General features: G+C 38.5%; 1 protein-coding gene across 3 annotated transcripts; it reads right to left on the reverse strand.

Moving 5' to 3' along the window:
* Positions 1-50622: 50622 nt before the first annotated feature.
* Positions 50623-116141, reverse strand: PIK3C3 (phosphatidylinositol 3-kinase catalytic subunit type 3). 3 transcript variants are annotated; one of them, XM_030467662.1, is made up of 26 exons: positions 115937-116141; positions 114062-114250; positions 113401-113544; positions 112085-112214; positions 108110-108196; positions 103981-104076; positions 100415-100486; positions 99892-99981; positions 99204-99308; positions 98637-98729; positions 96706-96891; positions 94828-94982; positions 93504-93591; positions 92545-92612; positions 89657-89762; positions 88696-88812; positions 87013-87144; positions 85160-85288; positions 84782-84851; positions 84169-84233; positions 81201-81285; positions 80046-80120; positions 73117-73285; positions 67218-67308; positions 54481-54606; positions 50623-51400 (listed from the first exon to the last, which is right to left on the reverse strand). In XM_030467662.1, the coding sequence occupies exons 1-26, from the start codon at positions 116002-116004 to the stop codon at positions 51386-51388; spliced, it is 2751 nt and encodes a 916-aa protein (XP_030323522.1). In that variant the 5' UTR covers positions 116005-116141; the 3' UTR covers positions 50623-51385. The 3 variants fall into 3 exon arrangements, with proteins under 3 accessions (XP_030323522.1, XP_030323524.1, XP_030323523.1); XM_030467663.1 differs by lacking the exon at positions 99892-99981 and having other exon boundaries at positions 50640-51400; positions 115937-116111; XM_030467664.1 differs by lacking the exons at positions 99892-99981; positions 114062-114250 and having other exon boundaries at positions 115937-116004.
* Positions 116142-144179: the final 28038 nt, after the last annotated feature.

The raw sequence follows: 144179 nt of genomic DNA on the forward strand, positions 1-144179 counted from the left end.
AATATATACAAATATACAGGAAAATGGATACCACATTCCTCCCCCCTCTCCCCCAATAACTCTCACGTCACCACCGAGGCTGTAGGGCAGCCCTGGGAAAGTCCAGGCTGGACTCCTGGAGTCGGCAGCAGTCGGGAACTGGAGGCAGGAACACACAGATATGGGCTGGCACGGATCAGGACCACAGGCAGATGAACAGACAGGATCCTTCCAGGATGCCGGGTGAAGGAAGGGAGGAAGGGAAAAGATCTGGAAAAGATCTGGCTCGGCCCTCGTGATGCCTCAAATTTATACTGAGTGTGACGTATATGGGATGGAATACTCTGTTTGGTCAATTCTGGTATCTATCTTGTCTGTTCCTCCCCAAAGGAGGGTTCAGGTGGGACCTCTTTACTCCTTCTGGACGGTAAAATGTTTTCCTCAGAGCTGAGCAGTGTCCTTGGCTCTGCATACCAGTCTCTAGCAGTAACTATAAACATCAAGTGTTATCAATCCTAGAAGCACACACTATCTGAGAAACTTAGCTAAAAGCAAAAGTACAAGACAGAAAATCACCTTTATCCTGGCCCAAACCAGGACACATGCCCACCCATCCCGTCTTCCTTGCATCTGTAGAAATGCTCATACAGATGAATAAAGCTTTCATATGCAAAGGCACATATTGAATGTGAAACCCATTAAATTTGACAGATATATCAAAACGGAGGAAATACCCATTACATTCAGATACATTACTGAAGACATGCAAACAAGGAACAGAACAACTAGGTTAAGTATTGCTATAAATTAAACAGAAACCACATTTGCTCTAGCACTAGCCTTTCAAATTGAGAGTGATTGTATGATTAAATAATTTAACCATCTCACCTTGCACAGCCAGGCAGAATTCCAATAGGAATAATTATTCCAAAATGGATATGAAGGCAAATCAAGTTCTTCCCCAGCTAATAGAACAGCCTGCAACTTGACTTTTTTGCTGCCCTGTGGCTGAAAGTGGAATAAGGATCAACAAGTTGCTTTCCTTCAATTTTACAAATGTGTTGATTACTTCATTAAGGTTGACCCCTTCACAAGTAATTTTCTTTCTGAAGACAAGGTTTGGTTATTGCTCATGTCATGTAGTGCTGCAGTAAAATGCCCTTAAATAGTTCTTGTAATAATTAATTCCTGGGTTAGCCCAACATATAATTTAAAGCTCAAGCATCAGAACTGTCATCTTGAAGGCTTTTTTGCCTGAAGTCCCTGTCATGAGGTCTGGACACTCACACCCTCCAAAACACCACCTAGATAGGCATGTCTCCATCTTGTAACCACACAAGCCTCATGATCTCATGTGGGGTGCCCACAAAGAAGCTGCAGCACAGGACACTATGAAAGTCTACAACTGAAATTTAACTTATATAACTTGTTCTTAAAAATTTCCAGTGAAAAAAATTTTGTTGGGCTGCTGTGGTTTTCATATCACTTGGGTTTTGAAATATCAGTCTTTTTTGCTGAAAATCAATCTGATACACACTTGTTTAATACCATTTTTAATTTGAAAATGCAGTTAGAAGTGTTTCTCTCTGAGCACAAGTGATTAGAGGTACGCAAGACCTTATTTTCCTTCTGCTTTACTATCACCATTGATATTTTACCTTTATTGGCTTCATTAAGCCCAGTTCTTCCAGTCCTTTAAATTCAATGCATTGTAGTTTCAACTTTTTTCCTTTATTTTTTTGTTTGAACTGCTTTTTCTTCATAGCATTCAACATTTCCCCAGCTTCACAGGAAAAGTAAGGAATCACTCCCTAGCTCTCAGACTACTCCTTCCTCTTTAACCTCATTGAAAAAAACTATTTGTGACCAATGAAGATTCTTTGAACCAGGGAGATCTAATCCTATTGCTGAAATTCTTACTTATGAACTAAAATTTAATGACCCCTTCCTGAACAAATATTATAACTATTCTGCTTCCTCAATCTCTTTTTCATTCCTGCAGCTTGGAAGCCATTCAGGCATTTAGTGTTTTTCTCCTTCAGAACTTTCTAGTATTTTTTCTTCTAAACAGCTCCTGTAAGGTTCTTTTTTTGATCATTCCTTCTCTCCTGGTGGTCCAACAAGAGTCTGAACTTCCTGTGTTAACCCGAATTCTTACCATCATCTTAGCATCCTTCAGGGTTTTACATCCATTTGCATCTTGATGCTCGGAGACTTTGAAACAGATAATTACTCTGTAAGTTAATTGCTGTAAAGAAGGGGCCAATGTTCCTTTTTGTTTGTTTACAGAAATAGGGTGTATGGAGGACATCTGTAGCTTCTACTTTTTTTAAACTCCTTATAAATAACCCTGAGGAATTTCAGTAAAACATGATGGAATTTTTCCCCTTTCTTTATTGTTTCCTATCATTCCAAACCTAAAATATAACTTCATTCAGTGTCCTAACAGCTTAGTCTGTGCAAATATTGCCCCCCCTCCAAGGAGAGATAGAGACCTCCCATTCATGCCTTTGCAATTAGATTGGAGGCTTTGCCACTGCCTGGGAAATTCTGCATGAATAGAGGGACCCAGCTAGGTAATCTCACTGTTCTTTCCTCTCCCTAACATCAATGGCTTTGGGAAGCACTGTGCATTCCTCCTCTCTGTGATACCTGTGACACTTCCCTGGGGACACAGCTGTTAACATGTCATCCATGCAGCATTGCAAAGCAGAAATATCTCTTGCTTTGGAGTGGCTTGGCAGGAAGTTGACAAGGACAAAGATTAAGCTTATTGGAGCAGTGGATTAACATGGCAAATACTCACCTGTCTTTAAAAAAAAAAAAAAAAAAGATACTTGAGCTCCATGGAAGTGGTTATATTTGACACTGAAAATCACCCAGGCAACTGCTGCTGCATAGCTTTCTCTTCATAAACGCCAATTATATTCAAGGTTTGACACAGGGCAGTGAATAAGCTTTTAACATTTTCATCAGAATTATTGTTAGAGTATGCTTTATTCTTTGTGTCATCTCTTACAGACACCAACTACTCATTTGTGGCTAGCAGTGATAGTGAATATCCCACAAAAAAAAAAGCATGCATAATAAGAGCTGCTTATTTTACACCATATTTCACTTATGGGTCCACTCTGGGTTAAAAAGAAATTAATAGCATTGGGCCTGAGATCATGAATTTTGTCCTTTCCCTCCATCAGCTACTCAGCTAGTATGGGAACAGACTGTGGGGATTCAGTGAAATAATGGTCTTTAACAACTCATATCTTAGTTTCTGAGGTTCTATTTATGTTGCAGATAACTGTACACTAAAGAGCAGTCCTACTCAGCAAGCAAATTAAGGGTTTTCCCTACACTTGCAGCAGGTGGTCATCTGAAAACTAACCACTAGCACCCAAGTAGCAGTAGACATTGAAGACAGATGGCAAATTAGACCTTACAGCTGCTTTTGAAACAGTAAGGATGTAACCTTATGCCATAAATTTATTAAGAAGACAAAAACAGTTCCCTATAGGACAGAATTATTTTCAAGATGTTGCTAGTCTCTAGATGGTTCTTAGAGACTTAAATGTATCTGAGTTATTAAATGTAGGTGGTTTTGTTAAACAATAAAAAACACACCTCAAAATCCTTTGTATTTAACACTAACATGCTCGTGACTTCACAATTACCTATGCTTTATCAAAGACTGACTTTAATCTGCCTGAGATTCATTTCAAGATAAAGACACCTAAATGCAAACGTTCAGAGGTCAATGGAGGTCTGCTTAGTACACTAAGACCTTTGGCAAACCAGCCACTGGTGTCAGGCTTTAGTTATATACATGCAGGATTCTGGTGACATTTCAGGCCCTCCAGGGAATATGAATCATTTGTGAAGGGTGGCAGATGTCAAATGGGACCTCTAGGAGGCTCCACCAGTTTTCAGCAGCACTTAAAAGTCAGACAGACAACATTTGACTACATCTCAGATTGCTCTCGATAACTATGTGTGAACAAATGAACTGTAAATCCACATCGACCATAACAGCTGGTGACTGCTCCCTCTTTTCAGGCCAAAGAGTGGTCTTACCAGCCTGTCATCTTCTGCCTAGCAGATGTCTCCTAACAGCTGGAAGTCCCTTCTGATTTCCACAACAGTGACTTTCCCTTTAAACACATCTTTTTGCTCATTGTGTCTTTTTTGGTACAGTCTTGCCAGCTGACCACATGAAGCTGCTGGTAATATTTCATTTCAAAGGGCAGACATCTTTGTGTATCGGTTTTTTCAGAGATCTGTGTTTCTACAACATGCAGTAGAATGAGGTATGTCCATATTTCAAAATGCCTTGAATTTTTGGGTTTATGTAGAAAGATCATCACCTTGCTACTGCAGTGCTGTAATGAAACCTATAAATAACAGAATCCAGAGACGGGAGGAAAAGGAAAACTCTTATTCAATCCAATGGCTTATAAAAGGAAAATTCTCCTAAAAAGTATTTCTTAAAAACAGGAAAGAGTAGTAAGATTGCATAGCAATTTCAGATTTACCTAACATCTCATTTTGTTAGTAATGCCTCAGTTATCGAATCCCATTCAGTGCATAATAAGGTCCTAAGCTATTCCTCCAAGTCAGGTTTGGGGCAACAGACACTTAAATAGAACACAGTTGGTTAATCGTGCCTTCCAGCTGTATCTAATATCACAGGAGGTGTTATCTATTTGCTTGTATTAACACATCAACGAACTGCAAGTTGTTCTTTTAAGAGTTCTGCAGACATCAGAATTAGCTATCAAACACTTCAATAGGCTAATGGAAACTGTGTTTCCTCCTAAAGCAAGCAATAACAAGAATAGCCTTTTTTGCTTTTAGTAGCTTATGCACACAGCAGAAATGAAATAGCAGGGCATAACAATTTCCCTGCACACTTGTTAACATGCAATAATGGTATTTTGTATTGAAAAAGTAAACCAAATCTATGCTCACATTTGTTTCAGCTGAACAAAGTCTAAAAATATTACAATATTCCAAACTAAAACATGAGGGAGAATGGAAAAAAAAAGAAAAAGAGAGAAAAAGAAAGGAAGAAAAGGAAGGAACAAAAAGGAACAAAAAGAGATTGCAAGATCATCAGAACAAAAAGAGCAACATGACCAGTTAGAGGTGTTTCAAAAAACCTTAGGCATAAAACCTATAGTTTTAAATCTTTGTATCTGTGGTACAGTGGTACCTTTTGACCAGTCACCAAAATGGTGTCAAGTATGTTGGAAACTGGTTATATTGTAAAACTCTGATGCTTCAGGAAAAAAAAACCATGATAGTCAACTTTAGTCTCCTAAAACAACTGACAGGATTCTTGACTGTCCAGGGCTTGGTTTGAGTTAAGCCTTCACTACTGTCTGTGTATCCTCTGAGGTCCTAAGTAAAGGTCAGATTTTTGTGTTGTGACTGTCTGATTTTTGTGCTTGATTTAAAAAAAAAAAAAATAGAACTCTGAAGTTACAGCTTTTTACATGAACTTGGGGCATTTAAAAATAACCCAGCATTGATATCCAAGATAAGACAGTGAGTGCTGGCAGCAAGGTATATACATAGATCATGGTTCAGAGCTTGAGTATGGTACAAAGAGGCCTTAACTCAGACAAGCATCTTTAGCAAGCTCAATATATTGGGTCACTTTGTGTGAGGGCTATTGAGCTCCTAGTGAAAATATGCTCATTTCAAAGAAAAATGTTTATTCTGCTTTGCAGTTTTAGGACCCTAATGGTTTTTTAGTTATAAATTAAATCAAACTGTAAAACTAATGCAGAAAATAACAGAAGTTCAATTAAATTGCTGGAAATCCCCATAATATTGTTCAAAGGTAATGCAGATAGAGACAAAGCCCAAGCTTATTTAAAACATGCATGAGTTCACAAAGTACGGTGGAAAAGCCAGTCAGCACAAAATGAGAATCTAATCTATGCTGAGAAATAGTCATGTACCTTCACACTAATAGCTCTTGTCTTGCAAACCCACCTGAAAAACACCTGTCATGAAGGAAAGCCTAGTTCTGACTGTTGAGACTTAAAAAAGCACAGCCACCTTACTTACCTTTTCATTTTATACTGTTAAAGGGGTAAAAACGTCACCTTGAAATTCATTGCATTGAAGCAATAATGTGAAACTGGAATCCTTAAACTATTGTTTTTATTCAATTTAGTTAACTGAGCTTAATGTGCAGCTTTTTCTGTTTTGCAACTGAAAGAAAGCAAACCAAGATCACAAAAAGTAACAGAGGGGATAAAAGAGGTTAAATTTTGGCTGAGTAGCATCAAAGTGAAGAGCCAATTTGTTTCAAAAAAGTTAAAAAGCTGAAGCTTTATGAGTGTGAGAGATGAAAAACATGCCCTGAATTATGAGACAGGGAGGTCCTAACAGGTAACTTTTGTGCTCATGAAGTGACATTTCTTCTCTAAAGTATCTCTTAAGATTTATTTTACAGCTGGAAAGCTGTAGGTGAAGTCTGGGAATGCTTCAGAAGATGACAAGTTTGCTAATGCTCTGAGTGCAGCATGTGGTAGGATGATGCCTTTATATATATGCAATCATGCAAGGAGGTATCATGTGGGCTTTTCAAGAGATCAAGCTGTCCGTTGAGTCAAGAGCATGCATTTTATGCAAAACCTCTGAATATTTGCTACTTTATCTATTAAAAGCTCGTAACTTCTGTCCTATACTCTCCTTGAGTTTTCTTCACATTTGAAGGTCTCCAGCTACTGCTCTTACACCAAGAAGATTTTTAGCTCTTAGCTGAACTCTACTTCCCTCTTGCCAAAACTCCAGGTCCTAGTAGTGGTGACAGGCCACCTTCTCCTGCCTATTAGGCAATGACTTGCATCTTCACATTCACTGTAGCAACAAGTCTCTGGGGATAGCCATTTCCCTGAATTTATCAAGGCAGAAAAAAATGACATAGCATGCATCCCATTAAACTTGTAATACTTCAGCTACTGACACTTGGGAAATCATTAGCTCATGGTCTACACAAAAAGTCAAAAGATGCTGTATGGTTAATCAGCTATCTCTTTAAACATATTGAAGAAATTTAAATAGCAGGTAATGGAGGGTCAGCTCTCCTGGCAGTCTGATGGTGAGCTGAGTGTATTATTATCACTAGTGTCTCCAAAATGTGTTTTACCTTGTTAGTGAAAGAATTATATTATATTGGCTTTCTAAGCAGTGAAAATCATTACTACCATTAATTTAGGTTTGCATGCTGATTCTTAATGTGGGATATAACCTTCACAATTTCAAATCCATTGCAATTTTCTGATACAGAATGCAGAAAAATAACAGCTAGCAGAATCATCACCTTTTGCTTTACTATTGAGACTTGTTACAATCAATCTTTATTTTTTTCACATTATATTATTCCATCAGTAGCTGTGGTATCCAGTATTGAGATAACATGAACGGATGTTTTTACCTTTCATTACTCACAAAAAAACAAACTCTTTAATATGAATCAGTTCAAATCTTGAGCTATCATGTAAGTTTATGGAAACAAAGGTACTGGCTGAGATTTTTAGACTCTTTTCTTAAGAGGTTTACTATTTTCTTCCTTCCAGGTCAGATTTGTTCAATCACAGGTTTTTTACTATTCATTATTTACTTCCTCAGACCTTCACAGACACATTGTTACCGCAGAGTACTTTACCTCTTAACTCTTCCACTATGAACAACACTTAGTCCCTAAATGTCCTTTTTTTGTTATTGAATTAGTACCAAAAGCATTGCCTTTTTCTCTGCAAATACTCACAAACACACTTGAAAGCATATTGCTGAAATCAACAGCATTATCAGGGCAAGTAATTTCTTTTTGTATTCAGATCCCTTAGAGGGTCAGCTTGCAAAAGGTGTACCCTGGAGCTGAATATGAATAAAAATTTTAAGCCATTAACAAAATACCTGTTGTAAATCTTTTCAGTACTGGCATTTTATTTTTTTTTTAAGAACAAAAACTGGTTAAAGACAAATAACATGAGCAGTATTTTTGACATTTATTTATGCCATTGGCGTGGATAACCTTCTAGTTGAGCAGTCAGCTTGCAATTTTCCAACTTGCTGGTGCAATCCTTAGGCAAGCTGACCTGGAAGATCCAAAAGAGATTGCCTAAACCCTTTGGAAGCTTGACACTGCACTCAGCACCCTGAACCCATCACTAGGCACTTCTTCCATTGGCACAGCTCTTCTCCAATCAATGCTGCAGATGCAGCCTCCTGGTCTGATGGAGCAGTAAATGCTCTGGCATCCCCAGCATTTCAGGCACCACCTTGTGGTAGTGCCACTCTTGGAAGCTCTAAGAATTCTGATCTAGGATGCTCTCTTTTGAGGATTAATTAGCTGTTACAACAGCTCACTCTTGTAACTCCTCTGTCCCAGTTAATTCTTGTAACTGTTTTGGAACTCCTGGAACAATCCTGGGAATTTGCAGAGGAGAGCAAGTGTGCCTCATTTGTAGATTGGTAGGTTCAGCTATTCTTGGCTTTTACTCTTAGCAGATATTGCTATTTGTCTGAGCCCCTGAGGTTTTGCAGTTGGTAAAAAAAACCAAAAAAAAAAACCAGCTTGGGAACTGTCCCACAGAAGGATGAGTAACTCCAGAACTCATACCCAGCTAGCTGAACTGTATCTAGGCTACACCGGGAACAATGTATAATATGACTTCATGACTTCACCCTAGAGCACAATGAGGTGAAGGAGATTACTGCTTGTGAGGCATTTGGGTATTATAGTGAGAGTAAGCAACTTGCATACTCTGATGAAGATTTTGTGTTATCAGTGTTTGCAAAAGGATCAAGGGAAAATTAAAAGTTCTTCCAAGATTTTTAAAGGAAGCCAACCATCAAATTCAGTAATTCCAACATGGGGGATGATTAGCTTCTTTCACAGGACTGTGTCATACAAGATAATTTAGGTAGAGGAGTAACTGCTAGAAGTAATAAGCTGTTGTATTCTTCGATGTATACATGTGAAAACACCACCTCTTTTCTGACAGCAGTTGACAGGACTCAGCAACTTGAGTTCACCTTCAAGCTTCTGGAAATCAGCATTGCCTGGAGGACACTCCAAATTCTGCTCTTTTTTAATGGGGCTGATGTTTCAGTCTGATTTCCACAAGCAATCTTTTCCTGCCATCCCTATCAGGTATGTAATCAGAGATGCACTGATAGCAGTGTCTCGGTTTTCCACCCATTTCCGTAACTTCGTAAAACTTATTCTCTCAGCTATACTCTTAGCACCCATGTCTCCCTACAGATTTTTTCCCCAAACCTCCTAGTTCCCATTCTTCAAGTGTGTGTGACACAGTATGGGAGTCACCCTTGCAACATTTTAGTCCAACGTTGTGCTATGAAGCTGACCTTTCTGCACACATTTCGGACCAGATGTGAGTCCAGATCTTTGTAACTGCAAGCACAGACATGAAGTTGAAACCCCTGATATAATTACTGGCTTATCACAAGGCTGCGGCTGCAGAGTGGATAATAAACTTTTCTTCCACCAAGCAAAGTTATTTGAAGCAGCACAGAGAAATTTGAATTATGGCTGGTTGTGAAAAGCCTAAACTGAGGGATAAAGAGTTGTGATGCAGAGGACAGCTGAGCCTTGTCTTCCAGAAAGACAGTCAACCACGTAGATGTTACATCCCTGAGGGACACTCAGTTTCCAAGATGGTAAATCTTGTTTCTGTCACTCTTGAGTGAAATTAATAAATAACTCCCTTTTCATAATTCTCAAAGAACAAAACAAGATCAGAATAGCAGAGTCCATTATCACCCCATATGGTGTAGTGAGGCAAGATGGATGGAATCCAAATAACAGAGCTTTGTTCTCTTTCCACCAGCTGCAACAAAGGAAGTGTGAGGGGAAAAAAAAAATCTGTGCAGAAGAGAAAGACAGTGAAAGAACAGGAAAAAATAGTTTTTGTCAAGCCTATCTTATGACCTGGCTTTCTCATACTGAGTGTTTGATTTAATTGCAGCCTCCAATTCCCAACTAAATAATATTAACTCTATCACCCTGCCAAAGCAAGTCACAGCAATAAAGTAATTTCTCTCTCTCCTGTTACAGTGAGTCTTTTGGTGGCAACTGGACTATCAGGTCTATAAACAAGTAAACTCAGAAATTCTTAATGCTTCTTGCATAAATCTTTTCCCTTACATCCATCATCCTTAATCTTCATTTCTTAGGAATTATGGGTTTGCACAGTGAGTTTTACAAAGCAAAACTTTAAAAGCCATAACCAGTAGAAGATACTTCAATTCCCAAACAAGATGTGTTATTTTTTCGGGGGGTTGCTTTGTTTTGTTGGTTTTTTTTTGCCAGAAACCAACAAGGTGTCATATTGAAAATCAGAGAGGCATTTTCTATCTTCTCAGCTGGACTACTTTCCTCCAGTGCAGAGAAAACAGGTGTGCACATACCACCAGGAGTGACTGATAGGTTCAGTGACCACACTGAAGTGGTCCATTTTTCCAGATGCAAAATTCACAGCAGAGAAATAATATCCAACATTTCCTTCAATAGATATTGGTTCTATATCAACCAGTGTTGGTTTGTCATTATTTTTTTCCCCATTAGGGAAAGAAAGTTAAATGAGATAAATAGAAAAGTTTCACAAATTTCACTCACAACTTGTTTGTTTTTTTTTAAAAAAGCAGAAGTTTTCTACCATATTTCTAGCTAATTAACTTTTTCTAAGGTGATATCCAAACATTTTGTGTCTTTCATTCCCAAACCACAGACACGTGGAGATATAAGTCACAGGTGTCTCTCAAGTCATGCCATAAATTCTACAAAAGTATATCCAACAGAGCCCTGCACGGGAGAATCATGGAGTATCTAATCATGAGTGTACAAATTTAATTGCATGATTGGATCTAAATATCTAAATTAATCTCCATAGTCTCCTTTCTGAGCTTTCCCAGCTTTCTTTAAGCTAGGCACTCTGCACTCATGCAGACCTCTGGCATAGCATCCAGCTGTTGACTGAAGCTTTCATGTACTCACTGAGTCTTACCTGTTGAACCTTGGTTTAAAGAGGGGTATAGAAAAAAGTAAATAAGCCATGAATAACATTACCAGTGCTGTGGGAAATGCTGCCCCTTTAATGATCCAGCAGCTGGAACAAATGATTGCTCACTCATAACATACACATCGCAGTTGTCATAGAAACGCACTTAGCAACAAAGAATCCTTGACCTTTTCCCCATCTGTTTTGAATCTCCACAAAGGCACATTAATTTCTATATATTGATTTTTCCTTCTTTTTTTTTTTTTTTTTGTGTTTTTTCTTCTCTCTTTTTTTTTTTTTTTTTATTTTGTTCTTCTTTCCTTCAGAGGAAACAGCACATTTTATGTTGCTCCCACACAACAGCAGAAGCCTTCTGTACCTTCACAGGAGTGCTGTAAAGGTGCTGCCTCTCCTCACCCCTCCTCAGAGCTGGGCACAACCTAATTCCTGACAAAAAGACACAATAAATAAGGCCATACAACTGGGAACTCCACCTCAACCCATAAACTTAAAAAAACAATCTGTTTCAGTTTGGGAGATGCGAGGAAAGCTCAGACATAACCATCCAGGGTAGGCACAGTCACAGTCTGTAATTAAATCAGAATGTCCCCTTCAAATGGATGCAGGTCATCCAGGAAACCAGACTGCATTATCAGAGGCCAGTAAGTATATAGCAACAGCACTGAGATGAAAATAGTCTTGCTACAAAGGGCAGTGTTAAATTCCCAGAAGAAACAGGAATGGATGAAATTAATCCAGACTGTGAGTAATGGTGAAATCACTGCATGTTTTGGAGGCACAGAGTTTTTTAGATAAAGCTTCTGTGGCCTAATCAGATTAGCTATCAGATTAGGTCCCTGGGGCTTGGATTTTTTTCAGCAGGGATGACACCATGTTTACCATTTGGAATAAACAGAATAAACTTAATCAGAAATTATTTTAAGTAAAGAAGATAAAAAGAAAAATAAACATTTTAAGAAACTATTTGAGTTCTTTATGAAATATTTTATCTTTCATCTTGCACTTTTTTATTTTACATGTCCTTTCAAGTGGATGCTTACAGTAGTATATCTTCTCCCTCCAAAAACACATGAAGAGGATGAAGAGGAAAAAAAAATATGCGCAGACATAAACATCCCTTCTCACAAATATCTACAAAGAAAAAAAACGAGAATTTTGAAACACCTTGTGCTTGTTGTGGAGAATTGTTAAATTCATCATTTTCCCATTAAAAGAGATTTTGAAATAATTTCAAATAGCATTTATCATTCATCTTAAATGTTTTCAGAATTGTACTGCACAGAAGAGATTGAAAATAGTCAACTTCCATTTGTGTAACAGCACACAGGACATGAGAAGGCCCTGGTAGCTTTACCAAATCTTCTAAACCAGTGTATTACTGCTAAGACTCAATTTTTTTTCTGTAATATCACACATTCTTACTATCAAATTTTTGTCTGGAAATCATATACATGGAATATTGTGGGCTGCTATGACTCTGGAGATTGATTAAGGACTGCCTGGTGATTCGTTCTGTCTGTGTACCACAGCTTAGGTACTGCTGGTAGAGGAAACTTTTTCCTTGGTTGAAGAGATGAAGGACATGGCTACAAGTTACCCTCCATTTCATGTGCTCTGAATGCCCTAAAAGGGGAATAAAGGAGATACATAGCTGTGACAACTTGGAATGCAAACAAGGAAAAAAAACGTACATTGTGAGTAACTAGAAGTCCAAAATTCTAAGCTTTAAGTTATTTGTCTGCATTTTAGCTAGAACAATGCATGTCTGGGTCTAAGGATCCTCAATACCTGTCATTTAGTTACCAGTTGTAAAAATCAGTGATGAGGAGAGCTAAAGATGGCAACACAAAGAGCAAGAGAAAAGAAGCTAGACAGACATGAAACATAATTCAACCAGGGATGCATTTGCTAACAAGAAGATAATGCTTGGATTTTCTCAACAATATACAGCCATGTAGATCCTTGTTATACTTCTTCAATCACCCCAAAATACCAAATAAATCTTTTTAAGTACTCCCAGAGACATCATAAATTTGCTAGGCTTATGGAGGAGCAGGAGAGGTTGGCCAGGGTGTGGTAGGTCAAAACCTTGCTTATGTGCAAGCAGGAAACACGTGTTACATATCAAGGCAAGAGTTTGGTTTTAGTATAACTGTAATCTTAAACGCCTAACTTTACAAGAATGATTAGTCCCAGTTTAACAATTACAGACAGAAAAATAATATTTTATACGGAGAAAGTTTTACAATACCTATAGTAGTAATAATAAAAATAACATGCTACGAACAAAGTAGAAATTGTTATACTTACATTTCTTAGTCTTTCATCCTTTTAGATCATTTTAAATTTCCTAGGACATTTTTACAATTTTATCCTTTTTCATTGATTTGCAGTTCCATGTTACATCGGAATTTATTATATACACTACTTCTTTGTTCTCTTGGTTACCCCTAAAAGCATCTCCATCCATTTGCAGATCTACATTTATTTAATCATAGGTGAGTTGCTTATTGACAGCCCATCCAGTGACACTCTCTGTGTTCCAACCTCTAATTATGACCTAATGAGTATTATGACCTAATTTATGACCTAATACATTAAGGTCATAAAAACATAGTGGCATGACACAAAAATATACAAAAGTAAAACACGTTGGACATAAACAGCAGTCAAAACAATTGCAGTTACATCTGAAGCAAGTAAAACAAAGCCACAGGTGGGTCAGGTCGAACTGACCTCCATCCTGGTGCCATGCACACTCAGCCCCCAGCCTGTTCTGAGCAGTGGCATTGCTGGGTTACAGGGCTCTTGTGCTGTCCATAACTTCCTGCTGTCTGGTTGGTGTCTCCATGTTCTCAGAGCTGAACCAGGCATCAGATTTACAGCAGAGAACTTTCCTGTGATAAAATTGGTAGAAACTCCTTCTGTCCCTCATTGCATTTTAACTTCGTTCCTACACAAGGATATGATCCACTCCCTGCTTCCAGCTCAGAACATAAAATGGTAAATTCAATAGTGTTACAGGGTAACACTGACATATCATATCTCCCACTGCCTTATCTAGTACCTGGAATAAGGTTTCTGAGATTTTATTAAAAACCTCAGCTGTGCTGGAACGTGCTGTACATTATATGCATGTGAGCAAATGAGATATTTGAGGAAGGACAGACAGGCAATTGTTCCACAATATCCTATTGTTCAACTGCTTGGAATTTTCTGTTCCCTTTATCTGCTCCTATAGTCTTTATTTGTAAGTTTTCATGAGATAGATATCTGATGGTGTCCTTTTCTTGTCTGAAAAACAAACACAGAGATGTAAAGAATAGTGTGGCAGCATAGAGAGAGAAGTGATGGATTTTCAGAGCTGCTAATTGCTGATTTTTATATAAAGTGGTTTATCTTATCTATCAGTAAGACAAGAGGGCATGGTCTTAAGCTCTGTCAGGGGAGGTTTATATTAGATATTAGGAAAAAATTATTTACAGAGAGGGGTATCAGGTACTGGAATGGGCTGCCCAGGGAGCTGGTGGATTCTCCATCCCTGGAGGTTTTTAAGAAAAGGATGGATGTGGCACTTAGTGCCATGCTCTGGGAACCATGGAAGATGTGGGTCAAGGGCTGGAGTGGATGATGCCAGAGGTCCTTTCCAACCCCGCTGATTCTGTGTTTCTGTGATCTTCTGCATTTTTAAAATGTGTGGGTTTGTGTCTAAAAGGAGACATCAGATTCATGGCTTAGGTTACCATTTAAAATTAAGCTTAGCTGTGTATCTACAAATCCATACCCAGGCGTTGGTTTTGGGCAGCTCTTTCTGAAGAACTCTGAACATACTATCAGGGTCACAAAAACCATCAGAATTGCTTGGCTTGGGTAGAGCTGGTTTCAGGTCTACTTCACTTTGTTAAAACAGGAGATAATCCTCTGAATTAGTTGATTTTCCAATTACTGCCAAAAGACAGTATTTTTTTAAATCTGCATCCTTGCTAGAGAGTTATGAGTTATTTTTCTTAGAAATATTAATTAAAAAAGCAAGAACAAAGCAAAATATTTTTCATCTAGTAATCCTATAGATATTCCTGATAAAATAATTTTAAAAGTCATTATGGAAACACTTCATCCAAACCCTGAAATACTTATTTTAGGAAATGAAATCTTCTGGCATACCTTGATGCCCAGTGTGAGGTTCAAGTCCATTCTCCTAATGCTATTTATGAGCCTAGAATACTACCTAGTATCCTGAGGTATAAAAAACTGTGCAAACACCAACCACCTCAGGCTGCGCTGGTGGAAGAAAACCAGCTATGACTCCCAATACATCTCAGACAACCACATCACTAGATCCTGAACAGGGCCGGAAGGAAAACTTCTGGCTTTGGGCAACTGGCAAAAACTTAGTTCCCATTGAGATGAGGCTTCTTCAGATTTACACATCTGGTATTCATGATGGTCTAGTGTCAAAATTTTTCTGTGCAACTAGCATGTATGAACTTGTCCAGCTTGTCCATCAAGAGGGGTTTGAGCTGAATTTTCCATGTTCTTTCATAAAGCTTTGACTATCTCTCTGCCCAGACAGCTAAATGAGCCCATACAGACTTTTTTTCAGTTTCTCAGTTCTACAGAACTATTAATCTTGCTGATATTAAAGATGATGAAAGAAAGACAGCTGCAGTGGTTGCAGATATTTCTGCTTATAGGGATTTAATAGAAACCTTCAGTATAAAATTCACTGAGCAGCATCTTGGTATAGGAACAGTTGTATTTTAATCACCATTAAACTTGATGGGAATCACAGCACACATCCCCACATAAACCTTTCAGTAAACTTCAAATCTGGAAGCAAATTCCTCTCCAGGATTGGTGGGACAGAGCAGCATGGTTTAAGAGAGGTTGTCTCACAGTTAATATAGCTGTTCAGCCTGAAAGTCATAAGTTTTCCAGAAGTGTCTCTCCTCTGTAATTTTTCTTCCTTAGGAAAGTAGGGAGAACTAATACTGAGTACTTGAGCCTCTCAGTTGCTTAGAGGCTGCTGACTCAGTGTGCTATGGGGACACAGCATGTTTTTGCCACCCCAGCCCCAGAGAGCTGGTTCCCCTGTGATCCAGTGTCCCCCAGCCAACTGCTGACTCCTGGACCCTCTGGACCCTTAGACTCATGGTCCTGAATCAAGGTCTATACCCAGACCACTTACACTGCCACTCATTACTCCATCCTGGAGCTGGCTACCATCCAGCAAGAATCCTATGGGAGCATGTCTATACAAAACCAGACAGAAATAGCATTTGATAAGTACAGAGGACAAGCATTGGCAAAATTGCTGCTCTGGCCATCTTCACCTGAGTGGTCCCTGTTATCCCATTTTCCTTCTATTTTCTGATGGTTTTTTTTTTCCTCCCAGTCTACCTTCAAATTGTTTCTCCATCTTAGACCCTCCTGCTACACATCCCATTAGTAGATCTTGTCTGTATTGCCCTTAAAACATATAACCATAAATTTTACTCAGTCCCTGAATTCTTTTGTCCACACACTATATATAATAGGTTCTATAATCTTGTAGGCAATACAAGGCAACACAGGGTCCTGTACCCTTTAGTCTGAAAGGGTTTTGGGAAAAATTTATTTGGTCTTCTCCATTTTGTAGGGTTCACAGGAGAGAAAATGGGCTAATCCTTCTTTGATGGCCTCAGGTGTAACCAGTTCAAATGTCTTAGGTTTTCACCAATTACTGTGACATCTTGGGTTTCTTCACCTGACCCTCTACCTATCTCTGTTTATCACTACTTGTCTTTCATAAAAATAAAAAAAATAAAAAAAATAAAAAGCAAACTAAAAACTTCCTTCTCACTGCAAATAATGCATGGAAAGTCTGAAACTGAAGGAGAATGTCTGCAGCACTGGCAATGAGTTTACTCTCTGAGCTAATACCAAAGGCTGGTCTAGTCCTCAGGTGGGAGTGAGTCACATCCATTGCCTGCTGCCCCTCAGGCACTATTTGACTGTTTAACCTCACAGCCCTGGAGCTCAGCACTCAGGATGGGATTTGAAGAGCCACCTTGGAACAAAGGTCTTTGTTCCTTTCATCAAGATTTGGTCCGGACTTGAATGAGGAAAGGTAATTTATTCATTTGAAATCACAGTATCAAATAATTGCATTTAAAATGCTTGCTATAATCCTCAGGGCGTGAAGCATGGGCACTGGAAGAACAGTCCTAGAGCTCTCGTGTGTTTCTAAGGGCTAGTGAGGACTTAGGGAATAGTAATATCTTCTATAAATGGAGAACAGTCAAGCTTCTGTACACAAAAATTCTCCTTTTGGTCTGAAAGAGAAGAGGCAACTATGAGCTTTAAATTCAAGTTCAGAACAATTGCTCTGAGTCGAACTTGATATAGTAATTAGTTAAATCATCCAAGAGAAAATGATGCTGGTATCTGTGAAGCAAAAATAAGCATTCACATGGGAAAAAAAGCAATGAGGTGATTATATATATGCTATGGGGAGAGCAGAGCCCAGTGATTTATCATCTGCAGGAAAGGCAGGAGGTGGTAAGGGGAGGGAGGAGGAAATTTCAACACACTTTAAGCCAGTGTGTCTCCTGAGTTCTGGGTTTTTAGAATTCAGTGCAGTTTTTAATTCCAGTTCTCATACCCATCTTTTAAAGGATTTGGAGTGGGTTTTTATCAGGGCAATGGGGTACAGAAAGTTGGCTCCCCTTTATATTGAGGACCGAGTGGTCAGGGCTATAATGGTTATTTAGTGAGAAAGCCTCTCTCCCTGTTAATCTGATGTTTCTGTCTCTTTATTATATTATCCTAGAGGCCCGTGCTGGTGCATAGTAGTTGTGCTGCTGCACACATGATTTCCACCCATTTTGCATGGATGGGTGTTTATTATATACATGCATTATCCAAGTGTCATACAAATAAAACTTACAGTTTTTGAAGGCTGTACCAGGAGTATAATTTATCATGATGGCTGTGAAAATATGCTTTCAAACTGTACTTCCATTCTTCAGGAGCAGCCTGGCTTCCTCCATAGTGTGCTGACAACTGATGAGGCTTTTGGTGACAAGTTTTGAGAAGCTGGCAAATGCTTTGTTAAGGATACAGAAATCTAGGAAAGGAAATGGAAAGCCATCCTGTATAAAAGGTAGTTACCACACTGAGCACAATGAAGCAGAGAATAGGCTATTGTTGGTCCTAAGAAATAATTTCTAATGTCTCTGTATATCACAAACACATGCAAATGCATATGGGTGCAACACAGTTTTGTTATGTTAGTGACTGCCATCAAGTGGTTCCAAGAGGCAAGAAGAACCAAAGTAAAATAACTGCAAGGATTCTGCCTGACCCAAGAGGGGAGGGCATCTTCAAGAATTTTCATCAAGTAAAACTGGAACCAGATAGTGGTGCAACCACTTGAAAACACGGAGGGAAGATCATTATTTACCAAACACATATTCGTGGTTTTCTCCATCACTCAGACTACAAGCCCTCCTATTTACACTTCCAGCAGTTACTGGAGTGACTGACTCTATACTATGACTTTTATGCTGGAACAGACCCCCCCTTGTCCAAATGCACCAATATATGATGAACTCATGATATATACAGCATTACAGTCCATTACAGGGTGCTCAGCCTAACTTGTGTGAGAGCAAAACAGCCTCTCCATGTTCTTCCTAGCCTCCTGATCACAGCTGCAGACTGCCCTGGGTTGCAGGTGATGGAAACCAAGACAGAACCATGAAAGAAGATCAATGTGAGTGGTTTTCTGTTCTGCAGTATCTTGAAAAGTGTAATTTCACTATAAAAATGCCTTACAGTGGAAAAGTGAGAAAAGATTTATAAGCCTGAAATATTAAAACAACAGGTTTCAAAGAAAGACCTAAAAGAACACCAGGTTTGAAGTTCCTTAGTTTTTCTAGGCTCCCTTTTCCTTCATCATGAAAGAAAATAAAAAATACATTGGTCATAATTCTGATTTCACCTTATCACCTCCACTGACTTTCAGAATTACTCCCTTTGACACTATTATAGAAGGATATTGTGACAGATCCAAGCCAGCTCAGACTTATTAAAAGCAATAAATAACTGTTATGATCCCAGAGAAGCAACATCTATTACTCTATTTGTTTTGTGTATGACTTCAGAGATTAGGGGACCCTGATATTTAATTGCTCAGAGGGACACCAATCTTGTAAAGCTTTTTTCCTAGCAGAAGCTATATTGAGTAGAAGCAGGACTCCTTAATAAAATTAAAGTTGTTAAATCCACAGTTTTTCTGGGAAGTTACCAGTTCTAGAAACAGTCACCAAAAGCAGTCCCCGAAGAATAAGTGGGTTGCATTGTCAAGGTCTGGAAAATTCAGATAAGCCAGAATTGAAAGCTTTGTTTACATTTTTTTTTTTCTAAATGTTTATGTCTATATGTCTATATGCTTTTTTCTATATGTTTATGTTATCTGGTCATATATGTTTTTTCTTTTCTGTAAACTTAATTTTCACTCTAAGTAACAGTCACGGCAGGGAAAACTACTTCTCAGCCTCAGCCATCCTGGGAAGGAACAGGAGGGATATCACCAAAGGGAGAGCAGCCATAGTGTGTGCCCTAACCAGGTAGAGGGGTTCAGAAATGTGCCTCATAAAATCTCTTTTCCATGTGAAATATTTTTCAGACCCAACGTGTACAATTTCTGGTACCAGTTACTTCCTCACTGGAACTTCAGACTCTCTTGGAGAAAAGTTGAGCAACTTTGTTTTCAACAAAACAGTGGTAGGAATGGGATATGTCTGTGTGAAAATGAAATATTTAGAAAAATCGGTCCCCCTGACTTTAGTCTGAGACATGGTTGTAGACATTTGGCTTAGAAAAAGCTGATGTTAAATAAACTTTAGGCAAGTCATAGGTAACCTGAAACAGGTTGATGTAATCTGTACAGGGGTACAAACCTCTCTTTCAGCTCCAGGATTGGCTGTTTGCTGATGACAACTACAATAGGACAGCATTGTCAATACATTCCCAAATTCTCCCCATCTGTCTTTAGTTAAATGGAATTGAGGGTAGGACCTAGTCAACGGAAAGCCCATTTGTACTTCCTACAGTTACAACAGAAATGAAGGAAGGTAGCTCCCTGATGAAGCTGTGGGTTGCCTTCTGCAGGGAACTGTCTTTGAACCTATTTTTGTAGTACCCAGAACTGGTGTCATTAGTGATACCACGTTACAGGGGATACCTCAGGCAGATATTAACAGCCCAGTCTTCGTGCATTTCAACACAGCTCACACCACCTTTGAGCCATCTATCAAACCTAGAACAAAACAAATCACCTAACTGCTCAGTTGAATGGGATTTGCTACGGAAAATGGGGCTTCTGGAGGCCCCTCGTTATTAATAATTATAGCATAATAAAAAGCACCCAGCTAATTGCTGATCCTCTGCTGTAACCTGTTAGATTAATAGAAACAGTTCTTTCTTCTCAGGAGAGTAGGCTCAATTTCACATTACAAAAATAATTAAAATGTAATCAAGTGCTGAGAAGTCACCCAGGAGATCTGTGTATAATAGCCCATGCATACGTTTTGCCTTTTGCTCCAAAGCAGCCCACAAAGGACCAAATCTGTTCTTCCATCAAGTCCTGATTCCCCCACTGCACATGAAAAAGGAGCAGATGGACCATGATAGGACAACGATATCATTTCACAAGGGGTCTGGTCCTGCTGTTGTCCTTCCAGCTGTGCTATGGTTCTGAATTATGTGCAATCAGTTAAACATAAAATTCTTTCTGTGTTAATCTACATCCTGTAACTGCATATCCCTACCTTTTGTTTTTAAGTCTGAAGCTCAGGAAAGGGTTGCAAGAGGAGGATGTTTATCTGTCTGTCTGTCTTTCTGATGCTAAGTACTGCTATTACTGTTCTTACTCAGGAAGCCCAACCATGGAAGGGTCTCTTGTTCAGCAGTGGAGCCCTGAGGATGTCATCTGGGTCCTGCTAAAAAAAAAAAATTGGCCAAATAGAACCCAGTAACATGAAGCTGTGAAGGCAATCACAGAAGCCTGCATGTTCCCTCAGTACATTTCTCCTTCTCCTGGGTCACTTCAGAACTACCTTCTCTCTCAGTGCAGCAGCCAAAGATTCCTTAGCATCTAAAATAAACCAAAAGATTATTGCAGCTCCAAGAAGAATAGCGTGGAGCTCTAGCTTCGTTGGCCAGTAAATCATCTTGTGCCTTTATTTTTTTCTTTTCAAATTATTATTTTAATCTCAGAAGTAATTTACAGAGAGAAGATCAGAGGAAATTTCCACTCACACACACTTACTTCTCTCCATAACCAATTTGCAGCTTCCTTTCACTCCAGGGTGAAAATGTACCGCAGTTCTCATCATTTCTCTTCCCTGTACCTGTGCACACAGTGAAAAATTCCCTGCAATCACCAAAACACATTCTCAGGCTTTCAGACTGGAGGTCTTAATTATTTTAAATATGAAGTATTAAACACTGTGTACATACTGGTTTTTTTAGACAAAACAAAACAGAAAAACACAGAATGCATATCTAAAACTTAATTATGGTCACTACAATTAGAAAGACAAAGCAGTTTTCACACCTCTCATCCTGGATTCTGTGAAAAAGAGGAAAACATTATAAAAATATTAATTCACCAAAAGACCAGAGTATATGGGTTGAATTTCACTGAACTAAAAGGGAAAAAAGGAGCCATTACTCTATTCTATCTATCTGCTTTTTCATCCTGATCACACACTTCAGTTACTTAGGCATTTCAGTTCTTGAGAGTATAAACATGAGACTATGTCAGAGAGACAGAAAGAAAAACAAAGATAACAATAATGGCTATAGCCTATTGGTCACAGAACTGGGATCTGCTCAGTATGTGTGAAAAAAAGAAAAGCAACAAAACAAAAGGTGAAAAAAAACCCTCCACCACCACCACTTAACAAATCAAAAAACCCTCTAAAACACACACACACACACACACACACACACAAACCACAAAAAACCCCAAACAAAACACAAAAAAACCCTCACAAAAAAACCAAAACCAAAGACCCTGAAAACTGAGAGAACACATTCTCACTCAAAAATTTGAAACCAAACCCCAGTGATCCCTGAAACAAAGCCTGTGGAAAACTTTTTTTCAGACCTGCATTCAGCAAGGTTTGTTCTGGATATTTGGATGATAAACAAGCAAAGAATCCACAGAAAGAAGATTCACCTTCCTATTCTTCCTATTCTTCAGTTCTAACCCCACTTGGCCAATGTCTTTAGTATCTTGCTATGCTAAAGTTGTCTTCATATGCTAAATCATCTTCTGTATTCACTGTTGGGACTTCCAGTTGTATCTGGCTCCTTTTCTTTTGTGTCTTTTCAAATCTTTTATCTGTGACATTTTAAAAATGTTATAATACCACGCCATCAATATCTTACTTTCTAAGTGAGCAAATGGGCTTTACCATATCAGGTTTTTGTCTCCACTATAGCTTGTTCCTAGGAATTATTTTCAAAGAACAAGAACACGCTTGCTGAGTCAGGAAAAAGGGGCTAAAATGTTGCCCCCCGTATGAGAATCTCATTTTGAGGCCATTAGGAAGTCATTACCAGGCAGTGCTGTGAGCAGGACAATGATTCTCGAATGGGTCAGCACTCAAATAATTTTTTTTCATTCCCAAAAATGGGGATTAGTGTACCCAATACAGCTCCTTTGGAAGTCTCCATGTGAAGAATGCAACTCCCACATTTCTGGGATTATCAGTGGAGTCTAAAGAGTGGGCATAGACAACAGAAGACACAGCGGGGAACCTGAAAACTTCTTGAAAATTTGTATTATTTGAATTCAGTTTCACAAACATTATAATCTCACCTCTTATAATGGGAGCGAAATAGTAGTGATACAGTTTAGTGGAACCACTAGAACAAGACTCATGGACAGCATGGGGATTTTTCTGTAGTCTTTTTTGATGTGGATAACATGCTGACTTTCACATCTAATTTTTAATTACTGCCTGATTGGTGATTATTTACATGAGATAAAGAATGTTTGAAGGCTTTTACAGTAATTAAGTTTCATCTTTTTAGACTGTTCTTTACATGTAAAGGTAATTGCTTTTAGTTGTTATAAATCTTGTGTAAAATTCCTCAAGCAATAAACACAAGCTGTATCTTAGTAATTGTCTATTGACTGCACTTTCCAGTATGAATTAATTTTCAATTACAAACTTCCCTTCTTACTGTATTAGGTTGAAAGTCTGCATTTTGAACATGTAGTTACTGTCATCTTGTGGAGGTTTGTCTCACATTATACTGAAAAAAATACAGATTCATTGAGAAACCATCAGTCTGAATATCAATGCAGCATGACAGTAATGGTGTATGTCAAAACTCACAATTTCCTCTGCAAATTCCCAGACAGCAACAAAGACCCATTTCCAACCCTAATTATTTTTATTGCTGCTACACTCTACTCTTTTCTACCGCTTCTTTAAAAGTTAATGGCTAGATTAAGAAAGAGACCTAAGATCAGTGAAACTTTCACAACAACCACAAATGAAATCTACACCTGCTAACTTAACTAGGAGTAATTTAGGGGATAAATACCTGTCACCTAAGAGGGGTAAGTAGGTAGCAAGACTTTGCCAAGTGTTCATCTGGAGTTAGGTGCCCAGTTTGCTGTTGCTCTTAGAAATGCCTCGGGGTCTATACTTGCACTATTAGGTGTGGAACACTTTTCTCACAAGAGCACCTTAGTGACATTTTCAAAACCTGCACAGCTCACCCATCACCACAAAGTTAGATAGATAACTCCACAGAGGGTACTCAACATGCTGAGGGAGGTACCAAATATCCTTCCAAATAAAATCTTTGGGATTGCTGTTGGCTTGGGGCTCGAAAAGAGCCAGCTGGCCTGGTGGAGAAGGCGCCAAAGCCCTCCCATGGGATACACATGAGGTGCTGATTGAAATGCAGGAAAATGACATAATTGACTTCCTTTGCCAGAAGAGGAGGCTCTTCATCCTTCTTCCTTGTCTGTCTCACTGCCATAAGGTCCCCACATCTCTTGAACTGAGTCTGGTCCTGTGCTGTATCAATTTAATTAAGTAAGATAGATGAAAAATATCCACTCTTCCCTCCCCAAAATATTTGCTGCCCATTTAGTGAGGTAAACCAGTCCATGCTCAGTCCCTAAAAACAGCAAAGGCACCAAACCAGTGATAGAAGACACCCAGGAGTTGGAAGGACCACCTACCCCAGTGCCACAGCTAAGCACTGATGTGAGCAGGCTCTGCATTCATTCTCTAGAAGACTAAGTTTATAAAGGTCTTGTAACATCTGGGGAGAGATAATCCCATGTGGCTTCCCACATGGTGCCCATATACCTTCCTGTGAGTGTATCAGATTTCCTGTGTCTCATCTGCAGCAGAGGTTTCCTGGGTGTCCTCTGGCATCTAAAATTGCCCTGGACATCTAGGCTTCGGCACCTGGATTTTTCCATCAGTGATCTCAAGTGATATGACTAAAATTTAGGTAATCTAAATTACTTCAAGGCATATATTTAGTTCAATAAAATGGGATATATTAACTCCTCATTAATGCATGATGTGTGAAAGAGCAAGAGTGTCTTTACACATCTACAGTTCTCAGTCGGAGCATACTGAATGCTTTTTAGGGTAAAACAAGAACTAATAAATAAAATATTTCCTCCGAACATCTACATGTTCAGCTTATATGCATTTCAAATTTGTGAATTTTTGTTTAGGATTGTAGATAAACTGATCAGGCTCAGTGTCTTGAAAGAGTACACATACACACACACACACACACGTATCTGTAGATGATTATACATTTTTGAGCATCTATTTAGCAAGGGAAGTCTTTCATTCTCTGGTATTTGCTGTAACTGGAAAAAAAAAAAAAAAAAAAAAAAAAAGAAATCCTGAGTATGGAATGGAAGGCAACATGATGGTTCAGGAACATAAAATGAGGCTTGGCTGTATCATCTGACCACTGCAACATGAATAGCTCCATTAGCAAGAATTGTCCTTTTCCTTCTCTGGCTTGTGTAAGATTTGTACTTCTGTCTCTGAAATAAAGCCTTCATCTAACAGTGCCACCAGATGGGCTCTTGGTGGTACTGTATTCCATACTGTATTTCCTAATGGAAAAGAGAAGAAAAAGAAAACCCCAAACTTCAGCATTTCTGCTAATTTTATCCTATCATTTCATCTCTGCTCTGGAATTCTCTATCCAGCAAGAAACTGAAGGCTTTATAGTGTTTTACATAATAAGGTGGAAAGACCTTGGGTTTACTTTTCAGTGCAATAACTTAGTGGCTTGCAAATTTCTCACTTGAGGTTAATTGTATCTTCAGAATGTGTGACCCACATTGAAGGCAGACAGAATAAAACAGTTCTGTACACTTTTAATAGATTTATTTAAAAGGATGAGCAAGCAAATGTTCACTTAAGAGCATCTATTAGTGAACTAAAATACTACATTTTTGCTAGGATAATTAAAGACGGCATAATGCAATGGTCAAACTGAGGTCATAATTAAAATTAAATCAGTAAATCAACAGACACAGAAGGATCAAATCCCTGCATTAATACAATATATAATAAAATCAATCTACCAGGCTGAGAGCAGACTAAATTATTAAATGACAGTCTTTGGCTTTGGTTGAACTTAACAGAGGTGTTTTCCTTCCAGTAAGACCCCACTGGTGTTGTACCCACGCAGCACTGATCCAGCAGGTGAGGGAAGCAAATATCTACACGTGTCTCTGCTGCCCTCTCAGTAGTTTTTCCTGGGAGAAATCTAATAGACAATAATGGATTCTTGACTTAGATGGGGAAAAAAAGCCGAAACTTCCCCTTGTATGATTTTAACAGTCTTCTCTTCAACTCTTACCACTATTAACACTTTGCTGTGTTTGTTCTTCATTACCACCCTCTGTTTTTACTGCATAACAAAATTCCCCTAAGGACTCAGGCCACAATTGATGATTTTGACTTATGTAAGTGTGGCTTTGGGATAACAGCTCTTCTGCAATGCAGTCACTCAATCACTAAAAGTTTTGTATTTAGTTTAGGGAATTATTGAGGTATTATCAATACTATTCACATAATGGTAGTTAAAATACCTGTGAATAATAATTCTGTAAATAAAGAAAACAAGGAACCTGATTTTAGCCACTGGCAATATGAAACAGCCTTTGGAGTCAACAAGTACATGAACTCAAGTACTCTCAATATTCAACACAATTCAATACTTCAGCCAATAAGCAACAATTTTTAAGGTTTTGTGTCATGAAAAGAAATTCAAGAATTCTATTTGTTTCTGCCTGCCATACCAGCTGCAGAAGCTTCAGTAATTTGCTAAAGAAAGGAAACACATATTCTTGTTTGCATCACACTATTATTGGATGGAATGGACAGATTACAGTAAATGGGAGTATTAACAATTGTGTGCTACAGAGCACTGTTTTGATGCTTTGTTCTGGGCCTGCCTCTAGTGGCCACATGGTCCCCTGCCATATTCCTGTAAGAAAAGAAAACAAGGTTGCCAAATTTTGTTTGACAATGGCAGCAGTGATTTGTTTTGGAGCTGTAGCATGATTTTGAAACAAATACACAGATGTTCTCCATTTACTATTCACTAGTTCAGTTACCGGAGCAGTTTAAAATCCCATTGATTTCTGTGGAACCAGGGAAGGAGACAATGACCTTCTTGGTCAGATATTGGCAAGGACCTTCAGGTTTCTTCAGCAAACTGCTGTGTAAACCTGAGTAGATCATGCAGGCTGTAATTCATCTCACCTACTTTTGGTACATCAGTATCTGGTTGAAGCCAAATGGCTCCTTGTGGGCCTGTCTGACAACTGTTTCAAGACTGCATGTCTGCTTCTCCAATGAATGATCAGCTCAGACTAAACTCCTGGCTTTCAATGCTCTTAATATGCTCCCCAGTTCCCTGACTATTTCCCTGAAAAATCAAGGAAACCTTACTTCCTTTCAGAGGGAAGTTACTCTCCAGACTTGCTTTGCATCTGTGCCAGGGGTTTTGTTATTTGAGAGAGATCATGGCCTAACAAACATACAGAGCAGAGAACTATGCCCAGACCAAAATGTGCATTTCACAGCAGAATTGCTTGGTGTGTCTCACAGGCTCTCTGTCAAGCTGTGAAAAAGATTCTTCTCTATGTCCAGAACAATATAATAATAAGGCAGAAACCTGGTTTAAGGAGCAGTACAAATTCAGTTAAATAACAATGGCCATAAGCCCTTCAAATGTCAGCCCATCGCTGTGGACTGACAACCACCAGTCCTTAGGTTCTACGTAGCTAAAGGTGGTAGAGTGAGACAAAGAAAACTTCCTAAAGGAACATCAAACCAGATTTGAATTCAAGAAGGTTTTGTAGAACATATTAAGTAGAATCCATGATAGATAGCTAAGCCACAGGACGACAGCAGCAAGGTTTTGATGCAGTCAAATGGATAATTTCAGTAAGAACATCAAAGAGAGGAAACAAGGAAAATGGATGAGACATTTGCTGCTTAGGAAAAGAGAGCAGTGGGGGATTTTGTCCACATTAGAACTGCAGTCCTAAGGCCAGAGCAGCCATAGCACATTGTAATTTCCTTTGCATTGGATTCATATAACCACAACAAGTGATAAAGCTCATTTTTCTCCAGAGCAGCAGTAAATAGCATCAGGTGCAGACATTTGACAGAAGCAGGATAGCAATGCTAGTCTGCTCTTCCCTACCCCAAAAGCTTAAAAATCAGAATATTCAAAAAGAAAATAAAATCCTTGTGTTGTGTTTTGCAGGCTTCAGCTTCTCCTCAAATGAAGACTGAACTCTTCTCTATAACTGAGAGATACTTTCATTCCAAAATCAAAGGTTGGGGCCTTACATGAATAAGCTGAATCCAGATGTCAGGGCATATATAAAAGTGGACTATGGAGCACGGGAGTCCACAACACTTCTATCACATTTCTGTGGACAGCATACTGTCTAGAAGGCCCTTCAATGGTATGATTGTTCTTAGTAAGCTGCCAGTAGTGTCTAGATAGCAAGAAGGAGGAGGGTAATTACTGGGTTAGTTTTCTTTCCACAGACCAGTGGAACCTGGGGACAATTGCAGCAGATCAACTTAGCAGACAAAAGAATTTTTCAACCCTGATTCTAGCTTCATATAGAATATATGGGGGGCCTTCAGGTAGAGCATAGACTTCAATAAAGACTGAAGATAATTGAGAGGTTGATTTTATAATAGAAAAGATCATAAGCAGGTTGTTTCGTTTTGTTGGAGTTATTTATTTATTTATTTCCCCACCATTAGGCTTTAGGAAGAAATACGTGTTATTAAATGCTTTGACCAGCTTCAGCTTTGTGCTTAGCATAAACTACACCAGCCCAGGTATGTGGGGTTTAAACATACCAGAGTAAGGTAACACAGAGTACCAGTCAAAAGGCTAGAAAGTGCTGCTTTTGGGAAGGAAGATTAAAAAAAAAAAGAAAATAAATTACTGCCTCTGCTCTAGAGAACTGCAAAGTGGGACTTCACATGCCCATGCTTTCAGACACATGGCACATATGGTGGGTTCTTTTCTGCTCAACTCAACTTTTTCAGTCATTTGGGATCTAGGCTTCCTAATACTAAGGCTGTGTAGTCTGATTGGGTGATGGGGGATCTAAATTTGAAAGAGCCTGTATCTGATTTCCACTGCCTTGTTCGAGAAAGGATTTATCCCATTAATCCTGTAACACGTATCCCACAGCTCCACCAGTTTGGGAGTGTCTTGATGACGCTGTAGTTTGTTACCATTTTGATTGAGGTGTTTGCCTCCAAAGGGTAGATAATTGAGAGATTAATACAACTGCAACCAATTTCACATACGAGAGGTTTGGGATTTCACATATTCAGTAAAACACACAGCAAATGGCAACCTTAAACATCTACTAGCAGAGATTCATAGATCTAGAAAGAGAATTGATCATAGTCCTCTGCAAGCATGACCTTCTGTTTAACACAGGCCACAGGATTTCATCCACCGTGGCAGAGTGAATTATTCTTTCTTTTTTCCTAACTGAACACTATCAAGCCCAATAACCTGCTGCTGGCTGGACTATAGCTTATCATTAAGCAAGACATCCAGTCACGGTGTAAACTCTTCACTGTGAATTTACCACCTCCTTTGGTAAGCTTCCATTGTGTTTAAACACCTTGACAGAATTAATTCTTTTCCATTTGAATTTATTTATCCTAAACTTCCTGTCATCCACTTCTATTATACTTTAGTATAATGGATTGAACACCCCTTAAGACCATAACCCTGCTTAAGATTGTTACACAAACCACCAGACACCAGGGTTGGAAATGGGTCTTTCAGTGTTAAAATCTTCCATAACCTGAGATAGTTAAAAATGCTCTTCTATGGCAGAATAAGCTAAACTGGGACTGCCACAAACAGATACCAACTTATACCAGCCTTCATGTTCCTGAGCAAAATTAATTATAGAATCATGATTCATAGGATGGTTTATGCTGGAGGGGACCATACAGATCATCTACTCCCACCTCCCTGCCATTGGCAGGAATGCCTCTCAACTAGACAAGGATGCTCAGATCCTCAGTCAATGCCTTGAGCACCTCCAGGGAGGGGGCAGCCACACCATCTCTGGGCAATCTGTTCCAAAGTCTCATCACCCTCGTACTGAAGAGCTTCTTTCTAATGCCCAGTATAACCTATTCTCCTTCAGTTGAAAACCATTTCCCCTTCACCTATCACTGGACACTCTTATGCAAAGTCCCTCTCCAGTCTTCCTGTATGTTCCCTTCAGGTACTGAAAGGCAGCTATAAGGTCACCCCAGAGTCTTCTCTTGTCCACAGTACTGTAAATCAGTTCAGTGAGTCCAGTCCTAAGAAATCCAATAGAAAAAAAGTGATGGATCAGGTTTTTATTGTTCTTTGCCTTGGTCTTGGTAGACACATAACTTAGAGCTGGGACAGGGAAAGGCAGCTCTGACAGATTCAGCTTAGCTGTGATGATCTCACGTATTGGGAAAATGACAGAAGATTTGAACCATCTGTGGAGCACGGTCACACAACATACACTGGTTAGGTTACAGCTTGTCTAAGGAGATCTGGAGATGTAATCTTAATGCAAAAAAAAAAAAATAAACCAACAAACCCAAACAAAACCAAATATCAAAAACCGTAACAAAACCAAATATCACCTCACTCCTCCCATTGACGATTACTAAATTAATGTCCAGTTTTGGTCAAGATATTCGCCACCATGTGCAGGACTTCTCATAACAAGAGAGAATGGTAGGAGTGATACCTCTCAGACAGAGTTTGAAAACCACACGAAGAATCCATCTTGCAGATTGTATATTGTGAACAACCACCAGAAAAGGCTCCAGTGTTCTAAGTGAACCAGTGCAAGGCAGATTGATGGACTGGTCTGAATAAAGGCAGCCCATTTTTCATATTCTTCTAAAATATTATCTTTTCTCCCTTCCTAAATAAAAGCTTGGATGTTAAATCAACCAAGTGCATCACTCTGATAAAAAATATACAAATCTTTATATATATAAAAAGGCACCATCTATAACACTGACAGTGCAGATAAAGGGTTTAGCTTCAGCTTAAAATGTAAAGTTTCCAGTATGGAATGTAAATGCAAACATTTGCTTTGCTATATATTTTTTTAAAGTACTTTGTATTTTGTGCTCTGACAGTTACAAATTACATGGATAATTTACTGAACTTTCCCCTCCCCACAAACCTGGTCCTCCCTTCCTGAAAAGACCCCCTAATGTTATAAGAGCCTGGATAGAAATATATAACTTGAGAAGCAGTGGGAAGATAAAAACCAGAGAAATGACAGAGATTAAAGTAAAATAAATAGCAGGTGGTAGTTCAAATTACAAAGTGATGGGGGGTATTAAAAAGGAATCCATCATATGTGCCAGGAAAATACATGTACTATACAGTATTCCTGTGCTGGTCCTTTCCTTCTAGCTTGGGGTCATAGCCATTGTTTTTCCCTCTCAAAAGGAACTGCCTAGTTACTGATGAACCAGTTCAAAGCCTTGCCTATCAAGAAAGCAAAGAGCACAACCAAAGGTTGAAATGCAATTCTTAGGTTTCCTTTTCTAAAGACTTCCCTGTTCTCCCTTTCCTTCCCTGCCATTCAATCCTGCCAGCACAGCTCCCCACCACTTTGCTGAACCAGCAGCAGAGTGCTACTTGTCAAAGAAAGAAAAAAAATACAAAACTTATAAAATATATTATACAACAAGGTCGTGCTGTTTGTTTTAACCCACAGAATTTTAGAGACCTGTTTTAAATATCAACCCCACACACAGTTGCATCCTCACAGCTGACGGGGCGGCCGGGAACTTCGCAAATTATTGCTCCTGGCAGAGCTGTGCAGCCCAGTGCTTTGCTGCCTGGGGAGAACAAACTTCAGGGCAGATTCAGGTCAATGTAATTGCACAGCATGATAGAACCTTGCTCAGTTCCAAAATTTTGTGTGGTGGGTTGGGTTTTTTTTGGTTTTTTTTTTTTTGTTTTTTTTTTTTTTTTTTTTTTTGTTTGGTTGTTTTCCAGAGCTAATGTACATAAATGATCTTTTAAAACTAGGATCTCTAATTCTGACTTTAAGGATAAGAGGATAAATGAGGATAAGAGGGAATTATACAGGAAAAATGGAAATCCAAGGAGTCACCCCAAGACCCAAGACACTGTATCATGAAAATGAATTAGAATAATACTCAATTTATTACATGCTGGAAACAATAAAAACAATTGTCTCATCAAACAACACAGTAGAAGGCAGGTTAGAAATACTACCCTCTAAAGACCACTCATGTATAAAACAGTACAAAACTCGCCTTTGTGATAGTCTGATAGTCCTCTATAAACCAAATATACTGAGATCAGAGCACTTCAATGCTCTGCAAGCATTCCAGCACCATCAAATCTCTACAATGACTGAGCAGATAGATGTTTTGCTTTATATTTAGGTGTCAGAAATCACTTAAAGGGTGCTATCACACTCTTTACAGAGGGTGTCTCCCCTCCCCCCCCCTTTTTTTTTTTTTTTTTAAACCAAGGACAATTCATAGAACTGAAGCACTCCTCCTTGCTTTTTGGATTTTTTTTTTTTTTTTTTTTTTTTTTTTTTTTTTTTTTGTTAATCATCTTCTTTAAAGAAGATATAGAGACATAGAAGAATCTGAACACAGAGATCTAAAGCGCTTCATTAGATTTTGGCAGGGCATAACGGAGAAGTTATTACCTCACTTTAAAGCTTATTCTCTGCCTCTAAGATATGACTAGGATTCAACACCTGTGTTTTCATCAGTTTGCCTGAGAAAAGCTAAACACCAGAGAGGTGGTTTGACAAAACGATCAGTCTTTATCTCTCAGCCTACAGTTTTTAAAGTCACTAATACAGACAGATGATGGCAAAACAAGCCAAAGTCCATGGGAAACCCAGAGCTGACACCATTATCTTATCATTGTTATGTCAGTAAAAACAAGCAATAAACCAGCTTAATATTCACAAAGCAAACAGTCAACCTGCAAACCTCTGAAAAGTATAGTGTCTAACCCCACGGACTACAAAAAATTTTCCAGGCAGGTGTTACAACCTCCCACAACGTAGGTAACCCTACAATGTGATGGTACCATAATGCAGCAAAGCTTTCATGTTGCTAAACTTACCAGACTAGAAACAGATGTACCCTGGGTCAGGATGTATCTCAGTTTATGCTGGCAAATCTAAAATTGAGGCATCTCTAAATTAGGGGTTTCAGTCCCCTTTTGTAACCAAGGGAGAAAGAAAGAGCTGCAGACAGCTGTTCCACATGTCCTTAAGTTGGCACCAGAGGTGGGAAGAGCCTTTGGTGTGCCCAGCTCTCCACATCTCCCATGGACAAAGGTCCTCAGAGAACCTCAAGGCACCTCAGAGCAGCCTTCAGACTGGCTTGCACGTGGAGAAAAGGAACTTCAAAATAGGGCATAAGGACCATTTCAAAAACCTGCCTCTGGCTGCACGACTCATTGCTGCCCATACCCTCATGAGAGATTTCAATTGGGGGATGACAGGGATTGTAGAACATGCATTCTTGGGCCTCCACAGTCTTTCAGTCCCCTCTCAGACTGGCTCTGCTCAGGCTCTGCTGGAAGAAACTCACCTGCAAATGCTGCCATCAAGCACCTGCTGGAGCACCAAAAGCATCAGGAGTCCTAAGCAAGAAGCAGCCATCACTGCACATCACTATGGGATTTTCATAAAATCCTAGTGACTGTCACAAAGCCACATGCTGAGCATCTTTTTCAGCACTAGAATGCGTATCCCCACCCCCCACCCCCCCCTTGCTGTATCAAACTCCTTAATTATTAATTTCTTTTGCCTTTTCTCCCTCCTCAGCCTCCTGCTCCCCCTGTCAAAGCCTCGTCTCGCCTCTGCTCCCTGATCTAATTAGTTCCCACAGAACACCTGGGTTCTGCATGCTGGACTGACATCTTGTGCAGCACACCAATCTTTTGCTCAATTGCCTCGATTAGCTTCCATTGTACACCTGGGTACAGCATTAATGTGACATCTGTACAGCTCAGGGAATGTCTGCTCCATTATGGAGCTTTTCCATCACTTCTCCATGAGAAAGAGATTATTGTGCCCTTAACTGTATTCCTACCTTAGCCAGAGGGATCATTCTCTGTCTCCTGGTCTCACACGCAGACATTCAGCCTCCTTGCAGATGTTGAAACTTGGAAAAAATTGGTCCTCAGTGAGAGAAGTGAAATCACAAACCATCAAGGTTTTGGAAATAACAATTTATTGGAATGCTTGAAGCCAGAATTGCAAAGCTGAGTAGAGCTGTTAGAGCTGTTGCACCTTGATTGAACTCTGCTGTAATCCCAGCAAAGTATAGCTCTTTGCCCTGTTTGGGCTGGTTATAAAGTTGAGGGGCTTCTCAAGCCACATAACAGGACTTTAAAACCTTCATTAAGTTCAGAAGCCTGCTCAAGTTGTTTGCAATAAATTGCAGACCAGGACGTTCAGGGGATAGGGTCCAGATATAGAACTGCTGGCCAAATGTGCCCCATGCTCTTCAAAGGGCATTGAAGGACAGTGGAAAGGATAATCTTCACTCCTTGTCTGGAGTGGAAAGCTCCAGACAAATTAGATTATTTTAAATTTAACATTAACAATAACAAAAGGTGTAACAAAGTTGTTTGTTCTAAGTGCGAAGGACATGGAGCTGCTGGAGTGAATTCAGAGGAGGGCCATGAAGCTGATCAGAGGGCTGGAGCACCTCTGCTATGGAGACAGGGTGAGGGAATTGGAGTTGTTCCATCTGGGGAAGAGAAGGCTCCAAGGGGACCCTCTACTGGTCTTCTGTTACCTGAAGCGAATACAGAAAAGCTGTGGAGGGACATTTGTAAAGGTACGTAGTAGTAGGATAAGGGATAATAGTTTCAAACTGGAGAGGATAGATTAAGGTTGGACATGAGGAAGACAATCCTGACAGTGACTGTAGTGAGACACTGGAACAGGTTGTCCAGAAAACTGTAAGTGCCTCATCCCTAGAAGCGTTCAAGACCAGGCTGGATGGGGCTTGGAGGAACCTGGTCTGGTGGGAGGTGTCCCTGCCCATGCAGGAGGGTTGGAACCAGATGATATTTAAGGTCCTTACCAACACAAACCATTCTATGATTCTACGTAGTGAGTGCTAATGGTCCCCAGCAAATGACAGCAGTGATAACAGAATTTTTCAACAACTCACCATGTTTGTTTCATCAATTAAGTTTTTATAAAACCCAAGCACCGAATAGGCCTTGGTTTTGGGGAACATTAGGGAATAAATTAGAATAGTTCTGTTTGACAGACATCAAAGCTAAGCCAAACATTTTCAGTATGTCATGCTGAAGCTTGAAGGTTGATGTCATGGCTTTTCATACCTGTGTCCATTCTTTGCAGTGTAACTGCTGAAGCTGTTGGCCAGTTTGAACTGTATCTATTCAGGACTCAAGAGATCATACAAATGTATGCTTCATGGAATTTAATCTTTAACCAAGAAGAAAGACCTTAATAATTTCTCTACTGAATAAAACAGCTGTAGTGTGAGAGAAAGATTCCTAAAACAGAGAAGCTACACTGGAAATTTTTTATGAACTCTCTGGATTTGGGGAAAAAAAAAAAATCAAAACATCAAACATTGTTACTATTTGCACTTTGGCAAGCACAAGAAAATTCATCTTAGTGACTGCTCCATAAAAGGACAGTCTCTTCAGCTTTCCATAACTTCCACTGTTCAAAGAAGTTGTGAAGAGTGTATTATTATGGGTGTCCAAGAGAAAACACCTTGGATAGAATTTGCATGTAGAAGAAAGCAAAGTTAACTCTGGAAGAAAGCAAAGGAGTGATGGGTGAAAAGTGTATTCCATGAAACACCTTTCTGCCAGTCTATCCATCAACCAAACCTATGGGACATGACATAAATTGCAGTAAGTTATGTATCTCAGAACCTTAGGGATAGATTCACCAAGAATCAGCATTATACACATTGCAACCTCTTATCTACACGGTGACGTCTTTTAGATGTAGCCAAACTTTGAGGTCATGTTAAGTGTCCTACACATACTTTCTCCTACTCTTAGAAGAAGATGATGAAGCTAGGCTAAGACTTCAGATTTACAGTTAATTTTTCTTGCTGTTACCATTTTCTCCCATCCTGGTTGTTTTTCTGCCTCTAATTCAGAAAACACAGGTCAAGTCTCTTCTTCCACAGAACAGAAATTGAACTGCTTGTGCAAAGCAGGCCTCTTGAAGCCAGAATTTAAACCAAACTCCCTTTTTGGGTTCTTCTCTGGGTTGTTCTTTTTCTGTCTTTTTTTCTCCATTTGTGAGTAATTTCTCCTAGAAAACACCTTCAGTTCATATAATTCAAAATCCAGAGCAGTCTCCTATAACTTTGCTGGCATACTTGGGGCAAATAAAGAAGCCTAATAGCTTTTAACAGCTATTAAACCCATTTTTTCCCAATTTATTCCACCTCTTTGAAGGATTCTACGCCTTTAAGCTGTCCCACTGGATTATTTTACTTATAAAATCAAGTGTCAAGCTGAATGGTCACCAATGTTCTAAACCACCTTCAGCCAAAAATGAGATTTCTGCGAAGCATTTCAGCCACAACCAGAAGGCAGCAGGATAATGGAGAACTAGCTGGACCTGTCTGGAAAAGCTTTCCTGACAGGAGGGAAGCACCATATTGGTGCATGCAATTATGTTTGCACTAGAAGGGAGAACTCAAGCAATAGTGATTTTTAGGGAGTGGAGAGCAGACGCTTGCAGGCTGCTGTTATGACACGAGTAGAAACCTCCTTATTATTGCTAAGAAGCAATGTGTGATCAGGAATAGCTACACATTCCAAGTGGAGGAATCCTTCAAGAGCTGGGTAAGGAAAAGCTCTGGGCATTTCCTTCCATGCCTTAGTATTGCAGGCATAGTGGGTACCTGCATTCCTTGTCACATAAGGAGCTTTCTCCACTTGTGTCACCACTTTTCAGGGAGCTCTGAGCAATGCACAGGGATTGATTTATGTGCACTTAAATGCTACACAAGGCCTATCTTCCTTTTTACTAAAACTACTTCAGCTATGTTTCTCAACTCTCCGACTCAGAAGTCTTCTTTCATCCCATTTCTTTATCCATTCTCCTGTCACCATTTCTTTGTTTGAAAGAGTTCTGATTTTTTTATTCTGTTTTGTGTTAATTCAGATGATTTAATCAAACACAGTCTAACAGCTGAAGGGGTGGCACGGTATCACACAGAGGAAAGCAAAGGACAGGTTGGTTTTGTTGATAGAGAAAACATCATATGGAAAGTCACTATGAGTAAGACTGAAAATATTCTGAGCTACAACACAACAGGTGTCCTCAACTCACCCTTTAGGAAGAAATAGCATTAAATAAGCCTTTTTTCTTGGGCCCCAGTACTGAGCAGTAAATCATTCTCCCTGGAAGCAGTGCATCATTTTTCTTGTCTCTTGGACCAGGTGACAGTAATTTCTTTTTGACTGGGGCCTCCTTTACATATTGAGAGACCTCAGCATGTGGTTGAAGTGTAAACACAGAGTGAGCTGTACTGCCTTCAGGGGAAAGCTACTCCCTCCATGGCTGCCTCCCATGTTCTGCTGGAGATTTTTCCCTGCAGCACATACTATTTCCATATCCTACAGTTAATCTTCCGAGCAGAACAGTTCCACCAGATGAAAAAACCTGCTCTGAAAACAAACCTGAACTAAATATACACGTAAAAATATATCTACACTTATAACCTCTTTTGGGAATAGAAGAAAACCCCAACACACTCAGTTTCACTTATCAGTATGGCCAGGGTTTGCTTTCACAGCAAGTCACTTCGTGGAAGAATGATTAAAGAGAACAAAATCACTATATGCTAAGTTTTAGAAAAGGCTGTCCAAATTATATGAGAGACAATTGACTCACTGGAACATAGGCTTTACTTGACTGTTATGGACTGAAAGTGGCTTTTCAAAGCTCTTTGTGTTCATAAATGCTATCTGTAACATTTTGCATGGTGCCTTTTCTGCAAGGTACAATAATGTGTGCTCACACACAGTGAATAATTAGCAGCCAACAGGCTAAGAAAAATGGATATTTTAACAGTTCCCAAGAGGGGATTTTATTCTCTTTTTCTCTCGTTGACTTTTCAGGCAAGTATTTGAATAGTCAGAAACAGGAAGGATTATATCCTAAAGGTAATGAATATCAATCAGTCACTAGAACTAGCTGCTTTTGTGAACTCCAATTACAGGTGAGTCCACCACAGTGGCAATCAGGCCACACAGAGGTTTTCTAACCATCTCCTTGCTTAGCCCCTGGAATAATGGTGGACTTTCACTTGGTCATCCAGTGGAGAGAGCTCTGAGGGAAATCACAGAACAGCCTATGGAAACAGCCTCAGGAGAAGCATTTAATCTCCTGGCTTGAAATGGAGTGCTTTCAGCCCTTCTTCTTCTGGGGAAATTTAATCAGTAGCAGACAATTCCAGGTTTCCTGGAAACCATTTTGTATTTCCTTGGAGCAAACCCATCAGATGAAGCCTATCATAAACTGAAAGTGTCACCTGCCCTCAGAGTCTCAATCTACATTTCCATGTTGCTTACATCTAGCAGAACAGGCATAAAATCATACTCACACCAAGGCACAAACTTTATGGTTTCACTGCCTGACTCAGTGGTTGGTATCAGCACCACAGACACTCAAATTCTGAGACAACATGAAGGCACAGCAAACATCAGGCTCAGTTAATGGCCACAGCAGGTCAGTATTTACTCACAGCAGACACAGGGAAAGACACAACCAGGCCAAAAACCTGGACTGATCTGAATGAACATGTAGGAAAAAAAAAAAATGATATTCCATGGGGTTCATCCTACTCAAATAAAACTAACGGATTTTCCAAGTTAGTAACTTGGAGTTCATCCTTTTTACCATCTCATTCCAAAGGTTTGTAATGCAGGGAAAAGCAAGAGAAAAGCAGTTTTAAACAAAAACCAACACACAACTGATCTGGGTTCCTAATCACCACTCCACAGGGACCATCAGTGCTTTAAAACCAAGATATATTTAATCATAGTGTCCTACTGACATCGATTCAAAGGCAGCTTCAGCTCCTCTGATCTTCAAGAGAAAACTTTCTTGCACAGACTTCAATTAATCCCCATGCTAATTTTTCGGCGTTTTCAACCTTGTAGAGAGTCTTTGCACAAAATCTTGTCACTTCCACTTTTTCTTTCCTCTCAGTTTGAATATACAGATCTTCGCCAAGAAAAAACAAAACAAAAAAACAACCCAAAACTAAAGAAACAAAAAAAAGAACTAAGAAAACTCTCTTAGGCAGACTTCTAGTTGCCTACACTGTAACTCAAGACTGTAGCTGCTTTTTGATTTGCTTTATTTTTCATAATCAAAACCAAAAATAATCCCCCCGGCTTATACTTCTCAATTGTAGTTCATTACAGAAATTGTCAGTTTTCTGTCTTAGGCAAATCAAGTTCTTCAGTGCTTTGCCTGAGAATTATGATGAAGAGTTTTTCAGCATATGCTCCCAATTTCTTGAAAACTATGATTTGTTTTTTAAAACAGGAAACTCTTCAGTTTTCTAGTATGCAGCTATACTCCTGTGTTTGAAGAAGAAGCAGATTTCCTAATTCTCACTTGACTCTGAGTAATTCAAGTAATTTTATTTACACTTGCATAGCTCAGAATTATATCAAGACTCCAAAAAGCATAATAAATTTTCATCTGTGCTGAACAGTTTTCAATAGGGAATTTTACTGATTTATATGTGAAACATCTATTAAAAAAAGGTCTTAAAATACAATATTCATCAAAAGCAGACATGAGAATCGAACTTCCTCACTTAACAAATCTGCCCTCTGTGCAAAAAAAAATTATTTCTCTGCTCAAGGTGTATTTTCTGAGACACACATTTCTCTCCTGTGCTGCTTTTATGGAGCATTTGCAATGAAATGCATCACAAAATGCACATAAATTATACTTCCAAACATATGACCAACTATGCAAGGACAACCGTATGGTGCCGTATCTTCAGCTGTGACCAGGAACAAAAGTCAAAAGAAGAGTGAGGAGAACGACAAGAATATAGTAATACTTCTCTGTTGTATTTTTTCTGTTTTCAATGGCTTATATGTTATCTGGAAATTCAAGAATTGTGGGTAATGCTGTACTTAACTGACCGTGATGAATGTTTCTTCCATGCATTCATCTAATTGCTATTTAGCATCCACAAAACACTATGATAAGGAATTCTATAGTTCAATTATGCACTGTGTAAAAAGCAATTCATTTGTTTCAAACCTTTCTCTTGTTAATTTCATTTTGATACCATCTGTTCATTAACAAAGAGAAAACAAAATCCTTTCTTGTTCACATTTTTCTGTATTACTCAGGATTTTCCACAGAGTTATCTTAGGACAGACAAAGCCTTTTGAGACCAACCCTCCTGCTCAAGCAAGGCCACCTAGAGCAGCTGTTGTACAGATCGGTTTTGTGCATCTCCACTGGGCTCCTCGCTTCTAAATCTGACTCCTTTCACAGTAAAAAACAAAAAACAAAACAAACAAACAAAAAAGCCCACAAAAAACCCTCCAACCTCCAAAATTACCCCAGAAGTTTTATTTTCAGAATTACTTTCCTGTGATTTAATTTGTGCCACTTAGACTGCCACTGGGAACTACTGGTAAGAGTAGTTCTACTCTAGTACTCAGTCTACTGCTGACAACCTTTCCTTCATTCCTTGTTCTCAGGTATTTATACACATTGCTAAGATCCCCCTGAGCCTTCTCTTCTCCAGGGTGAATATTCCCAGCTCACCTAGCCCTTCCCCATGGGAAAGATAAACAAGTCCCTTTAATATTTCTGCAGCCCATTGGTAGACTTGTCTCACTAAATCTGCATCATTCTTGTACTTCTGTACTGGTGGGCCTTACACTGCAGATTTTATACATCTCTGTCACATCCTTCTTCAGTCATCCCTTTCTAGATTGAAGCTTCCTGGTCCAGCTATTGATTCTGTGTTGGGAATAATTCTTTTGTCCTGCCTTATCCTTTTCACTCATCATCATCTTCTCTAGACCCACTATATCCATTTTGGAATGGGACAACCAGCTTTGCTTGCACTCAAGTGTGTGGATGCACCTGCACAAATGCAGTGGCATTAGAACTTTCCTCTGCACATTCTCTTTTCCTGTTCTAGCAGCTCTTAATGTTTAATTGCTCTTTGACTGCTGATGTGCATGAAAAGACGGTTTTCCTAGGACTGTATCAGAACCCTGACATTTTTTTCCTGAATAAATCTTTTAACAGACATTGTTGCATGTTCAAAGTTTTTCCTTGTGACATTATTATCAGAACAACTTTCAGACAGTTCTCCATATTATTCCTTCACTTTTTGCTTTGCTGTAACAAAAACTAAAAAAAGGAATTTATTTTGCATTAGGATTTTTATCCCCTCCTCACCTCCAATTATTTTTCTCTGTCAAAACAGAAAAGTGAGTGAAAGGGGAAGAAAAAAGAGAAGGCTAAAAGGGGTAGAAATGTATGTGAAAACATGAAGTAACTTATGTAATGTATTGATCCTACCAGTGATTTTCTTTTTGAGATAACTGTCTTTTCTTTTTGAGAGCACAGCTTATGGGAATGCCTTCCACACTTACATGCTGGTCTATGCAATGACAGAATAATTCAGACAACTCTATCAACACTGCTGGAACAACCTTAGACATATGTGAAGTAAGCAGTTCAAGAGCTGAAGGAAGCTACTTGGTGTGGAGTCAGAAATTCATAGGGATGCATTACTGCCACTCTGACAGTCATATTTTCCTGTCTTCCTTTTTAGACAAAACATTTATTTCCAGCTTTATTTTACATTACTGTAAACTGAGTATATTGGGGTTTTTTCTCCACCAGCGGTTACTGGGCACAGTAAGTTTGTTTTAACAATAGCAGAGAGTTCTTCTCACTTTGATTTAGAAAACAAATCTTACTTTTTCTTCCCCATCTTTTCTGAGTGAAGTGAAAACGTGAATTATTTCTAGCAGAAGGCATGCATTTTCTTCAGAGGGTTTGTCCTTTCTTCGATGCAGCCATCTAATGTTCCTTCTCATTTTACAGCTAATTTAACCACCAAGGCCTAGCTATGTTATTTACATGTGTTTTTTCATTTGGGTTTGGATTGCTTGTTTCTTCCATAATTATTTGAATTATAGGAATAGTGAGAGATTGTAGACCTATGGTGAGAACCATTTAGCAAATGCAATTATATGATCTTCCTCAGAAGAGCTTACAAATTTTAAAGGCCAAGAGAAGACAACACAGATGGATGCAACAGATGACATAGGAACCATTTGGATCCCTGATGCCAGATACGTAGGATTTCAAGGAGACTGGATAAACTGTTTATACATATGAAATGGCAAACAGCTGGCATAATATCTGTGAAGCACTGGGATCAAGCCTGTCTTTTATTGTGCCAGCAGAAATTCCCTGCAATGATTTCAAATTCAAGTAAAGCTCTTTCTTCTTCAGATTGAAAAATAAATAATAATAATTAAAAAAACTAGCCTCCATCCCACTCTCAACCATGATGGATTTTATGGAATTAAACAAAGTATGAGAATAATCAACAAAATCCCTGAAACATTTGAAAACTGCAGTATCAGTACAAATTAATTTTTAACTTCAGATATTTCATGCAAATCTCTACTTTACAAAAGTTCATAGTTTATTCCTCGGCTTGCATCTTCCCACTACCAAGACCTGAAGACATTTGTTATTTTAAGCTTCACAAAACACCTGAAAGCAGATACAGAACAGAGATCAGCAAGTCTGGAGCCTAGCTACCATGGCAATTGGAAACTACATGAAGATTTAGAGCCCAAAGCTGGGCATAACAGAAGAGCTGGTTGATTTCCAAGGGCAATGTAATTATCTACTGTGATTTAAAGTTGGGTACGTGCTTAGTTGTGTGAAATACATTTGACTCTGCTCCAGTTTCTGAGAAGATGGCATTTCCAGAAAGCGGGCACCCTCTGCTGCAACATCATGCACTAGTAAATTTAGGTAAAAGCAGTTTGTCATCTTGGGGTACTCTGTAGTTTTGGGGGGAGACCTCTCATTTATATCATTCTAGTTAAGCTTAAGGGCATTTGAATATGGGAAAAGAATCTCATCATTCAATGACGGAATCACTATACTCTTTTCTACTCCACTCCTAATGCTTTACTATATGTGAAGGTTGGAACTTATGCAGAATACAGGCTTATGGAAACAACCATATTTTCAAGGTAGACAGCTGGATGAAAACATGACAGGATCAGCCCTTTCTGTGACCCTTCCTGTGCCGGTAACTTCTCTTGGAAAGCAAACTAAAGCCCAAATGTGGTACGTAGTCTGGATGCACACTTAATCTAAGTCTCAAAGTGAACTCCACTGCTCAGAGATCTGAATGCAAATGACTGTGACATCTTCTTAAAGAAGGAGATGGGTAAGTGCCTTGAACCTCTCCCCAGCCAACTAGTAGGAGCTCAGACTCAAGATTATTCAAACTTCCCATTATTGGTAGATCCAGCAAGGGATCAGTTTGGTCCTTGCAAGGAACAGACAAGTACTAGAAAACAGAACTGCTATATGTGTATTTCAGCTTCATATAAGTAACTGCAGTTGAGTTCCCAGACAGCATGGTCCATGAAAATGTACTCAACAGAGTCAGTAAAATCTAAACTTTCAGAGTCAGATCATCTTAAAGTAGGCACATAAGCCTTGATTCAATTTAAAACTCAGCACACAGTAGCATCTGAAGTGGTCTGGCATTGCAAAGACACCCATGACAGGCTGGCAGATTTAAGATGGAAAATATGGGTAAACTGTGCTCTTCTGGAGCACTAGCTGGAGTCCAGGAGGAATACTGGCTAATCTGGAACCTACTTTAGACAAACTTCCTTTAGAAATCCTGAAACACGATTCCAATATTGCAATTTAAAACTAAAATTGATGATGCCTGGCAAGGCAAAGGGCAACGAGGAGACTGTTCAAGGGCAGCAAAGAAATGAACAGGATCCTGTAGATACCGTAATCTACAGGAGTACAACATGTATACATCTGGTATCTTTAGTAGATTAAGTGACTGAAACCTGTTTCTGTATGGCACCAGCTGAAATGGTAGTAGATTCCTTTCTCATGCTCTTGTTTTATGGTACAGTACATTCTTAAAACTATAGTGACGTATTTGAGCAGTGATTACATCTTTGGTGATATTCTAGTCCAAGGTCAACACTCTCCAGCTACAGAAGTCAGTATAGCTGATAACCCTACCATTAACACCTGTGCTAACCTTTGCACTAATACCAACATCAGGGCTGAAAGAGCTACAATAGCAATGCAGTAGAAATTGATATGCAAAAAACTGAGTAACAAAGAGAGCAACCTGTGATTGCACAGAGGGTTCAACACTAAAACTGCCACTGAGGAACATTAGTACCAGGGATGAGGGGTATTCAGACAGGCAACAAAAAAACAAGAGTGGAAAAACAAAGTAAGGCTAAGTAAGCCTTTTGCATACATACAGAGTGGAGATGTAGACTGAACTGTGAATGTCCTGATTTAAGCTGATTTACAAGTCTTAAGTTACTTGCTTATTATACAGCTCTAACTGTAAATGAGAAAATAATTCATGGGACTTGTAGTTTTCAGTTGTTCTTGTACATACCCACTTACGATCTATACAGCTCTAAACCAGAAAAACATGTATCAGTCCTACAGACCTAGCTATCCTTCTGACTACTTTTCTTCATTGAATAAAAGGATTTACCTGTTACAGCGTATCAGGATCAAGTGCCCATTAAACTGGATGAGTGAAGGTAGAACATCTGAACCCTCATGTCTTGTGAGCATTGCTTGCTGAGGATGAAAATATCATCATCTTATTTTGCTGTATTCCAGTTAAGTCTTCTTCTTGTGTGTATTAAAGTTTAGAATTATTTAATAAAAGCAAAGAAACATTTTATTTTTCCCTGTTTTTCCCACGTCTTTCCAAGTCAGAAGGATGGGGAGAACCAGCAGAACAATGTTTGACAGGAACAGGAGTTCCATCAAGTACATTTCTTCAGGCATCTTTCAACTCTATCGTATCGAACAAATACAAGCCAAGGCTGAATGCAAAATTCAATCAAAAAGCATTGCTGTTTGGCAGATTATAATGGCACTTTCCAGATCCATCGGAAATTAAAGCCCTTAGCTACAGTACTTCTTGTCTGAGACAAGTTAAAAAAACCACCAAGTTTACAGAGCTGAGAGGGAAATGGTAGTTGAAATAGTGAAAAATCTTCAAAGCCAATTGACAATGAAAGCCATAGACAGGACTGTAACAGAATCTCTCAGCTATTATTTCAAAAGTAGTGTCTGTGAGGTCAGAAGCAAAATCCGAGCTAAAACCTGTAATCTCGTTTGTGGAGTAAGATGCCACTCAGCACCTTGTTGTTAGCATGCTGTTTCCATCCTGGAAAAGCAAATGCAATATGGTCCAATATCTCTGAAAATATACCACCTACACGTTTTAGTAAATTGTGTTGTTTAGCATTTCCAACCTACATAACCACATTTTCTACCCCCATTCAGGATTTCAGCAAGTACAGCTCCTGCAATATCCAGCTCTATATGATGTATTTCATTTTCAAAACAATCTCATTTCTTATCCCAAGGTCTGTTTCTGTCCTTTCCCTTAGAAAAGAAACTGAATTATCTTCCAATGTAATGCTGTCTTGGCAGAATCTGGTCAAAGACATCAGCTGAATCACTCCCTTCCTAGCACACATGAGCTCATGAGTCCTCACCCATGAGGTTGGTGAATGCATCAGAGCATCATTACAGCACCAACCATTTCCTCTACACCTCTGCTGGGTCAGAAAACTTTGCATCCATGTCAGTCACTGTATGATCAGACCCGAACATCAGAAGTGAAACAGCTATCTACACAAGAATGGCTCCCAGCAGGGACAGCTGAAGAGAAAAAAGGCCCAAGTTTATGCTGGAATTGAAGCTGCCTACCTCAGGGAATAGACATCACTACTAGACTAGTTCTGCTTTCATCAGAAATCTCTCCCTGGTCTGTCAGCTGATGATCATACAGTATTAGAAAGGTAACAGATGTCTGACTGGACTGAATGAGTGCAGTCGACATAACAGATATGGGGAAAAAAACCAATCTACTATTTACTGGAAGTGAAAAAAAGCTCTGCCCATGTCCTGGGGACAAGGTGTCTGTGTCACAGTGTATTACAGTACCAGCCGGACAGGCTAAGTAGGCAATACTCTCAACCTGCAAGCAGATGTAGAACTTTTTATTCCACCTGAAGTTTGAAGGGAATTGAAGGGAATCTAGTGAGATGGAGGAGTGCTGTATCTGGCCGTCACTGTCAGGACTACAGACTGGAGCAAAATGAATGGCTTGCCCACAGGACTGATCCCAGAGCTCCCCAGAGTCCCCCCATTAACTCAGCCGTCCCTTCAAATCACCTTCCATTCACTGTACTCTATAAACTGGAAAGCAGCATGGGGGAAAAGGACCTGGAGGTGCTAGTGGATGAAACGATGATCATGAGCCAACAATGTGCTCTTGTGGCCAAGGTCTGAGAGGGCATTAGAAGGGAGGGTGGCTAGCAAGTCAAAAGAGGTTCTCCTCCCCCTCTCTCCTGGTGAGGCCATTTGAAATACTGTGTCCAGTTCTGGGCCCCTCAGTTCAAGAAGGACAGGGAACTGCTTGAAAGAGTCCAGTGCAGAGGCTCAAAAATGATGGAGTGGAACATCTCCCTCATGAGGAAAGGCTGAGGGAGCTGGGGCTCTTCGGCTTGGAGAAGATGAGGGGTTACCTCATCAATGTTTATAAATATGTGAAGGGCAAGTGAGTGCCAGGAGGAGGGAGTCAAGCTTTTCTCAGGTGTAACTAACAATGGGACAAGGGGCAATGGTCACAAACTGGAGCACAGGGGGTTCTATATAATATGAGAAAGAATTTTTTCAGTGCGAGGGTGACAGCACTGGCACAGGCTGCCCAGAGAGGATGTGGAATCTCTGTCCCTGAAGACATTCAAAACCCACCTGGACACGTTCCTGTCTGACCTGCTGCAGGTGCCCTTGCTCTGGCAGGGGGGCTGGACTTGATGATTTTTCAAGGTCCCTTCCAGCCCCTCACTTTCTGTGATCCTTTCTATGATCCCTTCTATGAACAGAACATCCTCTCTTGAGCAAATCTGTAAAATTGACATCATCTAACTGACGAAGGGAATGGGGAAAAATTCAGGAGAAATATTTCCCCCAAGGGAAGGAATTCACATTGACTCTGTTAAATCTTGCACAGCTTCCAATTGTGGAGAGGTTTCATGCAGAATTTAAGTTTTATTTGGATTTTATTGTGATTTTAGGTGGAACAGCATAATCCATGTTGGAAAGGACCATTCCACATGCAGCTTTACTGGTTAATGTCTCTAGGTAGATGAGGTGAAAAGGATGAAATCATTTAGATGAGAATGAGATGAAATCCTGTCCAAGAAATGTTCCTGCTGTTCCAGGTCTGAACCCATGCAAGTGTTACTGCCATCACTGGTCAATAGCCTAGAAGCAACCAGGGTCAAGTATTTTACCCTTGAAAACAAGATTTTTTTCTCCCTAGCAGGGTCCCTCCTAAATCACAGATGCTTAGAAGGACAGGAAGACAGCAATATTGCACTTAAATTAGCTTCACTAGTACAAAGAATCATCACATCAGCTGAAGAGGTTACAAAAACCTATTCCAACACAATCCACCTGCAATCTGTTTTCAATGACTCCCTTAAGACTCCTTAAATGTACATGCTTCAGATACTTCACAATAACCACAGTATTTTACCATCCACTGATGACACCAGGTCTTGTGAGTAAAATCTCTGCTGACTACAAAATGCAGGCCATTTAGTGATACTACTTCCCTTTGCTGCTATCCTCACTCTCTGAGGTTTTAAGTTTCCCATTCTCTGTTCCTCCTTCCTTTTTCCAAAGCCATTATACCTCCAAAGCCCTGCAAAGTGCTTTTTATTTCAGATTGCAGAGAAGAACAAAGCCAGCTAGCTTTCTCTAAGAACAGGTACATTTCTACTGACAGGATATATGCCTCTTTATATTAAAGCCAAGAGCCTATACCTCTCTGTCTCATTCCACTACCCCACCTCCCCCAGAATTCTACTTTGGCATTTACTGCTTCTTCCCCCAAAGAGAAAAAAAGACGACTGTGTCACTTCCTGCTCCTGAAGCCCCCGACAGTTTAAAACAAGCAGTGACAGCCCATAAGTAGGGGAGAAAAAGATGGAACAACTTCTTTGACTTCTTTCACCCTAGATCTTGACAGACCAGTTGACATTCCAGAAGAAAATAAGATCAGGATGAAAACAAGATGGATGCTGAAAGGCAAACAAAGCACCAACAAGCTGGCTTCATACTACTTCTTATCTCCAGTTATGCAAAACTCCACTGCTAGCAAAATCAAGACCATGACAAAATTATTTTTTTACTGTTTCTGCAGTCTCTGCAGTGCTCCCTGAAGAGACTTAACAAGATGACTTTTGACAAGCTATTCTGCAACACAACTGGTACAGCCTGATTTGCTGCCAGATGCTGCGTTGTGCTTTAGAACACATGATGGAGCTCACAGCCTCATTCTGGATATAATGTTGTATTAGCATGCTGCCCATACATGGACACATAAAAATAGACATGCAAGGTGAAACTGCTGCTGGATACTCCCCCTGGGATCTTCCATCTACTGGGGAACTACTTTTGTGAAACATAAAAGGATTTTAAGACTTGTACTCCAGTATTTATTCAAGTGATTCAGAAGTTATTAGAGACAGACTTGTAATATACTCACAAGCACTGGATTACACAGATATATCAAGTTACAAGAGATAACCTATTGGATGTTCTTACTCCAGTAACTCAAAGCTTGAGATATCATACAGAAAAAATCCCCTTCATTAAAAAAACACACAACATAAACAAACAAAAACTCATTCTTCCCAGTTTCATTCTTTTTGTTGTTTTACTTTAAAAAGATGGTCTGCAGGAAGTGCTAAGAGCCATTAAGGTTTCATAAAATAAGACCAGAACTTCTTTTATTAGGATTAAAAAAAAAAAAAAGAAAAAAAAAGTAAAAGCAAAAAGAAAAAAAGCAAAAAAAAAAAAAATAACCTATCAATGTGCAGACTTCTAAAAAATTAACAGTATTTAATATTTGTAATATAATTAATTTACTTATAACTAGTATGCTTAGCAGTTGCAGTGCTTTCCTGTTCTTCATGCTGAAAGAATTCATAGGTGATAGGAACAAAACATGCAGATCAGCCTGGAAAAAGTCACTAGCTGGATCAGACACATATCCAGACAATTGGTCATCACTCAGCTGTCATGTGTTCTATAAAATTTCTCTTCAAATACACCGAAAATACATGCAGGATCATTCAACATGCAGAAACACAGGTGAACACAGGGTTGAATTACCTTCCACTGACTCTGGAAAGTCCACTTCTGTTCCTGAGGCTCTCCATTTATGAAGCGGTCAATGATTTCATAAGCCTTACCCATCATACTTAACATTCCATTTTGGGTTCACAGGTGGCTGAGTATAGTTAATTTTTGTGATACTAGATAATGGGGAGAATGAGAGAACTGCTCTGTGGTCCTTAGCACAACAATGTGCTGACATTTGTAGCTGACTTACTGTATGGTTTTAAAAGGCTGTTTCATAGTCCAGAATATGAACAGGAAATTATATTAATTTTAAACCACAAGACCTAGTGAACACATTCAGTAGTAATGTGTTTATAAAAATTACATTTAACACTTTATAAAAGTCGAATACCATGGGGTAAGGTTGAAAATGCCTTTTGTGTTTTAACAAGGAGACATCCTTGGCTGATACAGCATGGCTAATGCCCATTTCCTTTGTAATTTTTCTTGGGCAGGGGGAAGAGTAAGTTTCCTTCAAAAGAAAAGAAGGAAAAATCCTAAAAAATATATAGTGAAAAGATCTGGGCATCAGGAGTCAAGAATTCAATCAAAGTATAGCTACATCATAGAATTTAAAGTTGTGTGAGTAAACAGGGTGCCCCTTCAAAATAAATTAAAAAAATTTTTTTCTGCAGAATTTTCTCTGAATGTCTGAAAATGCTTTCAGAAGTATTACTGGAAGATACCACAAAATACTGTACGTAGAATGAATTTATGAGAAATGGAGGTAATAGACAAATATGTGTTTCCACCAGGTAAAGCAAGACTAAAAAAACCATCACAATAAAATGGTAATTCCTGCTTCTCAAAGAAAGAGTCCACTGAAGGTAAGAGGTACTACTGTGGCTCCTCTGGTTTCATGATTTCAACCTCAAGCAAGCATGAAGTAGTGAGCCTTAATACAGTTCCTCTAAGTGAAACTCAGAGAAGAAAAGAGGTGCAGAGTCAAATTGTGCTAAACCAGCAAATTTGGGTAATATGCTGAAATAGCTAAGCACCCATCACAGCCCTAGTGAGATGAGAGAGCTTCAAAGCTTTTCTGGTGTTTGCTAGTATAGGAGGACAAACCAAGACTGACTCACAAATATCAGCCAGACTCCGATTAAAACCAGTCCTTCTTATCTTTAAAATTTGGAGGGACTTCCTCCTGACTTAAACTGTTATTATAAAGAAAATACAGGTGTATTAGAGCATCCTTTGAAGAGATTCACACATTGATGAAGGAGAAACTGATCACTGAAAACAGATTCATTATGAACTCAGCGTGTAGCACACAATTCATTTTATGAGTGACCTTATTCCTGCATCAAGCAAACTGAGGAGTGAAAATCTTTGCAAAAACCCCCAAAGTTATGAATCTAGCCCTCTAGTATGCCACATCTCAGCAGGCAAGATTAAAAAGACCAAATATTACACCTCAAGACTGCAACAACAAAGAGTTTATTAGAGTCAAGAATATATAACCACTGTACAGAAAACATCCAGAGTAAAAGTGTGAAATAGGGAACTCTGTGCATTCTGGTTGCTGAGCCTGTTAGTCATGATTTAATTGGGTGCCTACAGCTTGATAACTTATTAGAATTTAAAAACACTTTTGTAACCAGGGAAGAAGTGATTGTCTTTTCTAAATGGCAACACTGCTGAGGGTGGGAAATAAAGGTTTATACAAATTATATTTAAAACTTACTCAAGGAACAAAGTTGGTTAGAGGGAATAGAGGAGATCGCCATGGTTCTGTGGTGCTTCCGCAGAGAGGAGCTGTAGCCTCACTGCTGTAATCTGTACATATGTGTGTTCAGTACAGCAATTATTTCTATTTTTAAATAAGAAAATATATTAATGAGAATTTACCCTCAAATCCGGCCTCTTCCAGTTATCTTTGGCTTGAGAAAGTTGCTTACTTCAACCTTTGAGGCTCACAAGTTTTCACTGGAAAGCAATACCACAGCATCTGAGCCCCAAGGATGGTAAAAACAACCATTTTCCTTTCAAAAACGGTTGTTTAAAAACGTTCAGTGAACACAGACTCAAAAAGCTTCTCTACCTCCTGAGCTCTGAATTCTCCATGTTACCAAACCTGCAGCTTTTCCCTTCCAAAACTGGTGAAGTCCACGTGGGCTTTAGAAAGTCTCTTCCTTAAATGTTTGCTGGTTTCCACCACCAAGCAAAAGGCTTATTTTCTCCAATACTGTAAGAAAACAAAAACCACATAGCATGTTATTTACACAACTTGGTTTACTCTTATAGAACACGCATAAATTGAACTTGACATTTAAAAACCTGGTAAAATGTCTAAAGGTAGGCTATTTCCACAACTCTTCTGGAGAACAAATACCATCTCTATATGAGCCTTGACAAATGGTGTAATCCAATCCACACAATCCTTCTGGTAGAATTTGCTTTATTTTATTTTGGCATCTAATAGAAAGAAACCAGAAACTTTGTCCAGAGGGAAAAGAACTACAGCTGCATCATGGGATGCTGCAGAATTATCATTTACTTAATTTGAGTTTGTTTCTAAGCAGAGGACAGCCAACCATTAGTACAGCCACAAATTGTAAAGCTACAGTTTAGGTGGGACACTTCTCATCCACCAGGCTTTCATTTCCTTAATCAATGCTTAGCTTGAGCCCTGAGCGTAACTGATTTGGCTTGTAAATTTTAAAGGGAAATAAAACATGAAGTTAGTGACTTAATTGGAGATCGTTTCAGTTCTCTGCATAAATAAATGATGCTGTTAAAATTAACATGGCTTTCCAGGAACAAGCAGCAGTAAAAGAATAAATACTGTTAAATAAATATTGCTAAACAAAAAAACTCAATAAAGATCATTTAAAATGGAAACTATTGTGGCCAAAATCTGCTGCTGTGTCAAATTACTTGTGCAGAGCTGTTTTTTGTTAGTTTTTCCTTTTTAGACAACTTGTATTACTTTTAAGAGCAAGGCCACTGGCAATTCAATGCAGCATTACATATGAACAAATTGAAAACTTCAATTGGTCATTGTGTAAGATGACCCTTTTACAGCAAATTCAATGACACATTAATTGTTCACTTGTTCAATGATTTACAGACCCTGTGAAGACCCAATGAGCAAATTCTTAAAGCTGCCTCAGACAAAAAAAGGAAGAATTATTTTGACTAATGAAGTACTAAATATCACTAAAATTGTCCTACTGACTTGTAATATAAAAAGAACAGATATTAATTACATTTTAATTAATTTCATTGTTAAGGCTTTTAGAAAAAAATATAAAATTAGAGTTCAGTTCTTAAGACTTGACAACAGCTGACTGATTTTTAACTTTTCATATTGTCTTCACACTTACAAACATCCAGTATTCTTGTAGGGGGAATCCATCAAATGAATTTTTTTACAGAACAGGAATAAAGGAAATAATCCAAACTCCAAAACCATCAGAAGAATCAGTTGGAACCAAGAGGTAGCTTAAGCACTTAAAAAGCTACACGCTATTGATTTGATTTTAAGCACAAACCCCAAAAGTAAAAAGGAAAGCTAAAAGCACACAGATAGCCAACTCTGGAGCAGAGCATAAGGAGTCCAGGACTCCAAGAAAAACAGCCCAAAGTACTGGGGAGACCAAATGAGGCACAGCACTTCAAATACATTGGGCAGAGGGAAAGGACTCCCTCCACCTTCCACAACACTCTGCCTAATGCAGTTAAGGAAAACTGGTGGTCTGTCTTTGCCACAGGATCACATTGCAGCCTCACATGAAACTGGTTCATCAGAACAGAAATTCATTCACCAGAACATTCAGGGCTTTCCTTTAAAAGCTGTTTTCCAGCTCACCTAGCCCCCAGTGCCCCACAGTGTGAGCTTGTGCATGGGGTTATTCCTCACTATGTGTGTGACCCAACACTTCCCTTTGTTGTAACTTCTGGAGGTTCCTGGAAGATCAAGGTCCCTGTGAATGGTAGCATTCACTTCTGGTTTATCAGTTACTCCTCCTAGTTTTACGCTGTCTGCACATTTGCTAAGAGTATACTTCATCTCATCAGGCAGGGCATTAGTAAGTATGTTAAAGAATTTTGCCCTCACTATCAACCCTTGGACCACATGACTGGTGACTGGCAAATGGAACTTGTGGCACTGATACATACTTTCTTATCCCAACACACCATCCAGTTTGCAATCTACACCAGTGTCCATTTCTCTGGTCTATATTGCTCTAGTTTGTTTATAAGGATATTATGAAAGGGAGTGCCATAGCCTTGAAAAGCCAAGAGAAAAAATAGCTAGAGCTCTCACCCAGTCCACTGAGCTCTGACATTTTATCAGTAAAGGCTACATCAGGCATGCTTTCCCTGTTGTAAATCCATGCTGACTATTCCCAGTCACCTTGAATCTATTCTCCAGGTGCAGTTCTGCTGACAGAAAACCTATCCCTTCTAATGCCAGAAGTGTCAAGGTTCCAGCTGTCCCCACCCTGGGACTCTCCATTTCCTAACTTAGTAAGCATGAGGTATTCCTGATTCTCCTTCAGTGCAGTTGGAGGTTCAGCCTCTTGTATGTGCAAGGTCTTGAGGACAATCTGGCAAAAATCTCTTTGCCATCCCTCATAACATTCAGTCTGCTACCCTCATCCAACAGCACCTTTACTTAGTGATTTAGACATTCCCGCACTGAACACCTCCTGCAGCCAGGAGCCAAATTCCTACTGCCCCTGCAAAAGATATCAGCCATTCCCCCCAACCTCTGATCTGAAAAACTGCATTATTCCTCAGGATCTGCACTTGAGGGAGGTGGACAGGCCTCTGACATAGGAGACACATGCTAGGGATCATGCTCTGTGGTAGTGTCAATGACAGAGAAGATGTGGGTGATGTTATGAGCAGAGCTCCTGTGCAGATTCTGTGAAATCTGCTGGGTCTATTAATGATCAAAATAACTGCAAGGCACAGTTAAGCAGACTAGCAAAAGTAGGCATAAGAAAGGAAGTTTACCTTCATTCACATACTGTGGGAATGAAAGCTAAGGAAGTTCTGGATCCTTCACTCAGAACTATAATTTTCCCATTTGCAGTTCTTACCATGAATACAGGTTACACTCCACTCAGCACATTTGCCAATGTTCTCTAAACTAGAGCCACTAAGAACCAGCCCTGGCAGCAAGAACATACTTTAAATTTGTTAGAAAATTATCTAAATCGTCACAGATACCAAAGTTAAGTCTTGAACTTATGACTCACAGCCTCTCACCTTATTCAGCTTTCACAAAGTCCACTAACTGACAAGGTATCTCACCTGTGCAAACTTGTGTATCTGCTCTACCACAGCTGCAAAGAGGGCATGGACACTTTCATCAATTAGACTCTGCATATAATGGACAGCTTCTTCATCAGACAGATCCAAACGAAACTTGTCCTGCACCTGGAATGGGGATGGAAATGACAGAAATACATTCAATTCAACAGTTAAAACACCCTCATCTATCTGAACTTCAAAACAGACATAATTATTTTAGCTGTGAAAGTTTAGTAGAAATTCTTTTAAGTTACAGCAGCTAAATGGAAATTAACAATGTTATGTAAAATGCCTACTTTTAAGTTTCATAATTGAGGTTCAATTTGAATTCAATTTGAATTCAAGAGAAGTACCTGGACTTAAAGAGTTTAAACAGAACTAAAATACAACAAGAAAAAGAGAAAATACTCAACATTCATTAAAGAAAAATAAAATGCCACTTGAGAACAAGAACAAACCTTTATATATAAAATATTAAAAATGTTGGAAAAGTCTAGATGATCCTAAACATTTTTAAAAGTATTTAAAGCGCTTCCTTACTCTAAGCTTATTTTCAGATACAATTATCTTTCAGAAACTGCAAGGAAATAAAGAACACAAGAACAGAGGAAGGGGCAAGCAAAACAACCCTGTCAAAACTGAATTTTATGAGACAGGTGAGATTTCATTAACTTTGATTATACCCACCATCCATTGGAGGTTTGGAGTTGGAGACACTGCTACTCCTTACATTTTTTCTTTAGACAGCAACATATTTTAACTGTTGCACCAATAATACATTTGAAATTATTCTAGGAATTAAAAGCTGAAAGCACTATAATAAGAAGGCAACAAGAACATCTATGCTTTCCTATTTCATCCTTGGCAAAGCCTTGACCCATGAATATTTACAAAGGTGCAGTGGGTGTTTTTCTGTGAATTCCAACTAATTCCATGGCAATTGATCAGGACTGCTCCAGATGGCAATATCTCACAAGCACCATTATGAGAGACCTTCCTTTGGAAATACTCAAAAAAACCCTCTGTACATAAAACTGGCAAGAGCCTAAACAGATCTTTATAGAGAAAACAAAACAAAACAAAACAAAAGGAAACAAAAAAAAGAAAAACAAAAAAACAAGCCAAGCCAAACCAAATCAAACCAAACAAAAAATCCAGAAAAAAAAACCAAAAAGACTTTGCTTTAGAGAAGCCAAATAACTTTTTCAGATATGCCTCATCCCTCGCAAAACTAAAGAGAGGCAGAAGCATAACTAAGCATTTTGGATGAGTTCAAATTATCTATGTAGGGAACTGAAGATATAAAACATAATTTTCTATAATCTTCTAAGTTTTCTAAACTGCTGGCTCTGCAGCAAGGTCTGCAGAAAGAATGGTAAGTGTTCAGATTCTTTCTGAAATAAAAATCAGCAAAATGGTTCAAAGCTGTGCCAGGGGATGTTTAAAACCACCTAAAGTCCATGTTGTATTATAATTATGGAGTCTAAGATGTCAGCATTCTATGTGTCAGCATCCTACCCCTGAAGTTTAAGAATACCAGTCACTTTGAAAAGCAGTGCTAATGACAATATGAAAATTGCCTAGGAAATTCGCATTATTTGCAGAAAATTGATCTTTTGTGGAGATGATGAACTAGTAAGACAATTTTTGCATCAAGTACGCAACTTATAGTTTAGATAAGACAATCCCTTTTACAGGGTCTTTATACAGAATGCTTCACAACCTGCCTAAATTGAATTTGTCCAATTTCAATCTGAAGAGGTTGAGATCATTAGAACTTCTTACACTGAAGAACTGCCCATCAGAAATCTCTCTCATGTAAGTAAATATCAAAATTATTTGTTAACCTTCTTAATCATCTCCAGAATATGACTAGAGGAGACTGTAGGATGTAATCAAGCTTTTCCTGACCATCTTCCATGCACACACATTTATTAAGCATCGACAAATAAATGAGCCAAATTATTTCAATAATGTTCTTAATAAAGTTGTATAAGTGAGATAATACCTTTTTTCCCCATTTTGTATTGTTATGCAACAGAGATATTACATATGGAAGTACCCTCTTTATGACAGCAAAATATCCCAAGATTTACACTTAGTATTACGCCACATTCTTTTCAAAGGCAATGTATTCCAATAGTGCCCTTTACTACTACAATAAAAAGCATAACTTAAAAAAAAGCATAACCAAGCAGGGAAACATAACACTGCTTCACCAAAAATACAAACTCTGTTGCTGCTATGTTTGAAGTAAGCATTTATCCACTTATTTATCCTCGACTTCCTCTCAAAAAGGAATTTGATCAATACAAAATAATGAAGCCAACAGAATCCAAGCTGCAAAGAAAACAAGTCCCAGGAGGATATTTAGAAGATATTTCAGGCTAATATTATAAAATTTTTTTCTTCAAAACACACATGATGAAAAGGAAGTTTATTATCTCCCACAGATGCATTGCAAGTTTGACAAACAGTGATGAATACAATGGACAATTCCTATGTTTTCAACTATGTGCAACCTCCCCAGACTGGAGAACAGACTTACGTCAGCTTTCTGTTTTCAGACTCATAGAAAAGGTGACACAATAAGCATTCAGAAAAATTGCTAATTGCAGTGTCAACCAAACAACCAAAAACAAACATAAAAAAACCAACTAGAACAAAAAAACCCAACCAAAACAAAACCCCAAACCAAACCAAAACACTGCAACATTGTTACACAACTCTATTGCCGAAGTGCTTGATTAATATTCTTATTGGTTGAGAGAAAAATATCTTGCAGTTAGGGATGTTAAGATTTAACTTCATTCTATGGAATCAATGACTATTTAAACCCACCTCTCACCTTCACCAGGAACAGACTGGAACACTAATGTATGTGGAAATAAACTTACACACTGTTAGACCTTGCAGTCAGCTTAAAATTAACAGCAGAATTAAGTGCTGTGGATTACTAGACCTTTGGATTAAAGTTTTTCAGCACTGAAATTAAAAGTGACAGCTGAAACTTATCTCAGAAGAATGGCAAGATGACTCGAGCTGCAGCAATAAGATAAATATACATTGACTTCCAATTCTTGTAATAAATCCAATAGTAATTCTTATTTGAAACCTCTGGGCTACAAAGAAAAACATGTATTCTGAAAGCCAATGGTTTATCACATAGGAGCTGCAATTAGGAAGATTTTTTTGGATGGCGTAACAAAAAAGAGAGTAAGACTGGGGGGAGGCAGGTCATATTATGATGAGATCCACAATTATCTCATTTTACGAAATAAAGACGAATGGAAACCATCATGAAGGCACACAAAATGTCCCATCTTAATTATTTAGCACTCTCACCCTACCATTTAAATTAAATTGTTTTGTATCACTCATTAGTGTGTCAAGAAATAACACAAACATACATGGTGAAACTGGTTAAACTTTTGCTTCATTTTTAGAAAGGAAAATTTCAAATCCCACACTCTATACACATATTGATTACAAACACCAGGTTTCCACAGCAGAATTTAATGTTTAAGGATGTAAAGGCTGAACATAAAGAACTAGGGAGTTCACGAAGACTAGCACTAAGAGTCAAGTTTTCAAGTTTTCCATTCCCTATCCTCCTCCACATTGGCCAGTTTACTAATATAATGTGCAAGAACAGGATTACACAGTTACATGTATCGACATGACTAGAAAATTTATTATACTTCAGTGAAATTTGAAGTATCCTGTAAAAGGAAGCCACTGTCAGTTCTCTTTACTTACTCTCAGACTGACTTTTTCAAAAGGCAAAGAAAATAAAAAGAGGCCATAAACCACAAGGCACAGTTCAGAAGAAAATAAGATGAAATGGGGGTGAAGGGAGATGCATTTAAAAACAGATTACATGGAGCTGAAATGACGACAAGAACAGGGAAAGAAGCTGATCATTGCTTGCTGCAGTCACACAGAGACAGGACTGTAGCAAATGAACAAGCCAAAAAAAGGAAAAAAAAAGAATTACAGCAAAATCAACAAGAAATACCACTGTACATCATGATTATCCCATCTAAAATTGGACACTTAACTACTAACATTGAAACTAACTCAACAGTAAAACAACAACAACAGGAACTGGATACTTAATTGCTCCATAACCTCACAAAACAGTTAACTGAAACAGTGATTTTTTTGAAGGTGTTTTTTACTTTTTTTGTTTTCGTATAACGAGTATCTATTAAAGGTCTTACTGCACTATAGTGGAAGGCCTACGAATTAATTCAGCTGAATCAATCTCTGTGTCTATCCTTCAGTATTTTGCTATTCTGTACTGTTGGAAGTGTGACTTGGGGACCGAGACCACACAGAAACCTACCCCAGAACAGTACTAGTGCAGGTTACTGAACTTCATTGCAAAGCTCCAAGGTTTTAACTTCTTATTCCTTAACCATAAGACTACCCTTTTTCTCTCACCAAAGAGCAGGTTTGTATGTTTGTCCGCAAGTTTGACCAACTGTACTGTAGAGGCCATAGTTATCCTTGTATGAAATTCAAGATTTTCCCTTTTTACTTGGCAGCATCTTCTCTCTGCTAAAATGTTACCTAAAATCGATTAGATACCTAAGGCTCCATGTTGAAGCAGAATTTTTAGCAATTTTTAGGAATCTTTTATAAACTTCAGAGCAGCATCCAGTTCCATACTGCATGGACATTCACAGCAGTGCTTTCTACTGAAGAATGTAGCAATACATTCTGAGGTAACAAATCACGAGTTCATGCAGGAAACCTTTTCAGTTCTATTTACATTTCAGAGTACTTTGCAAGTCAGCCATTCTGAAGATTGCTGGCTGCTCCAGTATTTATTCTTCCACCAACATTAAGCAGCACCGCTGGTGTTATTGTGACTACCAGCTAATGATTTGATAATTCCAATACAGGTAGGACTGCTCACTGCAAAATCAGCATGATTTATAAGAGAAGTATCAGTGTCCTTTTGCACGAAGTCATAATATGCAGAGTACAAGCACCATGACTAGTACTAAAACCACAGATAAAAATCAACTGATAGCCCAAAAAGCAGGGGTTTCACTATTATTTTTACTACTTTGCTTTCCCAACTATAGTACTATCAAAAGCCAGCATTCAGTGCTTGTGTAGCAGAAACTGGCATTAAATTCTTTGCTTAAGACTTTCCACCTTTCATCTTCCTCACCTACTTTCCTGCTTTCCCTGCTGCTTGTCCTAACAACACACTGTAAAACTACAGATACTCTTTTTACATCAACAATTTTATTTAAAAGACTATTCTAAAACAAGCTTTTGTTTTCAAGACTTTGATTTGAAAATACCTTTATTTTCTAAACAAGCATCTGTAGGCTTCTGTAATGCTTTATTCTTAATAGAAGACAATAAAGACATTAGTAAATGTTTCTGTATTAAACTTCCATAAAAATAAGAGTTTTAGCTGCTTCAGTACACAAAAGTGGTCCTCTTCCAGCTCAGATTTCCATCATAATCACTGAAACCTTATAACCAAATATGCAGCATTAGATAAACAGGAGTACAGGAGTGTTGGTTCATGTGAGGTTTACATCTTTTTTTTTTCTTTTTTTTTTTTTTAATGTATTTTGAAATGAATTAATACAGATACAAACTCAACAGCCCAGAAACACAAAGGCTGCAGCATCATTACCCAAATGGACAGGAAGATGAACATCTGGCTAGGCAAAATAAGCTCCATGTCAATGTGACACTTGTACAAAGAATGAACCTCCCCAGAGCAGCAAGCAAATCTAAACACTGAAATGAAAAGACTTCTACCAAGCAAAACTAAGTTTATTTCTGGTATAAAATTAAGCTTCCTCTTGGCATTAATATATCTCAGAAATGTTTCCTTGTTTCACCTTTTAACAAATACTGGATGAAAAGCGACTGACACCCACTGTCTTAAAAAGGCTTGCCAAGCTGACATCACAAGTCCTTTTCCATTTGCTAACTGATGAACTCAGCTCTCAAGTATCCATTGACTGACTCATGGGGAGGACAAAGGACAGTGAAAAAGCACAGAAATGGAAAAACACAGGGAGTTTTACTACCAGATGAAGAAACCAGCACAATTACTTTGTGCTTTAAAAGGGCTAGCTCCAAAACTCTGGACTTATAATCACATTGTCTCTCTGCCTCAGATTTATACTTGTAGAACAAAACTGATTTTATTCTGCTATGCTTAATATAAAGGAAAAATATATCAGCTCTCCCTTGACAGTTTCCAAAACACTCAAAATGTTCTTTTTCTTACCAAGGTGGAAGAGAGCTAACCAAAGTTCTCACAGTCTTAGAAACACTGAGGGTGCTCTCAGTGTTACACTCCATAGGAAGAAGATTCTTCACTCTGTTGAATGGTTTCAATTTAGCCTTTTCCTGCGTGTAACCAAAGGTGCTATCAAAACTCACTGGGGCTGCTTCCAAAAACAGCAGTCACCTACTGCATATTGGAAGCCAGGTGTTGAGTCTATGTTCTCAACAGAACAGTTGCAGCTGCATCCTCTTTGCAGCACCTTCTTTAATCAATGGGTATCTGAAACACAGCTCAGTCAATTAGGACGCTGTCCTTTAATGCCTGTCGAGTTCTTTGTGCATCAATGAATCACTGGTCCCTGATGTTTTCCAATTTAAAGGTCAAACTTGCTATGAAGGACAGATAGAACCCATCTGGCTTTCCTGTAGAAAAATCAAAAGCTTTTTTTGTTAGGAGGTGACAGTGCTGAATACATTAGCTACATCTGAAGACTGATGGTCCACCACTTCCTTACGCAAAACTGGCTGTATAATTGACTGCAGATTTTAGTCATTACTACTTAGATTTATAGCACTGGCTAATTTAAAAAAGCCTGACAATTAGCAATTAGTGTTGCAGCTGTACTGGAAGTAAAAAAGCAAGTAGCATTGGCAGGAAAAAAAGCTGTGCGGAGTGAAACCTTCATTTTATTACCAGTTATGCATTGCCAAATGCACAGAAAGAGATTTCAGCCCAAGCCTTTTCCTGAAAACTTAGAAGTGTAAAAGAACATGGGAAGAGTGGAAAATTTAAAGGCAACTGTCCGAAATGTCACAGAAAGGGAGAAGCAAGCTGGGGAGAATCTTTGGCTACTTTCCAATTTAATTTCCTTTTGTGACATCCTTAAGCGAAAGTGGATTTGCAGAAAAGCCTAAATGAGAAGGTGGCAGTAGGAGAATGGTGTCATGGAGCATGATGTTAAGAAAAACAGACTGACAGTTTTCTTTTTAAATAGTATGGAGAGGAGAAAAAGAGACAGAAGGATAAAAAAAGTAACTAATTCCAACCTCTGCAGTAGCTTTTTCTTGGTAAAAAAATTGACAAATGTTTTCCTGTCAAACAAAAAATGAGTAATTTGAGGAGAGTCCTAGGAAGATGGGAATAATTTTGTATAGCTTTGTAAACACCGTTTTCTGTGTTCTTCTACAGTGAGAAGTAGCAATTGAACATGGAGTGAGGGAAGTGAGTCAACGAAACAAGCTTTTCTTATAACTGAAAGGCAATAGCCAATTTATCTAGTTCTATTTGGTATACATGCTGAAAGTGGGTAGCTGGTTGAAAAATATTTTTACATATACTCTCAAAGAAGAGACTTGTAACTTCAAATACAGCTGTTTTGTTTTTCATGCCAATGCTGACCAACTTATTTTCAGTTTGATTTTAAGCATCTGGATGGTCAGCACTGCTTTAATTTCTGAACACAGATGTTACTCAAAGTGAGTAAGAAGGTGCAGTGGAATTCCCACATGCTCTAAATTTGCGTCTCTCATTGAAGTCATTGGGAGTTTCTGTTTCTTTGTAAACCAACAGGAAGGGAAAATCCACACTGTCGTCCTTCCATGATAAGCAGAATCACAGAATGTTTTGGGTTGGATAGGAACTTAAAGATTACCTCATTCCACTCCCTTGGCATAAGCCAGGAAGCCTTCCACTAAGATCAGATTTCTCAAAGCCCCATACAAGCTGGCACAGAAACTTTCCACAGAGAGGGAAGCCACAACTTCTTTGGGCAACCTGTGCCACTGTCTTAACCTCCCTCATTGTAAACAATGTCCTTATGTCCAGTCTGAAATCACTAAATCTCATCCTATCATTACACACCCTTGCAAATGTGCCCCCCCCCTGCTTTCCTGTACACCCTTCAGATAATGAAAGACTCCTGCTAAGGTCTCCTCAGAACCTTTTCTTCTCCAAGCTGAATATCTCCAACTCAGTCAGACACCTCTCTGATTATCTTCAAAACCTTCCTCTAGACTTGTTCCAGGTCCTTCCTTTGGTTAGGGGCTCCAGAACTGGACACAGCGCTGCAGGTGAGATCTCACTGAATCTCACCGAGGGGCAGCATCACCACCTCTAGAAGAGTTTAATTAAACATAGTCTGAAATTATTTTAAGAAGAAATATCAAAATTCAGATAATCCAGTTGTTTCCAGATCTGTCTCAATAGAAGAAATTCAAAGGACTGATGATTTCCCATGATCCTTTCAGTCTAACTACTGAGCATCATGTTGCAATACCTATATCTCAAGAAATTTTATGTAAGATTGAAAAAGAAACCAAGTCATACAAAAGGACATTAGTGTTCATTATTCTGTTTCAATTTATTTTACTCTAGCCATTACTATCTTAATGGTATTTCCAAATTTTGATTTAGAATATGTATGTAGTTACGAAATTTAAAACTTCATTATGATTCTAAAAACTCAGATTATTTTCTTAAATTTCAGAAAAGGGGAACACCAAAAATTATTCCCAAAGGCAGCTTTACTCACTAGCATGTTTTACATCTCACTGTATTTTTATTACCAGCAGGCAGAATATTTCCTCCAACATAAAGCATTTTGATATCTCTACCCATCTAAAGTGAAGAGGCTGCATTATATATATAATTTTGTGAAGCTGAAGATTAGATGGGAATGTGAGCTACAATCTAATATCATAATGAGGAATCAAAACATTAAAAAAGAACCCTTTCTTTAAAAGTAATCTTTAGAATAATAAATAACAATATGAATCACAAGGATCTCTGTGCCAAAGGAATTGTTTGCCAAAACAACTGATGGGTAATACTCCCTTCAGTAACCATTTTTGAATAAAACAATCCTTATTTTTTCACTATACAAAATTACCTGTCATTTAATCACAGAGCAGTATTCTGATTTATGGTCACATTTAGCTAAGGTTACCTTTACCCTGTTGCCTCAGTCATTTGACTGCTTAAGTGAGACCAGAGCATCACTAGCTCAGCCAGCCCCCACAAGCAAAATTGAGAGCTCTGAAAGCAGAGGATGAACATTACTACAGCACCAATCAGGACAACACTGACTATGAACTTCCACATACACTACTAAGCAGAAAACAAAAAAAGATACAAAAACATTTGTAAAACTCTACTTTTGTCTTCCATGAAAGTGCTATCACAGTTGAAATAGCTATTGACTTGACTCACATAAAGGTAATTTGATTTTACAGGTCAGATCAAAATGGATCTTTAGCTGATTTGCTTCTGTTGAAATATATATAGATTTTTTGTTTAAAACTCTAAAAAAATAATTAAAAAAATCAATTGAGATGCTGAAAGCATTTATTCAATTTTCCTACAACAATGTACAGTATTATCTTGTTAAATGACTGAAGAAACTTGCTACTCAGCCCAAGAGACACAAGACATCTTGTTCCTGTTTTTATTAGTACTAACAAAGCTTATAACTGATTTCAGACAGGCTAATGAGAATTTAATATCCAGAATGAGTTTTCCAAAACCTTATGAAAAAAAAAAAAAAAGAACAATGACCTATTCAACATTCTGTAGTGGTTTAAGATGATTCTTATCCCAGCTGATTTAACTGCTTTTATAAGCTGAAAAAGTAAAACCAAAAACTGAGAACTAAAGAAAACAATTACTGTCATAGCAGCTTTTAAAACAGCTGTTTGCATCCAGCAGCTAATAATGTCAACAACTGCTTTACGGTAGGGTCCTCTGTTCTACTCTTTAGACATCTCATTATGATCCATTGTTTTTGCATAAAAGTCAGGATTATATTCAATGGAAACATTCTGTAAACAGACCACACCTGAAGAGTAAAAAGGAGTTAAAACAGTTGAGCTGTCCAAAAGATAATTAAGAGTTTGTACAAAATAACACTTTACAACACCATTAGGGTTTGTTTGGGCTTGGGTTATTTTTTTATTTTATTCTTTTTAAGGAACAAGCACACTGTAAATTAATTTAGACAACTTGGAAAGTGCTATCTTTTCCTAAAGAACGTGAAGGCGATTTATAGTGATTTATGTTCTTTATAAAAAATAATTGTCTTTCTGGTTCAGCTCTAGGTCTTCACATTTTAATGACTCTGTTAACAGAAAGACTTGAACCTACCGTGTGGGTAATCACAGCTCAACAGGCTGCTGCAGCACTGTCAGACCTCAGTATCCCAGTAAGTAATATCTGCATTTGATCTAACAGTCACAACTGTCATACAGCAAATGGGCTTATGTACTTTTCATGCAAAGAAGGCACTATCATTTGCACTTTTTAAAGGAATTTTGAACTAACGACATTGATCTATTCATAGCTCTTAGAACTTCCTTGCAAATTTTAATTCCTGCTGTGATCCTCAGCTGGAGACAAAACAAGCATGCTTATCATTATTTTGATTTTTTTACTGCTGGACAGCAGAGAACTGTAACATACTAAACAGCTGTAGGGACATGTCCACTTTCAATTCTGCATTATTGTTAGTTCTATAAAGTTATATGGAAAAGTTTTACAGCACTGGAGTTTAGGAGTATCTGAAATACTCAAACGGTGCTATATTAAAATGACGGTTTACAAATATTTTACAGAATCTGACATCCTATTAATTACAGAAAGCCAATATATCCTCAGAGAGTGCTTCTACTGAGTTTACCAACATAAAATTTGATGCCAAGATAACTAATGATGATGCATGTTAACTGGTGAGGAACATGGTGAGACTGACTTGAACAAAAAGTATCAGAGATCATGAGAAAGCATTCAAGGCAAGAATGAACACTGTAACGTAAACGGACACTGAACTCTTGACAGAGGTAAGAAAGATCAAAATGTGTTGCAAGTCTCAAACTTACTACTGCAAACACTCTAGAATTCAATTAAAACATCAGTTTGAGCTCTCAATGACTCTCTCAGTCAATGACAAGCTTTCCAAAATCAGCCCCTGCACTACTTGTAGATACACAATTCAGTTTCTCCCAGGATTCACTGTGCGCCTATTTGCACACTTTGCAATCTGCAAGGTTTTGACTTGTAACTGTATTACCGAAGGACAAAAAAAGACAAACAAAACACCCTCCCCCCTCCCAAAAAAAACCTCCACCCAAACAAAAAATTAAAACCCCTAAAACCCACAAAAAAACCCAACATTCAAACAAAAGAAGTATTTCTCCACGTTTTTCCATCAGGAAGCCAGAAACATTCACGTCATCTCTACAAAGATGAAATTCATACGCATCTGTTGCAAGCATAATGTTATGAAGGTGTTTTCCTTCAAAAGAAATAAAGTTATTCCCATCATCTAACTCTTAGCAAGCAGTGAACTGTTCTGATTTTCTGTTCTACTCCTCTATCTTACATGAGCAGTATACTCCATCTTTACAGGGCACCTTGGGAAAGAGGTGAGGTTCAAATATTGATGTGGTCACCTTTACCATGAAATACAGCACTTTTGGCTAGCCCAGCATTCCTGGAAATGAAGCAGAATAGCTACCTAATTCCGTGCATCAGTATGAAACCAAGAAACTAAACAAATATTTGAGTGCCTGCAGGCAAAAGCAAAGATTTGCTTGGAGCCATAACGTGTTTTTCTTCAGGGTCACTGTATTAGAACATGAAATACTATAAATTTAAAGATTCTAAATCTCTGCTTTCACTGCTTCATGAAAATACAGAAGAACACCCTACTCCAGACAAAATCCACTGCTCAAATAAAAATTACACTGAACTGATTTCCACTGGATACAGAGGCTCCACAAAGTCTTTTGTGGATTTAAAACAGATCATCCTTCACTATAAATCAGTTTATAAAAAAAGCCAATGTCTTTAAAATATAAGTGTAATGAAATCTAGATGAACATGAAACCAGTATTTTTAATGTCAGTTGTTGCTGAGAAGTCAAATGGAGAAGTCAAATGATTCACGCTGGTGCAAAAGGACAAAATTAGAATTACAGGACACATTTCATGGAAGTGGGTTTTTTTCACAGTATGAAGATATGCCAGCTTACTGCTTTCATCCATTCAGTAGACTGGTTTTATAAAACGATCCATGACTTGCAGGATTCTAGAACTGATGGAACAATCCTTCAGTATAGTAAGTGCTGATTGTTTCACTTACTAGAAGTTTTCCAACAGTGGACCACTTAAAACCACTTGGTTATAAAAAACTACTTTGTTCTAAAAAACCACTCGGAACAGAATGCTAGAGCAGACTGTGCATTATTATATCCACAGTAGAAAGCAATTCTGTATTTATGGGCACGTGTGCTAAGTGATCTCAAAAGTATATTCTGATACTGTTAACATCAATGATTCCAGAAATTGCTCAGAACTTACAAAACATGAGCAAATATTGTGAAGTCACTAGTTACAAACAAGTCACCACAAGTGACTGGAACTTTCATGACATGATGACTTTGGTTTCTGAGAAAGAAGGAAAATTTTCCAGTTACCTTTTTTACAGTCTTGTCAGGTTCAAGAGCAATATCCGGAATGTTGGCATCCACCATGAGGGAAAATAAGTTCAAGATCAAGTTGGAATACCTAAGCAAAAGAGCAGATTAGGTAAAACACTTCGTAAACTGTACAAAAGACATTTTGTAAACAACTTACAAATACATCATTCTCTTATTCTGAAATGGCAATATTTCAGGTGAGATGCATTCACAATAGTTTAGTCGAGCATATTTATGTTAAAGATTAGATGTTAAAAATGTAAGATACTGGATATTCGCAGTGAAAATTTAACATTCAATCTGCCTCAAAAATGAACAGATTGCTCTGCTTATCTTATAATTTTCTTAAAATTGTTAGAACATTTATTCAGGGACACATCAAATATAAACTGATTTCAAATATTTTAAGATTTAATATAATTTTCTACCTCTAGCAGGACAGAAACACAGAAAAATACTAGAATATTGATTCAAAGGTTATTTCTTATAAAAGAGGTTATCAGGGACACAGCAGTTATATAAATTAGAATTCAAACACCTGAACTCTTCACAATTACAAGAAATTATTTTTCAAGTTGCTGCAAGGGCTTGTGCCATATCAAGTTGAATGTAAGTGATTTTGCCAGAACAAAGTCTACAGTTGTTCAGTTAAGGTGCAATAACCCTAGCAGACATGCTGCACTTAGAAACTCCAAAGATAATTTATAATCATTAAAAAAGACAAGACAAAATATAGTTTTCTTTTAAAGAATACCATTTTGCCCATGCAGACAATTAGGAGCTAGTTGCTTTTTGAAAGGATAATTTTCAATCTGTTCAACATAAACTGAAAGTTTCTTTCCTCTGTGAAGACATCTAGTTTTCTTTCAGAGACAAAGTATGTGACAAAGTATGTAAGTGACTTCAAAATCTGAAACATTACTTTGATAAGAGCACTAGGAGATTCACAGATGACAGAAAATGAATTCTTAGCAGCAAAACTTGTTCAGTAGCAGGCTAATGAATGTATATAAACTGACAACCACAGTAAGAAATATTAAACTGTACAAAAGTACTACTTCATAACCATATTTTACAGAGTAAACACCACTCCAAAAAACCTCTCCAGAAATACACAATTCCATCAAAAACTCAACACTTCATTAGTAACTGCAATTAGTACTACCTAACACATCCCAGTGTGAATTTTAACCCTTTGTACTACACATTTAAAATAAAGTGTTTTCACAGAAGTCTTTTGTGTATAACTTGTTTCACCTGTTCTGCTTTCCTTCTCTAGGGGTGTGGGGCTGGAATCAGAAATATCACTTTTATCATAGATTAAAAAGAATATAGGAAGAAAGAAAGAAAAGCTACACTACCACTGTTTCAGTTCTGTGAAGCCTGTCAGTAGACTGACAGGTAGTCAAGCTGCTTTAGTGCTAGGCAGAGTCACCACAGGTTTTAATGACATTTTTTTTCTACTTGCCTGAAGTACAAGCAAATCTCACTTTAAACAGGCAGCTACATCATCTTACATCTCTCCCTAGGTCATTGGTGGCCTCCACTAGTAATTCTCCCTTTGAACTGACCTAGAAATCCAGAGTCTTGAGTCAATTCTGCTCTCAAACCACATAAAGGATGTAAGCTTACAAGCACTACAGGTTACTGGGGTTATTTGAATGATGGAGCGTTGTACAAGAGATTTCAAAGGCCTAGACATCACTGCTAGATGGTAATTAAGAGCTGGTTCTGTTCCATAAAGTGAACATCTTTTGATTTTTGGTCCTTGAAGTAAAAGGACTAGAAGCATAAGATCATCTGAAGACCTTCATTAAATAATTCAAGACAAGGTTATTTTGGGGCGAGTATGGAGCAAGAAGAGATAAAAATCAGAAAAGAGCTGCTCTCTATACTTATGTGCAAGTCTCTCATCTGTCTCTCACCCCAACATTTCTTTAACTTAGTAATCAACTAGATGGTTGCCTAAGGATGAAAAAGAGCTTATTAAGTTAATTTTATAGCTGCCTGCAGGATCCTTGTCATATTTCACAGATTTTTAGAAAATTTATTAGAAACGAGGACTTGGCAAGGGAGGAAGAGATTCCTACTTCAGACAGCTGGCAGTTCCCATAGGCAACTGACAGCACAAAATCATCCTAACACTACACATTTTTCTGCAACATCCAAGTCAGAAATCTGACACGTGCAAATCATAGCATTTGTCTTCGATACCTACAACACAAAGGCCTCTGGAATGGCCTCCACACACAGCCAGAATGAACCAGGGGATCTGTGTTTCTAGGTTTAAGGATCTTCATATATATAACTCAACCTGACACAATCTTTCACCCATTAATGCATTGTTTTCCTCACAACTCAGTATGAATAATTTACAAAATAAGTAAGAAGTCAGCTATGCTGAAAGATCAGTTAAACTTATTTGAAGAAACTTTGGAAAAATGAAAGATATTAAAGAAGTCCAACAAAATACCTCTAGCTCCTACACAGAAGAGACCAAGAAAAAAACCCGCATCGGACAGAAATTCAGATTCTCACTGGCATCTTTTATGGGTACAGTAATTTTGGTTTCAGGTGCTTTGTATCTCATCTAATATATGCATGATCCTCAGCATTCCTGTATACTTTTTTCTTTGGTTGGTTTGGGGTTTTTTTTGGTTTTTTGGTTGTTGTTTTTTTCCCAACATTTATTGGCTCCTTCACATACAGGTATCTTAAACCAAACAAATATTTAGGTTGTTGACACTGTAATACTCTACCAAATCTGAAGCCACAAACCTCCACTATAACAGTAGGATGGGAAAGTACATAACTACCTGCAGTCTCAAACTAAAGCCCTGTTTACCTGAACTCAATAATTCCTGATTTAAAAACATGAGTGCCTTTTCTGCAGTAGAACTGGTGAAACCCCAGAACTCACTTCTTACCAAGACTATGTACACTCCCCAGTGACTAACATATGTAGCATGTGCTCTTCATCCCCTCAACCTCACCTTCATCTCCTGACATAACCTCCAGTGGTAGTTAGGACGGATGTACCTGGTCCTGTGAGATGGCTGCATCCACCTCAAAGTGGATTCTGTCTGGAAGATAATACAATAGCCAACAGCTAAATTGAGCAATGTGCCCACCTAATCCTTAATACTGGTCAATGTCAATTGACAATAAACACATTGGTACTTCTCTTTCTTGCAAGTGAATTCCATCACTCCACCCATGACATCATGTTCCAGTTAGCTGTAACATAACTATGACATTTATTCTTAGTAAAGACATTTATTTACTCACAGTCCAGACTCAAGCAAAACTGACTTAATCTCACCAGTTCACTGTTGTTCTTCTCTTTCCACCATCTACTCCCACCTTTTAGAAAAATTACCTAGACCCTGCACTGCCTTGCTACAGCCTTTCCAAAGAATCAGAACTTCCTAAGTGCCATCACACCTTTCCACTGCTGCCTACAGTGTTTTTCATTCAGATCTCTATGACCTTTCTCTGTCCACTACAAAATCAAGAGCAGACTGGGGAAAAACACTGTGGTCCAGCCAGCTGGATATCCCCATCCACACAGAGCAATTGCCAACCCAAACTAGAGCTTCTTTCCCTAGTTACTTCCTACTCCTTAGCTATAGCCACTATCTCAAACTGAACATCAAACTTTTCAAATGCCTGATATAGGGGAAACCTATATTTGGGAAGGAACAGTACAATCAAAAATGTCACCCTAGGAGAGACTCTCCAATATTGTGGCTGGATTCTTCTCTGCTGGATCCTACTGAAGATGTGTAAACTGGGAATTCCGGCAGGAAGGGAATGCTGAAACATAACAAGACTTGCACGTCTTTAAATAGGCTTAACATTTGTAATGGAGGAGTAAGAGGCTGCTATAATGCAAGTAAGAATGCAAGTTCTGCTACCAGACAATTTCCCCTGCAGCACATTCAAAGCAGACTGCTCTTTCATTTCAGTACTGCTGGCAAACAAACATGAATGACTTATTGTTTGTCAAAAAAGTGTAACACACCTCCCCCGATTCCTGGAAAAAAAACGAAACCAAAAAGCAAACAAACAACCAACCAAAAAAAAAACCAAAACCAAAAAAATAAAACAGGAAAAAAATCAGCCTAAGACTGTACACCATACACCAATGATCATATGCCAAAATGCTGCCAACGTAAAGCAATGAACAAAACTATTTCTCCACTTTTGATTGTTTGTACTATGCAACATCTATTTCCACAAGGAATCCTGAAATACTAAGATACAGCACTTGAAATGCACTGTGAACTCTCTGTACCCCAGGGAAGTTAAAAAAAAAAATAAATTAACAGAGATGACAAATGGAGTTTGCATTTTGTCTTAGCAAGCAGAGGTTGATTTCACATTATTTAGCCAGAAGAATAATCTGTGAACGAATTTGTGTCAACATGCAGAACTGTGAGAACTAAGACATTCTAATTATTCTTTTTTCAATAACTAACCTTTTCAGTTCTAGCTGCTTAAAGTAACAGTTACAGAAATACTAATATTATCCTTTGTTGTCTTTGTTGAATGCCTTAAAGATATTTATCCAGAACCATTTAAAAATACTTTCCCTATTAGACTGAACAAATATTGGAGAGACTATAATTACAACTACAATCCCAGACATTAAAAATGAAACCATCTTGATTTACAGCTTAGTTTTACAGCCAAATTACTGCTATACTCCACACTTAATGATGATCTTTGTAGCAAATCATTACATAAATTACTGCAATGGATAATCCTTCACTGACACAACAGACCTTTCCATTGAAACCACTAAATTTAAGTAACAAAAGCAACCCAAGTATTTCACAAGAAACACAGTATTATGTGTTTTAATAAAAATTTAGAACATAAAATACACATTAGCCTTTCTGATGGTCCTCTGAAATCATCAGTATAATTTGCTAGTCACATGCACTATTTTTTCATGCTGAGTTGCTCTTAAGCCATTAATATCAGCTCATAAACCACCTCCTTACTCCCTCCTTTTACACAAGTGGAGAACCAAATGCAGGATTTCTGTTTTCTATTGCCTGCCTGCCTTGATCATACTACATGTACTTTTCACATGTGCTTTTCATATTTCTCATACTTTTTCACATATTTGCAGGTTTAAATTATGTGATCTTGATACTAAAGGGAAATTCTTTCATTTCCATTGAAAATGCACTAAACCAAACCACTGGAGAGACCAAGAGTGCTTACATACTCTCTGTTCTAACAGAACAAATCTAAGCTATACTTGGCTCAGAAAGCTGATGGCAAGAGTAATTGCAAAAGAATGAAACTCATTCTAAGTTTAAAGGAGAGATCTGTTGGTTCATAAATTAATGAAATCTAGAGACACCTTAGCTGTCACAGTTCTGGGTATCTACAGAAACTTGATTAACACTACAAGTAGGTAATTTTTGTCCTCTGGAACCTGAACCCAGCTACGTTTATGTATGGGCCACCATCAAGCCAAAATGTGATCATGACTAATTTAAACCAGAGGAGGATAACTAGCAAACAAGTAATGACTGAAGAGTTAAAGGACAGCTACTTATCATTAATAACCAGAGGAAAGTCATCTAAAGACAAAAAAATTCCAAAAACCAAGATAAAATTTAATACTTCACATGAGTTATGAAGAAGCTACTCAGGTTACTAAACAAGCAATACCAGGGACCTTAACTTGTAGGACAATGACATTCAAGGGCAACCCTGTGATCTTTTCAATTCCTTTGTTTCTTTCATATTCCTGCGTCAACGTTTAGACTTCACATAATTTTTGAGTTTTCAACCCAAGTATTTTCTCCGATTCGTGTACTCCTCTCTTGCTTTATGGTGTCTTTAATTAACTTTAGCATCTGAATAGTGTTGTTACCTGCGGAGATGGAGAAACGCCGTGTAGCACTGCTTACGGAACTCCTGATACTGCTCGCTCTGTGTGCCTCCCATTCCTTCCACCATCTCCTTGTTCAGCTTCATTGGAGGGGGCAGAGGCTTAGGGTCCCGACCCAAAATATAACCAAAGTCGATGTGGAATAGTTTACCTGCAGAAGAAGGAAAGGCAAACATAAATGCTTATACCAACACTTCACATAGTTTCAAATCTTCATGCAGAACCTGGAAAATAATAATCTATAAGCACTATCTCTACATGAATGTTAAGTAGTTCTCAAAGAAACCCAAACCCCAAACAAACCACGACAATTCACTGCTTCCTACAGGGCTTATAAGCATGTATATTAATTCCTCAGCTGACAATAGAAAGGTACAAGTTTAAAAAATTAAAGCTAATTTCAAGTTCATTGAGAGATAAAGGGTTTTTTGCTATTCTTTTTTTAAATATGTGGAGCATATTAACACTGAATCAATGTTGAAACTGGTATCAAATGCAGTTATATACTACTAATTCTTTGCACGTTTAGAATTTGTTGGAAAATTAAAATATTAAATGCATTACATTTTAGAATGTCATTTGGTTGCTGCAGCATAAAGCATGTTGTATTTAAAATTTAATAAAGGAAAAATAAGACTCAAGAGTTACATCACTTGATCACTACCTTTACCTTCTCCTATTAACTGACTACATTTAAAATGTTCCTACAATATTAACTTGAAAAAAAAAAAAAAAGTACATTTCTTGCTCCAAATGCACAATGCAACCTCCCTTCCAATTAAAAAAGTTTCTGTGATTCTTGTGTGCTTGTGTGCCATTATGTTTACAGTATTGCTCAGGCACTGCTCAGGTACTACGCATGCATGTGAGATGCAGCTAAGTGGCAAAATGAGCAACTAACTAAAGCAATTTCAAAAAATGACTTCTCAAATTTCAAAAAATATTTAGATATTTAGCAATTTCAAAAAATATTTAGATAATCTGAAGATTAAATATTACACAAATATACAAACAAAAATAACAGAAATCAAAATAGCATAATTAATAATTCTTAGGAAGCCAATTTCTAGGAATGTTCTTGACTCACTTCCTAAGTGGAAAATACTGACCTCATAAAGAAAAAAAAGCATTCCGCAAACAGATTTTCAGTTTTGAATGTGTAATATAAACACTTACATGTGTCATTACAAAAGCTGCTATATCAGGAAACATAAAAATTTAAAGAAATATATAAATGAAAACTGACAGGTAATGTCTCTACGATAGAGGGAAACCATCTTCCTAAACTCTGCAATAATGAGGACTCATAAAGTAAAATAAAAAGTATAAATAGGTGATGTTTGTTTGAACTAGTTGGTAGTTAAATTCTGCATCCAAAGCAAATCCATCCAGTAATGTTAATAAATTAAAATCTTACATTACTGGTTTATAGAAGAGAAAGAAATTTAGATACAAGATGAAAGATCTTTTAAAGAAGGCAGAAAATTATTAGTACAATTGTTATCCAGTTACAGAAACCACAGAACCTACATGGATACTTCCTTCAGAGACGTAGAACTGAACAACACCAAGGACAGAGTTCAGTTTCCCAAAGGGTATTTTTATCTGCAGGATTTATATTAATTTTGATATTTTCATAAGCTTTGGTGCTCAGCACTCTTTGAAAAAATGTAGCATCCAGTATTTTTCAATTAGCCACTCTCTCTGACCATATCATAGAATAATGTTCTACAATGTGAAATGGCTGCTTGAGATCTGTCACAACCTCTACTCAACAAAAAAATTACATCACAGACAAGTTTTCTAAGAGAAATCACAAGGACACTTAATCAGCAGGCAAAGTATCTGCCAGATGATAAATGCCACAACCATGACATCTTTCATACCTAACTGTGCTAAAAAGAATCCCCTTCATTCAGAAGTTTTTTTAAAGCTGTTAGAGTAGTTGCTTTTAGAGCTCATTTCCGTACACCAAGTTGTTGAAGTAGGTACTTTGATATATACACACACAACCCCACCATTAATTTACAAAAAAATGTTTAATTAAAAAGTTTGGGGGGGGGTCGGTTTTCTGTTCACTTGTTCAAAGCTGTCATCTTGATGAGTCAAGAGACAACATTTTGAATAAAATAGTAACTCTTGTGGCAGCAATTAAATCATTCTATTTTGCTCTGGAGATAGGAAATAACAGGTGGTAATTAATAATTTAAATTGGTAACAAAGATGCATCTGAAACAGTCAAAAATACCTCAGTGATTGACTGATATATATTCATATAAATTAATGAGGTATCAAAAAGTGATACTGTATTCCTAAAATGAGTAAGTAAAAAGAAAGTATAAGGTGAGGCAATTCTGCATTACAGCTTCCCTAGCTGTCCTTCAAAACTGAGCAGAGTTTTAGGCTGACTCACAATATGTGTCAGAAGCTTTTATTTAAATACATTAAGTACACATGATATTTTTCAAATCCATGTGCTAAACACAGTCTTAACTAATTTTAGTTCATGGAGCTCCTCCTCCAGGATTGATTACACCAGCATATTATACCATGGAATACAGACAGAAGCTCCTTGATGCTTGCCTGAAGGCACACACCTCCAGTGAAGACTGACCTGCCAGCTTGAGGTTTTAGAGCTTCCTAGAGTGAAGCTCCACTCCTTGAGGACTTAACTACAATTGGAAAAAATGAAGAAAAAGTCTGCTTTGGACAAATGAAGTCTGTTGTATATTTAATACTGAAAATTGTGTGAAGCTTGTATTATTATTTATACTAATAAAAAAATTACCCCGTTAATAAACATGATAATTAAAAATCTTTTAATACCAAGATAAAAAGCTGTAAGTATTTCAAGTGATTATCCCAAGTGAAATTTGTATCATGGTAGAATATTGAATAACCCATTTTCATTATATTTATGAATGTGATCATTAGATCATCACTCAAGATTAGCTCTATGACAAGAAAAAGCTTGAAGAATTTTCTGGCAACTATCTGAGGTGTGGTGTCATAAAATACGAGATAGTAGCATAAAAAGCAAGATGAAAATAGCAACGTACATCCTCCAGCTCTATATAAAGAAACCATTGCAAATTACGGGAACTTCAAACAGAAAATATCACCTTGATCTAGAAATTCCTCTATTGAAGACAGAATTTTAAGACGACAGAAGATAAATTTAACCAAAATTTGTATTCAGTTAGTTGGTGCACTTCACTCATCACAGCTCTAGATGTAAGTGTTAAATGACAAAACAGCGCAGAACTTTCACTTACACATGATGCTAAAAGCAAATGTGATTTTCAAGTTCCCAGTTCTCAGTCTTTCACCAGCCCTCAGACATTAATAATGTAATTTTATCCACGCAGAAGTTCCCTCTACTGCTACAGAGCAATTTCAGGTATAGAGCTCAGATCAAAGTGCCTGCATTCAGGGAAGCTGTAACAGGAACTTCCAGAATGATAAAGCCACCAGGGTGAGAATTACTTGCTCAGTCAGACATACACAGTGCTACTCAAGAATGACACTTTGTTTTGTGACAGTCTAAAATACCTACAAAGAGCCTGAAAATATGACAGAACTTTTGTGAAACCTCTGCCTATAAAGCAAGCTAAGTTTTAAAGCATCTCAACTGGTATGGGAAACCTCACTTGTGTATCACAGGTGAAACTAGCAAGTTCCAATGATAACTGTACTGATTGTCTTCCCTGGGTTAGCACACAACCAGGTCTTGGTGATACCCAGGTAGGTAGATCCCAGCTCCACAATCCAGAACAGAGAGTGTAACAAATGCAGGAGAAAGAATTTCCAAGAGAAGGCACTATGTAATTGAAACATACTGGCATGACACACATTGCATGAAAGTTAACTGAACATAATGCACCTGGAATACCACAATCCAGCTTCACAACCCGTCAGACTCTTCCTTCCAAACCAAGAAAGGAAGGGCACATCAGCTCCTGTCATTTATATAAACAGTCTGCAATCTGCAAAGCACCAACATTACTTAAAGCTGGGTATTCAGCTGGGAAACATTCACAGTAATTTCTGCTGCTACAGATCTGGAAACAAACTAAAGCCTACAGCAATCAGTAACATATTTCATCTCCAGGAGAAACAGGAAGTTCTACAGCTGCCCTTGAGCAGCTTGGTGCAACATTTAAGAAATCTAATCTCTTTTCTGAGACTACTTAAAAAATAAAAGTCACCCTGTTTCTAGGACCAGAGGCATAAAACAGTCATGAAAGAAAGCAGAAGTTACTTCACCCTGATAACAGATTTTTTCATCCTATACTGCAAAATAATACATTTCTAACATTGAGCAGGAAACAATTTCTGTATATGAACTTCAATATCTACTGCTTATATTACACCATACCTATTACAAGCACAGATATCTGTTAGGAGATTGTGAAACCACTCTTCTAGAAGGAATCCAACACAGATCTGGTACATCCACCAAACTAATGGGCAGAGCTAAAAAAGGTAACTATATATAGCCATATAAACCCAAGAAAAAATATGTGCACTCACAGCTGGTACCCAGCATTCTTTACCCTATTGAAAAGCTTCAACTCATTACTTAAAGATTATTAGGAAAGGATACATATGTAATTTTGAAGAAAGGTACTTAAAGCTTCCATTTTTCAGAAGAAGAATTAAATTAGATTTTTCTAACTTAAGTCTAAGGGATTCTCAGTAGCAACAAACAAGCCTTTGTAGGAAACCTTTGTTATATTTGGAATATATAATTTCTCTCGATAGCTCAAAAACCTCTTAAAGTATATAACAGCACAGGCAAGCAGATGAAAACAGTTTCAGAGTCAAAACTTATTGTGAGTGTGTGCTGCCCTCTGCTGTACTGTTTAAATCCTTCGACTAAAGCAGACAGCTAATGTGCTGTGTTCTTTCTAACATAGATAAAAGCAACTGGAGCCTGAAATCAAAACCCTAAAACATTGCTACTCTGAGCATGTAAACAGTGCCTGCTATGGAAAGATTTATACCTGTCACCTTAGACATAAAAGAGCAATATCTCAAGACACACTTTTAAATTCCCATTTGTTCATTTCCAAGCAAACAGGGGAAAATATACCTGATTTAGTTGGTTCCCATGTGCCTAGAGGAAGACCTACTCTAACCAAGACCCAATGTCCATTTTTTTACCTCTTCTCGAACAGATTATGCTGATTCAAAGTTGCTTCAGTTGTATCTAGTTGTATCTACAAACTAACAAGCCTTCCATGCAGATGCATTGCTTTTCCCCAAATGACATTTTTTATTTACATGTTTCAAGAAATGTTTTATTTTGTAGTAAATACTAAACCACTACTTCTAACTCTTCATCCCTATGCAATGAACATACTGAAGGTATCAGAAGTCCTATGGAAAGTTGTAGTTCAAAGGTAAGAAAGAAAAAAACCGCCAACAAACAAGCAAAATAATTCCAACATTTTTTCCCCTACAAGAAGTGTTTTGGTTTGCTAAAACTTAGAGAAGTTCATGTAGCTACACAGAGACTCATCTCCAGTGAAAACACTTAACTCCCTTCCATCCCAAGGCACTGATTGTAATAGCTGAAGCAGCTTAATGTTCAAATCAGTAACTACTACTTTCTCTCTCCTAGCTGTGAATTTTATGACTTTGTCTATTCTAAAGAGTATCATTCCTTCTTTGTTTTTAAAGAAGACTTAAAAAATATACATAATATAATAAACAATCATAATAAATAATCATTTAGGCTGACGAAACACTTTGATTTGTGCTGCACAGTGGTGGTTTCTTTTCACCAAAACCACAACATTCATGAAGGACAGAAAATGCTGAAGTGAGCCCTACTCTGACAGATCTCACATGACATTCCCACTTCTGAGACACTGCATCAAAATTTATTAGAAAGAAATGAAAGCTCACAGAACCAGTTCATTTAAAATAAAGTCAAATCTGAGACAAGAATCCATCAGACGCCTCAGAAAAGTCATCAAGGTAAGAACCAATACCATATGACTACTGAAAATACTTGTCTAAACATCTACTGCATTTAGAATAGCACACATGAAAAAAGGCAAAATGATTTGACAATTATTAAAATACAACTGGCATCCAATGGGAACCTTTTAGCTTTTTTAATGGTATCAAAAAGAAAATTCACTATCCTTGAATGTAACAATCTAAAGAAAAACTAAGGTATTGATAAAGGCCAAGTAGGATACTTGGGGTGGGAGTCACATACATTATTAATGTATCCTTTTTTTCAGCTGTGGACCAAGAGTTTTAGAAAAAAAGAAAATAAATCAAACCTAATTATCATCTTAGTCAAGTGTAAGGTAACAGTGGACCATTTTATGACTTAGGTAAAGGCTATCAATTTTTACCATATACTTAGTCCACACTACTTTCCAAAAAGACACCATCTGTCAAAGAAAATATTTAATAAAATAACTTACAGGTGAATTTTTAGAGTAAAGAAATGAGACAGTAGAAAACCTAACTGTAAAATAAGCCAACTGAAAACTAGAAAAAGCCTTCAGTGCTCATTAACATGTCTGTGTTATTGTGAAGTTAGACTTCCATTACCTACAAACATCTAAATGGGTTTTAAACTGACATCAAAACCATGTAATGGATACACATCATATGGTATCTTGCCTACTAATGTGTTTAGAGGAGATTAACCTGCTTGCTTTCCTATTTTTTCCTATTCTTCAGCTGGCACTTCATACTACTAGCAGTTTAAACCTATTTTGATTCACTGGATCAAATACTACCTTAGATGAGACAATTTAACTCTACATGATATATTCTAATCTACAACACTCAGAGTGTTACGCTTGAAAATGGAGCAAAACAGTACCAACACGTTAGAAATTTAACAACTGTTGTTATAAAATTATACTGCTTGAAAGAATTACCTGTTTTTGTTAGCAAAAGATTATCCAGATGTCTATCTCCAACTCCAAGGATGTAAGTGATTACACAATAACCAGCTGCAACAAGTAAATTGTGAATACCAGTTTTAAGTACCTTTCTTAGAGAGCAACAAATATAATTAACAATGGCATTAAGACATCATCTTAGCTCCTGTTCACAAACAACAAATATATCATAGGGACTGAAAGTAGGGATGGTGCTAGTGAAGATTCATCAAGATTATCAGAACTGTAAATTAAAACTCTTAAGTTTATTCAGTAGTGCCTAGATTTTTTTTCTTCCTCTACAATTACTTACTTAAAAGCCGAAATCCATTTAATATTGGGATTTAGATACTTCAAAGGAAGAGGGAGCATTTTGAGCAAAAAAAGTACACATTTTCAACAAAAGGTATTTTAAGACAGTAACTGAAAACAAGCAATAGATAGCAATATGAATCTCAATGTATAAATCAGCAGTATTCACAAGCTAAGCAGTAAGCCTGGCAGTGATACATAAATTAGGACCCATACAAATGGTTTCAATTCTTACTTTCACTCACTAACCAGAAGTTTGAAGCAGTTCTAAAGACTGCTATGAAAAACAATTGGGGAATGAAGATAATGTGAAACAACAACAGAATTACTTTTTTTTTTTTTTTTAGAACAAGGTTGCTCTTAATTTAATGGACAGCAATTGTGACATCTTAACATAGTCATCAGTTTACTCATCAAGAACTACATAACCACTTTTTTTGCCACTTAAGCGGAGCAACTTGAAGCCTCACCTCAAAAAATCCTCAATGTTTTAAAAACAAATTAAGATTTTCCATTCTATCTCAAATACAGATGCCTCATTGTTATAGAAATAGTTTTGTATGTCCCTGAATTATAAAGACTCAAACTCATGCTGTGGAAGGGGCAGAGCTAAGATTACTGATAGGTAGCAGAGTATTTCCAGTCTCCCTTAAGGAGAAGAAAAAGTGATGAGGAGAGGAAGTGTGTATGACTGAAAACTATTATTCTCACAGGGAGCCTGACAGCAAGTACATGCACAGTGCCCTATCTGCACTCATCAACTCAGATGTCTTACTACCTCCTGTACCTTGTCCTTTGTATTTCAGATATGAAGCTATCACCTGTAAGACTATAACTCACCACAGCTCTTAACATACGTGTCCATCACCTCTGCACTTATTCCATGAGGGCCAGTATCACTAGGTGCATGTTTCCTGAAGAAGTTCTGGAAGAGAAGTCATCAACAAATCTAATTTTTCCACGTGATCTGGAACAGTGACCTGAAATAGGATCTTTAGAACTCGTAAAAGCAAGCTTTATAGCAAGACAACAATGGTCTACAATCTATTAAATTAATAATCACTCCCAAACAGGAAAGTAAATTCCAATTTTGGATCATTTTAATTTTCTTTCTTAATTTTCATATACATCTACCAAAAAGATGCAGAAGTGAAATTCAAATAAAATAAAACTGTTTCCTTTATTAATGGCTTTGTTGAATTAACAATGTATTAGAAAGTTACTAATTAATAACTACAGCTGCACAATACTTTCACAGGAAACTGTGGAACTAACTGTTCAGATTTGTAAAAAGATTTGGGAAAAACATCCTAACAAATTTATTATCACTATTCCTCAATGTTCCAACTTTCTCAGTGGAGAGGTATTTTTTACAAGGGCATATAGTGACAGGACAAAGGGTAATGGCTTCAAACTGTAAGATGGGAGATTTAGATGAGACATTAAGAAGGAATTCTTTAGTGGAAGGGTGGTGAGACAGGTTGCCAGAGAAGCTGTGGATGCTCCCTCCCTGGAAGAGTTTGACGCCACGTTGGAAATAGGGGCTTGGAGCAACCTGGTCTGGTGGGAGGTGTCCCTGCCCATGCAAGGGGGTTGGAACTGGGTGAGCTTGAAGGTCCCTCCCAACCCAAACCATCCTGTGGTTTTATGATAACACAACCAACCACTACTGAGTTTAGACAAAAATTTAAGTCAAATGGACATTTCACACTTCCAGTGAAACATGGACAATGTAAAAACCCATCCTTCCTGCTACACAGAAATAAACTGGGTTTTGGTTGACTGGGACAAAAGATAGGTAAATTATATCCAAGACTCAGGACAAGTTTCTTCCAGTAAGCAAATAAAGGAAAGCAATCACTGTATGAAGAACTCTGTAAGCATCAGGATAATGCAGGTGCCTAAAATCCTAATGAAAAAAATTAGGGGAATCTTAAAAAGGAAAAAAAAAAAGCATTAATTATCTCTGCTTAAAGAAGCAAGCCCTTCTGACATATTAAAGTAGCTGAAAGTGTAGAAAAATTCTGTTAAATGAAATCCCTAAGCAAACTGTGGAAGGAAATTTTTAACTGGTTAACAAGATCTAGTGACCTGCTTTCAGTGCTCCAAAAGGCTTCAGATCACCCAAATACTAAATTATGCAGAGTGGACATTACATACTTTTAAAACTATAATTTCAAAAATGGTAGAAATAGTTGATATAAGGTAAGTAATTGTCTCCCAATTTTGTTTTCTTTCCAGCAGATCTGAATTACTAGCCAATATTAGATTACTTTTTCATCTTCAGATATGGTACTCATCCTTTTAAATCAAAGCAGGTCTTGACACCCAAAGTGAACATTTACAAAAAGAAAAAAACAAACTTTCCTAACACCGGAACATGTGCAGTTAGCTTTTATTCCTCTGTCCTATAATACCAGGCTATTTTATCATGCTTCATAGGACAGGAAATCTGGGCTATATAATGTATTTTGCCATTGATCTGTTAAGTAATTATAGATTACACTCTTTTATTTTAGAGTCTTGCCCATTAAGTTTAGCAATTGTTCACAGAACGAATTGCTTCTTAGGTCTGTGCAGCATCTAAAACAATAGGGTATATGGTTCAGATTGGAATACGAAATAATTGCAAAATTACAACTTCACAGGCATTCACATTATTTTCTAAAACCATGTAACGGACACAAATAGTACCTTTCCAAAATTACAACAGGTCGTCAAGAAAACATTTTATGAGCTGTATGATTATTGAATAGTAAACGTAGCTTATCATAATTTTAATGGAATGGAAAATTCAGGAAAGTTATGCGACATGATGCAGGTTATTGTTCGATCAATGATAAATTATAAGCTTATGGTACCACCTGTTAAGTAAATGATAAATGTTAATGCATGGAAAATGATAAGCATTTCTGATTTTGTTGTTGCTGTTTTTGTTTTTGCTTTTTTTTTTTTTAAATATATGTAGGTTATTGTAGCTGGGAACTATTTGCTTCAGCTCCCAGTTTCTGAGCCATAAGCAAATGCAGACTCCATCATCAACAAATAAAAAGGCAACAAAGGTACTGTGACAAATTGAATACAACAGAAACATGTAGTGCTTTCATTAAGAAGAACTTACTAGCAATATATTTCATATGGCAATTTGGCATGTGTTAATCTAACTATATTCATCTCAACCAGCTGAGCTCTGCTACTTAGGTTGTATGCTGTGCTTGAAACTAGCATGAATTTTGTGTACCTGTATTCAATTATGTGCCCCTACACAATTGCACAATGGTTACAGGAAGGCTGCTAAGTAAAAAAAACCCAGAATTTTAAAAACAAATCCAAACCAATTAAAGAAATAGTGATTTTAAAAAAGTAATCGCCCAGTATCATCCATCATGGCAGGGAAGCATCCTTCAGAAATTCAATGGACAAAATATTTTGCTGTTTAAAAAACTCTAAACCATGAAAACATACTTTGTCAAGAAGTATCATGCCAAAATTGCTGAATGAGTGAGAAACACTTTAATAAAAAAGCACAGGAAAGTGTCATGTGTCTGACATCCATCACTATAGCAAAGCCAGAATACAACAACCACATTTTTCTGTAATCGTTTAAAATGGTACAGCATTTAGGACATGAGATACTCACATGGCAATTTAAGAATACTCTTTATGCAAAATGTGTGCTGTAATATCCTTATGTTTCAAGCCATTATTTGACTTCTAACAACAAACACAAACATAAGCTGATAGACTAAAGAGTTCTGTATCATACCTAAGCCTGCAATAAATACTGCCTGATCAGAAGATGACTTACCTGTATACTTTCCTCAGTAGCAAGAACTTCTGCAACTGGTACAGACTGAATAAACTGCATGAAGCCTGTAACCACAAAAGAAAAAAAAAATTAAAAAAGAAACCGTGTTCAGTCTCTATTTTCTGCCTTCAGTCACTTTAAAACAACTTGTTACTAACACCAAGTAACCTGAAAAACATCTATTCCAAGTTTTTCATGAAAAAGATGAAGGGACAGCTTTCTAAATATTTATTCAGAACTTATATGGAAGTGTAGCCAAGTTTCATACTGCCATTTTCGGTTTTTTCAACCACTTCATGCAAAGATCCATAAAACGGAGTGTTCTAGTTCATACAAACTAGCAGCAAAACCACCACCACTCATTGTTACATACTCCACAGTCCAGACTGCACATTTTTCATGAATATTTTTTGAGTCTCCTGTGGAATACTGTGGTCATTCAGTTTGTTTACTTCTACAACTTATACTGCAACAAGATTTTTGTACAAATTTAAGCTCTTTTTAAGAAAGCTGTACTAAAAAAATCTCTTATGAAAATAGTATATCACAACAGCATATGAACTGAAGAAGCAGATTACTGCAAATACACTTCCTAAAAATGAAGTGCTCATACCATGCTTTGTACTGGTTGCCAGCACTTTATAGGGCGTCAGTTTCAAATCCAGATTCTCTTTTCTTAATAGCTGGAATAAAACAACAGACAAAAAACCACCATGAATACAACATAAAAGCAACTTCTATTTCTAAAAGGAATGCGTGCTGGACATTGATCTCCACTGTTCTTCATCAAAATTATTAATACACAAAAGCCTGTTTGCCAATTTATTTTTATTTATTTTAATCTACACAGGGTCATTGCACAAGGAAAATGTGTGTCACCCGAGATCTGAGAACCCTGGACTTTATTAACAATATAAGCTGCATTTTAACATTCTAGCTCTCAACAACAAAAATTCAAGAACACAGAAGGATGTGAATTACTAGTCCTCACCTTATCCATGAGTGAAATAATCTGAAGGATAAGTTGATCTTGACGTAAATCATCACCATGCTTAAAAATTACAGGATATTTGCCTCCATCTTCAGTCTTGAAGAATAACTGAGCAGGCATTAAAGCACTCTGGAAAAGGAAACTTACTGTAGTAAGCTGGTTCATAGCAATGCTCATATTAAGATGTTGCTCAAGTACAATTCTAAAATAAATCTTTGCTTACTACACTGCAGATGAGAAGTGAATTATACAAGTATACAAGTGTAATTATACAGAATTCAAGTATCAAACTCAGAATAAGTTTTAGAACAGTCCCACTTGACTACCAAGTGTATGGCAATGAGCACCAGGTCTCTCCATGTTCCTCAAGTCTGTCAAAAAAGAAGTAATTCTAAAGCTCCTAAAAGAAGTTACTCACCAAGACTCAACAGTCACAACATACTACTTCCAGTTAACAAATGTGACCTAGGTATCTTTTTTAAAAACCTTACAGTTTTCCTTCTTTTTGCAGCAAGGACTGAGGATTGTGTTTGCCCACCCAAAAATATGAAGAGGAATACAGAGATGGGTTCAAATTTTGTTTGCATGTATGTGATTCAAATCAACATTGAAGGAAACGTCACAACAAAACAAATTTAAACTGACCAGATCAAAAGGAGACACAATTATAGGCTGAACATCAAAGAAATGCTAGGGGCAAGACATCATAAATAATTAATTGCTTCCTTAATCTATTTAGTAAAAGCAAAAATACCTTTTACATGGTTGTTTGAGAAAGTCAATTTGATTGTTTGCAATTTCTCTGCATAAAAGGGGCTGAAGGGGATCAATTACCTAAATGAATGATTTCATCTATTGCAACTGACCTAGTCACTTTCCTTAAAAAAAACCCAAAATAATAACTAAAAAAAAAGATTCAGAATTTAACATCTGAGCAGTTATATTGGATTTTCACATGCAATGCATGTTTCAAAACTCAGTTCCATAAACAAAAAGTTACTCTTTACATAAATCTGTAAAAGCTTACAGATACGATGTCCAAGAACATCAAAAATTAAGGCACTCCTTTTTGGGTTTCTCTCTTTTGGGGTTCATTCTGTACTATGGTTTAATCCCATAGTACAGAATGAGCAACAAAATAGAAATTTGTAACCCTTCAGAATCAACAGTAATAAAATCACCTCTGATTCCACAATAAGTTACAACTCATATTTCTGGTTCTAAATTTTTGACATTGCTACAGAATGTTGCCAGTATGCAACAAGATTATCTGACCTGAGGTTGTCCTGATCAAGTTGTGGCTTTTGAAAGGAAGCATTTAATTTGTGTTCCAGAAGTCTGTTTGTCAACATTCTTCCCTTGTCCCATATTCACCCTACATGACTCAAGCTTTCAAAACACTGCTTTCATGATAAGACCATGCAGTTGAAGAAGTGTACTCTTGGAAGAGACTCAGTGGTATATAAAGAAGTAAGCCAAAACTGGGAAATCAAGAGATGGTATGGTAGAAAACTATGCAAAAACATTCATCTCCAAATGTTTGTAAATGTTTGTAAAATCACAATCAACTTGCAGGCTGTCAAAGTCTGAAATCACATAATAAATTTATGACCTAGTGGAGATGATGAATCAACACAAGTTCCCCCACCAGCTTGAGAATTTTTTTATCAGCAGAGAATGCCTTCTGGATATTAATTTGGAAAAAAGTATTTCAAAAAGAAAACAGTTGTCTAATAACTGCAAGAGCACATTACAGCCTTGACTACATCATTTCCTTTAAATATTTTAATTCATATTTCTAAATTTACTGCTTCTAAGATTATTGTGTATTTCAGAAACTCTGATCTCTTTACCTTGAAGAGCGTGGCTTTCTCAGGGATTATCCCTTTAATTTTCACTTGAGGCTCCAGAGGAAGTGGAATAAGTTCCATATCTGCTAAATTCATCTTTTCATTATCTGCTAGCAGTGCTTGAAGCCTCTCGTTCTAAAAGAATAAAAACATACTTAAAAATAAATCACCATAAAATATATACTAGGCATATATGAACAGCTATGTCTTGTAATAAATGATACACTATTAGTAAATGTCCAATTTACTAAATTCTTTAGACTTCCAAAGTATCAAGGTTTCACTCAAAATGTAGTGAAATGAGAATTCTCAATTTGCAGTAATCTGAGAAAACAGGTATTCTATTTAGTCTGAGAACAGTCAAGTAATTTTGTAAGAGCCAGGTATAACAGTCTTACAAAAATTATTTCTGAATTGCCTGCAGCATGATTTATTTTCTATACTAGTATCAAATGTTAATTTTTTTATAAACTTGATTCACATGTTCAGCAATGAGTTTTTAATGAACTCAAAGACATCTACTACCAATGAACCAAACTGCCAACAGCTTTCACAGATCTGATTTCAGGACTTGCTGCACATACCTACATCTGTAGATACCAGAAACACAACACCAGTCAATCTTCAAGTACTTTACACTTGGTGTCCTACAAAATAAAGGTCAAATACCTAAAAGTCTTTAGTATTTTCCCTTACTAACTATAACAGGCATTTACACACAGAAAGGTAGCCCAATACTATTAGGAATAGATGTAATGGTTAACTGCTGCTAGAAGGATTTTAATTCAAAAATCAAAGCCATGTATTTCTTAGTGTTACAGAGATATCCTGGCAATTATAAAAAAAAAATAAATAAAAAGGACAGAACACTACCAGTGTATTTCAAAAGCATGAAATAGATTCTTTGGAACTTAAAACTCTCCTCTTTTGGTGATTAAGCCTGTATTACTGATACATAGAATATTCATAAAATTTCATAAAGATGATAAAATGCTTAAACATTTCATTTTCCTGCACAAATCCCACTGACTTAACAAAAAAATGTGAAAAAAAGTCATTGCATGAGAAAATCCATGTTTAAAAATATGGATTTGTGTCAGAGGAAAACAAAACACACAAATTAGAGTTTGTGCTTCCTCCTAATATCCACCTGTCAAGTTCACTTAAAATATTTTAAAGAAGAAAAACGAAGCTTCTTAAAATGTACCTATGATAGAAATCCTTTCCCTCAAGATGAAACAGAAGGCAAAGTTCTGCTCAAAACATACCTTGTAGACGACTAGTTCTGTTGCCCTTGGAACAAAGAAAACCTTATTACTAATAAAATTTCATTATCTGCCCTGGCACATTTCTTACACCACAATAACATCTGCAACTTTCTTATGTCCTCCAAAGTTGTTCACTGATATGACCAAGTATTCCATTACTCTCATATCTTTCTTTTGCCAAAATATCCCAAGATTTTTTTGCAAGGACCTTGTCTGGTTTTAATCTATGAAATTTAGGAGCATCTTGGACACCTGACCCATCTAAGCCTCTCCAAAGTTTATTCAACATTAACTAAAATTGCTGTAAGACAGATGGACATCTGCTACAAATATCAGTGCCAGTAATTGTAAGTGAAAAGCTAACATTTTCACTGTCACACACCCTAGTCAGAGATAAGTTTTATACTCCTTTAGTTACCTTTTTCTTACGATTCCCACTCTCACGCTGTACAGCTTTCATGACGTGAACCAGCCGATCCACAAATGTCTGCTGGGCTGCCAACAACGAACGCATAACTCTGACAGACTTATCACCCTAAGCGAAATAAAAGAAACAAAATTAGTTCTTTGTTCTGTAATTATTTTATCTAGAAATTATTATTTTATTCTTAAACCTCTAGGCTTCTAAGAGGTAAACAAATAATGATCAATCTCCTGTCAATTCAAAAGGTGTTTTCTGTAAAACACAGAATCACTGCAGCTGGCAATCAATTACCTCATCTACCAGAGCACTTCAGTTGGCATCAACATTTTCAGTAATGCACAGCCATGCATCACAAAACTAATCACACAGCCAAAGTAACTTAGTAAGGAAAATAACATGGAATATTCTAAAAAAGCACCAAGCACTTGACTAACATCCCTAAAATGAGAATTACTATAAAGTGCGAGATACAACAAAATTAGCAAAGACTGCTTATGTACTATAAATTATAGAGTAAATCACTAAAGTTTCTGTTGGTTTGTTTGGATTTGCTTTCTTTCCCTGCTGCTTCAGCACCCTCTGCTGATACACACTGTGAATTTGAGAGACAATTTGCATTCAGTTGTCTCAGTCTGCACTGCTAGGGACAAGTTCTTCCAATAAACACAGAGTAAATAAAAAAAAAAATAAACAAAAAAACCTGATTACACAAGGCAGGGAAATTTGGAACTAGCATGTTACTAACACAAAGAAGCAGAAAAAAGTTCTAAAGACACATTTTCTCTTTCAGTACCTACAACAAAGTCAAAACAGAAGCAAAAGTCAAAGGGTTTTTTAGTTGTTTGTCGTTTTTTTTTAAATTTTCAATACATACTGCCTTCCTTCTAGGCACCTGTGCCTTTTTAAAGAATGACAATCTCAAAACACAATGTATTTTCTTACACATAGGCATTACCTTCAGCAAAGCCTGGCTAAATCTTCTCATTACATTTAAGTACATTTCATGAGTCTTTGGGTCCCTCTGCTGAGTGTCTTGGTCTTCACACTCCACTATTACATACCTGCAGCAAAAAAACAACCCAGGTTATGCTGTACCTTGCTGCTACAAAATTTGAGTGAAATACAGCCATTTTGTTTTACAGTCCTGGAACTAAAAATAAAGATGATGGAATGAGGTATCAGCCAAGAGATGAACTCTTCAAAACTGCATAGTCAAATTCTAACCTGTATTAAAAGACTCGAACAAAGTTTCTGAGGTCTTTCATTTACAGTGAAGTGGCACCACCGACACAACACAAGTCAGAAGTCCAAATCGTAGCAACACTCCAACCAAGTAGTACAGGAGTGGGCATTCCACGGTGCTACTACCCTTTACATAATGCAGTGGCTATAAACTTCCTATTCAAGTATACCTGCAAGAACAAGAAATAGCTCACCCTACCTGTTCCCTAATTTACCATTAGCAATGATAGAAGAGACAGTTTTGGTCTTGAAGCAGCTGCACACTCCAAAATAAGTTCTTATTTTTACAATTGTGATTCAGGTACAGGATTCAGAAAACAATTTGGAAGAGTTATACTAAGTATTTATTTTGATATGTTAAGCAGTCATTTGGAATGCTTTTGTGTTCTATTTGCAGCGCTGACAATCAAAAACTAGGTATGCACGGAATTTTTTTCTGTTGATCAATGTATCTCCTGGTAATGAAAAGTACTACTATTTTTTACTAGTACAGGAAGGACACATGACTATGCTATTAACAAAAAAAAAAAAAGAAAAAAAAGGAAGACATTAGCAAGCCAGTTCATATGGATTTGGATTCAAAAGTGACTACATATTCAACAAACACATTTTGAGTTCATGCTGAAAGCTTTCCTTACACACATGTGCGGAATCTTTTTTCAACTGAACCATTATTGGGCGAGAATAGAGGTCTGTCATTTACAGCTGTTTTTCTAATCTTATTTATAAATACACAAAGTATTATATATATTAAAATAAGGCATACACAACTTCTTCCATCAGCATTATCTCAAAGAAATTTATAACTGAACATTACCTCCAGAACTGTGCTAATACATTGTTCTACGACAGTTTTACACTAAAACAAAAAATTATATAGCAGCAGTATGTGCCTGAAAATTACTCTGTATTTACAAGATTTGTGTAATAAAACGTCCAGGAAAGGAGGAAGCGATGAACTGAAACATGCCATTGTCATAATTTATTAAAAAGCTGCAGATACTTTCTCAAAGCTATCTTGAAACAAGGAGTAAGATTAATGCTTCACAGTTGGACAAGTGTCTCATACATCCAAAGAAAAAAGCAGGGGCACCAAATTCTGTAGGCATGTTTAAAATAAAATTAGTGGATAACTTCACAATGACAAGTGAATGAGCAGGAGGTTTGATTTTCAAAAGTTATTGTACTTTTTCCATTGATTATTTTAGGTGAATGCTGTTTCTGGATAGCTGAAACAAACTGATCAGCAGCCAAGAGGATTTATGGTAATGCCAGTTCTAACAGTGGCTGAAGCATTTGTATTTTCTCACTGAGAAATTGAGATGCCTGGAAAGAAAACACACTTACTCTGTTTTGTTTTTCAGTCATAAGACAAAATTCAGAGTTCTAGATGCTGAGGGTCTTTTTAGACTAAAAGCCTGAGATGTTGCAAAATAGAAGTGCACAGTTTTTACCCATGTGACAGACATACGCTGATCTAATAACCATAAAGATTTCGTTAGGTCAGGCATTTGGCTCCTAATGATTTAAATAATTCATAGTACTTCTTTCTAAGCCAATCATTCTCTTTGGCCACTGCAATATAAGCATGCACCCTGAGGAACTGTAGTTAAGTCATGCACTTGAGTATTTTCAATTTAAGCTACTGAAAAAACAATGAACTAGTAAGTCCTAAATAGACATTCACAAATGGAATTATCCCCCGGGGCAGGCTAGAGTTCTTGTAAAAATTTTCTAAGAACAGTTTAGAAAGTTTACGTTATATATCACACTCCATTCCTAATTCATGGCTTATCTGTGTTTAATATTCACAGTATCTTAACATATCATAATATGTGTTAGTATTTATAATTATTACATATATATACAAAATATATGAGAGTAATTTGATTTAAGTTTACCCAAATAAAAGACATCTAAGGTCTCTAAAATATATGTGTATATACAAGTAAATAGCTGTATGTGTTGGTTATATGCATTTACACATATGCATACACATAGATTAATATATATATATACACAGTTTCAGAATACAGGTTTATTAACCTCAGTTTTCTTCATTTGAGATAATTTTATCTGTAAATGCGTACTCAGCATGCAAATGGCCAGTTTAGGCATCTAATTTCATTCTTAATCCACCAAATTGAGACAAAATCCTGAGATGAGTGATTTTACCTCTCCCCTATCTAGATGAACTATTCACAACCAAATTTCTCCTGTAAGAAAGGACACATCTGCAATGACATTTTGTGTTCACACCATAAACACAGAAGAAATCTAAAAAATACTTAGGTTATCACAAAAAATGGTGTCTTATGAACCTTCAGCTAGTACTTTCCTAATACTTTCAAACACTGTATTTAATGTCCTACAAATTGCCTTCATCTAATGGTAAAGCATATTTGTGCCTTTATAAAAACCGGCATTCTCCTTTTACTAATTCTGTTCAAACACATATTATTTGAAACTACTACTTCATCCTGGCAGAAACTGAGACTTCCAGACTCTCAAAGCAGATCACCATTTGCTGTACATCCTTCCAGGCATTACAGCTTTGATTTCAGACACTGACACAGTATGAATAAACAGTTTCTAACATACCAGTACAAGTAGTTTGCCAGCGTGGAATTTTTGCATGCTCGTGAAATCAGGAAAGTGCAAAGATCTTGCTGGAAGAGATTTAAGAAATGCAAAAATTAGTTATAAAGAAGTCTGAGCTTTTGGAAGAAAAAGCCCAAATAACTGCAGGGAGTTTTGAGAAATACATTCAATTGAAAAAGCTGAACCCAATTCAACCCAGTATTTCAAGCATATCCAAAAATAAAACTAGAAGTAAAACCAGGTTTCACTAAGGAACTCATTAAGATGCTCTAAATTTTAATATAAAGTACAAATCTGTTGAGGATACAGACTATTTATTTTTTCAAAGTTTAGCATTCCAGCTAACAAGAAATCTCTGTATCTTTCCAATATGCTCAAATTGTGGCTTATTTTCTTTGAAGTACTAAGACCCAAAAAAGAAAGATTTGCAAGAGGGAGTGAATCTTTATTTCAAGAACTAATTAAGTGCACATTGGATTAAAATCAGGACCCCTCAAACTGTCTTTTTCTTTTAACTTTTCCTCTATCCAGGATTATATATCCACGGCATAACTTGAGCATATTCTTTGGCAGATGTTATTAACACAGTGTATATCATTTAGGTCAAAAAGATGAAACCCATGCCAAAGAATATGGATACAGGAAACACATGACACTACCAGTATCTAATCATCGTGTCACAGCCTTTGCAGTATAAGATGACTTAAATTTCATGAAAATCTAGTGCCCAGTTTACCAATTTTTTATAGTGTGGCTGCATGCATAAAGAGATGGCCTGCAAAATAATTCAGTCAAGCTACTGCCATTTTCTTAGCACCAAATTTACATTTATATTCTTTGGCTACTTTACATATTCACCAAGATACAGTAGAAAGATTCAAATACTCACAAAGAAAACCAGTGCCACGTCACTAAAGAGTCTGAAATATCAAAAACACAGGGTAAAGCATCTGACTTACATCAAGGTTTTCGTTGTCTGCAAGTTCCTTTGTCTTAGAAGTCAGAGGTGGTGATGAAACAGATGGAACGGGATTCATGATCTGGGAACTACACAACAGAAAGCAAGAAACTGGCGTGATGCGAAGTTCTTGCTTGGGGGACAGGATGTATGCATGGAAATAGCAATGCATTTTATTTCTATAGCTAATAAATTCAGAAAAATGGAAGAAAAGTATCTTTGAAGATAGTATCTCATCCCTGTCTCAGAACAAACTGCATGAATAGCCCCTTCAATAGCTGCAGCTCCTGAAATGGCAAAGATCTATGCCTCGATAGCTACAAAGTTCATGGCTGCGAAGGAAATCCATTTCCAGCAAACTTAGCATTTTGTTTCATCTTACATAAAGAATAAGCATAAATGGGAATTAGATGAAAAGCTTTTGGGATAAACTTTTACAAAATGTTAAGATGAAACTGCTAATACACACCTGCAAACACTTGTCTCTGGAATGCAATTACACGTAACAAGAGCAGACAAACCAAATGCTTACAAGGAAAAATTATTAGACAGTAAATTTACCTGAGAGGAAATAATCAAACAACTCTACTACTGTCTAAGTGTCACTGCAGTCTCACAATACACCATACATACATCCCAGGACACCCACTCTACAGCTGAGCAGAGAGATCAATTAAAAGCATTACTTGTAATATGAAAAGTATACCCTAGCAACACAAGTGATTAGACACTGAAGCTTAAGACTGAAAATCCTGATCTAAGTATTCACAGGAAACTTTGGTTAACCAAGGTTGTTTGCACCTTGCTTAATATGCTATTAATCAGCTATTCCAGCCTTTCTTTCATATTACTGCAAGAGTAGAACATGTGTTCCCTCAGCTTCTTTTACATTCATAGGGCATTTTCTACACCTTCTTTTCCAGAAGCAAGAAAAAATTCCTTTCCATTTCAGATTGAACAGACTTTTACATCCATACTCTTTGAATAGTGGGAAGTGGAGCCTTATTGAACAATTTAATTGAAGACGTTCTAACTTCTCCAAGGACAGAGGGAAGCAATTCCAGTGTTTCTCCTGCATCCAGAAGTTGTCTTCATGTAGTAAGGTCAAAGGCCAAAACTTCAAGATTAATATGTATGTTCTCTAAACTACCTGTTGTAAAATAATTTAATCCCTGTAAATTCAGGATTTATTTTTTTTTTTATTTTCAGCACGTCAGATTATAAAATAGGATGTTCGGTATGCAGTTGTCCCTGAAATGGATAAGGAATTTAAGGCCTTATAATGTTGTATTTCTGCTTTTCTACTTGAAATCTAAATTTCTTACCTGTCTATTTCTGCACTATTAGTTCCAGATGTTGTCATGCCTTCTGACATTGAACCTTGACTGTCCCTCTTGCTAGGTTCCAGTCCATTCTTTATGTCATCAAAGTTTTCGTATTTCAATGCCTGGACTAACTGTAGCAAGTACATCAGCAAATCCTGGTGGAGGAATAAAAATTAAAGTAAACCAAGAGGGTCAGTCAAAGCCTATTAGGAGTCAGTTTGTTTTTTAAATTCTGTTTTATAGACAAACTTACTCAGGATTCAGTGATCTATAAAGAAGTGGGAAGCACAGTTTCCCTAGCAACCAGTGTACATCAGAAGAACTAGTGCAGGATAAGAGTTTGACTCCCAGAAGATACTGAATTAACACACACTTTCCTGATACTGAAAGGCAGGAAGTGCTACTTAAGAGGCTATTAAGTGCTAATTGTAGCTTTGTAGGTGACTCCCTTCTGTGGGGAACAGAGGGTCCAATATGCAGGTACACATTCCTTTTAGAGAAGTCTGCTGTCTCTCAGGGACCCATGTTAAGCACATCCCTTGAACACTTCCAAGCCTAGAATGGCCTTCCATGTGGGTATAAAAGATATTCCAAAAGCAATCAAAAGACTACAGAGATTTGGGATGGTTGGTGAGGGAAGCTGGGGCACAAATTACTTTTTCCTCGCTCCTTCCAGTCGCAGGCAGCAATATTGGAAGAAACAGACACAGTCTATTACCACATGGCTCCACAGGTGGTGTCACTGGACCAACTGAGAATTTTCATAACAGGATGGCCTACACAGCACCAGGCTTGCTGGCATTGGATAGGATTCACCTTTCTCAAAGGGAGAGGAAGGTCTTTACTCAGGAGCTCGTGGGGCTCATTGACAGGATTTTAAACTAGAGTTGAACTAAGGGAGGAGATAATACCAGGCTCTCCATGACAAGCTGTGGAATGACACACTAAGGTTACAGGAATGGAGTGCCAGTCAGAGTTCTCAGCCTGTGGCTTGAAGATGGGCTGAATACACTGCTGAACACCTGAAATCTTACAGAGATGATCCAGGGGCTCCTGAGGGAGCTGGGGTCAACAGGGAAATACTGTAAAAACACCTCAAAGGAGTTCCAGCCACTACAGTCAGCAAGTCAGCTTCACTGAGGACTCAAAAGCCTCTACGCAAATGCACGTAGCATTGGGAATAAAAAAAGAGGAGTTAGAGATGTGCACGTGTCCATAGGTCTATGATGTTATAATCACAGAGGCATAATGGGATGACTATGACTGGAGTGCTCCAACAGCTGAAACACAAAGGTTTTTTAGGAAGGACAGGAAGAGGAGAAAGGGAAGAAGTGCTTCCCTTTACACCAATGACCAGCTGGGCTGTATGGAGCTCTGCAAGGGGATGGACGAGGATCAATTGACAGATTATGGTTCAGGATTAAAGGGAGGGCAGGGAACATTAGAGTGGGGATCTGCTACATGCCACCGAACCAGAAAGACTAATCAGATAAGGTCTGAGCAGCCAGAGACAAAGTTGGGGAAGGTACAGCTCTGACAGAATTATATCTGGCCAGGGACAAAGGCAATAAAAAAGACCTTCTTCACAACAGTGATAAAAAGAAGACTAAGAAAAATGTGGGCTCTCTCCAGCTTGAAATGGGAGACCTGGTTAACTAACATATGAAGTCTGAAGTACTTAAGGACTTTTTTGCCTCATTCTTCACCAGAAAGTGCAAAAGCCACACCACCTAAGCTACAGAAGGCAAAGCCAAGGACTGGGAGAATGAAGAACCACCCACAATAAGCCTTAAAAAGTTGCAAACATTTCAATTTCTCAATGACATTAAAGTCCTGAGACCAGCTGACCTTCACATATACCCACAGACCAATGAATACCTCATCATCTGCCTGCTGAAGCCTGGCAACAGCATAGCGCCGAACTGTGGGGTTGGTGAACTGAGATGACAGAAGTTCTAAGGAATCTTCCACATCCATGGGCTTCCACTTGCCCAGTAGCTCCAGTGCTTGCTTTGCCTCCTGTGGCAGATCCCAGTTGACACATTTTAAGAACTTTGTCAAGGCCTAAATAGAGATTGAACAATTCATCAGTGAAAATCCAGGGTAAACAAATGATACAGAACAGAAAAGAATATAAATTATTTTAGTTGGAAGGGACCTGAAATGATCATGTAAGTCCCACTGCCTTACCACTTCGGTGCTGACCAAAAGCTAGAGAATGCTCTTAGGGGCAATGTAAAAATGCCTGTTAAACATGGACAGTCTTGAGGCACAGACCATCTCTGTACGATGCCTGTTCCAGTGTTTGATGACCCTCTCAGTAAAGAAAAGCTTCCTACCGTCCAATCTAAGTCTCACCTGGTGCAACTTTGAATAACTCCCAGGAGTTCTATCACTGGATACCAAGGAGAAGAGATCAGAACCTCCTTCTTCCCCTCTTCCCCTTCCTCCCCTCCTCACAAAGCTGCAGGGAGCAAACAGCTTCCTTTACTCCAAGCTAGAGAAGCCTGATGTTCATAGCCACTCCTCACAGGACATCCCTTCCAGCCCTTTCACCAGCTTTGTTGCCCTCCTCTGCTTGCACTCAAGAATCTTCACAACCTTCTGAAACTGTGGTGCCCAGAACTGCACATAATATTCAAGGTGAAGTTGCACCAAAGCTGCATGAAGAGGGATAATCCCCTATCTTGACTGGGTGGTTGATACACCAGGATGGGGTCTGTCCTCTGGGTGCCAGTGCACGTGGCAAACTTCTATTAATCCTACTGCTGCCAGCACACCTCCAGATCCCATCCTGCAAAGCTGCTCTCCAGCCACTCCTCTTCCAATTTATACTTGTGTCCAGCACTACTCCATCCTAGGTGCACAGTACAGCATTTGGACTTCTTAAGTTTCATGTCATTAAACATAGCCAAATGCTCCAACCAATCTAGACCTCTATGCAAGGCCTCTTGTCACTCAAGAGAGTCAGCAGCACCTCACAGTTTGTAATCATCTGCAAACTAGCTAATGGTGCATTAATTTTTGCATCCAGATCACGAATATATTGAACAGGTCAGGACCTAGAAATAAGCCCTGAGGAACACTGCTGTTGACAAACAGCCAGCCAGACGTAGCCCCATTCACTACAACCCTTTGTGTTCTCCCTGCAGCCAGTTCTTTACCCATAGCAATGTGAAACTGCTCATCCCACAGCTGAACAGAAGGATGCTGTAAAAATTAACATTTCACATTAAGGTAAAACTAGATTCAGTTTATATTTCCATAAGAACAGACCTGAGGAACTTTTCTGATGTAGCAGACAGTACATCACTGGATTGTTTTAGTATGTCCTGAAAAACTGCAGCTGAGTTGTCTTCTAAGTAAAATCTAAATGCAATGGTAACTGCTCTGCCACAACTACCACTACAAAAAAATGCCCACAGCTACGGGGTTATTTAGTTATTTAATTAACTTAGGGCTTTTGATGTGCCACTCCTTATTCTGGAAATGTTAACCCTTGTACAAAAGGGGTGAAGAAGACACTCTTAATTTTTTCCTTCTCAAAGACAAAACTGGCAGCATTGGTATGTTAGGCTGACAGCGTTCGTAGGAGGACTTCTATAGCAACAGCCGGTTCACAAGATTTAAGAGGTAAAACTAGCCATCGCAATTAGCACGAGTAACATTGTAGAGAGTGTCTTAAAATCATCTTGACAAACTTCTAAGCCACTGAACCTCTGTATCTCTTAAAGGACAGAACATGGTAGGATGAGTGTCAGACAAAGCACTTCTTGCATTAATAAGCCCCCTCAAATTATTCAACTTACCTTCTCCTGATGAGTAAGGTAATACCGGAATTTCCAAACTAGATCTTGTTCCTCATATGTTAGCTGCTTTGTCGGTGGATAACTCACTATGATCTGTCACAGAGAGTCAAAAAGTGAGTTTAAATACATGAACGGGCATATTCACCAGGTTAACAAACAACACTGTGACAAAGTACAACATGACAACACACAAAAATAGCTAGGAAAAAATGTTTTCCAGCAAGACAAAATTCTCACGCTATCATGGTGATGCTCCTCAGTTACATAGTTGATTGACTGGTAGTGCAGACAAATATACACAGTTACTTTAGCACTACCATTACCTACACAGTATGTGCCCATTGCACATTCTTTTCCGCTATAACTGTCTTATAAAATAGCAGAGTAAATTCTCTCAGCTTGTTTCTGAGCTGGACCGCTCTGACCAAGCATTTATAAGAAACATTTAACTACTCTTCCTCATTAATGACTTTCCTTTTGCTGAAATGAACTACATTTTCTTTAAATTGTCACCATATACTAATAACCTACTAAATAAAATTTAACTTAATCATGTGACTGACTTACATTAAGCTGGTCTCGTGTAGCTGCATTAGGCTTCAGATCATGATCAGAAGGTCCACTTCTTAAACTTCGAGCAAGCTTGTGATGTTTGCTTTCTACTAAGTTCTCCTAAATGGAAGGGGTTAAGTCAGTATTTATAAACATTTGAACTCCGGAGAAAATAAACACTGGAATGAAACCATCTATTAAAGACTCACCAGTATCTTGAATAATGCACGATACTAAAATTCACATCAAAAGCTACAGTGTCTTCTGGGGTTTTTTTTTTGTTGTTGTTTTAGAAGAAACTCCTTCAATAATACATGGAGGCTTACTGGGGATTTTGTGATTTTTTTTGTTTGTTTGTTTTTTCTTTCACACAATTTACAAACCCTGACTTGCCTGTTGTGAACTGCTGCAAAATGCAAGCGTTTCAGTCAACACATCCGTGATTCAGACAGCACTCAAAACGTGCTAGCAAGTTTATAAATGTTTTAAAGATGTTTGCAGCATAAAGCTTTGTATGCAAGAAAAACTTCTCAAAAAGTTTTCCCACTGTTAATACCATGTTAGCAACAGTAGGAGCCACAATAGGAGCCACAGTGTCAATGAGATTTCAGCAGCCAAGGCAGTTTTCAGCATTATCAGACTTGCTCTTGCAGTGTTAGATTACACGGTGCTCAAACAGTGTTGCCAGTAGAAGCCCACTTACATTAAGGTTCCCAAAGCTGCCAATACCAGTTCCACTGAATTGGCATCCACAATAATGGAAATCTTTTCTAGAATTGTATTTAGGCACTGTCTACATGAAAGACAACATACAAGAGAGTGTAGGAAGAAAATACTTTAACAGACAAAGTGATTAAGAGTTATTGCACCTTCCACTACGCTTCACTTCTTTAGCTCCCTCTTACCTTATATTCCCACCCTCTTGTCCTCTTTTGCCAAACATCTCCCTTTTCTGCTTTCCTACACCTCAGAAGTAAGTGCATTAGGTATGGAAAGGAGGAGATGAACAAAAGTACTCAGTCAATTTGTGTATTTTCATCTAGCAGCAGCAAAAATTAAAATTACAGAAAGTCAAACCCACTGATATTTCTCATCTGGTCCAATACATCTTTCCACTGGGATTTTAAAATACTAAAGACAGCAGTACAGGCCACCTTTCATCTCTATTTACGTAAACTTCAGCAGAAATACTGTAATACAGATTGCACTGAATGAAGCATACTTACCATAGACATCTGGGGATCTGGAATTTTAACAATTTCAGAGCTTGTTAAAATGGGAGATGATTCATCACCATCCTGAATGACAAAAAGTTAAAGGCATACTAAATATCTCACATTTCAGGAAAAACATATGCCCTATTAATGCACTGTGAATTATACTTCAGTGAAAGAACAATGCAGCAACATTTCGCTGACTTTATGACAATTACAGTGGAAAACAGAAAATAAGAAATGGTATTTTTTTTCTTGCTTTTTTTTTTTTTTGCCAGATGACATTGGGTATTCAGCAACCTCTTTTATCTGTAAATCTGCTCCTCTTGGCTGCAATGCTTGCAAAAACAGCCAGCACCTGAGAGGGCCTGCTATTGCACCATAGGGAAACATAAGCAACAGCAACATCAAAAAGCCTTAATTTCTTTTAAACTGCATTGTTACAGACCTTTAGATGTATTTCATTAAATATTTCACTATGTGTGATCTTAAAGAATCCCAGAATTGTCACAGCTGGAAAAGACCTCTAAGATCACTGTGCCCAACTGCCAATATCCCCCCAGAAAATACATGTATCAACATCTGTATCACCCACTAGAGGATTTCTCGAAGATTTATATAAATATTAGAGTCTATTAAACAATTATTTCACTATATTAAGGTCAGTGTGTCCAACTTTATATAATATAAATATGATTTATTTAAGAAAGTTAAATAAATTTGCAGAATTTTCTTTACCAGCAGTGCAAGTTCTTTACTTTCCTAAATTTAAGTTTTACAAAGTCAATAAGAAGGTTGTATTCTTCAGTCAAAACATCATTTCAAGTTACACAAATGGGACTCAACTTGTCCCCAACAAAAAGTAAATGGGCACCGAATGTCAGTCCATTAAAAAGCCTTTGATAATAATGAGACTTTATTTAATATATATATTGGATGCAGAAGTGCAATCAATTTATTTATCAAAAAAAGGTTTCGGTTGGAACCTGCAACAAAACACATTTATGATAAATGCAGGTGTTATTTGCACTTGAAAGTCACACTGATTTTTTGCCTAAATGGAGAATCAGAAGCAATGCTCTCATTACTAGCAGACTGCTATCCTTTATGCCCTGAATGAAGTATTAAGTTAACAGAGAATATGGAAAGAGACACTGCCACTTCATTTCATTGTAATTGAATGTTGAGTCAAAGAATCTCAAGTTCTATCAGCCACTGTTTAACAGGCTAGTTCTTTATAAACACTTAAACAAATTTATCAACAAAACTGTGACAAGTAATCTGCACTTTGACTATCAGTCACAGGCAGGTGACAAGAGAAAATGCTTCCATTAGAATCAATACACCAGCTGGTGATGCTGGATATGTATACTGTACACTGTAATTAGAAGCCTGACAAAACTGAGAAGACATTAAGGCAGAAGGCCTTAATTTATACTGTTTCCCATTGTTAAGAGAAAAGGGTCAAGAACTCCTTGAAAAGCTACTTCGTAACAACAAATCCCTCAAACTGCAGTTAGCTATAGCTTTAATATGTACTATTACAAATTCTACTACTTTATTTCCATAAGAGCTGCCAATTCATACATATTTTGCTCCATGAACTTTTTAATATGCTTCAGAAACACCTCTCAAAAGAAAGGCGTATGGCTCACACCTGGCACATTTATAAAACCATAGTGATGACAAAGAAATTATTAGACTAAATCAGGAATTATTAATTTATATTGGTAGGTTTCTGGAGGTTAGAGTAAGAAATAATTTTTAAGAATGTTTTATTTAACTATGAAAATAGAAGAATCAAGAGGACAAAAAGCCACACGGCAGCCTGGCTCACCAGTTTGCACTTGTGAAATGTATAGCATATTATAATACAGAAAACTTATATTCTATTATTCTCTATCGCATTCTCTTGATTTCCACTGATGTAAGTAGCTTAATTGTTTGTTTCATGGAGGAATCAGACACACTATAGGTTTCACTCTGATTTGTAACATAAGGGGGTACCATAGCACTAAGATCTGCTACAACAGCTGATTCTAGAAGTCTTCAGAAGCTGTATGAAACAAAGTAAAAGCAAAAAGACTTAGAAGATGAGGACAGGTGCCATTATCTAATATACAGTCCACCAAAAGAAATGCTAAGGACCTGCTTGGACACTCAGGAAAGAAGCTAAACAAGTTTTTAACCTAGGTGCCGGCCTAAGGCACAAAGTTTCACCAAAATTCTAGGCTTTTCAACACTACAAACTGCTTTTAAGTGATTTTAAACAAGCTTTCAGTTCTTTCATAATGGTTTACCTAGAGACACAGACAGTCATAGAGAAGTAACTAACATGTCATTAGAGTAAGTGCTAGAGAAAAAAATAAATAAAAAAACAACCAACCTATATACAAAAAAAAGATAAAAAACCCCAACAACACACAACCAAAAAAACCTGTCATCAAAGGAACAATAAACTTAAAACATCTACCACCTCCCCACAAAATTCAATGAAAAAAAACCAAAAAACACACTAACAACAAAACACAAACACAGCCACCACCACACAAAACTTTCCCACACCAATTTAATGCAGTCCTGCTTTTTTCGCAGTTTATTACTCTATTTTTCACTGCCTTTTTCTAGAACAGAAGCTAGATCACAGTTCTGCTACTCAAATAAACTGCACGTTGCCACGTACATGGATATACTACTTCTAATTTTACTGATATTTTCTATGCTGAATTGCAGGTTTTAATTTCTCAGAACAGATGTTGCTTAATTTAGTGGTTTTGTTCTCAACAGGACTCCAGTTTCTTTTTCTACCTTATCTTTCCCATGAAGCTGCAATATTGAGTAACTTCCTGAATTCTTATGAATTTAAGCATGCTGAAAACTGAGGTAGTTACAGACCATTTTTGAAAGCAGATTATAGACACAGTTTTGTTTCTGTATGTCTGTCTACAAAGCACAGGTCCACAAAAGTAATGATAATGCCCCTCCAGCGCCACCTTGATGTCTGTAGAAGTCACTGCTTATGCTTTGTTCCAATAAATACGAACTTATAAAAATCAAACACCACTTTGTTTTTGTAAGCAGAAAAGAAAGATGCAAGACATTAAAATCCAGAAGTATTTTAAGGCACTTAAAGGCACTTCTAGCAGAAAAGACTAAACTTTTATATTTGTTCATTTCAGAGAAAATGTTTGCTAGCAGAGCTTCACTGCAAAGTTTTAATGACTTCTATTTTACAAACTTACCAATAAATACAGGTATGTTTTATCCTCATAGAAGACATATTTTACATACAGGTACTCTGAAAGTACTACTAGATGACTTAAGGAACCATAAATCAGAAAGTTTTTAATCACTCACACTTATTAAATTCTGTAATCTTGAACTGCATTACATGAATGATTGACTTCTGTAATCCTGTTGCATCTATACTGTTTAATTTGTATGTACATAAACAGTTGCCACTGACAGCTGTCTGCTGCTACCCTGCAGCACAGTATTTCACCTCGCAGAAAAATCTATCCATTTTAGATGCCTATGCTGCTTTTTAAAGAAGACCATAAAGGCTGCAGGGCACATACCTTTTCGTAGTAAACTATTCCATATTCTTTATCATCACACTTGACACAGCGGAATTCAATCATCAGGTACATAAAATTAGAACTTCGTTTTTCCCTCTGAGAAGAGAACCATGACAGATGTGCATTACATATTAGAGTGCATCAATCTCCAGCATTCTCAGTACAGCAATTACCTTATTTTCTTTGTGCTGTAACTGATTAATTATCTGCTGTTGCAGCAATTATTCAGTTAATCGTTTCACACCACTACCAGAGACCATATCACCTTCTTCCTGACATAATTGCTTTCTTACATTCCCCACTTCATGACAAACATCCACATGGAAGATATAAAATCATACTGTTTGCACCAATGGCTTGCAACTGTGGACTAAAGGTCTGCAAAAAGGCAATTAAGAACTATCAGCGGACAGCTGGGGTCTTATTTGTTGTTTTGTTTTGTTTTTTAATAATTATTAAACACAACTCTGAATGTTAGATAAAAAACAGGAAGACATCGTGGAGGAAGTCACGGTTTTAGATAGAACCACGAAGAGACAAATTAAAACTTTGACTATCAGGTGAGATTTCACCTGATTCACTTTTAGAGAAAGATCACAAAAGCTCAGCATTTTAGGGACTGGAAGGGATCTCTGGAGATCATCTAGTCCAAGCCCCTGCCAATGCAGGTGCACCTAGAGCAGGCTGCACAGGATAGCATCCAGGTGGTTTTCAATGTCTCCAAAGACAGAGACTCCACGACCTCTCTGGGCAGCCTCCTCCAGTGCTCTGCTACTCTCCCAGTAAAGTTCTTCCTTACATTTCAGATGAACCTCCTGTGTTCTAATTTGTGACCACTTCTCCTTGTCCTGTTACTGGACATTACTGAAAAGTCTGGTTCCATCCTTCTGACACCCACCCTTTAGATAGTTCTAAGTATTGATGAGATCCCCCACCTCAATATTCCCTTCTCCAACCTGGCCATACCCAGCTCCCTCTGCCTCTTCTGACACAGCACATGCTCCAGTCCCTTATTTATCTTACTGGGCTTCTGCTCGACTCTCTCCAGTAGTTCCTTGTCCTTCATGTACTGGACAGCCCAGAACTGGATGCAATATTCCAGATGGGGCCTCACCAAGGCAAAGTAGAGTGTCAGGATAACCTCCTTTGATCTGCTTGCCATCTGCTTGCTTTTCCTGATGCACCCCCAGGATGCCATTGGCCACAAGGGCACATTGCTGACTCATGGTTATCCCACTGCCCAACAGGACTCCCAGGTCTCTTTCCACAGAGATGCTTTCTAGCAGGTCAACCCCTAACCTATACTGGTGCAGCACCCTACCCTTGCCCTTGTTAACTTTATGTAGTTTCTCTTTGGCCAATTCTCCAGACTGTCCAGGTCACACTGGATGGCAGCACAACCCTCTGGTGTATCAGCCACCCCTCCCAGTTCTGTGTCATCAGCAAACCTGCTGAGGGTACACTCTCTCTCTTCATCCAGGTCAAAAATTAATATATTAAACAGGACTGGATCCAGTACAGATCCCTGGGGTACACCAGTTGCTACTGACCTTTAAAAGGACTAGTGTCCCTAATGACAACCCTCTGAGCTCTATCTTTGAGCCAGTTTTTAATTCACCCTGCTATTCATTAATCTAACAAACACTTCCTAAGCTTGCCTATGAGGATGTTGTGGGAGACAGTGTCAAAAGCCTAACTGATGTCACAATAGACAACAACCACTGCCCTCCCCCCACCTACCCATCCTGCCATGCCATTGAAAAAGTTATCAGGTTAGTCAGGTATGATTTCCCCTTGAATCCATGCTGACTACGTCCAATAACTTTCTTTTCCTCCACATACTTTGAGATGATACGTAGAACAAGCTCCTGCATCACCTTTCCAAGAGTGGAGGTGAAGCTGACTGACCTGCAGTTTCCTCCAGTCCTCCGGCACCTTGTTCTCCAGGACCTTTCAAAGATGATGGAGAATGGCACAGCAATGACATCTGACAGCTCTCTCAGCACTTGGGGGTATATCCCATCAGGACCCATAGACTTGTGGCACCCAGTTTACTTAGTTGTAAGTAAAGTGTCTCTAAGCAAATACCTCTGCCTTAGTCCTCCTCTACCAAGGGAAAGTCCTCCTTCATCCAGACTTTCTCTCTGAAGTCTGTGAGTCCTGAAGGCTGGCCTGAGCAGTGAAGACTGAAGCAAAGAATGCATTCAGTAACTCTGCCTTCTCTTTCACCATGCTCATCTATGCATTTTTGAAAAACTTTACCCAGAAAAAGTACTTAGAATGTAACATTTTAAAATCTAGGTGGGAAGCAAGAAAGAAGTTACACATAACCACCACCAGGAATATATATTTAACACAAAAAATAAGCACCCTCATCATTAATAATAGAATGTTAGGGGCTGGAAGAGACCTCTAGAGACCATCTAGTCCAACCTCTTTAACAAAGCAGGATCTCCTAGGGCAGTACACACAGGAATGCATCCAGGTGGGTTTTGAAGGTCTCCAAAGGAGACTCCACAACCTCTGTGGGTAGCTTGTTGCCCTCACAGTAAAGAAGTTTCTCCTCATGTTGAGGTAGAACTTCCTTTGTTATAGCTTATATCCATTATTCCTTGTCCTATTAGCAACACAAGTTCACTTCATGCATTAATGCTGGACTGACTTTGCAGCACAGGCAAAGTGCTTCTGCATTTTTTGGCACAGTTCAAGGAATGCAGATTTTCTAGTTTTCTGTTGTTTTGCAGAAAGGGAAAAAGACAGGGCAGCATGGGGTAAGTGGGGGCAAAGAAAAATCAAGGATGAGTTCTAAAAAAATAATACTAAAAATGCAAATTCATATAGGTTTATAAAAACACAAATTTAAGTTCAAGAACATTGTTTCACAGAGGTCTAATTATAATCAAGACAGCAAAAATCTTGCAGCGCAAACCAGAGAACAATGGAGTTCTGTAGTGCAAGATGAGTATAATCCCTGGGGTATGATGAGTATAATCTTTGCGGTATAATACTTTGCTCAATGAGGGTTAACATCTCATTCAGGTGTTTAACAATGAGATCTTTTGTTTTTACATTTAAAAAAAATATTCAAATCTTACAGCATATTTTCTTAGTATCCAAAATAAAAACCAGTAAAGCTGAAAAGGTCTGAAACCAAAAACAGACAGTATGTCCAAATGCTTCCTATCACAATCTAAATCCTACAGTTGAATTAGTCATACCAAACAGCATTTGTTCCAGAATATTCTAAATAATTTAAAAATGTTCCAAGCTATTTCAAATTGTTATCAATTATGTATTCCATGATGAAATTCCCTTGAAGCTGAAAACTTACAAGACAGCTGTCTATCCTGGTAGATGAAAAGCTGGACAGGAGCCAGCTATGTGCACTTGAAAACCATAAAGCCAACCACGTCCTGGGTTGTATGAAAAGCAGTGTGGCCAGCAGTTTGAGGGATGGGATTCTCCCCCTCTACTCCCACCTGAAGTGTGTGACTAGCTCTGGAATCCTTAGCAAAAGACATGAAACTGTCAGTCATGCAAAGGAGGCCACAAAATCATTAGAGGGCTGGAGGACAGGCTGAGACAGTTTTAGTTGTTCAGACAAGAAAAGAGAAGGCTCTGGGGAGACATTAGAGTGGGCTTGTAAGAAAGATGGGGACAAACTTTTTAGTAGGGCATCTAACTTCAGGACAAGGGGCAATGGTTTTAAACTGGAAGAGGCTACATTCAGATGAGAGAAAATTTTTTTGTTACAGTTAGAGTGGTGAAACACTTGAAACACATTGCCTAGAGAGGTGGTTTAAGTCTCATCCCTGGAAGCATTACAGGCCAGGTTGGATGAGGCTCTGAGCAGCCTGATGTAGTTGAAGATATTCCTTCCCACTGCAGGAGTTTGGATTAGATGACCCTTAAAGATCCCTTCCAACACAAATCATTTTATGAATGTCATTATTGCTGAAATAAAGTCAACTTTGGAAGCTTAATTATTTTTCCTTTTATCATATACACTAGCAGTTAAAGAAAACTCAGACAAGTACTTAGTCTCATAGGCAAGCAAAGGAACTGTTTTAGCAAGATCCACAAAAACTCCACAAAACTAAACTAGAAGTCTTAATGTAAGATGACTTACCTCATTGATCATTTCTATTTCTCTAAAGGTCAGTCTGTCCAGCCAGTCTACTTTCACCATGTGACCTTGTCGATGAGACTTGGTGAGCTGCACAAAAAACCCCACAATGATGACATTTAAATCAGTCAGAGTAGGAAGAAAACCCCACCAGTTATACTTAACAGAGACACACTCCTTCCCCATTATCTCAGAACCATGGGCAAAAATAAAGGAACAGAAAACAATGCTTGTACAGTATACACACAGTAGATCCTTGTGAACAGCTAAGTCATGCCGTAAAAATATTTTAATATGTAAAACATCAGTAAAACAGGATCAGCTTCACGTCAGGTACAGATGCTGACAGACCTGGAGACAAACTCACAAGAAGCCAAGCTTCAGAAACTGTGCAGAATCAAAGATGTTTTTACATCTCTAAGACACAAAGCTGACATAACAGGCAAATAATTATCTAGTGTCCAAAGAACTGCTAACAACCATTAAAAGCATTAATGAAATGAAACTTGAGTGTTCTGCTGTCTCCCTGTAGGTGCTCTTGCACAGAAGGAATTTATCTGTTAAAGATCAGCTGGTAAGCATTTATCCTTCATCAACTGCCCCTTCATATCCAACAGCAACAGATCACCTCACTTGCTTACTTTCCATCAAGTGACTGCTTGCTGTTTAAGACAAATTAATTGGTGTTATTTTTCTCTTATTGACCTCCTCAGAGTTTAATTTGGTGTTACGGTCTAACAACACTTTAGATATTGGTTCCTAACTCTAAGTGGCCAACAAGATTTATTAATTGTTTTCTTGGACACAGTTTATGTCATAAAGAGCTTAAAAACACTATGGCCTCTGAGCTCTCCCAAGATCTGAATTACATTCTAAAAGGAAAGTAAGCATAACATCTATCTCTGAATGCAAAGACCTGCTCATTTCACAAATATGATAATTCAGTTGTTCTGATTCTTTGTTCCTACTAAGTATACTAGAGATGAGAGTGAAAATTTTCCACTAAACATTCATCCTCAAGTATAGCCAAAGCAGAGGACTAATCAAAAGTAGTAACAACTTAAAAAGCAGTAAAAATGCTACACAGCAGAAAGGAAAATCCTGTGGTTCTTTTTTTTCTAAAAAGCTTGCCTACAGACTTTCTAGAAGTACAAGAGTAAATCAGCCGGTAGCATCCAATGCCTTTTGTTGTGAACTTGTTCCATGAAGTACAAGAAAAAATAATCCTGTAACAAGTATGAAATTGCTTAAAGTAGTCGATTCACTTAATGTATCTTTAAGCTCTAGACTACAGAAGCTTCCAGCTTCACAGAAGTATTAAGATTTTGAAGCAAATTTTGAAACACCACTGCAACTTCTGAGGATTAATTCTGTTTAGTATATAGCAAGGGCTTTTTTCAATTTTTTTGCCTCCAGTAGGCTCTGGGACAACTAATCTTCAGATTACTTTCATTGAACTTCAGGAACTTAACACAAATGGAAAAGGAAGGGCAATACTTAATAACATTTCATATAGATATATAGACACAAAATAACATTAAGTAGATTAAGTGGATGTAACCAAAGCACAGAAAACCAGTCTTCAGGTTCTTTCAACTTACCAGGCGGACTGCAAAAAGGAGCACAATAGAGTGAGAATATTCTGCCACCTTATGTTATATTCTACAGCCAGTTCACCAGATTACATCCCAGCAACATTGCAGATGCAGAATTTGCCAGGGCTGTACTAAAATAATATATAATACCTTGGCCTTTGCCTCATTTGTGGCTTTATAATATATTCCAAAGGTAGAGAACCAACAACATCCAGACCAGTAAGAGCCCAAGATGGTGTTTCAGGGAGGCTGGACATCATCCCTTCAATGCATTCACAGATGTCCTACCTAGTTCACAGAGCAGGTTCTCATTCTTAGCAATGAAGAAATTTCTTACCCTTTCATGTCCACTATTTTATCCAGTTCTAAATTACTCCCTTCTTAAGGTAGTCCTCTTATTTCCACAACCTTACACCAAGACATCAAAAATTTCAGAATATTGCATATGCACATCCAGCACTGATAGACAGATTTAGGACATACAGCACCTCACCATGACATGAGAGACCTGCCATTGTATCAGCTATTTAAGGCGGAAGGATGCAACTCTTCCAGCAGCTTGTCACTGACTTTATACAAATGCCCTGTAATGATAAGTATCACACACACAAATACGCACATACTCAAAAGCATGTTAAGAAAATGGATGGAGATAGAGAAAAGGCTCTTCAGCAAACTCTTCACAAAAGTTGCTTACTATCTGGAGGATTCCAGTTCAGCATGATTCCACTCAACAGCATGATACTTGTCCAATGAACAGATAAAACCCAAACCAAACTAAGAATAAAAAAGTCCAAACAAACTAATCTTTATCTAGTTCTACAGGTCTTACTTGTATTTAAATATACATTTATATGCAGTAGAATCAGAAAGCATTAAGCAATTGATGAGTAAGACACATAAAAACTGAAGCTGACTGTGCTTAAACAATGGCTATTCAGGAGTGATACATCAGAAGAACCTCATCTACGGAGTAAACTGCTGTGCAAATAAAAGCTCTAACAGACACACTACCCAGAAATCCTATTTGTTTCACTAGCATCTGATGGTATGTTTTTATAAATGAACTCAGCAAAATATCAGTGAAAACACTCATCTTTCAGAAATAACTACTCTCCAAAACAGTTTTCAGAAGAGAAGAACACTGTCAGTGATGTTATTAGCATATTATTAGACACTAAAACTCTTGTTTAGGATGTGGAAGATTTTCCTCTGCTTCCTCAGAGACTTAAAGCCCTCACCTCCCATATGTCAAAAGAACAGACTGGAACAGACACAGGTATTTCAAGACTGAAATATTCCCTTCTTATTTGCATTTCATGAGCTAGGGAGCGTTAAGGGAGTAAACGGGTAAGAAGAAAAAAGAGTAACAGGGTATGGCCACATTTGTGTAACAGAACATAAAGGGGAAAGCCTAGAAGCAAAGGAGATCCCTTCTCAGAGACCCACTGTATTTATCATCTGTCTGCAGAGCTTCCTCAGGCTAGAGGAATCAGGGGATTCAGGGGATTTATTCCACTACAATCAAGCAATGGGGCCCACCACTGGCAGAAATTTTAATGAATTTTTCATTAGATATTCAAGGTGAACTAGAGTAATAAAAGAGATAACCTAAATGTAAGTTAGTTTATTGCTGGGACAAACCTCTGAGTAAGAAAATGGATGTGTTTATGGCACTGGACCTTGTCTTTCACCAGGTCTTGAACAAAGGTGAAGATGAAAACTAGGAGGCCAAGATTAAAAAGAAAGCACAATGATTAAGTGGGTTGAGCCACTTGCCAGTCTTGGGGTGAACTTATCTGAAGAATAAGAGAAGAAATGAAGAGAGAGATCAGCTAGCCAAGCAGTTCGAGAACTGACATTTAATCATCAATTCCCAAAGTATATCTGTCAATAAAAACACAGTCTGCTATCACACTGGGAGAAGAAAACACTAACATACACAAACATCCATGAGCTTAAATGGATGAACTTTAGTAAACTTTTGCAGTTCTACTCAAATTGTTTCTAATCTATAGGTATGTCACAAACACATCTGAATATTACAGCAGACAAAATTAAACATGAAGGATGATTACTGAAAGAAACCAGAGAGTCCTCACAAGTTGCTGCTAGGAGCTGCTCCCACTGAACCTGACAGAACTTTGGCTACATATATTAAAAGGTATTTGTACATCCCCTTTTAAAAAAGGCTTCAGTAGCAAATGAGATTACTTATCTGTATAAATCTTGTGAGATAACTAAACAAGCACAGGAAGAAACATGCTTTCACATGAAGAAACAACATGAGAAGCATGTCTTAATTAAATCCTGTCTTCACTTTACTCCAGTGAAAGTTCAAGGTTTTCATGTGCATCTTAAAGGCTATTTGCTACTCCATCACCTTTGCCAAACGGCTCATTTGGTCTTCAGAGACTGTGCTGCTGGTTCTCCCAGGAGTTCTGGTGGGCTCCGAGCCATCAGCTTCTACATTGGGCCAGACCTTCAAATCATGCATTCCTTGACGAAACATACTGCAGGGAAAAATGCAGAACTGCTTCAATAAATTCAAAGTAACAGATATATCATGAATCACAAGTACAGTGCCAGCTGCAGGTACATCAACTAACTTCCTTCACCAAACCCCAAAGAATTGCTGCCATGCATAACTGAATTGAACTGCAACAGTGCCTTGCACCTTGTGCCTTCTAGGGCCTGCCTTTGTATTGGCACATAGAGTTTAGAAGACATTGAGGAAGTCTGAGATTACTTATGTGGCAAATGGAAGAAAAATGGGTAATTCCCAAAGTCAGTGGGGTGGTACAAATGCAAACTGAGCACAGAGCCTGACCTTCACAGTTTTATTATTTGTAATGAAGCAGAAAGCATTTCCCTTGACTTGTGAATGGTAATACTGACTTAAAGCCTGCCAGTCTGAAAACAAATTCAACTAAAATGACTTAAGTTGCATTTGAAGGTCAACTAACAAAAAACAGCTTTCTGAGCTGCCATTAAAATAAAAGAGAAAAAAAAAACAACCAAAAAAAAGCCAAAGCCACAAGCCTCAGCACTTTTTCACACCATTTTCTCCACCTATGCTTGAAATTGAGTTAGTAATTGAAACTACAGTGAACAGACCTTCACAGACTGACACCTTTTCTATGCAAAATCCTTCTACCCTTGAGTATTTGTGCTGATCCACCTATGCAATATACACCAAGAAATCAAATGCATCCCTTTTGCCAATGAGGGGTGATCATTTAGCTCTAGCAACTTCAGGTAAATACAACTGGAAAGAACACTTTAAGAAACCAACCTCTAAAAACGAGAAATACTGAACTGGAGGAAACCACAAGGGTTTCAATTTTACAAGTAAACACAGAACTTTAGAGTTACTTGTTGCTAGGCCCCACATACTGGAAATAAAATTTCATGTCTATCAGCATTTGCTACCTTAAAGTTCAACCTCACAAATCTTAAAAAAAATGCCTAAATTTTGGTGTTATGGAAGACTTTTTTTTTAAATGGTAACATGAATGAAGTCACACTTAAAAAGAAATAAGAGTAAATCATCTATGCACCTGATTTTTCAAATGTGGAACTGTTAACCTAAATTTAAAAAAAAAACATAAATAAATTAAGAAATGTCTCATAACAGCTGCTACCTTACTATTCATAAGTGAGCTTCAAAACTGCACCATGGAAGAAAAAACAGTATACCCATATTTCCCAAAGAGCGAGACTGTTGTTCCTCCCACTGGAATCGCTTTACCCGGTCCATACACATCCCAGATAGTCAGAGCTACCTGTGCATTGCGAGGCAAGTCCGGATACTTCACAGGCAGTTTCAGCCATTCATTCCAGCTGCAGAGAAACAGTTTTTATTAGCCATAAAGCTTCAGAATTCACATTATTTTGAATTAGCTTACACAACCCAGATTCTTCTTAGAGTAAGAATGCCTAAGGCCACGTGGACTACTTTCCTGTGGGCTGAATGTAACCATTCAAATACTTGTCTTGAGCATGATGAAAAGACTAGAGATCAAAGGAAAAATACTTTATCTTGATGCCTAAGCAATGAAGATCAGACTGCCTAGTAAGCAACATGAAAGTGCTCTAGCCCAGGCTCCAGAAGTTATTTAAGCAGTGACCAATGCCTATACACACAACTAACATATTACTTACCCATTACACTAAAAGATTTGGCTTGTCCTGTCAGGGCAACGCTTAATAACCATACAGAGAATTGAAGAGTATAAGTTATTTGTTAAAGTCAACAGAAAAGAAGTATTTGACACATATAAAGGCCATACAGATATTTATAATAATTTGATGCTCTGGAAACAAGGAGGATATTATGAAAGACAAGACAGCTACTTACTTCCATCTAGTGCTAAAAGCTTTGTATGAAGTTCTAACTGGAAGAGCAAGAGGCTTTCCTTCTGCAAACACCTGACAAGTTACATACAAGTCAGAGCAAGTTTCTTGATAAAGTCCTGAGAATTTCAGCATTGGATCTTCTAAGAGAGCTTTGTAACTCTTCTGTTCTCTTTTCCCTTCCAGACTTCCTCTATGTTGGAAAGGCAATATAAATAAATAAAAAAAAAAAAATAAAAGAGAGGGGGAGAGAAAAAATAAACAATGTATGATTTATATCATCCACAGTAAAAAATCCTATTTTACTTCTATAGCTTCTATTTCAGTTTTCCAGTCCTTAGGATATTCTTTCTTTACATCCCTAGTTGGTAGTGAAATCCAAACACTGGGCAGGAAGTCAGTATGTGAGGTGACCACCAAATACAGAATTAATTGTTAACCTGATTTAGGGGTGAGGGTAGAAGAACAGGGAACGGAAGATTTGTTTGTCTTTTCAAGGGAGATAGCTTCTTCCAATACAATCTGTAGACTGTCAGAGAGCAGCAAATGAGATGCTCTAAGCAGGGCAACAAAGAGATGACATATACCGTTATTATTAAAGACTCATCTCCCAAATAACAAGTCAAACAAATCAATTATCACAACTCAGCAGGCAGACTGTTGAAGTCAAACATGATTAAAGCCCTGTAACAATTTACAAAATGCTAGTGTTGGAGTAGTTTAGTTTCCTAGGCCTCAGCTATATGACAAGGAAGACAATCATGAATGCTAAATATCTGGCTGAGATGTACATGTGGAAAAAAAAAAAAAAAAAAAGAGAGAGAGAGAAATTGGGGCAGTGATGGCAAAATATGTAAGATCAATCTTCCAGCTACCAAATGAAAAAAAAAAAAAAAAAAAAATCCAACACCACCACAAGAACACTCTAGAGTGGATGAATAAGTTTCTTTCAAGAAAGTAGCTGAGGACATACCAGGATGACATACCCTCGAGATGCAGAAAAAAATCCGAGTAATATTTCTGTTAGGCAGAATGAACTAGCAAAGAGGAAACATGCATTTGGCTTCGTGCATCATCCTCCAGCCAGAAGGTAAACAACCCCCGAATAAGCTTTTTTAAGTTCGTTTTCAAAAAAACCTGCAATCCACCTTAGTGAACCAACATTAGTTATCTTACATCCTTCCCACAAGGAAACATTCCACTGCTGTGGGGCTGAAAAATCCCCCACTTTAAAAAAACGAAACGACAAGTACATCAGTGTATGATTCACGCTAACTTCAACACGAGTGCCTGCTTGTTAGGTATATGCATCTTTGCAGCACCGACAGCAAAGAACCTCTGTAAGAGCAACCTGCTGCCTAAGGAGCACTCAAACAATTTCGGACGTAAAGTCGCCGGTTTTATTTCCTTCCCGTGACAGTGACGGGTGAGCTGTGGCAGCAAGGTTATCAGAGGCACTAGCGCTCAGCTGACAATCAGTCTTTGCCTCTCAGCACCGCCCTGCCCTACGGGACCCAAGGCCCTCAGCATTCGTTACACTTTTTAGTGCGAAACTTTAAAGCCCCGACCCTGCTGCCGCTCCGGACCCTTGTCCTGCCCCGTCCCCTCCTCAGCGCTCGGTTGCGCGGCGGGGGACGCTGACGAAGACGCGGCCGCGCTGCGTGCGCCTGACAGCCCCGAGGGCAACAGGCGGAGGCGGCAGCCAAAAGCTCCCGGAGCTTCTGAGGGGAGACAAGAGCCTCCACCGCCGAACTCCCGGGCTCCGACTGGGAAAACACCGCAGTTCCAGTGAGCTGGCGGGGACCGGGCCGCCGGCAGAGAAACGGAGAGACGCTGCGAGCCCCGCCCCGCCTCTCCCCCCCCCCCTTGTCTCACTCACATCTTCAGCTGCACGTTGATGTCGAGGTCACAACTATACACATAGTAAAGCTTCTCGGTCTCGCCCATGGTTACCGCTGACGCCGGCTCGCCGCCTCAGCGGCTCCGGGGCTCCTTAACCACTACCCCCGGCAGACATCAGCACATCAGCACCGGCCGGAACACCGCTCTGCTCTGCGCATGCGCGGCCGCCGCCATCTTACTTACGGGGTAAGGAGCGGGGAGGCCACAGACGCGCGCGGTAACGGCCCTCTACCAAGATGGCCGTCGGCGTACGCCCCCACAGGGGGCGGCCCCAAGATGGCTGCGTTTATTCGGCTTTCCCAACACTATGGCTGCCGCCTGCTGTACGGTACGGCACCGCAAGATGGCGGCTCCCGTGAGCAACAGGGCAAGATGGCGGCTGCACCGCCTGTATGAGAGGTTTCAGAGGAAGGGGATGATTTATGCTCGTTTTATTTAATGCCTCACAGACAGTAGGAGTGTGGCAGGGGAGAACTGTCAGGAAAGGAAGGGCGAGACATAGAAGGAATATAATGATCGAAGCTATAAAATACAAATACGGGGCAGGACAAGTCTTACAAATAACCATTACAGCTTCTGTCTGAGGGACTCAATTCTAATCTCAGTTGTTATTGTTTTGACCAAGAAACTAAAACTTGACATTTCAGCTCAACTGAACATACAACATACATACATACATAGCATACAACAGATAGATTTCAAAGTTTTGAAATGAAAAATAATTTACTCATAGAAACAGCGATACTTTTGCGTTTTCAGTTAGAGATTCCTTGAGCTACAAGCTGAAATGACAAGGGCAAAGAAGACTTCCACTGGTACCAATCAGTAAAAACAAAATAAATTTTTTTTTTTTTTAAATGTAGATGTTGTACCCTGTTTCTGTGCAAATGATTGCTGTAGTTTCAATGTGAAATGGTAGCACAGTCTCCTACTTAGGCTAATGCTAGGAGAAGTATTTATTGTGCTACTGAAGGCTGTGGTGGCACCTGAGGGCAGAGTGGCCTCCAAGGAGGTGTGTCCAGAGATACCAAGGCTCTGATCCCTGCTCCGTTTTTCAGCATTTTGTCTCCATTTCACTCTTGCCTCCTCAGCCTGCGATTGATTCTCCACGCTGCTGTGAAAAATATGGGTTTAAAATTGTAGTTTATTGTTTTTTTGAGTGTATCTTTCAGTTTAATAATGTTTGTTTGGTCAGTTTGTTAAGGCGGTTTCTTGTGTCTTGTTTTGGGGTGTATTTGTAAGTGTATGTTTAAGGAACAAAAGCCAGAAAAACAGGAGGAGTGGCCGACTGCAGGGGCCCGCGAAACAGGGACGTAAAGTGAAACCATTCCCCTCAGCAGCAGAGCGAAGCCCGCGAAACGTGAAACCGTTCCCATAGGCAACAGAGAGAAGCCCGCGAAGCAAGAACCAGTGCTGGGAGAGCCCGCGGGATGGGAACCAATGATGAACTGATGGGAGACTGAGGGGAAGGGCTTTGTGAAAAGTATAAAGGGCCGGCTTCACCTTATTGAAGGTGCGAGCCGGTGGTGGGGCTGCGGCCCCCCCGGCCGCCCAGCGTGCTGCAGCACGCTGCTTTACTTACATCTCTCTCAATAAAAAGTTTTTGAATCATGTCAGCGTTTTTGACAGCTGCCAACAACCGTTTCACCTCCAGAACCTTTTTGGTGCCCTGGAAGGTGTGTGCTGCTTCTGTGAGGCTTATGGAATGGTATCTTGGTATTTTTTTCCCAGGATGGTCACATACTGGGTGATTTCAGAATTAATGATTTCTTGCTTTATGTTACTGATACATTTGGAGAAGTCACAGTAGAAGTAGCAGTTGCCTTCTACCACCATTCCGAAGTGTGAGGGATGCTACAGGATGTTACAGATGGCTGAATTCGTCATAGTGGTTTTACCAGGAGGTTTGCCACACTCGTTTTGGCAGTATTTTTGTTCATTAGTTATGTTTTTGCTGAAGCCTCAGCTTTCAGCAGCAGTAGGGAATAAGCCATCATCACTGAACACAAAACACAGTTGTGAGGTACAAGTACAGAATCAGTCTGTGGCAACCCAGGTGACCAAAAATCACCTGTAACTTGCACACTGTAAATATTATTTTAAGCAGTCCTTAGTGGTTTTAGAATGAATTAACATTGCAGACAATTCTAAGTGACAAAAATACACACATCACTACTGTCTTAAGATTATTCTGCCTATTAAGCCAAAGCAGCCGGGCTGTTTAAAGAAAGAGGAGGTTTGTGTTTTATGGTCTACCACAGTCACTCAACCTCTCAGATGAACAAAAGTATAAAAAGTGTTGTTTTGTTGTAGCTCACTGTACATAAAGAAGCACTAGTCCTGAGGAAGCATCAAGGCAGAGGCCCTCTCCCAGGATACGTTGCTAATATTAAAAAAAAAAAAGGTAATTGTTGGGAAATATGCTCCATTTTCATTGTGAGAATCGTTAACAGGTGGGTATGGAAGGACATGTCATCAGCTTGGTCCTCTTAAAGTCAGCAGCAATGATGGAAGAGGCTGAAGCAGGAGAGGACTTATTTCTCCTCAACACTATCTTCTTCCAACTCAATTGCTGTGGTGAAGAGGTCTAATTTTAACTATTTTTCCAAAACTAGCAGACTAGAGATGTCCATTACCCAGAACCATTTTTGAAATTAAGCCTTTGCTTTCCAGCATTGCCAAGCTGTTACGTATTATGAGTGTAAAGTGTAATTTAACCAGAATTTATTTGCAGAAACTATGATAAAATAACATTTTATTTTTGGCAAACATTATTAATCCAAGTTTTTCTATCTTGGTTTGTCGCTTTTTGATCGGATTTACAGTTTCTACAGCCCTGGCAGCCGCAAATCATTCATTGCTTGTTACATAATTTTCGATAGTTTCTCTTTGCAACTTAGTTTCATTCCTGCCCGGCTTGTTGCATAAAATCTCTTCTTTCTGTGACAAAGATAAACAAGCATATGGCTGCTGAGAAAAAGCGGAAAACTGTAGAAATTTAAAAGACAAATCTCACAACTGTAAAGCTAAGCAATGTATATCTGCATATTCATAGATGGCAAGTACATTCATGTGTGTACTTTTTCTGGTATTGTCTCAGGAAAAACGAGATCTTCCCTCAGTTATGGAATTTGTAGTATGAAGTAATAGATTACACCATTACAGAGACACCTTTTTTTCATTATTTTGGTTTGTTTATTTGTCAGAAAATTTTGTTTAATTATCAGATAAAAAAATAAGAGAAAAAGTTCCATAAGATCTCTGCAGTTGTCATTATAAAGTTTTCGAAGTGGTGTGTTTCCCAGCTTTCCCAGATTGTAGTGTATCTAGCCAAATAAGGTCTGTGGGAGGCAGAAGAGGAGAAAAATTCTTAGTAAAGACACTTTTGACAATAAAATTGTAGAAAAGCGAGATTTCAGTAAAAATGTCACTTGAGACTGTTTTCGCATGTTAATAATTTTAGATTTGAAAGTTCTCAAATACTGCCATAGCAGCAGACAGACACAGTATTTTTCAGCTTGAAGGATGTGAAGTACACATGGTGATGAAAATACTATTCACGTCTGGGTCTCATTGCCTGCTCTGCTAGCACAGACCTTGCCACAGAGGTGACAGATGCCTAAGGGTGCAGTGTCTGCGGGACATGCCACACTGCTACAGCCAAGGGATCACACTGAAGCTGATTTTGGTACAGAGCATATGCGGAGCTGGGTAAGGGCATAATCATCCCATTTACTTTCTGCTTCAACTTCAGTGGATCCTTCAGGGCACTCTACATTCATGGCAACTGCTGCTAAAAATAGCCTCTTTGAGCTGTTGACCCTGAATCTAGTAGTGCACTGGCTTCCATCTTCCCTGTCGTGACATAGAGGGGTCTCTATTCCCTCCAGTTCCCTCCCCATACTCTACCAAGATCAAGCAGACAGCAGCCCCTCCTCTCTTTCACCTGCTCCTCCCTTTGCTGCTGTTCCCCTGCGCTCCTTTACCACCAGCTGCCACCTGCTCTCCAGAATCCACATCCATCGGGTGCTGGGAAGAGTCATGGAGCCCTCTCCCCAGTCAGTCCTGACACTAGGGACCCTCAGGAGCATGTCCCTGCCAGCATTGAGATTGGGTTGTACATATATAAATCTATAATGTTTGTGTTATTTCCTTATCCTAGGTGTTGGTGTCCTTCTCCTGTTCTAGTAAACCTGTTCCAGTTTTAATTTCCAACTTTTAAGTCTCTCGTCCTTATTCCCCTTTTACATTCCCTTGTGAGGGTGGTGGTGGGGTAATAGAAGTTCTGTCATTGCTCTTTAGACCTCCCAGATGGCTAAATCTTGAAAGTTTTATTTCCAACTCCCAAATGTCTGATGTAACGTGTTATTTTGCAGACTATAGGAAGGTTTTTACAGCGTGACATCCAGGGCATGGCATAAAGGCATGTTGTGGTGGTTGGGTGTATGCTTGAGTAGGGCAGGGTCATTTTAGGCGCAGGGTGTCAATCAAGGCACATCAGTTTGTCTACTGCTGATCAGCAGCACATCCATAAGCAAAGTATGGAAGATCTACTTGGGTCTCTTCTTAAAGGAGGAATCCCCCCAGAAGGAGTTGTACTGGTTGACTATTCAGGCAAGTGCATGTATGTGACAGCAGGAACAAGTTCTGGAAGTAAACCAGTAAACCAAATGTCAGGATTGCTGATTCATAAAGTACTTTGTGAGGCAGACCCTGATTGTCATCATACTAAGAAAAAAAAGGACATCTATCCCTTCAGGAGTTGAGGTGAAATGGAGAGAGGCTTGAGGGACTAAAAGGTGTTGATGGTCACTCATCACCTCTGCTCATGGCCCAGGACTCCACTGAGCCAACTCCCACTCTTGGGCTGATGTCCAATCCCCAGGAAGATTTCTGATGCCCAGAGCTGGAGCTGCCCTGGCTACCCACCAGCCTGCCCTGCTCTCTGGTTAAGGTGGTGTGACAGATGCTGGATTTCTGCCACAGCACAGCCCAAACACAAGTTCTTACAGTGTTCTAACATTTGTCTGACTGTATGATCTTGAAACACCAATTTATTTCAGCAAGCATTTATAAACTTTTTTAAAGAAAGGTACACAAAGAGAAATCTGTTTTTTTCATAAAATCTGTATGTAACTGGTTTGCTGCACCTAGGTTTAGTTACTCACTGATATTTTGCCACTATTGTCACCAGAAAACCTGTAGCAGGAATGAGCTGGGCACTCTGTTGTTTTCCTCATGCGTTAAGATCTTCCTCATCCCTTTTCTCTGTTTTACAGTCTGATAGTTTTTCAGGTTCCAGAAGCCTGATGAGGTGAAGCATCAAGAAAACATTGGGAGCAGCAGAGAGCTCTGCTGCTGAGATGATTCTCTTCGGAGGGAATGGAGCTATTATTCTTGTTTGGAAGTACCAGTATCACTGGCAGTTTATATTCAATTGATAGCTACAGAAAAATACGTAACCTCTCAATCCTGCTAAGAAATATATACCCTCTTCCAGAGGATGACACTGCTTGCTCATACAGCATCTATTTTCTACTAATGGGACTACCACCTGAGGCAGGAGGACAGATCAGTTTAGATGTTCAGCGATGTCCCACCTTCTTGGTAAATGCTTTCTGCAAAGTTGCTGAAAGAGGTTGTGTTTTTTGACTTGCTTTGTTTCATCTTCTTTGAATTGGGACATCTGGCCATTACAAAGTGGACTGGGACAACTAAAAGCTATACATAACCCTTAGTACATCTGTCAGATGGTAATGACTTTCAGTAACTAATGAACTGGAACAAAACTGATTTGGCAACTGCGTTTTTACCTCTAGTAATATCCTGAGAAAGAATTTACATGCTGGATGTACAGCAGAGAGAGTTTCTACTGTTTGGATACCAGAATGGAGAGTTTAACACAGTGGCTATTTCCTTTTAAAATGGACAAGCAAACAACACACCTTTCGTTTCCTCAAATGTGTATTTTACCCTTGTTTATAGGTGTATTGAAAGGTTATTGAGTCATATACGGTAGCTACTTAATTGTTTTAACTGTCGGTGCAGAAGAATAATTAGCTTTAAAAAAACCCAAACTGTTCTTTCAAAGATAAATTCAAACTTGGTATGGAACCATAGAATCATTAATGCTGGAAAAGACCTCTAAGATCACCATGCCCAACCATCTACCCTACACAACCATGCCAACTAAGAGATGCCCTGAAGTGGCATGTCCACACTTTTTTTTTAACACCTCCAGGGACAGTAACTCCACCACTTACCTGGGCAACCTGTTCCAATGCCTGACCAATCTGTCAGTAAAGAAATTTTCCCTAATACCCAGTCTGAACCTAGAACAGATGTCATGCCAGTCAGTAAACCTCTGCTACAGTCATCATTGATAAAGATATGTTGGAAAAGATGGCCATTGTGGTTGGCCTTGCAAACTAGAGGAACAGGTAGACGTGAACAGGGTTATTATTAATTGCATTCTTGGTAGTAATAAAGGATTTGTTTTAATCCATTAGAACGAGGAATGATACTACCATTTTGTGCTCAGTGCCCTTGGATTTCATCACATCAGCTGAAGATGGAGGCACTGGGCTTCTTGCAACATTTTATTTCCATTGAAATGACAAGAAAGCCATGGACTTCTCTTATTATAGAATCAGTCTCTGAAGTAGCCCTGTTTGGAGGCGTCTCTGAACTCACTCATCCCTATATAACTTGATCTCAATAAAGTTGCACTAGGGAAGAGTTTGGCCCATTAACTTTAGTTTTCTAATGCTGTTTAGTCAATAAGCCATATAATTCCCAAAACAAAGAAGGGGAAAGAATAATAACAATAACAGGAAACATGAAATGTCAGCACAGCCTTTTCAGAAGGGGGAATTAAAAAAAAAAAAAAAGCTAAAGCGAAACACAAATACTGAGTCAGGTCATCAGCTAGGGAAAATTAGTGTAACACTAGCTGAATCAATTAAATTATGTTGAATTACACCATTTTAATATCTTGTATATTATTTTCAAATTTTTTCCAGTTCCTCCTACCCTCCCCATCATAAGATTTGTTTAAAAAAAAAAAAAAAAAGTCTCCCAGCTTTTGCAAGTTCAGTAATCTGTTAAGTAAGTAAAGATATAATGAAAGCAGTAAGTGCTGAAACATCTCACATGCAGTATGCATCTCCAGCCGGTCCAATTTTATGCCTAAGGAGACTGGCAGAGTTCCTGCTGCGATTCAAATCTTATGTCAAATTTATAAACTTGTTTCCTCCATTCTCTTCTCCTATCCCTGTGCCCCATCAATCAGAGCTTATACCTGCACAAAAGGCTGATCCATCATGAAGGAGGCAGGTTGCAGCCAAATGTAAATTTGCACTTTAAAAAAAAAAAAAAAAGGAGTAATGCTGCAGGGCAGGGCCACCTTCTGACCCTCGGCAGTCTGCCTCTCAATCTGCAGAACACAGACTAAAATAATGTGTCCGCTGAACAAGCAGTAAACTTTCCTGCTTCTTGCCTTTTTGAAGATTCTTGCAGTTGCTGTGTCTGCTGGCTGACACTCTGTCTGTCTTTTAGAATATGAAAATCTAGTCCATATGCATGTTTTCTATTAAGCATTTCAAGAGCCCTAAGGACATTCAGGGGAAAAAACAGCAAACAAACAAAAAAAGCCAAAGAAACCCACCACCATATTCTGAATTTTCAATTTTGATGACAATTTGCTTTCCCTACAGAATGTGCACAAATGCCTTGAAAAACTCGTCAGCTGCACTAAAGGAAATGTTCTTTGCCATGGGAATGAGGGTACATGACTTTCAGCTAAATTAGGGGAAACAATTCTGACTTTTGTAGACTTACGTCTTATTTTCACCTGAACCCTCTGCTTCCACAAAGTAGCTGACCATCTCTTTTAGATTGTTGCCAATAAGAAGCAATAATATTAGCAACTTAACTCTCTCCCCCAAAACAAACAAACAAAACCAAGCACAACAAATAAAAAACAAAACCCCACCAACAAACCCACAAACATAAACTATGGATGTGCATGTAAAGACAAAATTTAGTTCATCCATCCATCTACCCACTTACAAAGGAGTCCATTGTCAAGAGTGTCTGTATATAAATCAGGCTTCAGGTCATAAAAACAATTTAATAATTTCTGTTAAATTACATTGTTATGTTGGGATACATGGTTTTTACCCTCACTAGGCTGGCCTCACCTTGCTTTATAGTCAAGAGAAGGGGTCAATAACATTTAAGAGCAATATAACTACACTTTGGTAATGGTGTGAGGCCAGGATGTGCCATTATTTGAAAACATGTTTGTCTCAAAAAACTATAAAGGAAACTATAAAGGAAAGCAAGATGATGCCTTGTATTAAACACTGCTTTGATAAGCTAATTTTACTGAGATGAATGCCAACCTTTATTCAAGACAGGTATTTTCTCTGTAATCAGGATGTCAGTACAGGGCACATGATATGTATTAGTTCTCTTGAACACCAAACACATCCTAAAAGTTCAGGGTATGCTGCATTTTTTTCCTTCCTTGCTACAGATAGGGGGTGCTGAGGCAGAGGTAATGTGAAGTTCAGTGTTTTCTAACTGGAGTTAATGGCAAAATCATACTGACTGTAAAGAGCTCAGGAAGAATTTGTGCAGGTTTACTGCTTGGAAAACCCAAGGTTACGGAATTTTGGATGAAATCAAGGATTCTGGATGCTCAATATTCAGCCTTCATTAGCTTCTGATAGATGAACCACAAGCACACTTAGGAACAGGGGAGATAAGCCTTGGTTTCTGAGCTTGTTTTCCATCCATTAGACAGGACTAATCTTTAATGCAAAAATCCTAGTTTTAGAGATTGCCTGATGACAACTGTTTGCATTTGGGTTTGGTTTTTGTTTTTGTTGTTGTTTTGTTTGCTTGTTTATCTTGCCAGTATCTCCCTGTTCTACATGGACTAGACTATACTGCATGGATTCTAACATCATTTAGTACTTCTGCTGCTAATCCTGGTTGAGCTTGACACAGACAAATCTGGTATTAAGCAAAGGAAGGTGTTGCATAAACAAGGTAAGTGTTGCCTCTCTTCCATTCAGTGGACTCAGAAATTCACACCAGGGCAGTCAGTTAGAATATGCAATTTACAGTACAGACTATTTAAATGTTTCTAAATGGAAGAGTTCATTACAAGTGCTTTTGCTAGCCTTTTGTCCACAGTGAGATGCAACTACACTAATGACTGATAAAGACACGCAAATTAATTTGAATGGTTGCATAAAATGTACTTTTTTGCTGTAGAGGAAAAAATTTTTGTCTTAGTTCCATAACTATACCGCTATAGATTTCAGTTTAGTTATGAGTATGCATCTTAGGATGGGATAAATCCATAAGCCTACTGAGTCATATTTTATTATGTTTCCCATTTCCATGGAGGAGTGAAGCAGACCTTGACCTTAAGGGCAGGCTGTGTGGCATCGTCCCTGCAACCACACAACAAGAATGATACGTGCCTCACTCCACAGTGAGTCTGGTGGATGAGGGGAAGGCGGTGGATGTGGTCTACCTGGATTTCAGCAAAGCCTTTGACACCGTCCCCCATAGCATTCTCCTGAAAAAGCTGTCAGCCCACAGCTTGGACAGGAGCACCCTGTGCTGGGTTAGGAACTGGCTGGAGGGCCGGGCCCAGAGAGTGGTGGTGAACGGGGCTGCATCCAGTTGGCAGCTGGTCACTAGTGGTGTCCCCCAGGGATCAGTATTGGGCCCAGTTCTGTTTAATATCTTTATCGACGACTTAGACGAAGGGATTGAGTCCATCATCAGCAAATTCGCAGATGACACCAAGCTGGGAGGAAGTGTGGACCAACTCGAAGGCAGGAGGGCTCTGCAGAGGGACCTGGACAGACTAGAGAGCTGGGCCGATTCCAACGGGATGAGGTTCAACAAGGCCAAGTGCCGGGTCCTGCACTTTGGCCACAACAACCCCATGCAGCGCTACAGGCTGGGGACAGAGTGGCTGGAGAGCAGCCAGGCAGAAAGGGACCTGGGAGTCTGCATTGACAAGAAACTGAACATGAGCCAGCAGTGTGCCCAGGTGGCCAAGAAGGCCAATGGCATCCTGGCCTGTATCAAAAACAGCATCACCAGCAGGTCCAGGGAGGTGATTCTTCCCCTGTACTCAGCACTGGTGAGGCCACACCTCGAGTACTGTGTCCAGTTCTGGGCCCCTCAGTTTAAGAAGGATGTAGAGGTCCTGGAACAGGTCCAAAGGAGGGCAACCAGGCTGGTGAAGGGACTCGAGCACAGGCCCTATGAGGAAAGGCTGAGAGAGCTGGGACTGTTCAGCCTGAAGAAGAGGAGGCTCAGGGGAGACCTCATTGCTGTCTACAACTACCTGAAAGGAGGCTGTAGCGAGGTGGGAACTGGACTCTTTTCACAGACGACCTTCAACAAGACAAGAGGACACAGTCTTAAGTTGTGCCAGGGGAGGTTTAGGTTAGATATTAGAAAGAATTTCTTCACGGAGAGGGCGATTAGGCTATGGAATGGACTGCCCGGTGAGGTGGTAGATTCTCCGTCCCTGGAGACATTTAAAAAAAGACTGGATGTGGCACTCAGTGCCATGGTCTAGCAACTGCTCCGGTGGGTCAAGGGTTGGACTAGATGATCTCTGAGGTCCCTTCCAACCCGGCTAATTCTATGATTCTATGATTCCACAGGGTGCTCATGGTGGGCACAGAGGGACTGAAGTCCTCTATGCCACACTGCAGAATACTGGGGGTCAAATAGATGTCAGCAATTAGAACTCCGTTTTCTATATATTTTCTATAAAAATATATTTAATAAATAGTTGGGAGATCAAAAAGCAAGTTCAAAGCTCATAATAAATTTTGTCATTCTTGCTTTTCTTTCTTATTTGTAGGAAAAAATTAATCACTTTTCTCCCACCCTCTGATAAGGCTAGGCTTTTGCACTCTATTAACCCCAGGGGCTAAAAGATAGACTGTTTTCTAACAGGTGAATTAGTGCTAGATAGCATTACCACAAATGCCAAGTCATTAAACATGTAATTGGAATTTTTTTTTTTTTTTGCTATCTTAACTTTTCTACATTATAAAGGATCTTTACAAATTAATGACAGAATATGAAGCTGCCCTGAGAGCTGTTTGCCCATTAAAAATAGGCATGAAAAAAATCCCATCCCCATCTCATGAAGAACTATCCCACCAATTTCCAATTACTTCTGCCACTGACAGTTCACTGGACTGTTAAGTTATATTCTGCACCATGCTGTTTAATGTGTCTAAGTCAGGCAGGTATTTGCTTCCCTTCTTTTTTTCTTGCTTCTTTTTTTCTTTCTTCTTCTTATTTCTAATTTTTTTCCCCTGATTGTGAAGCAATTATGTCACTAATGAAAAAGCCAAATTTTAGTACTCTAAAGGAACAGTTAATTTAAAGATGAATCCCTGGCAATAACTAAATAAATCCTTACAGCATCCTGGTCCAAAAATATTTCTGAAAGTTTATTCAAGACCTCCAATAAAATCCCTTCCTAGGATACTCACAGGTATTTTGAGGCAAGAAGTCATAGCAAAAAGAGCTTAAAAACTTAGATCTGTGTCAGGTGATGACAATGATAATTTTAGCAATAACAGTAATAAGAATGAGAAGGATTAGCTGTGGATTTTGTTTTCTTCCATTTCATTAATTCATCTAATTCAATTGAAAAATCAAGGAAAGACTAAACAATATGATGACTTATATCCAGAACTGCAAACAAAATAACCAAACCTAAGGCTTTAAAAGGGTAAGGAAAATGCCTGATACAGAGTTCTTTGAAGCTCTGTGATGGAGAAGTCTTAAGTGGCTGTCTGTACTAGCTTTATTATTAATCACTTGGAGAAGACAAGGGGCAATGGAGGTTGCTCCTGGAAAGATAGGAAACACGTGGAAACTTTTTCACTATGAGGACAATCAGTCATCGGACTGTTCTTGCTGGGGAAGTGGTGGATTCCCCACTTTGGGAAGTTTTAATTCTCAGCTGGGCAAGGTGCTGAGACATCTCATATAAACAATTCTATGGTTCTATGGTTATTAGATGGTGGAGCCTTTAAAGAGGAATGTTAATGGTATCACTGGGAACTGGATAAGGCAATGAAGCATCTTAAGTTCTTGAATGCTCCAGTCTAAGTTGGAGCTGCTGGGGCAGTTGTGAATTCTGAGTCTCCTGCAGCTGTACTTCTCCCATACCACATCTTCAAAGCGCTTGTGACATATCTAATAAGACATCTGCTCTCTGTAGACTGGTAATTAAGTAAGTCACATTTCAGCAAATTTTTATATTCTGTCTCTATGATTTGAGTGGGAAAATCTATTACATGAAAAAGTAATCGATCTCAGCATGGGTGAGGTTAAAATAACCAAGATATAAATGTACTTTATAAAAATATTGTGTCTGATGTTCCTTAAGGTTGCTGATAAGATACCTTTTGAAAAACTTTTGTGATATCATTTGTAAGTTTTGGAGGAACTTTAGCCTAAACAGTTCTAATTTAGAGATCGTGAGTTATTTCTGAGAAAGGGAAATGACCTGGGATTGCTTGATGTTCGTGAATTATTAAAGTGATGCAACTAAAAGAAAGTAGAATGCAAAAAAAAATTAACAGAAACTTGGAAATACTAGTGGCCACAAAAAAATAAATCCAAAATGAAGTGTGTCTAGAGGACTATTAAAATTAACAAGGGAATATAGAACCTATTTTATGTGGAAATTGGACTTTTAAACCAAAAGGGGCAGGAAAAAAGCAAGAAAGTAGTATTATTACTGGGTAATTATCTTTCCTCATGGGAAGGAGGAAAAGATACTCACGTTAAAGAAAAACAATGAAAAACACTGATAAGTGCAAATAAATCGCATAGGTGGGCACAGCTGTCCTTTGGGTGGAGAATGCTGCAAGCAACCCACTTGAAGCATCCTCTTTGAATATCACTGTTTATTCTGGAGTATATCTCCTTGTCACACACGCTCCGCATATATAATTCAGTGTGTCCTAATAAGTGTCTTCCTTAGAAGCCAGGACTCCAGTAAGTCTCTCAAGCAGGATAATGCTGGGATATTGCTGGATAAGGTGGTGTTTGTACTGGATACAGCAGCTCACTCCACACTGGCCAAAAAGCAGATTTACAGGGCTGATGCTTTTTATTTGAAGTGCTACATCTGCAGCCTGTTTCATCTGTCTGACTTTCTGCATCTTCAACTCTCTAACTGAAGTCCACTTTGATATTTTCAAAATTTACCTTGGCTCTCTGATTCTGATGATTAAAATTGAATTACCCAACTAAACAGAAAAAAAACACCAACTCATTAACAGGGTAAAATGCTTTTTCTACCCCTGTTTCTTTTCATTTTTTTTAACTTCTGTTCTTAGTACTTTGGCTTCTGTGATTTGAATGCAGATGTTTGAGTTCAGATATTTCTTCATTTTTTAAAGTTGTGCTTAAATACACAGATATGATTACAAGATGGAATACATTGTGAAACAGAGGGGAGATGACTAAACACCCCTTTTCAGTGCTCAGAATGATTTACCAAGGCTAAGCATTTCAGGGATTAAATGAAGAATTACTGCTTTAAATGCCCATGTTCAGTCAGGGCACCCCTATTGCTGCGTTACAAAGCTGTATACAAATAGTGTAATTTAATAATGAGTGGAAAAGCTCCTGCTTCAACCTGTAAATTAATAGCTGATATTTACTTTTGTGCAGGCAGACGGTGTCTGAGCCGGTTCACACTAAGCATCACATCAGGGCTTCTGTGAAATTCAAGGCTTTGTGCTGGGTTTTTGAGCACGTCTGTTTTCACTCTGCAAGTGCAGTCATATGTTTCAGTAAGGGACTTACACGTTAGCATGTGAAAATGTTACTGCTAATTTTACACCTTGAAAACAAATCAGCGTTTCACAGTTCAAAAGCAGAAACCAACCAGCTATAAACTGTCAGATTGACTGTGATCTCAGAACTGAATAGGTCTATTTGTTCTAACAAACAGTTAGGCCATTAAATTGCAAAGCCTTCCAGTGTTTGTCCAGGTAAATAAGGACACATCGAAATTGATTATCTGTTCTTTGGAGGTAATGATACATAATAAACTATCCGCTCTGGATAACGTAACAGAAATGTGCTTCAGTGTGCAGATGTGCAGTATCTTCTAGTGTTAGAGCAGGATCTCTTAGCTTAACTCCAGGTCTCCAGCACACCCTCCTGCCCTGCACCCTTGCGGGCAAAATACATTTGCCTAATAATAAACCACATTTTTTTCTTGCTTGATAACCTTTTGTGATGCTGCTGCTTTTGCTGATGGTGATTCCTGAGAAATCTCCCAGTGGGTAGGCCTTCAGCTCACAGAAAAAGACTTCAGGGACGTTAAGGTTGATCACGTTCCTTTCAGTGTCATTATACTCATTTGAAAAAAGAACATCTGTCATTACAGACATAGATCCACTAGCTGCCCAGCAATAAATCTTGTGCTCATGTCAAAACGTCTCCAACAGGATTTCTAGGATGAAGCTTCACGATTCAACATTAGGCAGCAATTTATGATATATGATACAAGCAGCATGAGCACTATTCTAACAGGAAACTGGATAATTTCCAAATTTTGTCACAGGGTAAGTAGTTAAATTATACTTGTTTTTCTCAGGAGCTTAACTGACTTTTTAAAACTGTCATATAAGAATTCCTCCCATGCTTGTATTCTTGGGGCCTCCACAGTTGGACTGTGGCTATGTGCAGGTCTGGTTGGCAATCTCTGGTGGGGGAAAAGGGAAGAGACAGCTGGGACTGAAAACCAGGGACAAAAACACTTTCCAGAAGCAGCAGCAGGGCCTTCTTTATGGGATCCTGCTCCATCGCTTGTGACAAACACCAAATTGAATGTCTGTGGGGACAAACTCTAAGAGGGTAATAACCCATGCTGAGGCAGTGTGAGAATGATAAATGGTTTATTGTCTTTATTTTTCTCACATCACTTGCCAGTTAGATATACAAGGTGAAATTAGAAGCCTTCTGAGGTGGAATTCGTCTTGCTAAATTTTAGGAGACTAAAATGTTGAGTGGAATGATGTGCACAAGTAAGACACTTGAATTTAGGTACTTAGGGATCTTGATGCCCAGGCAGGTGTTTTAAGCCACCATTATAACTGGCGAGGAGCCAGTCAGTGCTGCTGGTGGCTTCTAGGGAGCTGTTGGAATAGTCCTGGTATCTGCAGGTGGGTGAGCAGCAGCATCCCCAGGTTCTATGAGCTTCACTGGCAGGTCCTCCTGAACATGAGAAGAGGCTAGGTATGCAGAGACTCAGCTCCAAATACTTGATTTCAGGCCCTTTCAGCTGCTGTAAGCGCTCTCTAGCTCCATGATACCAGTCAGAGAAGGGGCCAGTCTGCTGCAGGATGCTTCATGCCTGAGGGAGCTTGGTCTATAGGTTGGTGGTGAGGAATTGAATCATGGTGCAGGGACCTTACCTAACCTTCACTGATGAGCTCCCTCTGTGATCAGAGGACAAGACAGGTGCATTAAGCAACATTATCATTTAATCTATCACAAATGCCTTCTTCAGAATGATACAAAATCTGTTCTCTCCTAAAAGATTATTTAAAAGAGACTGGCTATGTCTCACACAGCTAACATTTGGACTCTTATGCTATAAAAGAATCACACAGATTTGGTGGAAAGGAGGAGGTCACCTCCACCTGTTTATGGCATATCCTGGCTGATACCAGGAGAGTAACAATGTGAGTACCTTTAACCAGTGTCCACTGAAACAGAAAGCAAAATAACTAATCAAACAAGCAAACCAGGCGTTACCTCTCAGTGATTGTGTAACAGATGGCTGACGGTATGGAAAGGGGAACACACAAAGAGAGATACTAATTTAAGACAGACAGAGGAAGCAATACTTTCAAAAATAATAAATGGCTCAAATTAAAGGCCAGTTCTCAGATGCTTATTCTGAGACATGCGGGTTCAACTCTAAATGATTTTTTTTTTTTCATGAAGAGTATAGTGAAAAGAAGGGTCATGCTTTAACATTTCTTTTTTTTCTATCTGTAAAAGAAAAAAAGCTACATTTTTCTTGCCCTTTTTTCTCTGAAGTTGCTGTACTGCAATGCTTCTGTCAGAACGGGTGGGTAAAAAGACATGAAGATTTTATTTTCTTTTTAAAAAGGGAAGAATAATAAATGGAGGAGTGTCTCTCTTTCTTTTTGTTCCATTTCAGAAAACGATGGGACTTGTTCATCTCTAACAGAAATTTAAATCCAAAGATCCTCCGAGAACAGACACGCAAACATGTTTCTGACCACTAGATGGTACTTAAAGCACAGGGTTGAAATGAGCTGCTTTTCTGTGAGATGTATAGTCCAAGGTACCTATATCAGAAGCTTAGTGAAGTCGAGGTTGGTTTTATTTTCCCAATATCCAGGACAAAAATGAAAGAAAAAAAAGAAAAAAGGAAAATAAAAAAATAAAAATAAAAATAAAATAATAAAAAACCTAAATCTCTTCTGTGCCTTTTTTGACTTAAAAAGAAAAATGGACCTGGCAAAAGTGTTCCTGATTAGATTGGTACAAAAAGATGATACATTCTTTCTGGATGAATCAGGAGATATGAGGTTCTGTCACTCTGTAGATATAGACCTGAAATACTGCGCTTAAATTTATAGCCACTTGAATGAGCCATAGGACTCTGTTTACTCATAGAGTAGGATTGGGTGCATTTCCAGCAGTTCTTACGTGTGATCTGTTACTTTATCACCTTGATCAGTCTGGAAGATACAATAACTCTCTTTTTTAATACATCCTACCACAATAGATTCTTTATCAACCTTCTCTGGTTTTAATCACACTTCTGGGGCAGGAATCCTCTCCCCATCTCTTTTTTTCACATGCATGCAAACACATGCCTGCACACCCATAAATGCCTTTATGTTACATTTGGCTTTTATGAGTATTTTCTAGGGGAAAGTCTGGAAGGGATAGAGAGCAAGAAAAAAGATAGCTCAATTGCACTTTCTCCTCTTTTCAGCTCTAGCTTTCAGAAAGAACAATCTATTTCCAGAAGTGACTTAGGGAGAAATTTCCATCTGTAGGAATGATATTCCAGTAGATACTAGGCAATTTGAAAATGTACTTTGATTGCAGGTTTTGGAAATGTTTAAGTCCAAATTGAAGCATTATGACTCACAACTGTTAATCACTCTCTGCTGGTTGACCTCTCCCATTCCATCCCAGTAGGCTCAATTAATTTAATCTGGTGCTATGGCCTGCGTTCGTTCTCTGTGTTAGTTTCTACAGCAGGGAGGAGCACTGGAGAGGTCAGTGAGATTTCCATAAAGTTGTGAATAACAACTATGTCCCTGTAGCTCTTCACATTGAACACCCTGCTGTGCAACTGGGATCATTTCTTCCTCACCTCTTCTGCCAATAAACTGTCCCTGGAGGTATGCAGACCAATAGTGTTGCTTAATGTACATGAAAAGGTTAATCTGATTCTTACTCTTTATAAAAAATGCCACTTGATTTTTTTCTGTAAGTATCTCAAATGATTTGTCTCTGAGGCATTCTGTGACATGGGTTTCTAAAACTTCCAAATATTTGTTTGGTGTCTCTGATTATCCAACTGAAAAAAAAAAAACCACAATAGAGAACAAACAATGTTGTTCTCTCTATATGCTAGCAACCAAAAATGATGCTAAGGTTGGAAAGGTGCCTTTAAAAGTGTTATAAAGTGTTAGATCACCCGGAGAGTTAGTAGTAGGGAATGGCTTTATTACGAAGTCTTAACTATTCTTTAGGAAAAGGTGAGTCCCTGCCATCTTAATATTTCCGTGCTTGTTTGTGAGAAAACCAATGCTGTGGGGCCTGATCCAAAAGTCCTTGGGCACAGGACAAGATTCCCCTGAGTTTAAGGTCTGTCTATAAACTTCATGGCAGATGCTGTGAGCAGGAATGTTGTTTTTCACAAAAAATCAAGCTTTCCAGTATGGGTCAAGCATTGATCTCATCACTGAGCTTTGCTCCTGAATGATGGCTTTGCACCAAAAGACTTGGCTTTGGTATTGAGTCCATGTGTGAGACCTTTGAATGTGAGTTTTACCCTGTAGTTCCTGAGTTTGACTATGTGCTGGGTGAGGGTTGCTTTTTTATTGGAATCAATGCAGTTCAGAAGTAAGCTTCTGGCCAGTTATATTTTGGTGTTTGTTTTGTTTTGTTTTTTCCCTTTGTTTTATAAAGGTACACCACAACATCCAGAAGTCACATACTGGCTGTGGCTGTTGACCCCCTTGTAATATCAAGGGTATTTAGGTGTAGGACCTGATGTAAGCATTCTTAAAAACACTTTGCTCTTTCTTCCAGTTGGTGACTTTGATTTCACAAGTTGCAGCTTTCCTCCAGGTCCCTAAAATTCCAAAACTATTTTGCAGAACTTCATGACTTTTAGCTCAGCATTTCTTCTTCTCAGAGCAAATCCTATCTGTTCCTGTCTGGCTGTTGCTCCATCTATCTGCCTTATCTTCTGCTGATCTGTCAGGGAATACCTTTTGGGTTGTTTCATATACCTCTCGTAACCACTGCAGAGCTTTGCTTGAAGGGGCCAAATTCATCCATGATGGTGAAACTTCACTGAATTCACGGAAGATATTAAAGGGATGAATTTGATCCAGTCTTCCCCAGGGACCACTCTGGATACAAAAACTGTATCTATGCTTGTGAAAAGTCAGAGATGGGAAGCAGAATAAAATGTAAGGCTTTGCAGAGGTTTTTTCAGGACAATGGTAATCAGTAAAAATACAAAATTAAAAAAAATATATCCTCATTGCTGCACTGCACAGAATATGCTGAAGGAGAGCAAGAAAAATGAAGGAACATGCAATTCTGCCCACTTCAGCAGTTAGGCTTTTGTTAGAATACTCTTAAGCAATTACAAAGCTGCCAGGACTGAATTTAATTAAATATATAAATATTCGTACAAAAATAAAACCCAAACAGCACTTACATCACACCTACAAGGTGTTATTGTTCTGTTTATTTTTTTCAGATGGACATTTTGTCAGGGAGAAACTTGCCAAGTGTTGTGAGAGAGAGTGGGAAAGAGAGAGAAGGAGACAGAGCAATGTAGTGAACAGAAATGTTGATGCTACAGGAAAAATGGCAGCTATTATATTTCAGAGAGGCAAACACAGCACAATGCACATGTAATAAGGCACTGTGACTTGAGTTCCCTACTTAAGGCTTCACTGAAATTGCCCACTACTTACAGGAAAACAGATGACTGTAATTAGAGATGGTGCATTTATTTTATCATCCATGGTCTTAAACTTCCTGTAGCTGATTTGAATGACCAGATGACTTGTACTAGTAGACAAAATATTTAGGAGGGGAGGGAGGTGAAACAGCTGATTAAAAAAAACCCCAAAAACCACCACCAACAAAAAAAACCCCGCAACAAAACACAACCTCTTATTTGTCTATAATCCTGCATCTTTAACCCCCAAAAGATAATAAGCATGCCTGCAGATCTTCAGATAAGGAGAAATAGATCCAGCAGCAGCAGGCTGTCTCTGCTGCTCTTCCTGAGGCAGGTTTTTCACACCAAGAAGCACTTAGCTGCAGCAGGCCCACCCAGGAAACTGTGGGGCTGTTTTTTCTCGTAATGGATAGGGATGGTTTTATGACCCCAGGAAGACTTTGTGTACAATCCAGACATGTTCCTGAAGGGCTGTGTCCTCAGGGGTCCTGCAGGCTACCAAACCTTGTCTAGTGGAAAAGCAGTCATCAGGTTTGATCCTGGGCTTTTTTGGCATTATTTAGACTAGTTTAAAACTTGAATATAGTCTGTATTTTAAACAACAAATAGAGTTGAACAGGATAAGTCAGAGGCAAAGTGACACAGTGTGTAACCTCTTGGTTAAGTTATCTCAGAAATAGTAGTGCACTAACACTGAGTGATACTGTCTGAAATTTTAGGGTGCTACACGGAGGCATCCTTCACAGGTGCCAGTAATGCAACATGATTTCTGATGGCACTTGAATCCATCAGGTACTGTCTGGAAATCGCATGTCCTGTCTCAGAACACAACTCTGCTGGTGGTTTTCTTCTTCCCTAGGACAAAGTCTGTTCCTCCAACTTGATATTTATGTCCTTGAGAGAGGCACCTGCAGATACCAGAAGTCTGTGATGACTGCCAGTACTGCAGTGCTTTAGTTTCAGCAAGAGAGGAGTTATGGTCTAAATGCTGGAGTCCTGTTCTGGGTGCTATTACAAAGGAATATAATAGCCCACACTGATCTGGCCTCTACATGAGGCTTCCCCATCAGTTTAGGTGTGCTTCACATCCCCTTGTGACCTCCAAGAGTGGGAACCTGCAAAGGCAGGTTTTGATTTTTGTTTTTCTTACAGCAGAGGAAAAAGCCCATATTGTTTCCTGAGGATATGCCTTTCTTAGTCCCCAGAAGAGGAGAAAGGAGTAGTTTAGATGAAATAACAGCTGGATTTTTCTTTCATTCCCTAAAAGCTGTGGCTATAGTTTTCCAAAAGGCTTAAGGAATTAAGTATCCTTTTCTTTTGTAAGTGAAAAGTCCGTATCTCTGACCTAAAAGGTAAATATTTTGCTTGCTGTATTTTAGCCACAGAACTGATCATATGTTGGGTTTATCCATGCTCTTTTATTACTTGGACCATCCCACAGTATTCATTATTCTAGTAACAGGCTCCTGGGTTAATTTACAAAGAGAAAAACTCAGGGACATCCATAAACTCCCACACAGAAGCACTGATGAGGAACTTGGCATTGGGTGCACTCTGTATTTTCCTCAGACTGTCTCAGGTGGTGGCTACAAAATGAAAATGCTCCACTGATAAACATTTGTGAATGGTAGGTGAAAGAACCTCTCATTTCAGGTGCAAATCCCATAGCTTCCCCTGTGGTTCGAGGGAGAGGATAAGTTCCCTTCACCGCACGCTTCTCATCCCAACACCCCACACACCCCCCTCCAGGATCTATATCCAAACCCTCCATCTGACCCAAAAAGCTGTATCTGTCCCTTCATAAAACATCTTTTATTTGCCAACTTGTTTTTCCCACAGACTCCAACTCCCTTTTGTGTTTGCGCTAATGTTCCGAATGTCTACACCGCGTAGCCGATGATTATTTGTGAGACAGAGTGAGTTAATGCAGATTTGCAAGCTGTTCCCATTTGTTAAATGTCAGAAAAACACATGCAAGTCACTGGCTTTAGCACTTAGCTGCCAGCTGGCTCTTCTGAAAGGAGGGGACAAATGACAGTCTATCAAACAGCATGCTTTCAAAGAAAGAGGAGACCTGTTCCAGAAGACTGCGGCTTCAGAGGCTCTTTTAACAACATAAGCAAAACTGGGAGCCAACCTCATTTTTTCCCCCTGGCTGTAATGAATGCATAGCTTAGCTACAGCATTCCCCCACCCCTGTAAAAACAAACTGAAGTGGCAAAGCTTATGAAAAGAACAAGTGTCATTTCTGATTTTGTTTTTGTTTTTTTTAATTTTCTTTCTTTTTTATCCTGCCCTGTCTCTGTTGCTCACTCTCTCTCTCTATTTTCTTTTCCTTTTTTTTTTTTTTTGTTTTGTTTTGTTTTGTTTTGTTTTGTTTTGTTTTTGTTTTAATTTCTTTTTGGCTGAAAAGTAAGACCAAAAGTGTGAAAAGGGAAAAGACTGTGGTTCTGAGATCAGTCTCAAATCTCAGAAGACTGTGGGAAATTGTGCCAAATGGAAGTGTTTATCCATGGGTAAGTGCCCAGTGTATATTAACATATTTTAATTATGGTCTCTGGGTTTGCTGTGCTCCCCAAAGAGTACCTGGTTTAGGCCTCACTGGTGAGCCAGAGTTATATGGAAGAATCTTTTTTTTTTCTTTTCTTTTTTTTTTTTCCCTTTTTTTTTTCTTTTTTTTTCTTTTTTTTTTCTTCTTTTTTTCTTTTCTTCTTTTTTCTTTCTTCTGCTTTTTTCTTCTGTTTTTTGTTGGTTTTTTTTTTCTGTTGTGCCTGCTTACAGGGAGCTCTGTCCTCCCTGCACATAGAAAGCTGAGATGTGCCTTTCTCCTGGAGCAGATGCTGGAGGAGCTGCTGCAGTGCCAGTTTCTTTCTTCCACCCAACATGCTCCGACCCTGACCTGGAGGCCACCTCTCCTCTGCCATGGCTGCCAGCGTGGAGGCCCCTCTGCAGCACTGCTTCCCTGGGTCATGTCCACCAGGACCTCCAACATCACCCGCTCATTAGGATGTCTCTGAACAGCTGTCATGTGGTGCTGACTTTTTGTCACGGCTGACAGTGTTGAGATTAAAGCAGGTAGCCGGAGGCTGAAAAACTCTGTGTTTTGTTACAGAGCCCTGAGTCATCTGGTCCCCTGCTAGAAATATTAGGTGTCATATTTGGATTCACACTGAGTCACTCGTAGCCTTGGGTAGATCCTGTTGCACAAATGGTCCAATTTATGGCAGCAGAACTCTTTGTATACAAGATCACCATCACTGTCAAGATGTCAGAATCTGGATTTATATGTTTAATGCTTCATAATTAACAGACTCTATAGCTCTCATGAACATCTTGAAATTAAACAGATTTTTAAATGAGTGGTCAGTTACCAGAGTTTTCTCTGGTTTAAACTTAGTGACAATAGGGACATGGTTTGGGGAAGAAAGAGCATTGTGCTGAGCAAGATGAAAAGATTCATCTCCTCTGCTTTCCCTTTTCTTAGTCTAAGCTATACATCCAGGTTCCTTCTTATAGGGGAAAGAGATAAGTGAAACTATAAAGAAGGTAATTTATCCTGCATGGAGGACATAAGGAGTCCCTGCTTACCTCTGCTACTGGAGGTAGTCCAGGTAACCCACTGGAAAAAAGTAAGTGAGGTTGAACCTTTCCTAACTCAAGCACTTCATAGCTCATTGCTCTTCAAGTAACAAGTGTGTCTCAGGAGCAGTCCAAAAGAAGAAGAACTTGGATGCCAAGAGTAGACTCAAGTTGTAATTCAAAGCATACATCTTACAGGTGTTTAATCCGTGAGAATCATAAACTCTCTGGGTGTCCAGTTTTTTTTTTATGCTGAAAATTTGGCTTGGGCATCCTTGAATTTGGACAGTGGGATAGATGTCTAACTTGTGCCTAAATCCCAGTGAAATACAAGCATTAGGCAAAATTAAGGCTTTGCATCTAATAGGTACAAACAATGTGAACCATCCCTGATGCCTTCAAGTTCAGCACAAGGCTTACTTTAGTCAAGGCCTCTTTCATAGGTAAAACAGATCTACATATTGAACCAAAAAGTGAACTGTCCCAGGTTCCAGGCTGTCCTCATTCACATGAATATGAAATGAAAGACTTCAAAGGCTCTGAACATTGTACTCTCCAATTCTCAACTGTGTGGGGAAAAGGGTTCTTGTTCTGCAGATGGAGGAATCTAACCCCATTTTGGATTTTGAGTTCTCAGGGTCTTCAGAGCCATGTCCATAGAGATATTCAGAAATGCTCAAGCACACAACTATTGTCTTGGTGCCTTCATCGAGGAAAATCACAGGCAGCTTGGATGTAGAGTATCAGAAAATGAAAGCACCAAGAAATACCACCCTGTAGAGAGAGGGAGGACAGTTGTTACGTAAGATCTTCGTCCACACTAAAGTCTTATTATTGTGCTTGGTATCATTCAACTGAAAAAAAAAGCTTTCCTGTCCATCTGTCTGGCAGACCTGTCCAAATGTACCTCCTTTCCTCATTCCCTTCCTCAGATCTGGCTGCTGAAGTTTATCAAACAGAGCATTGCAGTAAAGGAGCCTCTCCAAATCTCCGAAGTCTAACTCCAACTACTGAGATCACTGAATTTGTTGCAGGTTAGCATATGGCAGTCCTGCATTTTTTAGTGGCTTGAGGATGTTGCTAGGGAAAGACTGAATTTGGCAGCCCAGCAGAACTGAAGCTACCACAGAGATCCATGTCCCAGAGTCAGCCAACAGAGACTGGGCATGTATTCCCACAAACACACATATGCAGCATTTGTGTATCCAAAGCATAGGTGTATCCAAATCCATATGCAGCATAGGTGTATCCAAATCCATGCAGATCACAGAGTACTTGCACCAACACATTCAGGACCAACAGCCTCATCCTGGTTCCCCCTTGGACTGATTGGGGTGAAAAGCTGTCATTTCAAAATTTGCACAGATTTAGAGAATACAGATTCCCTAGCAGCTGGGCTCAAACACTCAGTCCATGGACTGCAGTCTCTGCTGTGTTGCTGAGAAGCTCTGAGAGGTACAGGGTAACAAAACTCTCTACCCACAATCACAAAACCCACACAGCATGGATCCAGACAAAAGCACTGACCAGACCTGTTTACACAGAGCCGACCATTTTACCCTATTTCTTCTCAATTTCCCAGTTTTAGTTTTCCCAAACCACCTTGATCCCCCCCTTTCCACCTTTGTTTTCATCCCCGGACATCTTGTAATAAGCCCCATTCACATCCAAAACTCTCTTACCATGCACCCCATAATGTGTCCCTCAGCAGTGATCTCTCCCTAGGGTGCTCCAGACAGCACCATGGTGGGGTGATGCTCTCCTGGGGCAGCCCTGGGGGGGGCCACAGCAGGGTCACAGCTCTCCCCTTAAGTTATTTGGGTTCTCCCCCTCTCCCCCTCCTCCCCCCCCCCCCCCCCCCGTTACGCTCTCTGCTTCAGTCTGTGTGTAGAGGTGAGCCTTTTATCTTACAACCTGATAAATACTTGCTGTCAGATTTTTTTGTTGCCTGGGTAGATCCTTCTCTGTCTCCAAGGCATGTAAGCTCTGTCCTACTTGTTACATGAAGAGCAGTGGGGTGAGTAAGCCTTTTCCCTTAATTTTCTTGAAGAAATTCAGGCTCAGGCTTAAGCAGTAAATGCCAGTAACAGCAGAGATGTGGTTCATATGGGAAGACAGTGAGACCAGAGCAGTCTAGTAAATAGAGTAGGGTGTATTTGGAGAGGCTCTGGAAGTCCGGTCATCAGCTCATGGGCTTTTAACCATGTGAAAGTCAGCATCCCTCCTTGGAAAAATGGATTGTTCCTGCTAGCTTTCTCTTGGGGCTTCACAGACTGTAAGTAATGCTTGCAAAATGCTTCAAGAGTTAAGCATGTCAGACATGCACAATGGAATCTCATTTTTCAGTGCATGCAAGACTTCAGATTTTCAAGGATGCTTAAATGAAAGATCAGCAGATGTGAAGAAAGTTTCCAAAATTTTTTGTTTATTTTGCTCCAATAGCTTCAGCAGGAGATAAGCATCTTTTCTTAACTCCGTTACCACTTATTAGTATCTTTAGGTGTCTAATTATTAGTCTTTAAAAACTTCTCTGAAAAGTTCTTCATAGGAAGTTCTTAATTTTAAAAATGAGCACTTAAAAACATTTCTGCCAGAACACTGAGGCATCATATTGTTCATCTCATAAATCAATGCTTTTGTTTTATTTTGTTTTGTGGTTTTATTTCCTTTTTTTTTTTTTAAGGTTTAGTCACATAATTATTGGACAAATGGGATTTTTAGAAATTAACGAAGACACCCTAAACATGGCAGAAGACTTGATAAGAGACAAAAGCAAATGTACTTTACTTTGGTATCCATCCTGAACTCTGTTTTGTCAGCACGGAGATGTACTTTAAGACCAGACAGTGGTAAATAGAGTTTGAGAATGTAAGCATTATTTTCTCATTTTGCTACTCCCTGAACTGAGGAAGATAATCCAGGGCATTTGTGGTCATATGTGATTGATACATCCTGGATCACTGTACGGAGCCAGTTCTGAGCAAGGAGTCTGCAGTACCTCAGTTTACCATCGCCAAGCTGGGATTGCTGTTCTGCTCCTGCAGCCAGAACTGGCATCCCTGCAGTGCAGACACTGTTTTGTAGCCAATTTAAATCTCTGTCTCACAGTGATGTCTTTTGCAGAGCGGGCTTATGCTTAGAGGCTGATTTGGAGACCACAGAAATGGATAGGGTGCTTTTGACTGTGCTTGAGTGAACCCCATCTAAATCATTACATTCTCCCCACCTCACTTCCCTTCATTGAAACAGGGATAGCAACCTTTTCGTAACATGGAACCCGTCTTGCTCAACAAAATAGATCCCAAATCATGCAGGGAGAAAGATAGAGGAGGGGAGGGAAGTGCAGATGGTATCATCCTAATGCAAATAATAAATAAACAGATTAATCCCTGCTTCATGACAAGAGTTTCATTAGGTGTAGAACTAGAGAAAAACACTGATGCATTCCCTGGGAGCAAGTCAGAGAGGAACGTGCTGTAAAATCTTCCTGAGCTTTTTTCCTTCTTCTTTCTTTATTTTGTTCTGGTTTTTCTTGTTTGTATTTGTGTTATATTGAGAGCAGAGCAGTTTGGGGGTGAGGAGGGTGAAGGCAGAAAATTGTAATTCTGGAAACCAACTTGTGTGTTTAAAAGATTTTTGTCAGCATCTCAAGAGCAGGATGACCAAATGCTCACAAGGTAGGGGTCTTGTTTTCGTGATCTAAATCCATATGTCACACAGCCAGAGAAGCACAATTGTGGACTGAAGCAGGCAGATCTGAAATGTCAGCGCTTAGGTGGGAGGAACACCCTCTTCCCCCATCTTCTTTAGCTGAAATGTTGAGCACTTTGCACAGCTATTGCTGTGCTGTGTTTCTATTTCCGCAGTGTCCTTATGCCTGTCATTGCCTGGACCTGGTTCAATAAACACATTAGCCACATCTGAGAGTACAAATATTTCTTCAGAGGCTTAAATGTCTGTTTGAACATGTGACTGCAGTACCTTCACGTGCAGCCCTGTGTACAGCATTGGTACTGACATGTTGAAATTCAGGAATACCACACATAGGAGGAGATACAAGTGACAACTGACTGGGCATATTGGCTGTCTGCATCAGCAGGTCTGCCAGAGGTGGTCCTGTAAATACTGTCAGAGCTTGGGTAGGATTCCTCTTCTGAGGACAGCTTTCATCCTGTTCTCTTGTAAGCCCACGCTGGGGGTTTCAGCTCTTGCCCTGTTGATGTAAAAGTGCCACCAGGATCTGTGTGGTGAAAGGCCTGTGGTGGCATTTGTTGGTATACTGAAACCCAAAAATTCAATGTGGAAAACCTTCATACTGCCAGTGTTGACCCAGGGAGGAGGCTTTGGGTTATTCCGAAGAAGGGAGTGTTGTTTGGAGGATTCCCCATTAGCAAACACCAATATGAGTGCAAATTCAGCTGCACTTGTAAAAAAGGGGGTTTATTCTGGTGCAACTGCTGCTAGCCAATACATGCTTGCAAAAACAATATGAATTGAGCAAAGTGAGTATTTAATATGTGAAGAATGATTTATAATGTGTTTTACAGAAAGGTTTTCAGCAAGACTGAATTCTCTATTAAAAACTGCTTGCTTCATTACAGAGTTGCCAAAATAGGCAAAGAAAATATTCCCTGCTTATCCCAAGACTCCTTAACTCCTGACAATTTTAATAAATCAAGGAACATTTGTAAGTACTAAATGTAAAATGTGTATTCACACTTAATTTTTAATCAACTAACAACGGTAATGTGTTAATTGAATGCCATTAAGAAACCGTAACTTGATGCATTAGCTATTTTCCTATGCAGAGGAACTTTTCCCAAGGCTTTCAGTTGTTTCCCAGGCTCCTTTGGAAAAAAAAAATAAATGTGTTTAGACCTGGACTTTTCAAACCCTAAATTGTGCCAAGTTCACAGAGTTCACTGCGGTTTGCAGTTTTATGAACCTGAGGTGAATTTTGAACAAGCCTGAGCTAAGTTTCAAATTACCTTGTCCCTTGAGGTATGACTTAGAACCTACAAAGTGATCATGTAGACTCAACATGTCTCAACAACAGACTCCTGGCTTCAATATGATTTACTTAATTTTGGTATGTCAGCCCAAAGATCAAAGGCATACTCAAAAGGGTGTCATTCACCTGTCTCTGGGACTTGTGAAACTTGCTATTTTTACATCTCTCTTATCGGCCATCTCCTCGTTAGAGTGAAGTCTATAGAGCTATACCACTTTTATTCCCAGTGAGGACTTGCACTAAGGCCTCTGTCACACATCTCTGTGGCTACAGCAGAGCTAGCTGAAAAAATTTCTATTCCTTGTCCAACCCCATCTATTCAGCTCTGCTTTTGCTGATCTG

The sequence above is a fragment of the Calypte anna genome, chromosome Z (assembly GCF_003957555.1).
Source record: "Calypte anna isolate BGI_N300 chromosome Z, bCalAnn1_v1.p, whole genome shotgun sequence".
Taxonomy (NCBI): Eukaryota; Metazoa; Chordata; class Aves; order Apodiformes; family Trochilidae; genus Calypte; species Calypte anna.

Coding starts and splice junctions, on each gene's coding strand:
- PIK3C3 (XM_030467662.1), bottom strand. CDS start 116,004: ATGGGCGAGACCGAGAAGCTTTACTATGTGTATAGTTGTGACCTCGAC. Junction 94,983..96,705: donor TTCAGCAGGCAGATGATGAG/GTATTCATTGGT, acceptor TTCCTCCACCAG/GATTTGCTGATGTACTTGCT. Junction 67,309..73,116: donor GCGTTTCTCCATCTCCGCAG/GTAACAACACTA, acceptor TCTTTTGCTTAG/GTATTCCAACTTGATCTTGA.